The 144179-nt window shown below is 44.0% G+C and overlaps 2 protein-coding genes across 2 annotated transcripts; both read left to right on the top strand.

Moving 5' to 3' along the window:
• Positions 1–36655: 36655 nt before the first annotated feature.
• Positions 36656–76063, top strand: LOC137414633 (lamin-B1). Its single transcript, XM_078772641.1, has 4 exons — positions 36656–36922; positions 54143–54354; positions 75810–75966; positions 76046–76063. Exons 1-4 carry the CDS (start codon positions 36764–36766, stop codon positions 76061–76063), a joined length of 546 nt encoding a protein of 181 aa, XP_078628767.1. The 5' UTR covers positions 36656–36763.
• A 9055-nt stretch (positions 76064–85118) lies between these two features.
• On the top strand, positions 85119–122443 carry LOC144890802 (rho guanine nucleotide exchange factor 7-like). The gene is made up of 12 exons (XM_078772640.1): positions 85119–85147; positions 90757–90775; positions 90888–90941; positions 91222–91308; positions 95025–95103; positions 95329–95450; positions 101563–101784; positions 101951–102035; positions 102178–102270; positions 116529–116619; positions 119914–119968; positions 120399–122443. The coding sequence occupies exons 1-12, from the start codon at positions 85119–85121 to the stop codon at positions 120513–120515; spliced, it is 1053 nt and encodes a 350-aa protein (XP_078628766.1). The 3' UTR covers positions 120516–122443.
• Positions 122444–144179: the final 21736 nt, after the last annotated feature.

Below are 144179 nucleotides of genomic sequence, written 5' to 3'. Positions count from 1 at the left end.
TTAAAAAAGATTTTCTCTGCAATAACTGGACCGATTGAGATAAAATTTTTACCATACGGGGGACTCGGTCTGTATAATATTTTAATGGTAATTATGACGTCACAGGTCACGTGGTTCGGCCGCCATATTGTTTTTCGTGAAAACACGAAAACCCCTTTTTCTCTGCAACGGCTGAACAGATCGAGGCCAAACTTTGCAGGCAGAATCGCATACGCATGACGAACAAAAAAGTCAGCGAGCATGACGTCATGCGTCACATGGTTTCAGAGTTATGACGTTTTTAAGCATGAACCTTTAAAACCGAGCTCCTCTCTCATTTTTGATCCAATCAAGGGGAAACTTCACAGATCTGTTCAGCATGTTAGTCTACTAAAATGTCCTTTTGGAATTTGTGATAGGGCACGTGGTTTGGCAGATATCGTTAATTAAACGAAAATAAAAAAAAATGGATATCTTGTTTATTCTAGAGTTCTCCTCAAGCCGCACCGTGCGCCCTCAGCCTCGTCTGCGAACGTCAAAAGCGCGACACAGCGCACGCTTTCGGGAGGGGCGGAGCCAAGCCGAGCAACATATATATATACACATCGATCGTTGATCGTGAACTGGAAAATATAATAAATTACTGATATTTAGCGACTCGAAAGGTTCTTTATCAACAACATAATTTCTCGTGCTTCTGCTGACCTGTCCACAAGGTGTATAAATCGAAGTCCCGAGTGCGAATCACAGGTGAGCCCGTCCTGAGGTAATTAGCGATTGGGAATGATTCAGAACCTGTGGATAAATAACCCTTGGTAATTTCCCCAACTGTTTTCCGGACGACAGACTGCCGGTAGGGGACATGTATTGCAGCGCAATACTCAGAATGCTTGTTGATTACGTGGTTTGCTTTTGCCTTGACCTGTGACTGGAGGGTTGGTGATCACGTGTCCCGTGTGCGATGTATGGCACTGGTACCTCACTATTATTTTATTTTCATAAATGTAACAATGAAAAACAAGGCATTTCCTGAGACATGATATTTCTGCTGATATTATTTGATCCCACATTCACATTATCACCCATAACGCCGGCACGGAGCCAAATGTGTCGAGCGGCTCCGCCCATCAAGCTGATTGACAGTCATAGCCACGCCTACTCCAGTCCCATTATTAGTCCCCCACCGGTGCACACCGGAGGGGACTATAGGTTTGCACGCCGTCCCTCCGTCAGTCTGTCAGTCCGTCACGCAAAGAACAGTTTTCCGGACTTTTTTTCTAAACTCTCAATGCTAATGATTTCAAACTTGGCACATGGTTTCCTCATGATAAGTTACAGATCAAGTTCGAACTTCACGACGTTTCGATCATGTTTGACAAAGTTATGGCACTTTGAACTTTGGGAATTCTGATAATTCTGGTGATCCTTAACTCAGTGCCATTTTAAGTTTTAATTTCCTTTAGAAAAGATTTTCTCTGCAATAATAGGACCGATTGAGATCAAATTTTCACGGTACGGGGGACTCGGTATGTAGAATATTTTAATGGTAATTATGACGTCACAGGTCACGTGGTTCGGCCGCCATATTGTTTTTCGTGAAAACCCCGTTTTCTCTGCAACGGCTCAACAGATCGAGGCCAAACTTTGCAGGCAGAATCGCATACCCATGACGAACAAAAAAGTCAACGAGCATGATGTCATGCGTCACATGGTTTCAGAGTTATGACGTTTTTAAGCATGAACCTTTAAAACCGAGCCGCTCCCTCATTTTTGATCCAATCGAGGGGAAACTTCACAGATCTGTTCAGCATGTCAGTCTACTAAAATGTCCTTTTGGTATTTGCGATAGGGCACGTGGTTTGGCAGATATCGTTAATTAAACGAAAATATTTTTTTTAAATGGATATCTCTTGAATCGCTCGTACCTCAGACAGTGAGTTGGTAATTATATAATTCACACCGTTGAATACGTGCAGGCTGCTCCACGGAGGGTCTTATCAACGAGGTGAGGCGTGACACACGTGTCTCAGCATACCTCAGATCAAGTTTGAAAACCAGCATCAACCGTGCATAAATTTGCATATTCGATCATTTTTGACAAAGTTATGGCACTTTGAACTTTGGTAGGGGACATGTATTGCAGTGCAATACTCAGAATGCTTGTTTTACATAGGAATGTCGTTTTCCGTCCATTTCGAGGAATCCTTTCAAGCTACGAGAATTATAATACCAAGGGATGTTGCAGGAAGTAAAACTCTGTCGGATGGTAGCAGAATCATTGCCATTGATAGAGGCAGCTCGGAAATATGCCATCTGAATAAGATTATTATTATTATTATTATTATTATTATTATTATTATTATTATGAACAAGAAGATGAATTCCCGGGTTTGAGCGATCTCGTTTTTTTCGCTTTACTTTGCTTTTGCCTTGGTCTGGAGAACTGTAAAGGGATCCCTGCCTCGACAATCAACTGAACAGACCAGGTAGGGCTGGCAGGCTCTCATATGTAGCCAAAGCGAGTTTAAAAAAAAGATAATCCAACTTTAGTTTTGTATGTAGCAGATGGGAGCGACATTTTTTTCCGCGCCATCCCTACATAGAGAGTACTAGCATACTCTCTGATAGAATTGTGAGGAACAAAATCAAAAAAACAAGATGTATGTATGTATGTGTGTGTGTGTGTGTGTGAGTGTACGTGTGTGTCTGTGTACGTGTGTGTGTGTGTGTGTGTGTGTGTGTGTGTGTGTGTGTGTGTGTGTGTGTGTGTGTGTGTGTGTATACAGTCATGTGAAAAAGTGACGATATACACTTTACACCCCATGTAAAGTTTTGACTTTTTCAACATATTTCAACATACAGCTATTTGATCTTCCTTTCAACAATATTGATAGATAAAGGTGATATAATATAACAAATACCATGAAACATTTACATTTTGTAGTCCATTGTATAATTTAAATAAACATAAATGCAAATTTCGTATGTGGAAAAAGTAAGTACACCCCTACATTTATCACTACTTCAATTACCTAAAATTAGAATCAGGTGCACCAGCTCAGGTGCAAATAATTAGAACATCGTTAGAGAGGATCTGGGAGGAACCTGTCTTATTTAAAGCTCAGACATTTAGTTTGGTTTGCTCTTTGTTGTTGAAGTGTGCGGCGTCACCATGCCTAGATCAAAAGAGCTCTCTGAGGCCTTCAGAAAGAAGGTTGTAGATGCCTACGAGTATGGGAAGGGATTTAAAAAGATCTCCAAACAATTTGAAATCAATCATTCGACTGTCCGGAAGATCATCTACAAGTGGAGAAGATTCCAAACAACTGCCAACTTGTTCAGGCCACGCCGCCCCAGCAAGTTCAGCCCGAGAGCAGACCGCAAGATGCTGAAAGAAGTCTCTAAGAACCCCAGAATGTCATCACGGGACCTACAGGTAGCTCTTGCCACTGTTGATGTCAAAGTGCACGAGTCTACCATTAGAGGCTGCACAAATTTGATCTACATGGGAGGTGTGCCAGGAGGAAACCTTTGCTGTCCAGAAAGAACATCAGGGCAAGACTAAAGTTTGCCAATGAACACCGAGGCAAAGACCAGCACTTCTGGAACAATGTGCTCTGGACAGATGAGTCAAAGGTAGAGCTATTTGGCCACAGTACCAGAAGACATGTTTGGCAAAAACCAAAGACAGCATTTGACCACAAGAACCTGATACCAACTGTAAAGCATGGTGGTGGAAATATTATGGTTTGGGGCAGCTTTGCTGCATCAGGGCCTGGATAGCTCACCGTCATAGAATCCATGATGAATTCTTCATTGTACCAGCGGGTGCTTGAGGATAATGTGAGGCCATCTGTCGGAAAGTTGAAGCTCAACCGACGGTGGACCTTGCAACATGACAATGACCCTAAACATACACGTAAATCCACCAAGGAATGGCTGAAAAGAAAGAAATGGAGGGTTCTGGAATGGCCAAGTCAAATCCCGAATCTAAATCCCATCGAGATGTTGTGGGGGGATTTGAAACGAGCTGTGCATGCAAGAAACCCCTCAAACATCGCACAGCTGAAATAATTCTGCATGGAGGAGTGGGAAAAAATTTCTCCCAGTCGATGTCAGAGACTGGTAGACAGTTATAACAAACGCCTACTTGAGGTTGTTTCTGCCAAAGGGGGCAATACCACCGATTAGAGCCAAGGGTGTACCTACTTTTTCCACATTTGAAATTTGCATTTATGTTTATTTAAATTATACAATGGACTACAAAATGTAAATGTTTCATGATATTTATTATATTAAATCACCTTTATCTATCAATATTGTTGAAATTAAGATCAATTAGCTGTATGTTGAAATATGTTGAAAAAGTCAAAACTCTACATTGGGTGTACTTACTTTTTCACATGACTGTATATATATGTGTGGATGTGTGTGGATGTGTGCGGATGTGTGTGGATGTATACATATTGTTGTGAATCTGCCGCCGGCCGTCTCCCCTTACCAAGCGGGGATTAGTCCCCTTGTCTTTCACTGACCTGGCGCGACCCGGGACCTATTACGTCCCTTCCGGACAGCGATAAATAGGGTTTCAGGACCAAATTCGCTGTTACCTAAGTACTCGCGCTGCCCTGGAAGCAAGGAAATAAGCCCGGCATGAACCACGTGCATTGGTGATATGCCGAGCGGTTGCATACACGTGATTTGCGCTATTATTATTTGCTAGACCCCGATTCAAGCGGTTCGTATTCGTACCACGCTTAGTCAATGGCGAAATCACAAAGACGATCGAATTGGAAGGAAGAACAGAATTTATTTACACTATACAATGGTAGAGAAAAAGGGGACACAGAGCAGCCTTATACAGTCTTACTTAATACCCAGGACAAACGGGCCCGTCTCACACACACTCACACGGGCGTTGCTGATGAGCAGGATGATGTTCCCAGCGCGTCCAGGGATGGCTTCCGTGCAGCTCTCTCTCCGGTTCCCGGCACGTCCCGTGTAGATGGAAGGAGGAGAAGGCAGGAGCTTGCCGCGTGTCGTCTGAACGGAGCGGGTTATCACGGGGCGAGTGGTAGGGAGCGGACTTTGGCGTGGCTGGCGGTTATTCACTTGCGGCTATGGCCGCGCTTACTCGCGTGGGTGAAAAGCGAAATATGCGTTACCGGCGCGTCTGGCTGCGCCCGCGTACTTTGTACAATTCAACGCCTCTTCTTCGCTCTCTCTCTCTGCGCAGGTCCTCAAACAAGGTGCGTATCCTCTGCAAGTTATTTTCAATCAAGTGTTCCCGCGCTAGTCCTTAAGCAAAAACCCTTCAAGTCCTTTCCTTTCACCACCGCCGTTCAAGTCCTTCTCCCGACAAGTCCTTTCGAGGGCTTTGCGCATGGGCTTTTATAGACCCGCCCCGCGATCCCGCTGGAACTCACCAGACGTGCTTCACCACGCCCTCTCACGCCATTCCGCTCGAGCTCTGATTGGCTGGTGGCTCTTACCGTCATCGCCTCGCCGCTCCCCGACCTCTACGCCGCCCCACATTTTTAGGCCTACGTCGTGTTACTCAACTAGTAGTCAGCCGAATGGGGCGCGGGCTGGATTATGCCCATAGAGGTAGAATTGGAGGTGGGAGCAAAATGAATGGGGCCTACTCTCCGGTCTTTACACAACGCAGGCACTAAGAGGGGAAATGGCCTATTCTTACACATACTAAGACATAACTATACTACAAATGGGCCTTTATGTTGCTCGTGTGACTAACTATGGGGGGCAACCCTTTAACCTTTAATGACTTCAATGTGCCAATCTCAAAACCGCAGCACTGCCCCCCTCCCTTGCCAGACTCGTCCCCGAGTCGAAACCACACAAGTGAGAACGACCGGTTTTGAGAAAGGTTTGGGACTAGTTTTTAAATTACGTGTGACACTTAGATGTGGTTCACCTCTAACATTTAATCTACCTCCCTGTATGTGACAGTTTTACAACACTAGATATGTCCCACCTACTGCGTTGTGTAACTAACTCTAACCGACTCACACCCACAGCTAACCGAATTGCGGAATTGTTTTGAAACTAAACATAAAGCCGGTGGGTAGCATCTTATTTACAACACAACCTAATTATTTACATTTCTATAACCCAGGACCTGTTCTTTTTGAAAGAAGTTTGGAGGGGAGAAAAAAACAATGCACCAATGCACCAATACACCAATACACATTTCACAAAAAGGTCACATTTCAAATGTCATATTTGCTGCTTGGCTGCATCTTCTTGCTTCCTGCTTCATCTTTGGTGTGCAGTAATAAAAAACTTAAAGGTCTTCTTTCCTGGCATCTCATGTGGTCCGACTGCATGACATCGACGCCACTTAAAACCAGTGGTCCGCAGGTGCAAGGTAAGTTTGCAGCAAATGACTGCTCAGCAAAAAGGCAAGGCCACAGAACGTGTGGTCCATAAGATGTATTGTGGTGCAGCAAAATGCAGCAAGGGTGCTGCACAGGTGTAGCCAGTTGCAGCTGCACAGTTCAGTGTTCCTGCACACTCCCCCTCCAAAATGGGTCCATGGGTAGGGAGGAAGACAAAGCACAGTTAGCAAAGGAAAGGGCGCAAGGGTACACCAAACACAAGGTAATGCAACATGAGGGGTGCAGGAGAGCGAGCAGAGCAAGCTCGTCCCTAACCGTTCGTACCCCCCCCCCCCCCCCCATGTCAGCCTACACTACCCTTGCCCTTCCCTGTATTTACAATTTACAAATTCGTCACTACGTCTTGTCTCCCATATCCCCCTCTAAACCAAATTCGTCTTCCCATCCCTCCCAAGAAGGAAGGAATGGAATAAACACAGTGTCACACTTCCACGTCATGATGCGTCTCACTTACTCAAATAGTTCACAAAACCTGGTGTGGAGTTCCGTCTCCCTTGGTGAGTGGATGTGGATGGTGCGTAGAGATTTCTCATCCTACCTATCCTCTAATAACATTAACTCAGTTACACTACCCGGGGTCGTGCCCTGCCAATTGGCATCTTTAAACTATGTGGTTCTAAAAACCAATTCCCATTGACCGTCCTGTGATGTCATCCAATTTGGGTCTCACTCCCCAATTTTTCTTACTGTGCCTTTGCACAATTTCGGGGCTGGGTCGTGTGGCTCCACTAGCAGGTCCAACTACCTGCGCACCTCCACCACTGAAGTCGCCACCCGAGCTTACCTTGCTCCTTGCGACTACCCTAAATCGGGGAAGGCCCCTCCTGGCTCTCTCACCCCTCTGATGCCCTCTCTGGCATTGGGCTACCTGGGTCCTCCTCCTGGATCCTCAGGCCCCACTGAACACTACTCTGACTGGCTCCCAGAGCCTACCTGTGGCCTCACCTGGCCGACAGACTACCAGTGGCGGAGTGCTCCAATAACCATACGCACCAACAAAGCCCACACGCCCAGCCATTCCACAGACTCATGTACCTATCCAAGCACTTCCTGCTACTTCCTGCACCACAGATGTCAATATCCAAACAATTTTCCTGAACCCTCTACCTAACTTTAAACTACCCTCCCCGGGTATTCGTGAAGGGGTCCATCTTCCCCCATTCACTCCTTCGCACCATGCATTCCACACCATTTATCCCACACCAAGCATTCCACACCACTCATTCCACACCATTTATTCCACACACCAATATCTCTTGCACACGTCTGGTGCTCTCATTCCTTTTTCCCACTTGCACACCCTGCAAGTCAATTCACTCAACACAATTCCACTTGTCCTCAATACACCACTCATACACCACCACTCGTTATCCCCAACCAATGCCTCATTTGTGCCTCATTCTCAAGCTCATCCTCACACACAATTTCATTCAATTCCTCATTTGCTCAAGCTCATCCACACACACAATTTCTCCACACTACTACACACACACACAGCATCATCTAACTAGCTGCTTCCCTCTAATACTCGTGCTTTCCCGTCTTCCCTTACACTAAGCACTCCCTCGTCATTAACAACCATCTAATCTCTCTACGTCCCCTCTACCTGTACCAAAGTCACTACTTAAATCTCGTCCCCTATTGTCATCTCTAAATCCCTAACAATATCCTAGCCCGCCCTCGGCTAGTTTTCACTCCCATCCCCATAATCTATTGCTCATGTGCCCCAACTGAGGAATGGTAAACCTACCACTGCCCCACGCAGGGTACCTTTCGCCAACGCTATGGCTATTTGTCCACTAACTATGAGCCTCTCCGTGCGGCAATACATTTTCGTCACAGCTCGGCTTCGAAAAGCCGAGCAATGCAAGCGGGTGGTTGGTCGCCTGTTGGTTGGGTCCATCCGGCATTTTCGATTCAGGGGAGGAGGTTTTGTTGGGCCAAGGTTTCAGGTGCCATCCCTGCACGGAGCCTTTCGGTCCCCGGCACGATGGTCCAGCCGCCCACGGTCGGAGCACCGCACCCGCCAGGGGGCGCGGTTCCGACCTCTCCTACCCCCCCTCGAACCATGCCGATCGCCTTTCCCGCCAAGGCGCGGCACCGACCATACAGGGCAGGCCCGGCACGAATCGTGCACGCCGCCGCGGCAACGATCCCCGCCAGTCCCCGCAGCACACAAAGCGCACCACGCACCGAGGGCTCGCGTCGGCTATCCGTCGCCCTAAACGCTGCCCCGGTCTGCGTCGATGCCCGAGTCGCATTCTCACACCCACACGCGACCCACTCCTCTCTCGCACACCGAGGCGCCCCCATACACTCTACCACTGCACTTTCACGTGCACACTCTTCTCTTGCACACTCAGGTGCACACGACTCAGGCGCACTCACGCCATTTGCACACTCCATCATCACACACCCTCGCGCACATCCTGGCACACTCATACTACTCGCGCACTCCGTTACACACTTGGCCATCGCACACCCTCGCACCCACTCTTTTGTTACATCCTCAGTAACAACCATGGATGTGCACTCTCCCGGCACACACCCAATCAGCGCACACTTACCCACGGGTGTGCATTCTCCTGTCGCACACCCAATCACGTGCTCTGGTGTGCATCCTCTCTCACTCTTGGCCATCGCACACTCTGTATCGCACTCTGTTTCACACTCTTCCCACTCACACTCCGTCTTACACTCGCGCTTCGGTGCCGTTCGCACACGCGCGCCATTCACCCTCACACATCGCGCCACGGACCTTCCACAAGCGCCCGGGTTACGTCGCGATCCCAAGCGCGCCAAAAATCTTTTCGTGCCAAACATTTTCGCGCCGTACACGCTCCTACTCACCTTCAGGATTCTCTTCTCCGCCAGCACCTGTAAACTCATTGGGGTTAGGGTTAGGCAGCACAACATCACGATGTGAACACAAACTTTGGGTGCATTCCATTTCCTTCTCCCGTGATTCATTTCCTAACTCTGCCGTCTCTTAGGCCCCAATTTCAACTATAATCTTTTTGTCCTCGACGACCGCCGGCGCCAATAAAATTTATTTTTCCAATTCGGCGGCCGTCGGCTTTTCTACACCCCGAGTCGCGATTTCTACACCCTCGGTCACTCCGGCCGCGCTCGGCTCTACCCCGCTCTCCACGCTTTCCTCACATCGTGTTACCCATCGCGTACCAATGCGACTTCCTCGCTCAACATGTGATCAATGTCCTCCCCCATTTTTTTTATTCCCCCGATGTATTTGTCCCCCATTTCTTTCAATTGGCCACTTTGAGCATCCATCTTTCCCTCTTGGATGTCCATTCTCCCATTAAATTTATTTATGTCATTCTTTTGGGCGCCCATCATTTCTTTCATTTCCCGGGTTTCTTTGGTGGATTGGTCTCACATTTCTTTCAATTCTTTGGTGGATTTGTTACCCTGGACGTCCATCATTTCTTTTATTTCTTTCATGAATTGCGCCATGACGAATTGCATATACCCTGGCACCGCGGGCTCGGCTCTCGCCGCCACGTGCGAGGCGCCGCCATTTTCTTCCCCTGCGACCTCTGCTGCCACACCCTCATCAATTGCCTCTTCTTCCCCCAATTCTTCCTGGGGGTCCTGGGTTATCGATTCTAACACCTCTTCAGATACCTCCTCTTCTACCCCCACCGGCATCCGATCGCTTTGGCTAGCCATGGCATGAATTAAAATTTGGGTCTTATACTAAATTTTGGTCGCTCGCAATTTGGAGTGCGTTAAGCGCACTTCGGGTCCTATCCCACTCCTGACACCAATTGTTGTGGATCTGCCGCCGGCCTTCTCCGCTTACCAAGGGGGATTAGTCCCCTTGTCTTTGACTGACCTGGCGCGACCCGGGACCTATTACGTCCCTTCCAGACAGTGCGAAATAGGGTTTCAGGACCAAATTCGCTGTTACCGAAGTACTCGCGCTGCCCTGGAAGCGAGGAAATAAGCCCCGCATGAACCACGTGCGTTGGTGATATGCCGAGCGGTTGTGTACACGTGATTCGCACTATTATTAATTACTAGACCCCGATTCAAGCGGTTCTTATTCGTACCACGCTTAGTCAATGGCGAAATCACAAAGATGATCAAATTGGAAGGAAGAACAGAATTTATTTACACTATACAATGGTAGAGAAAAAGTGGACACAGAGCAGCCTTATACAGTCTTACTTAATACCCAGGACAAACGGGCCCGTCTCACACACACACGGGGGTTGCTGATGAGCAGGATGATGTTCCCAGCGCGTCCAGGGATGGCTTCCGTGCAGCTCTCTCTCCGGTCCCCGGCACGTCCCGTGTAGATGGAAGGAGGAGAAGGCAGGAGCTCGCCGCGTGTCGTCTGAACGGAGCGGGTTATCACGGGGCGAATGGTAGGGAGCGCCGCGGACTTTGGTGTGGCTGGCGGTTATTCACTTGTGGCTATGGCCGCGCTTACTCGCGTGGGTGAAAAGCGCAATATGCGTTACCGGCACGTCTGGCTGCGCCCGCGTACTTTGTACAGTTCAACGCCTCTTCTTCTCTCTCTCTGTGCAAGTCCTCAAACAACGCACGTATCCTCTGCAAGTTCTTTTCAATCAAGTGTTCCCGCGCTAGTCCTTAAGCAAAAACCCTTCAAGTCCTTTCCTTTCGCCACCGCCGTTCAAGTCCTTCAATTCCTTCTCCCGACAAGTCCTTTCGAGGGCTTTGCGCATGGGCTTTTATAGAACCGCCCCGCGAACCCTCTGGAACTTCACCATGCCCTCTCACGCCATGCCGCTCGATTGGCTGGTGGCTCTTACCGTCATCGCCTCGCCGCTCCCCGACCACAACGCCGCCCCCACCTTTTTAGACCTACCTCGTGTTACTCGACTAGTGGTCAGCCGAATGGGGTGCGGGCTGAATTACGCCCATAGAAGTAGAATTGGAGGTGGGAGCAAAATGAATGGGGCCTACTCTCCGGTCTTTACACAACGCAGGCACTAAGAGAGGAAATGGCCTATTCTTACACATACTAAGACATAACTATACTACAAATGGGCCTTTATGTTGCTCGTGTGACTAACAATGGGGGTTGAGGGGCAACCCTTTAACCTTTAATGACTTCAATGTGCCAATCTCAAAACCGCAGCAATATATATATATATATACATATACTGTATATATATATATATATATATATATATATATATATATATATATATATATATATATATATATATATATATATATATATATATGTATATATATATATTGTTACGGTCCGCGGATAAGGATGTTGTTTGCCGAGCGAAGGCACCGCGGCCGAACAGTTGTTCCCCGACTAAACCCGATTCACCCAAACGTTGGCCGTATCGCGCCACAGATATTCAATGTGGAAAAGACTAAGACGATGAATGCAAAGAGGAAGAAGAAGAAGACGTACAGAAGAGTAACGGGGTTTATTATTTACACACACATAAGCAAAAAGAGCAGTCACGATTATTTACAGGTGACATGAAAACGCAGGTGACACAGTGAAAATTACTAGCTTATACGGACTTAATTACCTACCCAGGACAGCACGAACAAAACAAACTAATGTACGCAAATGGATGGAAGGGTAGGAATCGTTTGGAGGGATGAGCAGGTGGGATCACAGGGCACAGCGAGCGGGTCCACTCCGGGCACGAAGCGGGGAGCCGGCAGCTCCTTGTATTCGGCTTTACAGCGCACGCCGGCAGCTCCTTGTATTCGGCTTTACAGTGCACGCCGGCAGGGTCACTCGGCTGGTTGAAACGGGGCTGGTTGAAGCGGCTCTTTGTCAAAGGCTTTTCGTATCTCGCACGCAACAACGGTGCAACTCTCAACTCTCTTGGACCTCACAACCCAGCTCTCTCTTGGACCCTGTTTGCGACTCTCGTGTAAAAGCTCCTCTCCTTTCTCAGCTCATCTGCGATCTCTCGTGTCTAGCTTGTCCCAGCGAACGTTGCACCCTTCTCTCATACCTTCAGCGCGGGTCTGACACGCCCTCTTCGGTTTCGGTACCGCCCTCCTCCCCCCGTGCTCTGTTTCGTGACCTTGTATGGTAATCCCACGGGCTTGTCTCCTTATTTGGGCATGGCGCCGACGGCACGCCCCTCGTGGCGAGCCACGGGATTGTTTCCTTATTTGGGCATGGGGCTGAACAGCCCCGCCCTTCGTGGCGCGCCCTGGGCTTGCCTCTCCCGGGCGACCCCGCCCCTCCTGTTCAAACAGAGCACGGAGCACATATTCACTATAGCAGCGAAATGAGAGGGCGTGCACCCCACGCTTGTGAACTGCTTTACCCGCAGATGGAGAGTTTGGCTGGGAAATGGAATGATTGAAGGGGAGCTATTCTTAATTGTTCGGTGCAATGGAGTATTATTTTAATGGAAGACAAGGCCTTACCCTAAAACACATAATAAGATATAAGCTACTGAACAAGGGTTTTATCGTGTCCTTCAATGTGGTGTTTCATGGAATAACTACCGGGACGCCCTTTTTACCTTTACACAACTCTGGAGGCAGGAGGGGCCATATTCAACAATGTTCATCACCATTTCCAATATAATACAACACAATCAAAAAAATGCAATCCTCATATCCGCAACACTGCACCCTCCTCCTCTTAGGCACGACCCGGGCCTACAACTTTTATTTAGTGTGACACGTAGGTGTAGTTCCCTCTACTTTTAACCTGACCCTGAGTGCGACAGTTTTAAAACATAAATAAGTGTGTCCCGCTGCTCCATTGCACCCTGTCTAACAGACTCACGCCCACAGTTAACCGAATTGCGGAATGGTCTTCAAACTATACATTGACGGTGGGGAGCATTATTTACAATTGACACTACTTTTATTTACAAGACTAACCCAGGACCTGTGATTGTTCTTTCTGGGGGGGAGACAGTCTGCTCTGCATCAATGCACCATGAAAGCACCCAAAACGCACCAACACACCCTCAAGCACCAATCAGTGCAGTCACCACAGTTCATCAATGTTCACTGAATAAAATTAATCGACAACCCCTAACCCTGCAGGTGGTCTCTTGCTCTTCGGCTCCCTCTGCTGGCTATTATTATTTTCTTCCAGATGTTGTCTTTTTCTTTCATTTTCTTACTGGCGGCCTATTTGAACTGAAAATGAAATGCACCCAACGTGTCCTTTTTTTATTTTTTTTATTTATGGCCCACAGGGCCGACTAGTGTGGTTCACCTGTGGGGCATCGGTGCCCTGTGGCCAAGGTCCGCCAGCAAGATTTCGGGCCCTCATGGCCGGTTCCAGCAGAGGGGCCATGCCCCAACCCATGGGGTCCATCAGTGGTGCTCGGCCACAGGCATGTGGTCCATAATGTGGTGCATCGATGCAGACAGCTGGTTCTGGGAGTTCCGGGCGCACAATGGCGGACTCACGCATGCTCCCCTCGGCGCCCAATGCGCACAGGTCATGTGGGAGACAAAAGGGGGAAGACAGATGAGCGAGGGGTAAGGTCACAAGGGTACACATCAATAAGGCAATGCAAGGCGAAATGCGTACGGAGAGCGAAGTGAGAAAGCTCGTCCCTACCGTACGTCACCCCCCCTGTCACCTACACTACCCTTGCCCTTACCCCATATTTACAAAATCTACACATTTACAAATTCGTCGCTACTGTCACGTCTTCCCCATATTTCCCTTACACCAAATTCGTCTCCACAATCCCTCTACTTCAAAATTTGCCATCACCCAATTCATCATCAATCCTCATAAGGAGGAAGAGATGGAACATCAAGCACAATGTCACACCCACGTCATGATGCGTCTCACAATCCAAAACATTTGCACATAAAAATAACAAAAACAACCTGGCATGGTGTGGAGGTACATCATCTCAGGTGAGTGCATGTAGATGGTGCGAGGAGACTTCAATCCTAACTATCCTCTAAATGACTTTAACACACTTTACTCTACCCGGGGTCTTTCCCTGCCAATCCATTGGCCAACTTACACTATGGATTCTAAAAACCAATTCCCATTGACCAAACTGTGGTGCTTCTCAATTTGGGGTCTCACTCCCCCGATTCATCTCCCGGTGCCCTTGCACAATTTCTGGGCTGTGACGTGTAGCTCTCCCAGCAGGTCTACCCACCTGCACACCTCCACCACTGTAGTTGCCACCCGAGCTTACCTAGCTCCTCACCCTAACCTATCTAACTGGGGAAGGCCCCTCCTGGCTCTGTCACCCCACTCGGTGCCCTCTGGCACTGGGCTACCCGGGTCCGTCCTCCGGATCCTCGGGCCCCATCCACAACAACTCTACCGGCTCCCAGAGCCTACCTGCGGCCTCACCTGGCCGACATCCTCACAGTGGTGGAGTGCCCAAACCAACTACACACACTAACAGGCTACACGCCCAGCCATTTCCACAACACTAATGCACCCATCCAATCACCATTCTTCCACCCGCACCACAGATGCCAATATCCAACCACAATTTACCTATACCCTCTACCTAACACTTACACTACCCGCCCCGGGTATTCGTGATGGGGTCCACTCTTCCCCCATTCACACCTTCGCACCATCCACTCCACTCCATAGTTTCCACCATACTCACTCCACTACCATCCATTCCAATACTCCAGATATTCCACACTACCATTTATTCCATACACCTGTTCCTCATACCTGTTGTTGCACACCTGTGCAATCATACCTGGTGCCACCTGCACCCTCCTCCTCTTCCTGGACCATTTGGTCGGCACAATACTCATCTCACTATTCTTCTCACTCATACACTGCTCCATACACCTGTTCAGTTGCACACCTGTGCAATCACACCTGTTCACTATACACTTTTCACAATACACTTCTGAATATACCTCCAACACTCACACGGCATCATCTCATCTAACTACTCCCCTCTGAAACTTGCGCTTCCCACTCGCCCCTTTAAACTATTGCGCTCCCACGTCATTATCATCCACCTAATCTACCTGCATCCCCACTACAGGTATCTGTCACTACCTAACCTTAACGTTACCTAATGTCAATCTCTAAGGCCCTACACACGATATATCCTAACCCTCCCGGGCTAGTTTTCACTGCCATCAACCCCATAACTAGTGCTCCTTTGCCCCCCTCTGTGAGGGATGACAGAGTTGCCATCCCACCACATCGGGGACGTTCCACTACCAATTCTGCTCACCAAATTTCAGCCAATCAAAAATTTGCCAATCATCTGCCAATCACTGTACCATTACCAATCATCACTCTGCCAATCCTTTGCCAATCATCAAATTTTGTTTTTCTAATTTCGGAGCCAAAACACTATCCTCGTCATCACAGTCTACTTACTAGTGCCTCTCGGTGCGCCAATTCACTTCCAGAGCTCGGCTTCGTAAAGCCGAGCAATGAATGCGGGTTGTTTTGTGCCAGCGGCTGGATACGTCCCGCATTCGGTGCAGGGACGGGGGCTTACCCGGGCCGAGATCCCACGCACCACCTCGGCACGGAGCCATCCAATGTCCCGATCTCGACCTGCCGGAACGCCTCAACAAAAAGGGGTCGCCATGACGACCCTTCCTATCGGGCTGCCCGTTCTGCCTAGCGGAGCACGGATGCGTCCGTTCCAAGCGAGGCCCAGCGTGGATCACGTACGGCGGTCCTTTCGAACCCGCCGTGGTTCGGATCCCCGCTGGTCCTCACGGCACGCGAAACCCGGCACGCACTGAGGGCCCGATTCGGCTAAATGTCGTTCTAACCGCTAACCCGGTTACCGTCGATGCCTCGCCTGCATGCTTACACCCCGCAGCCCGTTCCTTGCTCATATATCCAGCTGTTCCCATGCTCCTCGTCATTGCACCTTCTCTTACACACCCAGGTACACTCATTCCGCTCACAGACTTGGTCACACACCTGACCACCGAACACCTTTGCACACACTCGTCGTTCGCACACCTCACCAACACACCTCTTCGCGCCCCCTCCTCGGTCACCTCCTCTGTGACAATCACAGGTGTGCTCTCACTCGCACACCCAACCACGTGCCTCACTACTAATTCCAGCGTGCATTCCCATACACGCTCTACCATTCCAGGTGTGCATCCTTCCATTCCAGGTGTACATCCTCTCTCACCTGTCACAACCAACTCACGCTCCGTGTCACTCTCACTACTTTCACCTCCACTCTTGACAGCGCACTCACCCTTACTCTCGACAGCGCACCCTTTCCTCATGCACCTGTCTGTTACACACCTTTCTCGCACATCCTCTTGCGCACACTCTCCCGTTACTTCCTCCGTAACACTCACCACAGGCGTGCATTCTCTCGTTACATCCTCTGTAACACTCCTCACTACACGCTTCCATGTGCTCCCTCGCACACGCGCTACGACCGCCACACTCTCGACAGCACACTCACTCCTTGGCGCGCACTTTTTCCTCACACACCCCAGAGTCGGACATTCTCACACACCTCCTCTTTCGCACACCATACCTGTCGCACACTTCACCAACGGCCTCTCACGAACACCCGGATCCAATTCAACCCCCAAGCCGACTGAAGCTCCCCTCACATCATGTACATTTCCACGTATATCGCCACTCACCTTGGCACCTCGTCTCCGCACCTCCTTCGCCACCTGCAAACTCTTTATTTGGTTAGCGAACACAACATCACGATTCGAGCACCGACCTTGTACATACTCCATCACTTCCTCCCTTATCTCCTTTTTAGTTTCCCTCCATCTCTTCTGAATTTCACTCACCCCTTCTTCCACCTCCTCTAATTTTTGCTTCACCTCTTCTATTTCCCGGTGCATCTCCTCAAGTTCGTCCTCTAAGGCTATCTTGACCGTCTCTATGTGCGTCCTCACCTGCCGGTCCTTCGTCTCTATTATCTCTGTCACCTCGTCCAACCTCGTTGTCAGTCCCTCACGTACCATCTGACATTGCCTCTGTGTCGCTATTAAGTCATTTTTTATGTCGTTTTGTGTCGCTTTTAACCCTCCTAGTACCGCTGTATTCTTTTCTACTTGATCCACTAGTTCTTTTTGTCCCACCGTCAGCTGTTCCACCTCCTCCGTCAGGTCCTCTATGCCCCCTTGTAACCTAGCCGTTCCATTTCTCACCTCTTTCTCTATACGCTTTTCACCTCGCTTTACCTCCTCGCGTACCCCCGAGACCTCCTCACTTACACCTCGTCGTATCTCCTCTTTCATCTCCTCCATCTCTTTTGTAGATGCCACCCTCATCTGTCCCAATTCATCCCTCTGAGCATCCAATTTACTTTCTAACCCGATTTTCACCTCCTCTATCTGGTTCCCCATCTGTTCGATTTCCCGGGCGGATTGCTCCCCTATTTCCCGCAATTTGTCTTCCATCCTATTTTCTAACCCCATTAACCCATTTTTCACCCCCTCTATCTGATTCTCCTGGGCAGCCATTCTATTTTCCACCCCCGTTAACCCATGTTTCATCCCTTCTATCCCATTGTCTAGCCCTCAAACTTCTTGTCTAATCCCTCAAATTTCTTGTCTAATCCCTCAAATTTCTTGTCTAATCCCTCACCGGTACCCCTCGCTTCGTCCCTCATTACCCCCAATTGCTCACTCTGAGCATCCATCCGGTTCCCCATTTCGCCCCCCAATCGCTCACTATCAGCCCTCGCTTCGTCCCTCATTGCCCCCATTTTGTCCTCCAAGCGCTCACTCTGAGCCCTCATTCTGTTTTCCATTCGTTCCATACTGTCGTTTTTTTTCTGCATTTCCACCATGAATTGGGCCATGAAGGCTTGCATTTGGACCACGCCCATTGGTTCCGCGGCCGTGGCCCCCTCAACCACGTGCGCGAGAGCGCCATTTTGTGCGCCTGATACCCCTCAACCACATCCTCCATATACATTTCCCCGAGGTCCTGGGTCGATTCTACCCCGTCTATCTGTATCTCTTCCACCGGCATCCCGTCGCCTTGACCAGCCATGGCGCGATTTCAAAATTCGGGTTTTTGTAAAACAAAAGCAAATTTCGGCTACTCCAAATTTTGACCAAATTTTTTTTTTCTAGCTGTTTTAAAAATTTGGTTCGGGCCTCGTATCTCACTCCCCGACACCAATTGTTACGGTCCGCGGATAAGGATGTTGTTTGCCGAGCGAAGGCACCGCGGCCGAACAGTTGTTCCCTGACTAAACCCGATTCACCCAAACGTTGGCCGTATCGCGCCACAGATATTCAATGTGGAAAAGACTAAGACGACGAATGCAAAGAGGAAGAAGAAGAAGACGTACAGAAGAGTAACGGGGTTTATTATTGACACACACATAAGCAAAAAGAGCAGTCACGATTATTTACAGGTGACATGAAAACGCAGGTGACACAGTGAAAATTACTAGCTTATACGGACTTAATTACCTACCCAGGACAGCACGAACAAAACAAACTCACGTACGCAAATGGATGGAAGGGTAGGAATCGTTTGGAGGGATGAGCAGGTGGGATCACAGGGCACAGCGAGCGGGTCCACTCCGGGCGCGAAGCGGGGAGCCGGAAGCTCCTTGTATTCGGCTTTACAGCGCACGCCGGCAGCTCCTTGTATTCGGCTTTACAGCGCACGCCGGCAGGGTCACTCGGCTGGTTGAAACGGGGCTGGTTGAAGCGGCTCTTTGTCAAAAGCTTTTCGTATCTCGCACGCAACAACGGTGCAACTCTCAACTCTCTTGGACCTCACAACCCAGCTCTCTCTTGGACCCTGTTTGCGACACTCGTGTAAAAGCTCCTCTCCTTTCTCAGCTCATCTGCGATCTCTCGTGTCTAGCTTGTCCCAGCGATCGTCGCACCCTTCTCTCATACCTTCAGCGCGGGTCTGACACGCCCTCTTCGGTTTCGGTACCGCCCTCCTCCCCCCGTGCTCTGTTTCGTGACCTTGTATGGTAATCCCACGGGCTTGTCTCCTTATTTGGGCATGGGGCTGAACAGCCCCGCCCTTCGTGGCGCACCCTGGGCTTGCCTCTCCCGGGCGACCCCGCCCCTCCTGTTCAAACAGAGCACGGAGCACATATTCACTATAGCAGCAAAATGAGAGGGCGTGCACCCCACACTTGTGAACTGCTTTACCCGCAGATGGAGAGTTTGGCTGGGAAATGGAATGATTGAAGGGGAGCTATTCTTAATTGATTCGGTGCAATGGAGTATTATTTTAATGGAAGACAAGGCCTTACCCTAAAACACATAATAAGATATAAGCTACTGAACAAGGGTTTTATCGTGTCCTTCAATGTGGTGTTTCATGGAATAACTACCGGGACGCCCTTTTTACCTTTACACAACTCTGGAGGCAGGAGGGGCCATATTCAACAATGTTCATCACCATTTCCAATATAATACAACACAATCAAAAAAAATGCAATCCTCATATCCGCAACAATATATATATATATATATATATATATATATATATATATATATATATATATATATATATATATATATATATATATATATACATACATACATACATACATACATACATACATACATACATACATACATACATACATACATACATATATATATATATATATATATATTGTTATAGATCGCGGTTAGATGTTATAGACCGAGCGGTGGTGTAAGACCGCGACCTAACAAACTCACCCGATTCACCCAGACTTTGGCCGTATCGCACCGTAGCTGCCCAATGGGGAAAAGACAAAGGCGACGAATGCAAAGAGGAAAAAGAAGGCCAAGACGAAAGACAAAAGGTTTGAAATATTACTACTGAATTTATTTACTATTTACACACAAGCAACAAAAAGCAATTCAGTTTATTTACAAGTACAAGACGCAGATGACACAGTGCAAATTTCGCTTATCTACAGACTTAACTAACCCAGGACAGCACAAACAGAACACTGACTCACGCGGGGAATTGATGATAGGACTGGCGGGAGATGGATGGCTGGCGGGATAGGGAGGTCCACTGGTCCTTCAGCACGATTGACTCGTTGGGCAGCCGCCGCTCCTCCGCGGCCGTGCTCCAAACTGCCGTCCAGGCCTCACGCTGCTGTGGCTGCTGTTTCGGTGGCTCCAGCTGCAGCAAATGCAGTTGCGGTGGCTCGAGCTGCAGTTCAACTCTGGACTTCTTGGTTGGACTCAACTCCTTGGACTCCCTCTCGTCTCTCGGTAAAGGCTCATCTCCCGTCTGCCTGTCTGGTCCAAACCCTCACTCTTTCTTCTTTTCTCTCACTCCTCACCACCGCAACCACTGACCCTCCTCTGGCAACCGACTCAGACCAACTCATCTCCCCTTGCCACACCCCTGCCTTGGGTTATATAGGCCCCCGCCCCTCAACCTTTGCGAACCTCCCCCACCGCTCTTCCTCCGCCCTCTGTAGCCAAACCCCTGGCTCATGGTTGGTCGAGCGGGGCTGGTTCACTCCTCCCCCTCTATGACGAGGTGGAGACACGCCTTTCTTCCCCAACCCTGCCTCGTGGCCAATGGCGGCAATTGGATCGGAGGGGAGGTAATATGGGCAATCGAGGCTTTTGGGGATGGGAAGGAAAGGGGGTCTATTCTCTTTCACTGGTGCAATGGAGTACTTTTAATTAATGGGAGACACAGCCTTATCCTAAAACACAGAATAAGAGATAACTATCAAAAGAAAAGATATATCGTGACCTACATGTATGTTTTTCTATGGACTAACTACGGGAACGCCCTTTGACCTTTATACAACCACAACGGAGGGAGGAGGGGTGATATTTTACAACAACCTTTTACAACAACCTTTTACAACATTTTACCACCACCACAAAATAAAAAAAAAACACATTCTCATATTCACAACACTGCACCCTCCTCCCCTTAGGCACGTCCCGGGCCTATTACTTTTACCTTAGTGTGGCATGTAGGTGTAGTTCCCTCTACTTTTAGCCTGACCCTGAGTGCGACAGTTTTAAAACATAAATAAATGTGTCCCGCTGCTCCATTGCACCCTGCCTAACAGACTTACGCCCACAGTTAACCGAATTGCGGAATGGTCTTCAAACTACACACTGACGGTGGGAAGCATTATTTACAATTGACGCTATTTTTATTTACAAAACTAACCCAGGACCTGTAATTGTTCTTTCTGGGGGGAGGACAGTCTGCTCTGCATCAATGCACCATTAAAGCACCCAAAAACGCACCAATACACACCCAAGCACCAATCGGTGCAGTCACCATTGTTCAATGAATAAAATAAAACCAACAAACCCAACCCTGCAGGTGTCTCTTGCTCTTCGGCTCCCTCTGCTGGTTATTATTATTTCTTCCAGTTGTTGTCATTTCCATTTTGCTTTGCTTACTGGCGGCCTATTTGTAATAAAGTGTGCCCAAGGTGTCCTTTTTATTTTCGTTTATTTATGGCCCACAGGGCCGACTAGTGTGGTTCACCTGTGGGGCATCGGTGCCCTGTGGCCAAGGTCCGCCAGCAAGATTTCGGGCCCTCATGGCCGGTTCCAGCAGAGGGGCCTTGCCCCAACCCATGGGGTCCATAAGTGGTGCTCGGCCACTGACATGTGGTCCATAATGTGGTGCATCGATGCAGACAGCTGGTTCTGGGAATTTCGGGCGCACAATGGCCGACCCACACACGCTCCCCTCGGCGCCCAACGGCGCTCAGGTCCTCATGTGGGAGACAAAAAGGGGGGACAAGACAGATGAGCGAGGGGTAAGGTCTCAAGGGTACACATCAAAAAGGCAATGCAAGGCGAAATGCGTACGGAGGGCGCAGTGAGAAAGCTCGTCCCTACCGTACGTCACCCCCCTGTTACCTAGCCCACCCTTGCCCTTACCCCATATGTACAAAACCTACACATTACCAATTCGTCACTACTGTCACGTCTTCCCCATATTTCCCCTATATCAAATTCGTCACCACAATCCCTCTACTTCAAAAATTTGCCATCATCAATTCATCATCAATCCTCATAAGGAGGCAGAGATGGAACATCAAAGCACAATGTCACACCCACGTCATGATGCGTCTCACAATCCAAAACATTTGCATCAAAAATAATTAAACATGGCATGGTGCGGAGTACCTGTCACCTCAGGTGAGTGGATGCAGATGGTGCGAGGAGATCCTTCATCCTAACTATCCTCTAAATGATTTTAACACACTTTACACTACCCGGGGTCTTTCTCTGGCCAAACCATTGGCCCTCTTACACTAGGGGTTCTAATAACCAATTCCCATTGGCCAAACTGTGGTGCTTCTCAATTTGGGGTCTCACTCCCCCGATTCATCTCCCGGTGCTCTAGCACAATTTCTGGGCTGCGACGTGTACCTCTCCCAACAGGTCTACCCACCTGCACACCTCCACCACTGTAGTTGCCACCCGAGCTTACCTAGCTCCTCACCCTAACCTAACTAACTGGGGACAGCCCCTCTCCTGGCTCTGTCACCCCATGGTGCCCTCTGGCACTGGGCTACCCGGGTCCGTCCTCCGGATCCTCGGGCCCCATCCACAACAACTACTACCGGCTCCCAGAGCCCACCTGCGGCCTCACCTGGCCGACATCCTTACAGTGGTGGAGTGCCCAAACCAACTACACACACTAACAGGCTACACGCCCAGCCATTTCCACAACACTAATGCACCCATCCAAACATCATTCTTCCAACCGCACCACAGATGCCAATATCCAACCACAATTTACCTGTACCCTCTACCTAACTCTTACACTACCCGCCCCGGGTATCCGTGATGGGGGGTCCACTCTTCCCCCATTCACACCTTCGCACCATCCACTCCACTCCACAATTTCCACCATTCTCACTCCACGACCATCCATTCCAATCCTCCAGACCATTTATTCCATACACCTGTCTTTCATTCACCTGTCGTTGCACACCTGTGCAATCCTACCTGGTGCCACCTGCACCCTCCTCCTCTTCCTGGACCATTTGGTCAACACAACACGCAATCACCACTACTCCCTCATACACTGCTCCATTCACCTGTTCAGTTGCACACCTGTGCAATCACACCTGTTCAATTCTCACCTGTTCAATCCTCACACACACGGCATCATCTCAGCTAACTTCTCCCCTCTGAAACTTGCGCTTCCCAGTCGTCCCTTTAAACTATTGCGCTCCCACGTCATTATCATCCATACTAATCTACCTGCGTCCCCACTACAGGTATCAGTCACTAACTAAACTTAACGTCACCTAATGTCAATCTTCGCTAGATCCCTACACACCATATCCTAACCCACCCGGGCTAGTTTTCCACTGCCATACACCCCCTAAGCTAGTGCTCCTTTGCCCCCACCTTGTGAGGGATGACAGAGTTGCCATCCCACCACAGCGGGGCATCTCTCACTATCAATTTTGTTCGTCCAAATCCAACAATTCAAAAATTTTCCATTTACTGCCAATTCCATTCACTTTTCTAAATTTCGTTTTAAATCACTATCACTATCACCATCACCCGTATACTTATTACATCCTCTCGGTGCGCCAATTCACATCTACAGCCCGGCTTCGTACAGCCGAGCAATGAACGCGGGTCGTTTTGTGCCAGCGGCTGGATACGTCCCGCATTCGGGGCAGGGACGGAGGCTTACCCGGGCCGAGATCCCATGCACCACTTCGGCGTGGAGCCATCCAATGTCCCGATCTCGACCTGCCGGCACGTCTCAATAGAAAGTGGTCGCCATGACGACCCTTCCTATCGAGCTGCCCGCTCCGCCTTGTGGAGCCCGGACGCGGCCGCTCCACGCGAGGCCCAGCGTGGATCGCGCACGGCGGTCCTTTCGAACCCGCCGTGGCTCGGATCTCCGCTGGTTCTCGCGGCACGCGAAGCCCGGCACGCACCGAGGGCCCGATCCGGCTAAAAGTCGACCTAACCTTTAACCCGGTTACCGTCGACGCTTCACCTGCAGGCTTACATGCATACGCTACCTCTTTCTTGCTCATACATGCAGCCGTTCCCATTCTCCTCGTACCTTTTCTTTCACACCTCGGTACACTCACTCCGCTCACCGACTTGGTCACACACCTGACCACCGAACACTTTGGCACACATTCGTTGCTCGCACACCTCACCAATACACCGCTTCGCGCCCCTTTCTCGGTCACCTCCTTTGTGACGATCACAGGTGTGCTCTCACCCGCACACCCAACCACGTGCCTCACTACCAACTCAAATGTGCCTTCCCACACACGCTCTACCATTCCAGGTGTGCATCCTTCCATCCCAGGTGTACATCCTCGCCCACCTGTCACAACCAGCTCACGCTCCGTTTCACTCTCACTACTCTCACCTCCACTCTCAGTCGCGCACTCACCCTTACTCTTGACAGCATGCGCTTTCCCCATGCACCCGTCCGTTACACACCTTTCTCGCGCATCCTCCCGCGCACACTTCTTCGTTACTTCCTCCGTAACACTCACCACAGGCATGCATTCTCCCTTACTCTTGACAGCATGCGCTTTCCCCATGCACCCGTCCGTTACACACCTTTCTCGCGCGTCCTCCCGCGCACACTTTTTCGTTACTTCCTCCGTAACACTCACCACACCGCGCTTCCCTGTGCTCCCTCGCACACGCGCTTCGACCAATTCACTCTTGACGGCACACTCACTCCTCGGCGTGCACTTTTTCCTCACACACCCCATGGTCGGACATTCTCGCACACCCCTTTTTTCGCACACCTGTCCTGTCACACACCTCACCAACGGCCTTTCACGAACACCCGGATCCAAACCAATCCCCAAGCCGACTGAATCTCCCCTCACATCATGTACATTGCCACTCACCTCCGTACCTCGTCGCACCTCCTCTGCCACCTGCAAACTTTTTATTTGGTCAGTGAGCACCGCATCATGATTTGAACACAGACCTTGTACATATTCCATGACTTCCTCCTTTATCTCCCTCTTAGTTTCCCTCCGTCTCTTTTTTATTTCACTCACCCCTTCTTCCACCTCCTCTAATTTTTCCTTTACCTCCTTCATCTCCCGGTGCGCCCCCTCTATTTCTTCCTCTAACGCCACCTTAACCGTTTCTACGTGCGTCCTTACCTCCCGGTCCTTCGTCTCCATTGCTTCTGTCACCTCTTCCAACCTCTTCGTCAATCCCTCATGTACCATTTGACATTCCTTTTGTGTCGCTATTAATTCATTTTTTATGTCCTTTTGTGTTGCTTTTAAACCCCCGATGATTGCTGTGTTCTTTTCCACTTGGTCCGTTAGTTCCTTTTGTCCCACTGTCAGCTGTTCTACTCCTTTCGTCAGATCTTCTATTCCCCCCTGTAACTTTGCCGTATTATTTCTCACCTCTTTCTCTATACGCTTTTCGCCTCGCTTTACCTCCTCGCGCAGCCCCGAGACCTCCTCACTCACCCCTCGTCGTATTTCCTCCATCTGGTTCCCCATCTGTTCGATTTCCCGGGCGGATTGTTCCCCTATTTCCCGCAATTTGTCCTCCATCCTATTTTCTAACCCCTCTAACCCATTTTTCACTCCCTCTATTTGATTCTCTTGAGCGGCCATTCTGTTTTCTACCCCCGTTAACCCATTCTTTACTTCTTTTATCCCGTTGTCTAACCCCTCAAATTTCTTTTCTAATCCCTCACCGGTACCCCTCATTTGGCCCTCCAATCGCTCACCCTGAGCATCCATCCGGTTCCCCATTACCCCCATTTGGTCCTCCAATCGCTCACCCTGAGCATCCATCCGGTTCCCCATTACCCCCATTTGGTCCTCCAATCGCTCACCCTGAGCATCCATCCGGTTCCCCATTACCCCCATTTGGTTTCCCATCCTGTTTTCCATCCCTTTGAAATTATCGTCTGTTTTTACCATAAAGGCCATCATCTGTTTCATAAACAGGTTCCAATTCATTGGCATCTCGGGTTCGGCTACCGCGACCATGGGCGTGGCTAAATTTGGTGCCGCAACAACCATGTGCGCGAGGACGCCATCTTGTGCACCTGATACACCCTCAACCACACCTTCTTTACTCTCCTCCACCCTTTCCTCCACATACATTTCCCCGAGGTCCTGGGTCGATTCTACCCCGTCTATCTCTCCCACCGGCATCCCGTCGCCTTGAACAGCCATGGCGCGATTTCAAAATTCGGATTTTTATACAACAAACAAATTTCGGCTTTATAATTTCGAGCGCGTAAACGCGCTCCGGGTCCGATCTCACTCCTCGACACCAATTGTTATAGTACTAACACAATTGGTGTCCAAAATTTGGGCTAAATAAATTTAGTCCCAGGTTCGAATCCCATCTCCTGACTACCAATTGTTATAGATCGCGGTTAGATGTTATAGACCGAGCGGTGGTGTAAGACCGCGACCTAACAAACTCACCCGATTCACCCAGACTTTGGCCGTATCGCACCGTAGCTGCCCAATGGGGAAAAGACAAAGGCGACGAATGCAAAGAGGAAAAAGAAGGCCAAGACGAAAGACAAAAGGTTTGAAATATTACTACTGAATTTATTTACTATTTACACACAAGCAACAAAAAGCAATTCAGTTTATTTACAAGTACAAGACGCAGATGACACAGTGCAAATTTAGCTTATCTACAGACTTAACTAACCCAGGACAGCACAAACAGAACACTGACTCACGCGGGGAATTGATGATAGGACTGGCGGGAGATGGATGGCTGGCGGGATAGGGAGGTCCACTGGTCCTTCAGCACGATTGACTCGTTGGGCAGCCGCCGCTCCTCCGCGGCCGTGCTCCAAACTGCCGTCCAGGCCTCACGCTGCTGTGGCTGCTGTTTCGGTGGCTCCAGCTGCAGCAAATGCAGTTGCGGTGGCTCGAGCTGCAGTTCAACTCTGGACTTCTTGGTTGGACTCAACTCCTTGGACTCCCTCTCGTCTCTCGGTAAAGGCTCATCTCCCGTCTGCCTGTCTGGTCCAAACCCTCACTCTTTCTTCTTTTCTCTCACTCCTCACCACCGCAACCACTGACCCTCCTCTGGCAACCGACTCAGACCAACTCATCTCCCCTTGCCACACCCCTGCCTTGGGTTATATAGGCCCCCGCCCCTCAACCTTTGCGAACCTCCCCCACCGCTCTTCCTCCGCCCTCTGTAGCCAAACCCCTGGCTCATGGTTGGTCGAGCGGGGCTGGTTCACTCCTCCCCCTCTATGACGAGGTGGAGACACGCCTTTCTTCCCCAACCCTGCCTCGTGGCCAATGGCGGCAATTGGATCGGAGGGGAGGTAATATGGGCAATCGAGGCTTTTGGGGATGGGAAGGAAAGGGGGTCTATTCTCTTTCACTGGTGCAATGGAGTACTTTTAATTAATGGGAGACACAGCCTTATCCTAAAACACAGAATAAGAGATAACTATCAAAAGAAAAGATATATCGTGACCTACATGTATGTTTTTCTATGGACTAACTACGGGAACGCCCTTTGACCTTTATACAACCACAACGGAGGGAGGAGGGGTGATATTTTACAACAACCTTTTACAACAACCTTTTACAACATTTTACCACCACCACAAAATAAAAAAAAAACACATTCTCATATTCACAACAATATATATATATATATATATATATATATATATATTGTTACAGATCTGGGACGACGGCTCTCCCGTTAGCAAGGGGGGTTAACCCCTTGTCCTTTATACTGGCCGTCGCCTATCCTGGGGGTCTGTGACGTCACTGGTGGTCAGCCACGACCAGGGTAATCGGGCCAGAGACCCCCCAAAAAAAGACCCCCCGAATACCTGCTTACCGTGACCTCCCAACCAGCGAGGAGACAGCCCCGCCCGAGTCACGACGGTAATGGACACGCCGAGCGAAGCGAGTCACGACCCAGGCCGTTAACAATTACTAACCCGATTATAGCGGTTTTAATCGTGCCACGTGGACCAATGGACAGAAAAGACTAAAGCAACTGGATGAAGACGAAACCAAAGCTTGGAGAAAGAGCACACATTTATTATAACAACCACCAGAGGAAAAGAAAGATCAAAGCTGTACAAAGGTAGATGGATGTAAAAAGAACACAGGGCAGCCTTATCTATACAGTCTTACTTATACCCAGGACAGAACAAACGAAGACCGACTCACACGGGGATGATGACAGGAATCGCAGGAGAAGGTCCGTTCAGCTGGCAAAGGCGGCCGGTTCAGCTCGTTCAGCCGTCGAGGTGCCGCACCGACCTCGTGTCGTTGGTTTAAAGCGAACCCGACAACTGCTGGGACAGATATTGCCACGTCGACGCCACGACCCTCTCTCTCTCTCTGTCAGTAATAATGGGATTTCCTCGCTCAGGCAAGGCACGATCTCTCGCGTCAGGCAACCCTCTTTTGCTGTGCACTCTTCGCCTCTGCTGGTCTCAACGGCTCGTCTCCTCCCATCTCCTTATGCGCGATCCTCGAACGCATATAATATGTGGGGTCGTGACACGCCCGCGGCCGTTTGGGTCCCGCCCCCGTGCTCTGTTTGCAGCCTTATTTGGTAATGGAGCTGAACAGCTCCGCCCTTGTTGCGAACCATGGTCACGCCTCTTCTCGGCGACCCCACCCTCTTGTCCAATACAGAGCACATGTTCAAAATTGCGGCGAACAAACCAAGGTCAGTTGAGAGGGCGCGCACCCCACGCTTGTTGAGCTGCTTTGCAGAGAGATAGAGAGTTTGCTGGGGTATGGCGTTATTGAAGGGGAGCTATCCTTATTTGTTAATGCAACGTGGTGTCAATCTAGTGGATACAGAGCCTTAATTAAACATAGAATAGGAAATAATTAGCAAGATGATTCTAAGATTGGCTGCGTGTTGCGATGGCCTAGGGTGCGATATTTAATAATTAATGAAAGGGGATTATATTACAAAGGGGGATACTTACAAGTGAGGGGGTTCCCAAATCTGTAACAATATATATATATATATATAATTTTAGAAACAGGAATCAAATTCCTGCGAGGGGCTAAGTGTGAAAAAATCCTGACTCAATGCGGGGCTCGAACCACGGACCTCCATTGATAACGCGTCAACAGCCCACTGCGCTATTGAGCCAGCCACAATCTCCTCAGAACTTTTCCACACTTAACACTGCGAGCTTTATCATGGCCGATGTCTTACGTGCCTGCTAAGCAGACCCCGAATGTTAGCGTAAGTATATGCATGCGTATGTATGTGTGAATAAGTAGAAATGCATTGAAGATTAATTCAAATACAATTTTAGAAACAGGAATCAAATTCCTGCGAGGGGCTAAGTGTGAAAGCATTCTGACTCAATGCTGGGCTCGAACCACGGACCTCCGTTGATAATGCGTCAACAACCCACTGCGTTATTGAGCCAGCCACAATCTCCTCAGAACTTTCCCACACTTAACACTGCGAGCGACATACTTAACTTTCCACACTCGTGCCACGCTTACCCAATTGGAGAAAAGACTGATGCGATCGGATGGAGAGGAAACCAAGAAAATAGGAAGAACAAAGCAATTTATTACAAATGTACAGAAAGAAGAGGAAACGAAAGAATGGAATGTACAAGGAAGAGGAAGAAGTAGATACACAGGGCAATCTTAATTACAGGCTTAACTTACTCCCTGGACAAACGGGCCTGTCTCACACGCACACGCACACACACTCACACGGGGAATTGCAGATGGTAGGTTGGAAGGTCACCAGCGCGTCCAGGCTCCATCCCGGCTCAGGTCCAGGCGATGGAAAACCCGGCAGGCAGCTCTGCATGTAGCGTGACGCGAACGGACAGTTATAATGACGGGGGGTAAGGCTGGTACTAGCGTACGTAATAGGCGCACGACCCGCGCCAAATGCGCCCCTCTCCAATGTCCTTCTTTGAACTCCCAATGCCAGCGAGCCCTCTTGGATCAAGCGCATATACTCTCACGTTCTTCTTAATCACGACAGTCCTTGGCCGTCCTGCTTTAATCAGCGCCAGCGAGTACGTTCTCTCAAATGTGCGCTCCCAATAAGTCCTTTACCAAGCGCCTTCCAACAAGTCCTCTTTTAATCAATCTTTCACTCGAGTGCTTAGCGAGAGTCCTCCGAGAGTCCTGTAAATGTGCGCTCTCCCAATAAGTCCTGTAAAAGGGCTTTGTGCGCTCGCTTTTATAAGACAGCCAGCGATCGCTCCGCCAGCCCAAAAGCCACGCCTATCAGGCGATGTCCCTCCAGCCCTGGTTGGCTGGTTATGGCTTACCGGCCCTGCCCTGATGGTTGGGTGACGTGGCCACACCTTCTTCCTGGCGCTCCGCCCCCTTTTTCTGGGCTTCACCTCGTGGCTTATGGCGGCGTTTGAGCGAGCTCAAGCTCAAGGGCAGCGAACGCTGCTGACAAAGGCGCGTAACAAATTGGGAGGGCCATGGGGCACAGACAGGAGGGCGCGCTTAATGGCGTCGCTTGGAGAGGGAGGCTGTCAAAATGGACGAAAGGGCCTACTTCTTATTTGATTGACACAACGCAGATTCAACTATTGGAAACATGGCCTTATCTATACATATACTAAGGAATAACTGAAGTCCTATGGTGACCTACGTGTTGCTTGTGGCCTATCTATGGGGTGCTACCTTTAACCTTTAATGATGTCATATTTACAAGCAAGTGTGGGTTCTCAAAACCGCAACAATATTTTATTCCCCATGGAGAGTTCTTTACAATGAGCCACGTCTCAATTTTTTCTACTAGCAACGGTACCTGCCCTAAGGGCCGGGCTTCAATTGGGAAGCCCAAATGAAAAGGCAAAATATCAGAAATTGAAGGCTTTTTTTTATTTTAAACGATTCATATAAACATCTGTTGAATCATACACACAAATCATCAAAATCTAAACAGTACATGGCACCCATTTTGAAAAAAGATTGAATTCTGCAAGACGGAAGCAGCCGCTGCACGTCTTTCTCAGTCGCACGTTTATGTGTGAAGAGTGCGCGCCGAATCTGTAACACATGAAGTGGCCGCTACACCTGTTTCTCAGTCGCTTTGCACACGCACGCTACCATGTTAATTTGGAGCCGCACGTTTATATAGGAAGAGTTCGTCAGGAGTCGATCTCCTCTCTCCTGGTACGTAGAATAAACAGTATTTGTAGAATTTCAACAAAAGCCACATCACTGTTCATATCAGTAAATAGTATTCCATCGTGTTTGGGAAAATTGGAAAAACAACATAGCCTATTTTACTCCCAGGGGTCCCAGGAATACCCACCCAAAATATCGTTGCGATTGGTTGAGCCGTTTTGGTGGTACCTTCGAACGGACGGACGGACATTTGGTGAATTATATAGTAAGATTCAGCAATTTCGGAGATATCGAGGTGCAAACTTTTTCGGTTTTTCCAAGATGGTGGCCGAACCACGTGACCGATGACGTCATCATTATATTTTTTTCTCCACCAGTTTATGCTGACATGGCGCTCAAGAAATTGCATCTTGATTGGATGATAGTTTTGTACTTGTCAAATTATCGAATTATGATGTCATAATGGAGGCCTTGGGCCGAGAGAGTTAAACATTGGACACAGTCTATTCCAGGGCAAGGCAAATATGTGTGCAGAGTATGGCGATTCTATGTGCAACGATGTAGACATAGTACTGCGCACAAACAGACAGACAAGCAGACAGACAGACAAACCAACCAACCAACATACTTGCCGGAATCTATTCCGGCAAGTAACAAACCAACAAACAAGAAGACGTCATGTGGAGCACGATACTTGCAAAATCCCCCCTACCCGCCCCCCACAAGGAAAAAAATTCCATTGATATAGCAAATTGTCCATTTCATCAAGATTAAAATTGACAATCTTGATCAAAGCTCGGGTCAATAGGAAGAAAAGTGACGATTTTCACATGAAAAATGATGATTTTGGAAAGTTGACCTTGAATTGACCTTTGACCTTTTGCCCTCAAAAATAGTTGGTTTCCCTATTTAGTGACTCAATGTGCAAAGGCTGTTCAATTTTCAAGTCAATCGGATGTAAATTGAGGATTTTTGAAACTTGGCCGATGTTGACCTTTTGGCCTATGTTGACCTCAAAAATAGCTGGTGGTTGAATTCAGTGACCATATATTCAAATCCTCTTAGAATATCAAGTCAATCGGATGAAAATTGATGATTTTAGAAATTTGGCCTATGTTGACCTTTTGGCCTATGTACACCTAAAATATGATTTGTGGTTGAATTCAGTGACCAGATATGCAAATGCTCTTCAAATTTCCAGTCAATCGGATGAAAATTGAGAATTTTAGAAATTCGGCTTATGTTGACTTCAAAAATACTTGGTGGTTGAATTCAGTGACCAGACATGCAAGTCCTCTTCAAATTTCAAGTCAATTGGATGAAAATTGAGGATTTTAGAAATTTGGCCTATCTTGACCTTTTGGCCTATGTTGACCTCAAAAATAGTTGGTGGTTGAATTCAGTGACCATATTTGTAAATCCTCTTAGAATTTCAAGTCCATCAAATGAAAATTGGTGATTTTAGAAATTCGGCCTATGTTGACCTTTTGGCCTATATTCACCTAAAATATAATTTGTGGTTGAATTCAGTGACCAGATATGCAAGTCATCTTCAAATTTCAAGTCAATTGGATGAAAATTGAGGATTTTAGACATTTGGCCTACGTTGGCCTCAAAAATACTTGGTGGTTGAATTCAGTGACCAGATATGCAAGTTCTCTTCAAATTTCAAGACAATCGCATGAAAATTGAGGATTTTAGAAATTTGGCCTATGTTGACCTCAAATATACTTGGTGGTTGAATTCAGTGACCAGATATGCAAGTCCTCTTCAAATTTCAACCTAATCGGATGAAAATTGAGGATTTTAGAAATTTGGCAAAGTTGGTGACCTTTGGCCTATGTTGACCTTTTGACCCCAAAAACAAGAGGCTTCTCAATTGGGACGACCTATACAACTTGGTGAAGTTTCGTGATGATCGGTTTAGAATTGTGACCTGTAGGTTGGTGACAAACAAATGAACATATGTCACCCACAGGGTGAACCGTATCTTGCCATTTGACCTTGACCTTAATAATTTCGTATGGTGAATAGTATGTCTTCATGACCAACGCACATGAAATATTGAAAGATTTTGATGAGAACTGAGGAAATAATTTTTTCATGAAAATTCCGTTTTTTCGTCATGACGTCATCAAATGACGTCATAGCGTCAAACTGTTTACAGATCTGGGAAGCACTCATCAAGGGCATTCATATGAGGTATTACTCGATATGGTACCTACGATTTCAAAATTTGACCTTGGGGTCAATAATTTTCGACCTCCAGCGCTAACCATGAAGGTCAAGGCCGATCGCCACCAAAAACTAATCAGCTGAGCGCCGGACCATATACTAGATTCCCATGAAGTTTGGAGACGATCCGATCAAAGTTACTCAAAAAATTAGTGTTTCGTCGACCTCCATGATTGACCACAAAGTGACCTTGACCTTTGACCTTGACCTTCAAAATTTTGTGTGCTGAAGGGTATCTCTATAGGACTCTGATATGCGAAGTTACAGGAGTTTCCAATAATAACTGTGGTCTACAGAGTGACCTAAACAATGCGAACTAAAGCAATACAATATACATGAAAAGTGCAGTTTTTTCGTCATAACGCCGTCAAATGACGTCACATTGTCAAACTAGTTATATGTTTGGAAAGCACTCAACAAGGGCTTCAATTTGAGGTACTACTCGATATGGTAACTGAAATTTGAAAATTTTACCTTTTGGTCAAAATTGAATGACCTTCAAAATGACCTTGAAGGTCAAGGCCGATCGACACCAAAAACTAATCAGCTGAGCGCCATACCACACCCTATATACCCACCAAGTTTGGAGATCATAAGATCAAAGTTACTCAAAAAATAAGGGTTTCGTTGACCTCCATGATTGACCGCAAAGTGACCTTGACCTTTGACCTTGACCTTCAAAATTTTGTGTGCTGAAGGGTATCTCTATAGGACTCTGATCTGCGAAGTTACAGGAGTTTCCAATAATAACTGTGGTCTACAGAGTGATCTAAACGTGAAAAAAAAAAGATTAACCACAAACAAAAAAACAAACAAACAAACATACAAGCTGACTGATACATCTTGCAAAAACTTCGTTTTGGCAAGATAATGAACATATGTCACCCACAGGGTGAACCGTATCTTGCCAAAATGTGAAAATTCCGTTTTTTCGTCATGACGTCATCAAATGACGTCATAGCGTCAAACTGTTTACAGATCTGGGAAGCACTCATCAAGGGCATTCATATGAGGTATTACTCGATATGGTACCTACGATTTCAAAATTTGACCTTGGGGTCAATAATTTTCGACCTCCAGCGCTAACCATGAAGGTCAAGGCCGATCGCCACCAAAAACTAATCAGCTGAGCGCCGGACCATATACTAGATTCCCATGAAGTTTGGAGACGATCCGATCAAAGTTACTCAAAAAATTAGTGTTTCGTCGACCTCCATGATTGACCACAAAGTGACCTTGACCTTTGACCTTGACCTTCAAAATTTTGTGTGCTGAAGGGTATCTCTATAGGACTCTGATATGCGAAGTTACAGGAGTTTCCAATAATAACTGTGGTCTACAGAGTGATCTAAACGTGAAAAAAAAAATGATTAACCACAAACAAACATACAAGCTGACTAATACATCTTGCAAAAACTTCGTTTTGGCAAGATAACAAACAGACAAACAGACAGACAGACAGAACCACAAACGCAACCGACCAATATACGTGAAAAATCTTCGATTTTGCAAGGAACAAAAAGACGTCATGCGGAGCACGATACTTGCCAAATCGCCCCCCCCCCTCACCAAGAAAAAAAATTCCATTGATACAGCAAATTATCCATTTCATCAAGATTAAAATTGACAATCTTGATCAAAGCTCGGGTCAATAGGAAGAAAAGTGACGATTTTTCAGATGAAAAATGATGATTTTGGAAGGTTGACCTTGAGTTGACCTTTGACCTCAAAAATAGTTGGTTTCCCAATTCATTGAGGCAATGCACAAATGCTGTTCTATTTTCAAGTCAATCGGATGAAAATTGATGGTTTTTCAGATGAAAATTGATAATTTTGGAAGTTTGACCTTCAGTTGACCTTTGACCTTTTGACTTCACAAATAGTTGGTTTCCTAATTTAGTGAGGCAATATGCAAATGCTGTTCAAGTCAATCGGATGAAAATTGACTGTTTTTCAGATGAAAAGTGATGATTTTGGAAGTTTGACCTTGAGTTGACCTTTGACCTTTTGACCTCAAAAATAGTTCATTTCCCAATTTAGTGACTCGATATACAAATGCTGTTCAATTTTCAAGTCAATCGGATTTTAAATGGCGATTTTAGAAATTTGACCTCCAGATGACCTTTGACCTTTGACCTCAAAGTCAATAGTCTTCTCAATTGGGACGACCTAGACAACTTCGTGAAGTTTCGTGACGATCGGTTTAGAATTGTGACCCTTAGGCCAGTGACAAACAGACAAAGTAACAGACAGACAGAACCACAAACGCAACCGACCAATATACTTGAAAAATCTTCGATTTTGCAAGTAATAAATAAACAAACAAACAAACAGACAGACAGACCCAACAATCCCCTCTCCTCCTGCGAGGGTAAAAATAAATGAAAATGTATATAAAAAATAAAAACAAAGAGAGTAAGAGGGACGCTCTATATTTACCTTATTGCTCATCACGGGGATGATTGGGGATGATGTGGGATATTTCATGTCCCGCGTCAGGAATATTGTGCTTCGTCGAGCGGGAGTTTGTAATTTGACGGTTTTACTGCTAAATATAATCAGCGACTCGAGCATCGAAAGACGACATATTGTGTGTGCATGAGGTCCAGGTGGAGGTGGGATATCCACCTTTGGGCGTCCATGATGACGCATCGATGGTGAAACACCAGGATAGTAGTTTACAGCCATTCGGGAATCGAAACCGTTTTAATAAACTCAAAAACAACTTCGTCATAACATCCTATCAGAGATATGTAAGTATTTAATACGAAACGTTAACGTATATGAAGTAGAAAGAATGTAACCGAATTTGTACGGATAAATATTAATAAAACCGTGAAAACAGTTCATTAACTAATCGGATTAATCACGATCGCGAGGAAGAAACGAGTTTTCAAAACACGAGGGTGTGGCGGAATTTAATTTCAGTGCACTGTATTAGTCTCCGCCCCCCACTGCGGTCTTATTGGCTGACGCGTGATGACGTATCTGTCTCGCGAGGCTCCACCCTCGAGGTTTAAGCATTCTACTCACGGGTGGGGCGATCGGATCGGATGATCGGAGCCACCTTTCCGGAGGTCGTTCAGTGTCCTCCGGCCTCGGTCGTCACATTTTGTAACGATGTCTGCAACGCCATCACGACGGGTCCCGCGGGCCTCATCATCATCATCGTCATCGTCGGCGTCGAAGTCGCCATTAAGCCCGACGCGCATCAGTCGCATCCAGGAGAAAGAAGACCTGCAGAACCTGAACGACAGACTCGCGGTGTACATCGACAAGGTCGGCATGCACTGGGGGGTTTGCCACGTGTCCCCCTGAATACCATGGGCTTTTCGGTTTACTTATTTCCGTCGGAGGCCATTTACACCTAGTTTTAACCGCACATTTTAACGCAGGTGTAGTACTAGTATTTGGTACTATTCTGTTGTTGTACCTGGTAGTGGTACCTGGTACCTGGTACCATGGTCCGTCCCGCCGTACAGTAAATCACGAGTCGACGCATCTTCATCTTCGTTTTACCGCATTATCCACTCACTCCGTAACCTCGTGCTGCACAATAGAGCGCTCGCTCACTCACTCACTAAGTCACTCACTAAGTCACTCACCAAGTCACTCACCAAGTCACTCGCTCACCAAGTCACTCGCTCACCGTGTCACTCGCTCACCGTGTCACTCGCTCACCGTGTCACTCGCTCACCGTGTCACTCGCTCACCGTGTCACTCGCTCACCGTGTCACTCGCTCACCGTGTCACTCGCTCACCGTGTCACTCGCTCACCGTGTCACTCGCTCACCGTGTCACTCGCTCACCAAGTCACTCGCTCACCAAGTCACCCGGTCAACAAGTCACCCGCTCACCGTCCGCTCACCAAGTCGCTCGCTCACCGTCGCCCGCTCACCAAGTCGCTCGCTCACCGTCGCCCGCTCACCAAGTCGCTCGCTCACCGTCGCCCGCTCGCTCGCCGTGTCGCCCGCTCGCTCGCCGTGTCGCCCGCTCGCTCGCCGTGTCGCCCGCTCGCTCGCCGTGTCGCCCGCTCGCTCGCCGTGTCGCCCGCTCGCTCGCCGAGTCGCCCGCTCGCTCGCCGAGTCGCTCGCTCGCCGAGTCGCCCGCTCGCTCGCCGAGTCGCTCGCTCGCCGAGTCGCTCGCTCGCCGAGTCGCCCGCTCGCTCGCCGAGTCGCTCGCTCGCCGAGTCGCCCGCTCGCTCGCCGAGTCGCTCGCTCGCCGAGTCGCTCGCTCGCCGAGTCGCTCGCTCGCCGAGTCGCCCGCTCGCTCGCCGAGTCGCCCGCTCGCTCGCCGAGTCACCCGCGCTCTCACCAAATCTCTCTCTCTCTCTCTCTCTCTCTCTCTCTCTCTCTCTCTCTCTCTCTCTCTCTCTCTCTCTCTCTCTCTCTCTGCTTCTTCCCCACTCCTCCCCAACCCCCACCCCTTTTCCTAAATTTGGTATCATGTTAAAATAACCTTAACGTTTGGGTGCGTATGACGTCATTCTACCTGGCACGACCCTGGGAGCGGTGATTTCTGAATGATCCTCGTGTGTCTCGGCCCTTTTCACACGTTAAACCAATAAATGGCTGTTACACGTATAATAATAATAAATAATATTGACTTGTTATATTATTCCAAACATTCTACACAAACCTGCATCGTCTTAATCGCGCAAAATGTCGTAATGGACGCAACTTTTTCTTTTATTTACCATTGTGAGTTTCTGTTTACCCTAGATTTTTAATTTATGTATTTACTACCTCCAGCCAAGACTAGTCATAGACACCGATGACGTCATCGGTGGCCTGTGGGAAGTATGCAGCTGGGACGATAAGAAAAGGCAACACTTTATCATGCCGAGATTTTTAGTAATACGGTTATGGATAAATTTCAAGTTTCCTTCGATTTACCTGTACAATTATTTATTTATTTATTTATTTTTGCAGGTATTAAAAGTAATGGGGCAATTTAACGTTGAGCAGCACACCTTTATTTATGACATGGATATTGAAATGGTCATTGACGAAGGCACAGAGACTAGACATGCTTACAAACCACCAGGCATGCTTACAAAGCACCAAACCTGCTTACAAATCAGCAAACCTGCTTACAAACCACCAACCCTGCTTATAATCCACCAAACCTGCTTGCAATACACCAACCCTGCTTACAAACCACCAAACGTGCTTACAAACGGCCAGGCCTGCTCACAAATGGCCAGGCCTGCTTACAAAGGGCCAAGCCTGCTCACAAACGGTCAGGCCTGCTTACAAACTACCACACCTGCTTACGAACCACTAAAGACATTGGTACGAGCGATATTGACTCGTTACAAAAAGCGAGCTGGAGCGTTCTTAGAACACACTACCTGTGCAGTTTTGAGAAAAGGGACATGGGAAGGGGATATCCCTTTCCCTTAATAAGCCAAGGTGTGGAGCTTCTGGCAACCTGTTTAGTGGTCCTCCTCTCCTCCTCGGTCCTCTCCTCCTTTTCTAATGGGACTTCGACAGCCGCTTGGCTTCTTCATCCCACGGTCTCTACTTGTTGAACTCTTCATGTTTCTGAGCACTGTCTATCTATATTAGTTTTGTCCGTGAACTTTGAATAACAGGCGATGACAATCGTTCGAAGCTGTTGGGTCAAACGGATCAGTCCAGGTTTGATGATGCCCTGCTGAGATGTGTTTTCCCTCACTATTGAGGTTTATCCATGTATGAATTTGGGCAATCGCAAACCTTCTGCCAACTTTTTGGAGAAACTGATGATTTTAGAATATTTGACAAAAGGATGCACTCAACAGATTATTTATTTTGGACGAAGTGAGCTCGGGGGTTGTGTCGCTGGGCACTGCCATTTCGTCTGAATAATTTATGTACGTCCACCGGGAAAGTTTGAGGGGCAAGTTTGATTTGCCGCTCACATGCACCTACTTGGATTGCCTCTGCATAACTAAGCGCATAAACCCTGAGCAACGATGAGCACCAGGGCATACTAAAACATATCGTAAAAAGTTAGCTAAAATGGCTCACAAAGCTTCTGAAAGAAGTGGAAAATACTGGAGAACGTGGTTTGCCTCTGCGTAACGAAGGAGTCTGAGAACTTTCTCGGCTCGCTGACAGGGCTGAGCTCTCACGGCTGCCCGTGCTGTCGACTCCTGAGGATGTGGGCGGGAGTCTGCAGTGCAAGGCCCAAAGAACTGTGGATAGGCCTGAAGAACTTGATAGGGAGACTAAGGGCGACACAATGGAGGCCAAGGGGGTTGCTTGTTGAGGTGTATAGCCGTGTTAAGATAGCTTTATCGTGTGTGTGCACGCGTGCCTTTTTTCAAGGCCACTTCTAACAACAAATGTAACAACATTTAATATAATAACATAATATTAATGTTATTACAAAACAATATTAATACTAATACATGGCGTACCCCCGCTACCCCCGCTAATTCACCCCAGATCCACCTTGTTTGAAATTCCAACTTCTTTCCTGGAAGTCCTGGCAGTGTCCATATGTTTTATACCTCTCCCACCGCCCCCTTCCCATGCCCCCCCCCCCCCAAAGCCCTCGCCCTCTCTCAGATCTCTCGATGTCTCCATGTCTCTCGGTCCCTGCTCTCAAATGTTGTGTTTGTGTCCTTCCCCCTCTCTCCCCATCTTGTCTACCGCTCCCTATGTTATATGTTTTATGTGTCGGTTTGTCTTTCTGTGTGATTAATGTTCGCTCTTTCACGAGCCTCGATCTTGTATACAAAAAAAAAAAAAAAAGTAAAACTGCGGGCAGTGATGATCCGGGGACCATGCCGCTCCATCCTGATTGGACGCACCAGAGTGGTTAACGGCAGCCCGGATCTGATTATTCAAAGTTTCAACTCAATCGATCAAAAAATGAAGGCAGGGATGCATTTTAAAGGTTTTCAAAAAATCCAATATGGCCGCCATGTCATGTGACCTATGACGTCATAATTAGGATATGCATCCAATCACATGGCGTACTAAAAGTGGTCAAAGTTTCAACTCAATCGATCGAAAAATGAAGGTAGGGATGCATTTTAAAGGTTTGCATGAAATCCAAAATGGCCGCCAGGTCAGATGACCTGTGATGTCATATTTATGATATGTATACAATCACATGGCATACTATAAGTGGTCAAAGTTTCAACTCAATCGATCGAAAAATGAAGGCAGGGATGCATTTTAAAGGTTTGCATGAAATCTAACATGGCCACCATGTCACATGACCGATGACGTCATATTTATGATATATATACAATCACCTGCCATACCATAAGTGGTCAAAGTTTCAACTCAATCGATCGAAAAATGAAGGCAGGGATACATTTTAAAGGTTAGCATTAAATCCAACATGGCCGCCATGTCACATGACCTATGACGTCATAATTAGGAGTGCATCCAATCAAGTGACATACTATAATTGGTCAAGGTATCAAGTTCATCTGACCAACGGTTTGGCCTGTAGGTTGATACAAAGTTCATGGCCAACCATGGACCAACTTCTATCTACCCATCCCAACTCTCTCTTCCTCATATGTGGTGATTTCAATTGTCACCATGCCAGTTGGCTGGGTGTGGGTACCTCTCTCACCAGCCATGGCTCTTCAGCAAAGGACTTCTGTGACTCACTGGGACTGACACAATCTGTCAATTTCCCGACCCGGATCTCAGTCAACGGAGCATCTTCTCTTCTGGACTTGGTTATGACTAACTTCCCTGAAAATGTCTGCTGCTCTTCTTCTGCTCCAATCGGCTCATCTGATCATGTGCTTGTTAAAGTGGACATCTCTCTGACCATTCTCAGAGAGCCTCCTCAGCGTCGACTAGTCTGGCATTTCACTCAGGCCAACTGGCACGGTCTTCAAGCAGCCATCAATCATCTGGACTGGTCTCCCATCTCTACCGCCTCTGACATCAACTCATCTTGGGAATTCCTCCAAAGTAAATTCCTCTCTCTCATGCACAGATTTATCCCATCTCGTCTTCAGTTGTCATACCCTTCCTCCTGTCCATGATACACGGAATCTTGTGGTGAGGCTATTGCCCAGAAACAACTTGCTTTCGTCTCCTGGAAAGCAAATCCAACGGAAGGAAATCTCATTTCCTTTCACAAAGCCCGAAACAAGTGTGTGTCCACCCTCAGGAGAGCCAGGAAACAATATCTCTCCGTTCTCAGGACCGAACTCTCTTATCTGTCATCCTCTTCCAAATCCTGGTGGCGTCTGGTCAAATCTGTTTCTGGTGTTTGTTCCCCCTCCATCCCCTCCCTCACCTCAAACGGACACACGGCTGACTCCGCACGTGAACAAGCTGAATGCCTCAACTCTGTGTTTGCCTCTAAATCTTGTGTCCCAAACCCATCCCTCTCTGTACCCACCGTACCCAGTCGTACCCAGCTGCTCCTGGGCTCTGTGTCCTTTCCTCCTGACAAGGTGGAAAAGTTTGTCAACCCTCGACTCTGATTCTGCAACTGGACCTGACAGCCTCAGCCCACAAGTCCTAAAATCCTGTTCTTCCGCTCTTTCACTCCCTCTCTCTGTTCTCTTCACCCTCTCTTTTGCTCAAGGTCATCTGCCATCTGCTTGGGAATCTGCCAACATCACCGCTTTGCACAAAAAAGGTGCAAAAACAGATCCCAGCAACTACAGACCAATCAGCCTTCTCCCAATTATCAGCAAAGTCATGGAATCCATCATTGCTTCAGATATGAAATCTTTCCTCTTCTCCAATGGCTTGATCTCTGATCATCAATTTGGTTTCAGACCTGGTCACTCTACTCTGGATCTGCTGCTTCTGCTTTCTCAACAATGGATGGAGGTCCTCAATGCCAAACAGGAAATTAGAGCTGTCTCCCTTGACATATCACGTGCCTTCGATACGGTCTGGCACCCCGCTCTGCTCACCAAACTCTCCTCTTTTGGTATCCATGGAAATCTCCACGCATGGCTGGCGGACTTCCTCTCCAGTCATAGTCAACGTGTGGCCCTGAATGGATTTCTCTCATCTCCTCTTTCTGTTCAGGCTGGAGTTCCCCAAGGCAGTGTTCTGGGCCCTGTGCTTTTTCTGGTCTTCATCAATGATCTCTGACTCTCTTGAAAATCCTCTCTATCTCTTTGCTGATGACTACTCTCTGTCGCTCCATTCTTCATCCCTCAGATCGGCAGTCTGCAGCCTCCTCACTCTCTGCAGACCTGGACAAAATCACAGACTGGGCAAACAAGTGGAACATGTCTTTCAATCCTGACAAATCTCACTCTTACGATGTCTCTCCGAAAAGACCGACTGGACAACCCTCCCATCCACTTTCTGAATGATCCTCTCCAAGAAGTTCTGTCACTCAAGCTTTTGGGTTTCACTATCTGCCATGATCTTTCCTGGGAAAACCACATTTCAAATCTGGCCTCCAAAGCCAGTCGCCGACTGGGCATCCTCCGTCGTGCGAAGTCCTTCCTTGATACACCTGAACTCCTCACCACATACAAGGCTTTCATCCGCAGCTCAATGGAATACTGCTCTCCCCTCTGGGCTGGTGCTCCTGCCTCACACCTAGCTCGTCTTCATGCTGTTGAAACCAAAGCATTCAGAATCATTGGAATCTCCCGCGATGAAGCTAACTCCAAGGGCCTCTCACTCACTCACCGCAGGCAGGTTGGTGGTCTTTCCGTCTTCTACCGACTCCTCTCTGGCCTTGCCCCCCCAGCACTCTCTGGGCTCTGTCCCGCAAATATTCCTACAGGTCGCACAAGATCTGCCTGCAACCCTCTTATCGTTAAACTGCCAAAATTAAGACTCTTTGCTCACCTTCACTCCTTCATACCTCTTTTCTCCTGCCTCTGGAGCAAACTCCCTCACTCTCTTCAATCCCACTCCACCCTCCAGGTCTTTAAAACAGCTGTTCACCACCATCTCTTATCTTCCCCCATCCAAAACCTTGATCTTTTCTACCCCGCTAATTTCACCCCAATTCCACTTTTTTGAAATACCAACTTCTGTCCTGGAAGTCCTTGGTGTCCTTGTGTTTTATACTTCTCCCACCCCCCTCCCCCCCTTCCCACACCTCCTCCCCCCAAGCCCTCTCCCTCCCACACACCTCCCTGCTCTCAAATGTCGTGTTTGTGTGCTTCCCCTTCTCTCCCCATCTTGTCTTCTGCTCCCTCTTTTTATATATTTTGTTTGTCTGGTTGATCTGTTTGTGAAGTAAATGTTAGCTTTCACAGGCCTCGATTCAGTATCCCAAAAAAAAAAAAAAAAAAGGCATCATAATAATAATTATATTTAAAAAATGCAGAGTCAGCACTTTTTTAATTGGCGCGCCGTAGACTAATTAAGCAAAAAAATAAAAATCGGAGAAAAGAGCGTTCTTCGCGTTGGGGTGTACTATGTGTGCCAAGTTTCAACTCAATAGGTCGAAAAATGAAGGAGGCGATAGATTTTTAAGATTTTCACTAAATCCAATATGTCCACGACATAACGTGACTTATGACGTCATACTTAGGATATGCATCAAGTCATATGGTATCCCATACATGGTCAAAGTTTCAAATTCCTACGATGAAAGGTGTGGCCTGTAGGTCGCCAACAAATTTTCATGGAATCAGAATAATAATAATAATAATCCGAGCGATTTCAAAAGGGTACCTATGGTCCCCTAATAATACCTGTCTCCCCAAGGGGTTTCCTCCTTGAAAAAGGTCTGTGTTAATTTGTATAAACGCCTTGTGCCATTTTGGTGGAAGCACCCCCTACCAGAAGTAAAAATATTATAGGCCACAAACACTTGATTACTTTTTGAGACGGTCGCTCCTGCTGTTTAATGCTAAACTGAAATGGAGGAAACCCGGGGTGTGTTTATTTACCAAGCAGCTAGCTGGCGCTCGCCAAGCCAGCCGTTCCTTATCGACGGTTTTAAATGGAGTGCTCACTGGAATGCTTAAACCACTTGGTGAGTGCTCCACAACAAAGTTCGTAAATTAACACACCCCCGACGTTCTTGAGGCCCGACCCTAGATCTACTGTAATCTATATCCCCCAGAGAGGAATGACCCTGCCTGCCGCTCCCGCAGGGAACACAGGCGCAATGGCGTAGTGATGGTTTATGACGCTTGGGGCGAAGGTCAAACATAGCGCCCCCTGCAGGCACTGACATAGTCAGAAATTCCTATTGGGGGGGGGGGCATATGAAATAGCTCTCAGCTTCCCCAACGGGCTTAGCAGCAGAGCCCTGGAACCTGTTCGAAATGGGAATATATTTAGTTATGATTTCCTGAGATGATTAGGCTTATTAACTACAAAGAATCCAGAAGAATTCCTATGTTTCTAAACACTTGCCATGTTAAGGTGTTTGGAGCAGTTTAATAGGTCCTTCCATGACATGGTATTCCTATAACAAAATTGTTGTAAATAATCATAATATACAACAGTGTCTCCAAGCTGAGTTTAATCAGAATCAATCTCCAGCAGTACCTGGAAGGAAATCAACAAGCATAGTATCAGTACACTACAATCATACGAGCAAGAGTGGGTATGACATCCAAGCAAACAAGCAAGCACTATGCAATGTAGTTCCCCTTACCATTCTAGGCATACACATGAATAACACACGATAAATGTCACAGGACTGGACAGTAGTTGTAATAACACCTGGGTTATAACTTGGGTACAATTTCACGACATTCCTCCCTGGGTTTAAAACCTTGCTAGCAAGCCGTGTAGCAGTACGTGTGTAACTACGATGAGCAGATGATTACATAAGAGTACATAAAATCAGAGAGTCCCATCAAGTCCAGCCGAAGCGATCGGGGTGACGACTTTCTCTTCCCGTGCGCGTTCTGAACACCGGGGCCTTCAACAGCGGTGCCTAAATCGTCACGGTCAGGAATACCTTCCATCTCGGGCGATGGAGGCGGCACAACTATACCGATCGGATTGGGCGAGTGAGGGGGAGGGGCTGCCGGCGGATTCCCCATTGCTGGATTCCCCGTGCTGAGCTCAAGCCAAACAGGGATCCCCGCATGGTGCGAGATGGCGCACTGACACCGTGGACTCGCGGCCGTCCGGCAGCTGAACTCAAGCGTGATCGGGATTAGTTTGAAGAATGCGGACCTTGTCGACGAGCGGATCGTATTTGCTTGAGCGTACCACTCGTTTGAGAAAAGGCGGACCGGGCTCGGCAAGCCAACCAGGCAAGGATTGGACACCACCGGTACGACGCGGGTAGCGAAATAAACGATCGTGAGGAATTTCATTTGTAGCGGTGCACAGTAGAGAACGGATCGAGTGTAATGCCCCTTGCACCAACCAGGTCCATTTGTCCGGTCCTTGTCCATAGGTCTTCAGGCCCAGGGTAATGGCCCTCCATATAATGCCATTAAATCGCTCCACCTGACCGTTAGCTTGCGGACTGTACGGAGTAGTGTAGCTAGAGGCAATGTTCCACTGCAGCAGGAATTTCCTCACATCCTGGGACAAGAACACCGCACCTCTGTCGGTATGTACATAACCCGGATTCCCAAACATCGCAAACAGGAGCTGCAAACAACAGATAACCGAAGCAGCGGTCATGTCACTACACGGAAAGGCGAATGGAAATCTGGAGTACTCATCGACGATCGTGAGGAGATAAAGAGAGGTACCGGAAGCCGGAAGAGGACCTTTAAAGTCCATAGCCAATCTGTCCCACGGCCTGGTAGCCTGGATCAAAGTACCCATATCTGCTTTATAGAAACGCGGTTTGGGTTCAGCGCAAACGGGACAAGTACGGCACAGACGGCGAACGTCTTCAACAGAGTAGGGCAAATTGCGGCAACGCACGTAATGAGCCAGGCGGGTCACCCCAGGGTGACATAAGGTGTCATGAAGAACGTGTAGGTCCTCGGAGGAGGTTAAACTTGTGCAAACCCCTGGCCGGGATAAGGCATTCGCCGCTAGATTTTCCCGTCCTGGGCGGTACGTGATCTTGAAGCTATAATCAGCTAACTCTATGCGCCATCGAGTAATTTTCTCGTTCTTAATGCGCTGAGCATGGCGCGTATCATACATGAAGGCGACACTCTGCTGATCAGTGATGACTTCAAACGATTTGCCAAGCAAGTATGGTCTCCATCATCGAATCGATTCCACAATTGCATAGGCTTCTTTCTCGACAGACGAATGGCACCTCTCAGTGGAGGAGAGGGTCCTTGAGAAGAATGCCACAGGTTTCCCCCCTTGAGAGAGAGTCGCAGCGATCGCGTGATCCGACGCGTCGCTTCTCAAAACAAAAGGGATGTTGTCATCAATGGAGGTCACAGCGGCGCCAGCGATGTCTGACTTCAGCCCGTGGAAAGCGACCTTGATGGCATGAGACATAGGGAATGTTTTGCAATCAATGAGGCGACGAAGCTTCTCGGAGTAATTTTGGACCCAGCGAGAATAATGTGCAAACAAACCGAGTGCTCTCCAAGGACGCACGATCGTGTGGCGGCGCCATGTCGAGCAAGGGGCGCAGACGCTCCTTGTCAGGAGTTATACCCTGGGTCACTGTGTACCCTAAGAGATCTATGGTCCTGGCAGAGTAACGGCATTTGTCCTCGTTGAGAGTCGGGCTGTACTTTTGCGCGACCTGGAGAAAGCATCGCAAATTAGCGTCGTGATGAGCTTGATCATGCCCGCAAACCGTTAGATTATCAAGGTAAACGAAAACGTCCGTTAAGTGTTCCTTGGTAATTATGTCATCGAAGGCCCTTTGAAAGCATGCGACGCCATTCGTGATGCCGAAGGGCAAACACATGAATTGATACAGCCGCTGACCCGATTCGAACCCCGTGTAGATTCGGTCAGCGGCAGAGATCGGGATCTGATAAGTGCTGCGCAGATTGAGGGTACTATACACGGCATATTGGGCGACCTGTCAAACCAATGCATCCAACCCCGGAAGTGGGTAGGCGTCCAATTCCGTAAACCTGTTGATGGTTTAAGAGTAATCCATTACCATGCGCTTGCGATGATTTTCAGTCTGGACGACCAAAACTTGCGCACGCCAAGGCGATCGGCTGAGCTCGATTATGCCTTCTTTGAGTAGTCTGCTTGTCTCCTCAGAGATGAATTACGCATCAGCCCGGGAATAGCGTCTCGATTTGATAGCGACCGGGGCGCAGTCCGGAGTTAGATTCGGAAATAACGACATCGGTTCGATAGCCATCCCCGCCAAAGCACAGACCGAGAGGGTAGCGTCTCCCCCGAACGTCATCTCCAACCTGCCATGGCGATGGAGGAAATCGTGTCCCAATAAAACCTCAGCGCATAAGGTAGGCAAGACCATTAGACGAACATCCGGATACATTGTGCTGTTAATCACTAGCTTTACACGACATTCCCCCTTAGTGCGCATCCAAAGTGCTTGTGAAGCCATGAAGATCCTGTGCGATGTCCCCAGAATAGGCCATCCATGCCGTCGGACGAGGCTCATATCGACGTAGCTCTCAGTCGATCCCATGTCGACGAGGGCGTTTGCAGACTGTCCTTCAATCAGTACTGGAACGACGGTGCTGGACAAGCCGTGCGGTCCGGGCAGTGTCAGGTCCTCCAGGGGTGCCGTGCGTGCCTCGCGCGTTGAGGAAAGGCCGGCCAGCGTAGGTCGGGAGCGCCGCCCTCGTGAAGAGCGGCATACTTTTGCAAAATGTCCTTTCCGGGCGCATGTGTGGCATGCCGCTTCTCGTGCCGGGCACGCAGTGCGTGGATGATTCCTCTATGCAGAAGAAGCACTTAGCGTTACCCCCGACCGAGGCAGTCGCCGCCAGACTCGTACCTTCGGCTCCGCGGGCTTCCGTCGACTCCAACGGTATATCAGCAACAGGGCGCTCCACAGCAGCGTTGTTCTCCAAGCGTCTCTCCTCAGTGAGACAAGCCGTAACATAAGGGCGTCTGTATGCTTCCGATGGAGTTTGGGCTTGGTGAAGCATGAGGGCCAGGTCGTGAGCTTCTTTCAGTCAAGGTCGGCGATTCCAGCAAACGCTGCCATATTGATGGGGAGTAAATACCAGCAATGAACGTAGCTCGCATGAGATCGTCACACATCTCCTCGTGCGTTCAGATCTCGTGCAACGCATTCCTTGCCCAGGCGACGTAGCTCTTGGACTAAATGATTGAGAGATTCCGATGCATCCTGTTTCCTCGTAGCGAGCTGGTATCGAGTGTAGATGACACTCCGAGGCTTGATGTAGATAGTGCGCAGCTCCTTTACGGCGTTGTCATATGTTGCGCAATGGGATATGTAATCGTGAACGATGTGCATCACATGTGAATTGAGCACAGCGCGCTTCACCTCATCCGTGATGTTGGCATGAGCTTGTAGGTAGCTAGTCAGCAAACTCAACCAATGCTTTAGCTGACTCGGCGTGTCCGCAGCTTGAGGATCCCCTCCGAAAGTGGGCAGCTGCACGAGTTTGTGGGTCATGTCGATCTCGAATGATGGTAGAAGATTGATTCTGATTAAGTGTTGTAAATAATCAGAATATACAACTATGTTTCTAAACACTTGCCATGTTAAGGTGTATGGAGCAGTTTAATAGGTCCTTCCATGACATGGTATTCCTATTACCAAATTGTTGTAAATAATCGGAATATACAACAGTGTCTCCAAGCTGAGTTTAATCAGAATCAATCTCCAGCAGTACCTGGAAGGAAATCAACAAGCATAGTATCAGTACACTATAATCATATGAGCAAGAGTGGGTATGACATCCAAGCAAACAAGCAAGCACTATGGAATGTCGTTCCCCTTACCATTCTAGGCATACACATGAATAACACACGATAAATGTCACAGAACTGCCCTCCGCACTTTGGGACCAAGATCTTATAGTGGCCATACAGTGGACAGTTTTTTTTTTTTTTTTTTTTTGTATACAAGATCGAGGCTCGTGAAAGAGCAAACATTAATCGCACAGAAAGACAAACCGACACATAAAACATATAACATCGGGAGCGGTAGACAAGATGGGGAGAGAGGGGGAAGGACACAAACACAACATTTGAGAGCAGGGACCGAGAGACATGGAGACATCGAGAGATCTGTGGGAGGGAGAGGGCTTTGGGGGGGAGGGCATGGGAAGGGGCGGGTGGGGTGGGAGAGGTATAAAACATATGGACACTGCCAGGACTTCCAGGAAAGAAGTTGGAATTTCAAACAAGGTGGATCTGGGGTGAATTAGCAGGGGTAGAAAAGATCAAGGTTTTGGATGGGGGAAGATAAGAGATGGCGGTGAACAGCTGTTTTAAAGACCTGGAGGGAGGGGTGGGATTGAAGGGAGTGTGGGAGTTTGTTCCAGAGGTGGGAAATTTGTAATAACAGTAGTTATAATAACACCTGGGCTATAACTTGGGTACAATTTCACTATAATATCATTGTAACAACGACCAAAAACAATATCATTGTAACAAAGCATTTATTAATACTAGTGATACTAGTACCCGACTGCAAAGCCGCAATGAGCCGGTGAAGCCAAAGCCTCTTGCCACTATTTTACCCATCACTATGGCATCAGTAGGTTAGGTAGTTGGTAGTAGGTAGGTGTAATAGGTACCGTACCTAGTTCAAAATGACACCATTTGCATTCTGGATGAGATTAAAATTTATAAAATTTCCTTCTTCATTAATTCGGTGAATTCCGTCTCAACTTCGGATATTTCCGGCTGTGAAAAACTATACCCTACGGCCGCGAGATTTCTAAAAAATAATTCTTCGTCAATTTTAGAATATTTGATGACGTTTTCAGCCTCCGAAATGTGGTAAAAAGCTTTTTTGAAATAATTTTTCAAATGCTCGAATCTCATTGGTTCCGGTAATTGGTGACGATTTTCGTTGAAGATAACCAGGGCCCATGTGGGCCCGGGGAACGAGGTTGGTCTTAAAGTATTTTAATTACAAATTAGAGGTGCATCAGATTGTGAATCAAACAGACGGGTGAAACAAACTCCTATTGAACTTTTTCGCAATTTTTTTATGCATACTTCCGCATCCGCAAGATGGCGGCCTCCATTGAGCGATTTGGTGCGTCAAAGCTTCGAAATTCTCAAGGGATCCAGCAAAATCTGGCTTTTCAACATAATACGTACGCGTTCATTCACAACACCGGCTTCGCCGGCTATTAAGAACAATAATAATATTCGTACCATTTTTCAATAATATTACAAACGTGTAATCCCCGCTCTGGTCCAAGCAAACCTGGGCTTGGCGAAAGGTAAACTAATGCTGAAGCGGTATAGCAGGCAGGTATGCTACAAGACCGATAACAAAAACTACATCAAACATGCATGCAGGATGGTGTTGTATTTATTAGTTGAAGAGTATTGCGCGACCTGGGTTATATACAGTCATGTGAAAAAGTAAGTTCACCCCATGTAAAGTTTTGACTTTTTCAACATATTTCAACATACAGCTATTTGATCTTCATTTCAACAATATTGATAGATAAAGGTGATATAATATAACACATGTCATGAAACATTTACATTTTGTAGTCCATTGTATAATTTAAATAAACATAAATGCCAATTTCGCATGTGGAAAAAGTAAGCACACCCCTACAGTTATCACTACTTCAAATACCTAAAATTAGAATCAGGTGCGCCAGATCAGGTGCAAATGATTACAACATCGTTAGAGAGGATCTTGGAGGAACCTGTCTTATTTAAACCTCAGACATTTAGTTTGGTTTGCTCTTTGTTGTTGAAGTGTGTGGCGTCACCATGCCTAGATCAAAAGAGCTCTCTGAGGCCTTCAGAAAGAAGGTTATAGATGCCTACGAGTCTGGGAAGGGATTTAAAAAGATCTCCAAACAATTTGAAATCAGTCATTCGACTGTCTGGAAGATCATCTACAAGTGGAGGAGATTCCAAACAACTGCCTACTTGTTCAGGCCAGGCCGCCCCAGCAAGTTCGGCCCGAGAGCAGACTGCAACATGCTGAAAGAAGTCTCTAAGAACCCCAGAATGTCATCACGGGACCTGCAGGTAGCTCTTGCCACTGTTGATGTCAAAGTGCACGAGTCTACCATTAGAAAGAGGCTGCACAAATTTGATCTACATGGGAGGTGTGCCAGGAGGAAACCGTTGCTGTCCAGAAAGAACATCAGGGCAAGACTAAGGTTTGCCAATGAACACCTAGGCAAAGACCAGCACTTCTGGAACAATGTGCTCTGGACAGATGAGTCAAAGGTAGAGCTATTTGGCCACAGTACCAGAAGACATGTTTGGCGAAAACCAAGGACAGCATTTGACCACAAGAACCTGATACCAACTGTAAAGCATGGTGGTGGAAATATTATGGTTTGGGGCAGCTTTGCTGCATCAGGGCCTGGGCAGCTCACCATCATAGAATCCACTATGAATTCTTCATTGTACCAGAGGGTGCTTGAGGATAATGTGAGGCCATCTGTCGGAAAGTTGAAGCTCAACCGAAGGTGGACCTTGCAACATGACGACCCTAAACATACCAGTGAATCCACCAAGGAATGGCTGAAAAGAAAAAAATGGAGGGTTCTGGAATGGTGAAGTCAAAGCCCGGATCTAAATCCCATCGAGATGTTGTGGGGGGATTTGAAACGAGCTGTGCATGCAAGAAACCCCTCAAACATCGCACAGCTGAAATAATTCTGCATGGAGGAGTGGGCAAAAATTTCTCCGTCGATGTCAGAGACTGGTAGACAGTTATAACTTATAAGAAACGCTTACTTGAGGTCGTTTCTGCCAAAGGGGGAAATACCACCTATTGGAGCCAAGGGTGTACTTACTTTTTCCACATGCAAAATTTGCATTTATGTTTATTTAAATTATACAATGGACTACAAAATGTAAATGTTTCATGATATTTGTTCTATTATATCACCTTTATCTATCAATATTGTTGAAATGAGGATCAAATAGCTGTATGTTGAAATATGTTGGAAAAAGTCTAAACTTTACATGGGGTGTACTTACTTTTTCACGTGACTAGTTGTTGTATAACCTGGGGATACAAGTTACCAGTTGGCAAATGATGCAAGTATTCAAATTTTGACTTCAGGAATGGACAGCCGGTTCGTGAATGAAAATGATCAATTTTGAAAAGCATTTTGCTCCTCGGTGCCTTGCAGTGCGAATCCCCAATATGAGGGTTGCAACAAACCGATAATAAAAACATTAAATTAAAGATGTTCCATTGAAGATGTTTGGATGGAATTGAGAGTTCTGTTAAGTAAACTGAATAATTTGCATCAAAATGTGACCTTTGTACATTTCTTTGGTGATTTGGGCATTTCCTGATCACTTGAAGCTCTTGCATCGGGTGGTAATAGGGGCTAAAATGAAGCGCAAAATTCATTTTAAACTTTAATGAAATGCTCTGAGGAAGCAGAACATCCAGCTGGGGGTATTGTGGTAATAAAGGTGGGTTCAAGCCAAAATATGTTAAATAAGCTTGATTCAACGCGCACACACACACACACACACACACACACACACACACACACACACACACACACACACACACACACACACACACACACACACACACACACACACACACACACACACACACACACACACCCCAAACTAAACCAATTCAAACGCACACCCCAAACTAAACCAATTCAAATGCACACGCACACCTGAAACTAAACCAATTCGAACATACACACCCCAAACTTAACCAATACACACACACACACACACACACACACACACACACACACACACACACACACACACACACACACATCCGAAACGAAATCAACTCAAACTCACACTCTAAACTAAACCAACTCAAACACACACACACTCCAAACTAAACCAACTCAAACACATACACATACACATACACACCCCAAACTAAACCAACCCAGACACATCCTCTACCACACCCTTTACGGTGCGTATATTCTGCTGTAAAAGCAGGTTCTTTGCGAGGGCTATAATTCTTGATGAGTCGCCATTCTGGCGCAGGATACTCAAATTTTGAATTTGTTGAGGGTGCTGGCGATGATTCCCCTCTTCGTGAAATACTCCATGGTATTCTAACATCCACCATTGATTGACCAGTACTGCGAGACAGGTACTGTTTGACACCTTGTTCATCCAAATACCGGAAAGGTGCACATCTCCCTGAAAGTGGAACAAAGTGGATGTCAGATTATAGCTGGGTCAAGATTCGAACCCATGCCAGACAGATCAGAGGTGACTGCATATATCTAGGCTATCCTGCCCTCCACATTGTGGTAATTAAGGATTAGGGTGGGTTACATTGTCTGACCCATGCCCACCCCATCCCACAGCTCTCCTAACCCCCCCCCCCCCCCCCCGTGTTTTGTTAAATTTTGTGGAAATTTGTAATACACCTTGTACGATTGAACATCATATTGTATCAGGTTAACGTGTATATGTATAAACACATCGCTTCCCTGATTAAAAACGATAAAATAAAAACTTTCTAGCTCCAAGCAAGTTAATGTTGTCAGACATGGAGTATGAAGACTTTTCATTTGTGTTGTTTTAGGTGCGCCTGTTGGAGTCAGAAAATGCACTGTTGCGTGTACGCATCTCTGAAAGTGAGGAAGTCAGCACTCGCGAGATCACTGGCTTCAAGTCTGCTTTCGAGCGTGAACTTGCTGACGCTCGTGCTTCACTGGATGACATTGCGAAGGAGAAAGCTCGCTTTGAGATAGAGGTCGGGAAACTGTGTTCTGACCTCAATGAGCTGCGTTCCCGGTGAGTACTGCATTGATCCGAAAATACCGTACTGAATTGAAGAAGCTGAATTCCTCAACTCTGTGTTTGCATCGAAATCTTGTGTCCCAAACCCATCTCTCTCTGTACCCACCTTCGACAGTCGTACCCAGATGCTACTTGATTGTGTCCTCTCTCTCAACAAGGTGGAGAAGTTTCTGTCAAATCTCGACTCCGATTCTTTCAGTGGACCAGACGGCATCAGCCCACGGATCCTAAAATCCTGCTCTGCCACTCTATCTCACCTTCTCTCTGTTCTCTTAACCCTCTCTTTTGCTCAAGGTCATCTGCCATCACCTTGGAAATCAGCCAACATCACCGCTTTACACAAAAAAGGTGCAAAAACAGATCCTTGCAACTACAGACCAATCAGCCTGCTCCCAATTATCAGCAAAGTCATGGAATCCATCATTGCTTCGGATATCAAATCCTTCCTCTTCTCCAATGGCTTGATCTCTGATCATCAATTTGGTTTCAGACCAGGTCATTCTACTCTGGACATGCTGCTTCTGCTGTCAACAATGGATGGAGGTCCTCAATGCCAAACAGGAAATCAGAGCTTGTCTCCCTTGACATATCATGTGCCTTCGATATGGTCTGGCACCCCGCTCTGCTCACAAAACTCTCCTCCTATGGTATCCATGGAAATCTCCACGGATCCCACAGCTGTCCGCAACCCACAGCTGTCCGCAACCCACAGCTTGCGGACAACCCACAGCTTGCGGATCCCACAGCTTGCGGACTTCTTCTCCGGTCGTAGTCAACATGTGGGCCTGAATGGGTTTCTCTCATCTCCCCTTCCTGTTCAGACTGGAGTTCCCCAAGGCAGTGTTCTGGGTCCTGTGCTTTTTCTGGTCTTCATCAATGATCTCTCTGCCTTTCTGGAAAATCCTCTCTATCTCTTTGCTGATGACTCCACTCTCTGCCGCTCCATATCTCAACCCTCAGATCGGCTGCAGCCTCTTCACTCTCTGGAGACCTGGAAAAAATCGCAAACTGGTGTCTGTCTCACTATGCCTCTCACTATGTCTCTCCGAAAATAACGTCTGGAAAACCCTCCCATTTACTTTCTCAACAATCCTCTCGAAAAAGTTCTGTCATTCAAGCTTTTGGGTCTCGCTATCTGCCATGATCTTTTCTGGGAAAACCACATTTCCATTTCTCCAGCAACCCTCTTCTGGTGAAACCGCCAAAATCAAGACTCTCTGCTCACCTTCACTCTTTCATTCGTCTTCTTTTTTTTCCTGCCTCTGGAATAAACTCCCACACTCTTTCCAATCCCACTCCTCCCTCCATCCAGGTCTTCAAAAGAGCTGTTCACCAACATCTCTTATCTTCCCCCATCCAAAACCTTGATCTTTTCTACCCCCATTAATACACTCCAAATCCACCTCTTTCAAATTCCGTTTTATTTCCTGAAAGTCCTCGTAGTGTCCATCTTGTTTATACTGTGTACCCCGCCCCATCCATCCCCCTTCCTCAGATCTCCCTATGTCCCTGTTCGCTACTGTTGAGTTTCCCCCTCCCTCCCCCACCCTAACGCCCCTTGACTCCCGCTCCCTTTATTATATGTTCTATGTGTTACCTCTTACATGAGCCTCGACTTGGTATATACCAAAAAAAAGCAGCAAAATGACAAAGCACCCTGTAACATTTGCCATATTTCTCTCCAGACAAAAAAAAACCAAAAAAAAAACCACCTTTAGAGGCCGTTTTTCCCCGCAAGCGGGGGTTGGCCTTTTTCGGGAACTGTGGTTGTTGTTGTTTTTCGGTCCCCTTTTTGAAGCAATGTTTTACGGCCGGATGCCCTTCCTGACGCCAACCCTTTTTGCCGCCTTTAACGACAAGCAGGGAATTACCAGTGAACTGGTTCTCCAGACTAGTGGAATAATAATTTGTTGGAAGAAACTTTGCACAATAATGTTGAACCCGCTGATGTGGATTGTAAAGTACGGAGTATTTCGTGTCAATAGGAATAATTGTTTTTGGAATGGTATTAAAATCCCACTGACTTTTTTTTGTGGCATCATATATGTGTAACTTGCCTTGCTGGCCAGCGGTATCTTAGGCCTTGTGTGCAAATGCCAGACCTGATTTGAAATGCCTCAAAAAGCGTCTGTTGAACAAATGTGACTTTTCACAGGACTACGCAAAACTTCCGTTTGCTTCAAACCCTAATTTGAGCATCGGAGTTTGTCTTGAAAAGAAAATCGTCAACAAATGCGTACTTCCCTTCCCATAATATGGATGTGAGGCCTCAACCCTAATTGAAAAATAACGTTTCTGGATACTGAAAGATCAGCATGGACAGGTGTATTGGAATAGCAAGACGAAACGGGAAAACCAAATGGGTTGGGGGAGCAGTGGGGGTATGTGATGTCTTTGGAAAATGTAACCAAACTCCATGGACAATTGGCTGCTTTGTCTATTCACAACAATGGATCAATGTTGAACAAAGGAAAGACTGGAGTGGGCTGCAAGGGACCTATTAGTATTATTATTATTATTATTATTATTATTATTATTATTATTATTTTAATTCTTGGAAAATGGTGGGCAGCGGCAAAGTCTTGGAGGATTGACCAAGGATGATTATGATCCAGCTGTGAAATGAAAAGTTAAACAGTTTATGACTCTCACATTACACAAAACGAATGGAAGTTTTTCCACATCATAAACCTCTTCCTTATCCTCCTTTGACTCCTACCAACGACATTTTCCCCTTTTCTCCCACTCAAGTCATCAAGTCTCCTTGGCTTACCCCTTCACTTATTTTCTCTCATTTAATTTCCCCCTTCCCACCTCCTTTTTCCTTTGCATATGTGACATGTAAATGGTCCCTTTCCCTTGTTGGCCTCATTGTAGTGAAGCAAAGTTGCTGAAGCTTTACTCAATTAGTCATTGTCACTTCCATGATGCTTCATCTTCACACAAGCTATCAAAACTTCCAGAACAACCTTCCCTATTTGTAATACTGGAGACCCCCCAGGAAATTCCCCACAAAACTTTCAAATTGTGTGGTTGTCATGGAAATGTGACATTTTTTGCTACATTAATACGCAGTAATCCAAGTGGGAACCAAAATAGTATCTTGGTTGTTACCGCTTCCTCGTATATTGGCACATGACGCGCCGCGTAACCACGGCAGTTCTGTTGACAAATCGGAACTTGTGGCCTCGCACGGTGCCACCCAGACTATACATTTGGTAACTAGGCATTTTTGGGGGGATTTGGTGGACACGTGGATCGTGGGATTGTGAAGAAAGCTTGTTTGTTTGGTTGCTCATGGAGATTTCAGCAGCTATAAAACCTTTCTCAGTTGTATGTATGGTATTCCATCATCTCCAGCACCGCGAGTAGGATCTGTCGTGATAAAATGGCCATTTTGTCTTGTCACTCACATGGCAAATACGAACTTTTAATCACACACACATAAATCTTCGACACAAAAGAAAGATAAATGGCGTTTTTTTTTTTTACAGTTTTTTACAACCACAAAATGGTCAATATACCATAGTTAAAATGGGCAATGATTTTAATGTACTCTGGTAAGGGTTCTGCCGAAGCAGTTTCATGGTACGTGTTGCACTGGGTGATTTTTTCCATTGCCTTCCCAGCAGTAGTTTAGATTCAAACCCAGACTAGACAGCAGCTTGGAGGTGAGTGTGCGTACTTCGAGTCCGACACCAGCCCAAAATGGTCAAAATTGAAGCAATTGCTTTTCCTGTTTTGGGTCATCTTAAGGTACCACATACCTTTCAGGCTGTGGTACCCTTTAGGCTGTAGTACCCTTTAGGCTGTGGTACCCTTTAGGCTGTGGTACCTTTCAGGCTGTGGTACCCTTCAGGCTGTGGTACTCTTCAGGCTGTGGTACCCTTCAGGCTGTGGTACCCTTCAGGCTGTGGTACCCTTCAGGCTGTGGTACCCTTCAGGCTGTGGTACCCTTTAGGCTGCGGTACCCTTTAGGCTGTGGTACCCTTTAGGCTGTGGTACCCTTTAGGCTGTGGTACCCTTTAGGCTGTGGTACCCTTTAGGCTGTGGTACCCTTTAGGCTGTGGTACCCTTCAGGCTGTGGTACCCTTCAGGCTGCGGTACCCTTCAGGCTGCGGTACCCTTCAGGCTGCGGTACCCTTCAGGCTGCGGTACCCTTTAGGCTGCGGTACCCTTTAGGCTGTGTTACCTTTCAGGCTGTGGTACCCTTCAGGCTGTGGTACCCTTCAGGCTGTGGTACCCTTCAGGCTGTGGTACCCTTCAGGCTGTGGTACCCTTCAGGCTGTGGTACCCTTCAGGCTGTGGTACCCTTCAGGCTGTGGTACCCTTCAGGCTGTGGTACCCTTCAGGCTGTGGTACCCTTTAGGCTGTGGTACCCTTCAGGCTGTGGTACCCTTCAGGCTGCGGTACCCTTCAGGCTGCGGTACCCTTCAGGCTGCGGTACCCTTTAGGCTGTGGTACCTTTCAGGCTGTGGTACCCTTCAGGCTGTGGTACCTTTCAGGCTGTGGTACCCTTCAGGCTGTGGTACCCTTCAGGCTGTGGTACCTTTCAGGCTGTGGTACCTTTCATGCTGTGGTACCCTTCAGGCTGTGGTACCCTTCAGGCTGTGGTACCCTTCAGGCTGTGGTACCCTTCAGGCTGTGGTACCCTTCAGGCTGTGGTACCCTTCAGGCTGTGGTACCCTTCAGGCTGTGGTACCCTTCAGGCTGTGGTACCCTTCAGGCTGTGGTACCCTTCAGGCTGTGGTACACTTCAGGCTGCGGTACCCTTTAGGCTGCGGTACCCTTTAGGCTGCGGTACCCTTTAGGCTGCGGTACCCTTTAGGCTGCGGTACCCTTTAGGCTGCGGTACCCTTTAGGCTGCGGTACCCTTTAGGCTGCGGTACCCTTTAGGCTGCGGTACCCTTTAGGCTGCGGTACCCTTTAGGCTGCGGTACCCTTCAGGCTGCGGTACCCTTCAGGCTGTGGTATCATATTGTTCTTGTTCAGATTATCAGCCCTTGTTGGACTTGGTCCAAAACGGGGGCTTATGGATTGGGTCTCGTCCGTCCGTCTGCAACCATATCTCGGAGATGTAGGTGCTGATTTTGTTCATACTGGGCACAAAGACAATGCATGATGGTATACATTTGTACATCATTTTGTTACTTAGTGTCACTCCCCATTTCTTGACATGCATGGACCGATTTTGTTCAAACTTTGCACTAACAGTACATGATGGCAAATACGTGCACCTCACGTTATTTTGCGATCTGACCAAAGATGGCCAGCTGACAGACTTTAACTCCGTTTCGCAAAATTACTAAAACCATGGGGGCCATGACGTTGTCTTTTTCTTCTTGTTTTTCTTATTATTCTGCCGTGATTTTGCGGAGTTATTCCCTTTAAAATTCATTTTCTCTGCACCTGTTGGGAGCAGACACTAAATTTTCACCAAAGGAGTGGCTCCACCTGCAAAAATTTATAAATGCTAATTACGACATGGGTCACGTGGTATGGGCGTCGTCTTCGAATGTATCTCTACTTGCATTTCTATCTTTTCATGTTTGTCTAAGATATCTCAAAGTTGTAATGCGGTCGGTTTTGAATGAAACCTGGTGGGCAGGTTCTTGGTGGGCAAAGTCTACCGACTCCTCTCCGGCCTTGCACCCCCAGCTCTCTCTGGGCTCTGTCCCCCAAATATTCCTACAGGTCGCACAAGATCTGCCAGCAACCCTCTGATGGTTAAACTGCCGAAATCTCGGCTCTCTGCTCACCTTCACTCTTTCATTCCTCTTTTCTCCCGCCTCTGGAACAAACTCCCACACTCCCTTCAATCCCACTCCTCCCTCCAGGTCTTTAAAACAGCTGTTCACCACCATTTTTAAAAAAAAAATTTTTTTTTTTTTTTGTATACTGAATCGAAGCTCGTGAAAGAGCTAACATTTATTTCACAAACAAATCAACCAGACAAACAAAATATATAAAAAGAGGGAGCGGAAGACAAGATGGGGAGAGAAGGGGAAGCACACAACCACAACATTTGAGAGCAGGGAGAAGTGTGGGAGGGAGAGGGCTTGGGGGGAGGAGGCATGGGAAAGGGGGGGGGGGGGGGGGGGGGGGGAGAGGTATAAAACACAAGGGGACCGAAATTAGCGGGGGTAGAAAAGATCAAGGTTTTGGATGGGGGAGGATAAGAGATGGTGGTGAACAGCTGTTTTAAAGACCTGGAGGGTGGAGTGGGATTGAAGAGAGTGAGGGAGTTTGTTCCAGAGGCGGGAGAAAAGAGGAATGAAGGAGTGAAGGTGAGCAGAGAGTCTTGATTTTGGCAGTTTAACCATAAGAGGGTTGCAGGCAGATCTTGTGCGACCTGTAGGAATATTTGGGGGACAGAGCCCAGAGAGAGCTGGGGGGGGGCAAGGCCAGAGAGGAGTCGGTAGAAGATGGAAAGACCACCATCCTGCCTGCGGTGAGTGAGTGAAAGGCCCTTGGAGTTAGCTTCGGAGCAAGCTTCATCGCTTCATCTCTTATCTTCCCCCATCCAAAACCTTGATCTTTTCTACCCCCGCTAATTCACCCCAGATCCACCTTGTTTGAAATTCCAGCTTCTTTCCTGGAAGTCCTGGCAGTGTCCATATGTTTTATACCTCTCCCACCCCCACTTCCCATGCCTCCCCCCCCAAAGCCCACTCCCTGCCTCAGATCTCTTGATGTCTCCATGTCTCTCGGTCCCTGCTCTCAAATGTTGTGTTTGTGTCCTTCCCCCTCTCTCCCCATCTTGTCTACCGCTCCCGATGTTATATGTTTTATGTGTCGGTTTGTCTTTCTGTGTGATTAATGTTCGCTATTTCACGAGCCTCGATCTTGTATACAAAAAAAAAAAAAAAAAAAAAAGTTGGGTGTGCGAGGATTAATCGATTCGATTTTGCTGAAGATTCGGATCCTATAATTTTTTTTGGTGATTTTGTTTTTCACTACTGAGATGGGGCCAACAACGATACATAGCACGATATCTCAACGTTGTAAACGGATAATAACAAAACTAGGTGGATGGGTTGGTTAAGTGACGAGAACAAGCCGATTAGATTTTTGGTTCAGGTCCGAATCCAGATCCGGCCTATCAGTGGGATACAAAACAAAAACTGTTCACCTGGTGGAGGTATGCTCTCTACCGAGTGCCGTTCTAGATTTTATCCTTTGACAGTGGGAAAGTGGGTATGCTGCTGCATATGCTCACGTGCGCAGGTTTTGATCGAGCCATCAATGTTCCAATTCACATTCATCTTGGTGTTATCTAAATTTTAAACAACGGTTCTGCTGCTGGTCCTGATTACAATTCTCCATGATGTTGTCAAGGATATAGACATTGCTCTTTGTGGGTAGAACTGAGTTTTGTCTGCTTTGCTGGGAAGGAATAACAATCAACACTCGTGGTAGTTGCATCTTCATGTAGCTGTGGAATAACGAGCAAACAATCGGTATCGAAGACGAAGTTTACCTTTGTTGGTTTCTCTCCAGTCTCCACTGGGGGAAATTGGGCGGTGGCTTGGGGTGCAAGTTTGTATTGCTTGTTTGTACTTTTTGCGACGTGTTTTGTACACTCACTTTTTCCCTTTTCAACCTGAATGTTTTTAAACGTGGATTTTTCCATGAGTCTCGCAAGTCCTTTTGATTGCCTTGTTTCATGTTTTGGATGATTTTTTTTTGACCTTGTTAGAAATGTTATCTGCATAATTCTGCAAATGTTTGTGCCTGACTGAGGCATAATTTTGAATCGCACACAATCTATGGATGATAAGGAAAGTCTGTTTAAAGCTCGTGATCGTGCAAAGGGGCCGACACAAAGCGATTTTTAAAGAGCGGCTCCGACAGAGTTATTTCTGGCTGTTGCTCTGGACAGCAGAACAAGGCCCCTGTTGAATAGGTCGTAGGCAACTTCGGGGAAAGAAGCTTCATGTGGCTTTGTGTGCACATGTGTGATGCTTTTGCACTTGCCCCCGCAAATCTCATCCGACCGGCTGTTGAGCCCGGTCAACTGGCAGCTGCTCCTCGCGGCACGGCTGTTCCACCGGTATCTACGGACCAGTAGCCTGGGACTGACATCCTCATGGATCCGACCCCTATATGTATCCTTCAGATGGGTTTTGACAAGCTGTAGCGAAATTGCTAACTTGACTAGTAAGCCTTTTCTTGCGACAGTGTGATAAGATCTTTTATTGCAGAACACCCTGAGCAGTTGGGCGAAAGTGAAGGTCTGTGCGGACAGTACTAAAGTGTGTGACAAGCTGACTTGGGATGGCTTTGGTACACTCAGCTGTCCCACATGCGCTATGTAATGCACTATCACAGGCCAAATGCTGAACAACTCCAGTTAGTCATGGTGCACGTAAGCCGAGGTGATGTGGCCTGATGTGAGGCCCATGTGATGTTAAGAACGCCATTTTGTACGAACAGCTGCCCGTAGTCATGCCATGGTGTCGACAGTTGTATCCATTATAATCCCCACAACATTCCACATATCCCACCCTTTTTTATGACCAATACTTGCATCATGATCTTGTTTGTTCCCATTTTTACTGCTTTTATGAATTCATCTTGTTGAGTGTTCTTGGAATGCTTTATTATTTTCTTTCTACGGATGATACGGGTGTTTTGTTGTTTTAGGGAAGAAGCAAATTGGTAATCTGAGAGGTGTGGGTTGGTTAGTTGGGGAGGGGAGCTTGGATCTTACCAGAATAGTCTGTGACTTGCAAGTAGTGCTTTGTTTTAACCAGTGATAAATGCATCCTATTCTAAGGTAGAAGACATGTGAATGTTTTTGTTTGTTTTATTAGGGGAGGGTACCTTGTCGCATTGTGTGCATGTCTGTACAAAGATCAACTTTAGATTTGAGAACGAAGAATCTAACCTAATGAGCTACATCGATGTAAAATATTACCTGGATGACGCTGAAGTGTGTCTGTGCGTCTGTGTCTGTGTTCGCACATGCATCCAATAATGAATTTGAAACCAAATTGTTTAATGTAACCACGAGTAAAGAACACACATTGTGTGCAGCATCTACAGCCACTGCAAATTGTAGTCAACATAACTTTCACTGTACTTATTTAACCGTTCAGTCCTTGTGGGACACCTCAGACTACTGGCTTCGACCAATTAGACACATGAACGTTGGCTTACCTAGCATGCCTGGGTGGCCTCAGTTGCATTTCATTCTGCTTAGTCAGATCCTTGGCCTGAGGTGCTGCCACATGGTCCATAGGTTAGAATAGAACAGCATGCCTGGGTGACATTGGGCACAGTTTGACAAAGTTGTCCAATTTAACCTCAAGGTGATTTTGTACCGTCTATGGGTTATGGCCAAATTGGGTGTGCTTGTTCCTGCTTGTGTTTGTCACCATATATATATACACTACTCACAATAAGTTAGGGATATTGTGGGAGTGAGTTTTTTTTTTTATAGGGGTTCGGGTTAGGGTATTGAAATCAAGAATGCTGTGTTTTTTTACACTCAATAACCATAGAATTAGGACCAACAACTTTTTTCAACATAATTAATACACAAAATCAACCACACCGAATCACCTGCCAATATCCCGAACTTATTGTGTGTGTGTGTGTGTGTGTGTGTGTGTGTGTGTGTGTGTGTGTGTGTGTGTGTGTGTGTGTGTGTGTGTGTGTGTGTGTGTGTGTGTGTGTGTGTGTGTGTGTGTGTGTGTGTGTGTGTGTGTGTGTGTGTGTGTGTGTGTGTGTGTGTGTGTGTGTGTATATATATATATACACAGTGCATTCAGACCCCTTCCCTTTTTTCACATTTTGTTATGTTGTAGCCTTATGCTGAAATCGTTTAAATTCATATTTTCCCTCATCAATCTACACTCAATACCCCAAAATGACAAAGAGAAAACAGGATTTTAGAAAGTTTTACAAATTTATTAAAAAGAAAAAATTGAAATATCACATTGACATAAGTATTCAGACCCTTAACTCAGTACTTAGTTGAAGCACCTTTGGCAGCGATTACAGTCTCAAGTCCTTGGGTATGACGTGACAAGCTTTGCACACCTGGATTTGGGGATTTTCTGCCATTCTTCTCTGCAGATCCTTCCAAGCTGGGTCAGGTTGGATGGGGACCGTCGGTGGACAGCCATTTTCAGGTCTCTCCAGAGATGTTCGATTGGGTTCAAGTGACGGCTTTGGCTCTCTACTCAAGGACCTTCACAGAGTTGTCCCGAAGCCACTCCTGCGTTGTCTTGGCTGTGTGCTGAGGGTCATTGTCCTGTTGGAAGGTGAACCTTCGGCCCAGTGTGAGGTCCTGAGAGCTCTGTTTCAGGTTTTCATTAAAGATATCTCTGTATTTTGCTCTGTTCATTGTTCCCTCAACACTGACCAGTCCCTGCTGCTGAAAAAAAACCCCACAGCATGATGCTGCCACCACCATGCTTCACTGTTGGGATGGTATTGGGCAGGTGATGAGCGGTGCCTGGTTTCCGCCAGACATGGTTTCCTCCAGAATTGAGGCCAAACAGTTCAATCTTGGTCTCATCAGACCACAGAATCTTGTTTCTCACAGTCTGGGAGTCCTTTAGGTGCTTTTTTGCAAACTCCAAGCGGGCTTTCATGTGTCTTTCACTGAGGAGAGGCTTCTGTCTGGCCAATCTGCCATAAAGCCCAGATCGGTGGAGTGTTGCAGTGATGGTTGTCCTTCTGGAACTTTCTCCCATCTCCACACAGGATCTCTGGAGCTCAGCCAGAGTGACCATCGGGTTCTTGGTCACCTCTCTTACCAAGGCCCTTCCCCCCGATTGCTCAGTTTGGCCGGGCGGCCAGCTCGAGGAAGAGTCCTGGTTGTTCCAAACTTGTTCCATTTAAGAATTATGGAGGCCACTGTGCTCTTGGGAACCTTCAATGCAGCAGAGATCTTTTTTTTGTAGGCCTCCCCAGATCTGTGCCTCGACACAATCCTGTCTCTGAACTCCGCAGGCAGTTCCTTCGACCTCATGGCTTGGTTTTTGCTCTGATATGCATTGTCAGCTGTGAGACCTTATATAGACAGGTGTGTACCTTTCCAAATCATGTCCAATCAATTGAATTTACCACAGGTGGACTCCAGTCAAGGTGTAGAAACATCTCAAAGATGATCAAGAGAAATGGGAGGCACCTGAGCTAAATTTCAAGTGTCATAGCAAAGGGTCTGAATACTTATGTCAATGTGATATTTCTGTTTTTTCTTTTTAATAAATTTGCAAAACTTTCTAAAATCCTGTTTTCTCTTTGTCATTATGGGGTATTGAGTGTAGATTGATGTGGGAAAAAATGAATTTATACGATATCAGCATAAGGCTGCAACATTACAAAATGTGAAAAAAGTGAAGGGTTTATATATATTATATATATATATATATATATATATATATATATATATATATATATATATATATATATATATATATATACAGTCACATGAAAAAGTAAGTACACCCCATGTAAAGTTTTGACTTTTTCAACATATTTCAACATACAGCTATTTGATCTTCATTTCAACAATATTGATAGATAAAGGTGATATAATATAATAAATATCATGAAACATTTACATTTTGTAGTCCATTGTATAATTTAAATAAACATAAATGCAAATTTCGCATGTGGAAAAAGTACGTACACCCCTACATTTATCACTACTTCAAATACCTAAAATTAGAATCAGGTGCACCAGCTCAGGTGCAAATGATTAGAACATCGTCAGAGAGGATCTTGGAGGAACCTGTCTTATTTAAACCTCAGACATTTAGTTTGGTTTGCTCTTTGTTGTTGAAGTGTGCGGTGTCACCATGCCTAGATCAAAAGAGCTCTCTGAGGCCTTCAGAAAGAAGGTTATAGTTGCCTACGAGTCTGGGAAGGGATTTAAAAAGATCTCCAAACAATTTGAAATCAGTCATTCGACTGTCCGGAAGATCATCTACAAGTGGAGAAGATTCCAAACAACTGCCAACTTGTTCAGGCCAGGCCACCCCAGCAAGTTCAGCCCGAGAGCAGACCGCAAGATGCTGAAAGAAGTCTCTAAGAACCCCAGAATGTCATCACGGGACCTACAGGTAGCTCTTGCCACTGTTGATGTCAAAGTGCACGAGTCTACCATTAGAAAGAGGCTGCACAAATTTGATCTACATGGGATGTGTGCCAGGAGGAAACCTTTGCTGTCCAGGAAGAACACCCGGGCAAGACTAAAGTTTGCCAATGAATACCGAGGCAAAGACCAGCACTTCTGGAACAATGTGCTCTGGACAGATGAGTCAAAGGTAGAGCTATTTGGCCACAGTACCAGAAGACATGTTTTGTGAAAACCAAAGACAGCATTTGACCAAGAACCTGATACCAACTGTAAAGCATGGTGGTGGAAATATTATGGTTTGGGGCAGCTTTGCTGCATCAGGGCCTGGGCAGCTCACCATCACATAATGCATGATGAATTCTTCTTTGTACCAGAGGGTGCTTGAGGATAATGTGAGGCCATCTGTCGGAAAGTTGAAGCTCAACCGTGGTGGACCTTGCAACATGACAATGACCCTAAACATACCAGTAAATCCACCAAGGAATGGCTGAAAAGAAAGAAATGGAGGGTTCTGGAATGGCCAAGTCAAAGCCCGGATCTAAATCCCATCGAGATGTTGTGGGGGGATTTGAAACGAGCTGTGCATGCAAGAAGCCCCTCAAACATCGCACAGCTGAAATAATTCTGCATGGAGGAGTGGGCAAAAATTTCTCCCAGTCGATGTCAGAGACTGGTAGACAGTTATAAGAAACGCCTACTTGAGGTTGTTTCTGCCAAAGGGGGCAATACCTCCTATTGGAGCCAAGGGTGTACTTACTTTTTCCATGTGCGAAATTTGCATTTATATTTATTTAAATCATACAATGGACTACAAAATGTAAATGTTTCATGATATTTGTTATATTATATCACCTTTATGTATCAATATTGTTGAAATGAAGATCAAAACTTTACATGGGGTGTACTTACTTTTTCACTTGACTGTGTTGAGGTTGTTTCTGCCTGTCTGCCTGACGTGACTGTGTTGTTTCACGTGACTGTGTTGAGGTTGAGGTATATGTATATATATATATATTGTAATCGATACCGTTGTTCTCTGGAAGGACTTTAAAAGATCACGTCACGTGTGCATTCCTCTATGCACCAATGAAATGGGGGGAAATCTTTGTATTAAATAGCTACAGGCTGGTGAGGCTCTGCATTCTTAAATCCTTTATCTTATTCCAGATGGAAACCTGCACTTGTACTTTCATCTATGATGTATCCTAGAGTCCTGATCTGATCAGGTTTGACCACAAAAATATAGCGACAAAAGTTTTTATTGTGTTGCGATAGCAACTTGCAGCCAAGAACGTTTCCATTGTGGAACTTGGAAAGCTTGAGGCCGTTACTTTTAACGATGCCAGCGGAATTCAATCAATCCAGACTCAGTTTGTTGGCAGGAAGGCATTTTTTAATGGACATCTTGAAGGATCCGAACCATTTTTATTATTTATTTTATTTTTTCCATTCCAAATACAGTGCTTTCGATATTCTACCTCGTGATATTGTAATTTGGATATTCTACCTCATGATATTGTAATTTGGATAATCTACCTTGTGATATTGTAATTTGGATATTCCACCTTGTGATATTGTAATTAGGATATTTTACCTTGTGACATTGTAATTTGGATATTATACCTTGTTATGTTGTAATTTGGATATTATACCTTGTTATATTGTAATTTGGATATTTTACCTTGTGACATTGTAATTTGGATATTATACCTTGTTATATTGTAATTTGGATATTATACCTTGTTATATTGTAATTTGGATATTATACCTTGTTATATTGTAATTTGGATATTCTACCTTGTTATATTGTAATTTGGATATTCTACCTTGTGATATTGTAATTGGGATATTCTACCTTGTTATATTGTAATTTGGATATTATACCTTGTTATATTGTAATTGGGATATTCTACCTCATGATATTGTAATTCGGATATTTTACCTTGTTATATTATAATTTGGATATTCTACCTTGTGATAATGTATAGCCTGGTGTTGGCTTAGCGGTTCGGGTGCCGTCTTGGGATCCTCGGATCCTGGGTTCGAATACCGGTCGATCGCTGAATTAATGCCAGGGGGGTTGACTCAGCCTGTCATCCTTCCAAGGTCGGCAAATTTAGTACCAGTTCACTGGTAATTCCCTGTGTGTCGCAAGAGGCGACTAACAGGGTTGGCGACAGGAATGGCATCCGGCCATAAAACATTGCTTCAAAAAAGGGGACCAAGGTGCCCGAAAAAGGCCAATCCCTGCTCTGCGGGGAAAAATGGCCCCTAAAGGTGGTTCTACCTTGTGATAATGTAATTTGGATATTCTACCTTGTAATGTTGTAATTAGGATATTCTACCTTGTGATATTTTAATTTGAATATTCGACCTTGTGATGTTATAAAAAAAAAAAAATTAATGTTGAAAAGTGTTCAGGCAATTTTAAGGATTGTTGAAGCTTTCTGGTTGAATCTGGTACTCGGCTGTTGTCCACAATTGACCGGTTTGAGACAGCTGAGTGCAAGTGGCAGTGATTTTTTTTTTTTTTTTAACATGCTTACCCGCTGAGAAACTGTCTGCTTTTAATCATGGTGAATAGGCAGAACTTTGTAATCCAATTTTCAACGGAGATCTTTTTGGGGTTTTGAAGTTCTTTCATTATTACTTTTTCTTTTTTTGGGGGGGTTTGTTCGTTACTAGTAAAGGTACCTGGCGTTGCCAAGTAAGTTTGTTTGTGATGGGAATAAGAAGAGGGGATGAGGGAAGTAAGGGCAAGGGTGGAGGGAAGGTGAAAGTGAGGGGGGACGGCAAGGAAAGCAGGAGGGGGAATGGGGTGAAGGGAGAGAGGGGGAAAGTGTTGGGGGGTGGGGGGGGAGGAGAAGCCTAACCACATGTCACTATACTTGCTTGACACTGGGAGTGAGGGGTGGGGAAGAGGGACAGAAGGGTGGAATGATGTTATGCTTAATGACCGTGTACACACACACACACGATCTCTCTCTCTCTCTCTCTCTCTCTCTCTCTCTCTCTCTCTCTCACACTCACTCTCACACTCACTCACTCACTCACTCACTCACTCACTCACACTCTCTCTCTCTCTCTCTCTCTCTCTCTCTCTCTCTCTCTCACTCTGTCTCTCACTCTGTCTCTCACTCTGTCTCTCACTCTGTCTCTCACTCTGTCTCTCACTCTGTCTCTCACTCTGTCTCTCTCACTCTGTCTCTCTCACTCTGTCTCTCTCACTCTGTCTCTCTCACTCTGTCTCTCTCACTCTGTCTCTCTCACTCTGTCTCTCTCACTCTGTCTCTCTCACTCTGTCTCTCTCACTCTGTCTCTCTCACTCTGTCTCTCTCACTCTGTCTCTCTCACTCTGTCTCTCTCACTCTGTCTCTCTCACTCTGTCTCTCTCACTCTGTCTCTCTCACTCTGTCTCTCTCACTCTGTCTCTCTCACTCTGTCTCTCTCACTCTGTCTCTCTCACTCTGTCTCTCTCACTCTGTCTCTCTCACTCTGTCTCTCTCACTCTGTCTCTCTCACTCTGTCTCTCTCACTCTGTGTCTCTCTCACTCTGTGTCTCTCTCACTCTGTGTCTCTCTCACTCTGTGTCTCTCTCACTCTGTGTCTCTCTCACTCTGTGTCTCTCTCACTCTGTGTCTCTCTCACTCTGTGTCTCTCTCACTCTGTGTCTCTCTCACTCTGTGTCTCTCTCACTCTGTGTCTCTCTCACTCTGTGTCTCTCTCACTCTGTGTCTCTCTCACTCTGTGTCTCTCTCACTCTGTGTCTCTCTCACTCTGTGTCTCTCTCACTCTGTGTCTCTCTCACTCTGTGTCTCTCTCACTCTGTGTCTCTCTCACTCTGTGTCTCTCTCACTCTGTGTCTCTCTCACTCTCTCACTCTCTCACTCTCTCACTCTCTCACTCTCTCACTCTCTCACTCTCTCACTCTCTCACTCTCTCACTCTCTCACTCTCTCACTCTCTCACTCTCTCACTCTCTCACTCTCTCACTCTCTCACTCTCTCACTCTCTCACTCTCTCACTCTCTCACTCTCTCACTCTCTCACTCTCTCTCTCTCTCTCTCTCTCTCTCTCTCTCTCTCTCTCTCTCTCTCTCTCTCTCTCTCTCTCTCTCTCTCTCTCTCTCTCTCTCTCTCACACACACACACACACACACACACACACACACACACACACACACACACACACACACACACACACACACACATCGTTGCCACTGAGGCACTACAGCCTCTTCGTATTTCTGTTATTTAATATACTAGGGCATGCCCGTACTATATATATATCTAAAATTATATCCCCCCCCCTCTATTTACATGAACTGGTTTGGTTCATGAAATGTTTTGGTCCATCCGCAACGCCAAAGCGAACGGCGAACGCTTTACATGAAATGGTTTGGTCCATGAAATGTTTTGGTCCATTCGCAACGCCAAAGCGAACGGCGAACGGCTTGCGAGTACAGAACTGCTACCATCATCAAGTTGAAAGAGAAGAGAAAAAAAATGAAAAGGAAAAACATTCCAAACCGCGAGGGAAAACAACACGGCACGTCGACACAACAACGTGTCCTGTGATTGGCCGTACGTGGCTGCCAGTAGCTGCCCCCAAAAAAAAAGCTTTCACCGTCCGGCGACTGAATTTAAGGGGAAAAATAAAACGCTCTTCGCTTAAAACAACGCCCTTCGCTCTGACTGAATTGGGACAATGTTTTTATGTTTTTAATTGAATTACTATCCGTAATGGCGCACGCTCTCACGGGAGCTCCGGAAGGTCGTATATCGCAGTTACGATGAATCGCAAATTAGTTTTTATTAGTTTTATTAGTTTTAAAACATAGTTTAACGCCAACATAGCGCCAACATAGTTTGCAAACGTGAAATAAATGAATACGCTCTCAAATGTGCCGTCCGAGGCAGAGTGTGTTCGCCACGTTCGGCACACGCGATAGCTCGCTGCTCTCTGATTGGTTGAATCGTTTTTTGGACATAGCTCGGTAAGTAATTGTCCGATTAATATGAAACCTTGAAAAGGCACATCCTCGGGTCCCCAGCAATATACCGGGCAAGTTTAAAGTATATCGGACCCGTGGTTGTCGAGAAACAGCGGTCACAGACAAACAAACACACAGAGATTACTGGAATTATAGATAGATACATTCACACGCACAGCATCAAAACGACAATCCAAAAGGTTTACCTTCAAAGAGGAATTCAAGTGGGAAATGGGTGTAATTAAATTCAAAAATATATCCGATCACAGAGAAAACAAAATGTAAGTTGATTATTTTCACTGCTTGAACCAACCTGGTGGAACTCTAACACGTGGTCGATGGATGCTATTTTTATACGTATTTATGTGCATTGTGCTCGCGAGCGAGGTTAAGCAATCTGTAGCATATGTGTGTACGTGTCTGCATTTTAAAAATTCATTTTCTTTGCTGCCATTCGTCCAATTGAAACAATTTTCACCATAGTACGTCTTCTACTCATGTATGATTTTTAGTGATAATGATGATTAGGTCACGTGGTACAGGCTCCATCTTGGAAAAACTTTGCACATCTTTCACCGAAACTGCTCCATGGAAAAATAAAATGAATCATGGCTCATTGTAAAGAACTCCGCATGGGGAACAAGACAAACTAGAACGAGACTTGGTAGAGCGCATACCTCTGCCAGGCTGAACAGTCTATGTTTTGTATCCCACTGATGTTTTGTATCCCATAATTCATTATAATGGATACAATGCCGGATAGATTTAATGCAACTATTAAGTCAGCCCAAGCAGAAACCATCGAACTGTCACTAATGATTAAATTACTGGAATCTCTAAAATAAATCTTCAAAACATTCGTAATGATTTTGATGGTTATGAAGAACGCGTCGTCCAATTTGCAGTTGAAGATATACCGGAATGCAACATGATGGGAGAGACGATTTCCAGTGCTTTACATTGTAAACTTTTTCTTTTCTTTTTTTTACACTGCTTTTGCGAAGCGAAAAACAGGGTTAGGCGATCGGTTGTGTAAGTACGTACGTGCTTGGCTGCATTTTTGAAAATGTATTTGCTCTGCAACTGTTAGTCTGATTGATACTAAATTTTGCCATAGGATCGCTTCCGCCTTTATATATATTTATTTTATTCATAATTATGACGTTATACGTTATGTGGCATGTACGCCATCTTGGAAAAATCGAAAAACGTTGCACCTTTATCTCCGTAACCGCTCGATGGGAGGGGGGGGGGGGGGGGGGGGGGATGTGGGGAATAAGATATGTTAATGATGTCATCGGTGCCATTTGTTATGACGTCATAATTCGACAAGTACAACGCTTCATCCGATCAGTATGACATTTTTTTTTTTCTCTGCAATTTTTGGTCAAATTGAAAATTTTCACCATAGTGCCTCCTCCTGTAGAATTGTAATGATAATTATGACTTCATAGGTCATGTGGTATGGGCGCCATCTTGGAAAAACATTGCACCTCCATATCTGATATTAAAATTAGTATTGGGCATCTATTATTATCGCTGGGGTTTAATGCATTTATGTGGCTAAATAAATTGGTATAAGCCATGCACACTAACACCAGATCGGCTCCTCTTCTTTTTTCCTTTTTTTTTTTTTTTTTTTTTCTTTCCTTTTTTTTGTCTTCCCACTACGTTTAGAGGTTGGTGGGGGGGCTCTCCTACTCTAATATCCCGGGCCCTGTTAAACATAAATCTGGCTCTGGTGGAGGTAAGATGTTAATGATATAATCAGTGCCTTCATTATGACGTCATAATTTGACAAGTACAATGCTTGATCCGATCAGTTTGAAAAAATTACAGGGTCATCTAGGGATAATTTAGTCGACAGAATTAAATTGATATAGGTCATGTGGTTCGGAGCCTGGTGTTGGCTTAGCGGTTAGGGTGCCGGCTTGGGATCCTAGGATCCTGGGTTCGAATCCTGATCGATTGCTGAATTAACGCCAGGGGGGTTGACTCAGCCTGTCATCCTTCCGAGGTCGGCAAATTGAGTACCAGCTTGCTGGGATGAATGATCACGGTGTGTACCCAGATTTAGAATAGGTACACCGTATCCCTGCGCATCGTAAGAGGCGACCAAGGGTTGGCGTCAGGAAGGGCATCCGTCCATAAAAACATTGCCTCAAACAGGGAACCATGATTGTCATGGGGCCCGCAAGGCTAACCCCTGCTCTAGTGGGGAAAATGGCCTTAAAACGATCATTCATTCATTCATTCATGTGGTTCGGCAGCCATTTAGATTGGATTTAACCTCAAACCTTTAAAAAGCTTCTCCAGAACGGCTGGACAGATTGAGGGGAATCTTTACACACATGTTCCCCAAGCCTTGGGAATACCATCGTGTTCATGAATAAACGATGGTTTCATAGAATACTTACCCTGCGCAGTCGACTTGGTGCGTGCCAACTCTTCTGTTTTTGAAGGTTTTTTTTAATTTTTACTTTGATCCAATATGGCTGCAAGACCACGTGAGCGATGACGTCATAAATTTATATTCTCTCATATGATTGTTGCATAGATTATGCTCAATAAATTTCAAACTGATCAGACATGTCGGTGTCCCTCTCGAATTATGACGTCATAATTATGGCACCAATGCCATCATCGTTAACACCTATTCCCCATTTGGAGTTCTTTACAATGAGCCACGTTTCAATTTTTTCCAGAAAGCGGTTTTGGAGATAGAGGTGCATCATTTTTCGTTTTTTCCAAGATGGCACCTGTACCACATGACCTATGAAGTCATAATTATAATTAAAATATTCGAAAGGAGGAGGTGCTCCTATGGTGAAAATGTAGTGTCCATCAGACCAACAGTTGCTGAGAAAAAAATTAATCATAATGATCGGTTAAGTGTTGTATTTGTCGAATTATGATGTCATAACGAAGGAACCGATGACATCATTGACATATCCTATTGCCCATGGGGAGTAGTTGACAATGAGCCAGGGCTCAATTTTTTCCATGGAGTGGTTTCAGAGATATAGAGGTGCGAAGTTCTTCCAAGATGGCGCCGGTACCACGTGATCTATGACATCATAATTATCATTAAAAACATTCTACAGGAGGAGCCACTCGTATTCTGAAAATGTCATGTCCATCAGATTAACAGTTGCAGAGGAATTTTTTTTTCATACTGATCAGATCAAGCGTTTTGTCGAATTATGACGTCATCATGAAGGCACCCGATGACGTCATCAAGATATCTTATTCCCCGTGGGGAGTACTTGACAATGAGCCATGTTTCAATTTTTTCCATGGAGTGGTTCTGAAGATAGAGGTGTAACGTTTTTCCAAGATGGCGTCCGTACCACGTGACCTATGACATCATAATTATGAATATAAAAATTATACAGGAGGAGGCCCTCCTATGGTAAAATTTTGTGCCAATCGGACCAACGGTTGCCGTGAAAATGAATTTTTAAAATGCAGACACGTACGCACGACGTACACAACCGAATGCTTAACCCTACTTTTCGCTTCACGAGCGCAGGGTAATTACTTTAAAAACATGTACAAATCAAAATTCACTGGTTGCAAAAGTATTTAGCCCCTTTGGTCAGTCGTTGGTGGAAGCCCCTTTTGTAGCAATAACTACTGAGTCTTTTTGTTTAGGTCCCTGCCAGGTTTTTGGGTTGGTTTCTACCAGCTTTGCACAGCAAGGTGAAAACTTTGCCCATTCTTCACGTGAAAATTTCTCTAGTTTTGACAAGTTTGATGGGTGTCGTTGATGGACATCAATCTCCAAGTCTCACCATAAATGTTCAATTGGGCTCAAGTTAGGACTTTGACTGGGCCACTCAAGAACATTTATTTCTTCTTATTCAGCCACTCCAGTGTGGCTTTAGCTTTGTGCTTTTTCATTTTCATTTCCTACTGAAATGTGAATCTCCGACCCAGTTTAAGATTCATGGCTGACTCGAGCAGGTTTTCATCAAGGGTTCTCCTGTACATTGCACCGTCCATTGTCCCTTATATCGTGACAAGCTTGCCAGTCTCTGCTGATGAAAAGCAGCTCCATAACGTGATGCTGCCACCACCATGCTTAACGGATGGTGTTAACTGGGTGATGTGTATTGTAAGGCTTGTGCCAGATGTAAAATGTAATTATTGGAATATATCTGCTATCCTGGATAGAAAACAAAGCAATTAATCAAATTTATAGAAGTGGGAGAGAGGTATTATTATTGAGGAGCAGTTGGGATAGTCGATCTAACGTTTTGGGAGTTGTTTGAATTTGTCCTGTAGCAAATATAAGGAGACTGTACTTTTGTATGTCCAACTGGTTTTGACATGGTGTAAATTCTCGTGCATGTTGCAGACTCGCAAAGCGGGAGATGGAGCTGGCTAAGGCTCAGGAGCGGATCAAGGACTTGGAGTCCAAATTAGCAGGGAAGAGCTCAATGTTGAGTGAGGCACTGGCTGACAAGCGTGCGCTTGAAGAGGAGCTCCAAGACCTGCGTTGTAAGGTTTCTGCGGTAAGTACCCACTGGTAGGCAAGAGTGTGATGAGGTTTGGGTAAGAAATTCTAGGTTTCCCTTCCATTTGTTACATCAGGAACCAAGCACGCTCTAACTGTTTTTAATTTGTGTTTATAGTAATACTCATGTGGACCAATGTTACTATCCTCTGAATTATTTGGTTAAAATATTATTTTCCACGTTGAATCATCTCAAACTGTTCACCTTTTCTCCTTAAATTAATGGTGGCGAAAGCAATTATCTTTGGCACACCATTAGCCATGACCTGGTGATGTCATGGCTAATAGTGTGGCAAAAGTTTGAGACAACAATATTAGGCATTTAATTCCACCTTTTACATTTTTATCCATTACAATCATCTCTTGTGTCCATCTTGCCTTCCTCACCAGTTGTTATGGACGTTTGCCACTGTTGTGCCAAGCTGCCATGAATGCTAAATGTAAATGCAGGCCAAAGTCAATCCCTCTGCAAACCATACTCTTCATTGTGTTGTCACCTTGCAAAACAATTTGTCCCACAGCTGGCCAAGCTAATGATCTTCTACACCTCTGGTTGAGATGTACTGTAACAAGCTGTAGAGGCCTGTTTGGCATTGCAACAGCTGATCTGTATTTAAATGGTTGTAGTGCGTTTACAGCGATCCCCCAAACATGGGGTTACACGTGTTACGTAACCACAATTGATATGTGAAGGGACAAAACTGCCCAGTTTTGATTCCCCATACATGGACTAAACATCCGATATCAACGATCATTCACCAAGACGATAGGCAGGCATGTGGATTATGCCAAGCACGAGAAAGTCTACCTCCAATCCATGAAATGTCCCAGGCTCTTCTGGTTCACTGCATGTTCCATCTGAAGGTTCACCTATGGACACCTTGTTACGACTTTCATCTCCAAGTTTATCAATTTGCATACTTTCCTCACACACATTAACACCTTCACAGGTTTTAATAGGCGAGTGTGATGCACTCATTGAACCACCCATCGGTGATAGGGCCAGGCGGTGCGAGTCTGCATACAATGTTGGCCCTATATCTCCCCTTCCTACCTGCATATCAGAGTGGCCCGATAGGAGTGAGGCGAATCCAACTTTGGCCATATAGGAGTGAACCCCTTGCAGTGGCTGACCATGGAAGCAGATCGGTGGTTTAATTTGACAATCCTTTGGAGTGACGGAGTCAGATTGTGAGATTTGCAATGAATAAAAGACATTCCAGTGCAGCAGAGTGACACAATGTAATAGGGATATATACTCGACGATATGAAACCATCTGCAAAAACGAAAAAATGGTTTCCAGAGCATTGGTGAGGTCATTAATGTAAATTAAGAAGAATGGACCAAAGGTAAATGGAAGAGGGGTTTCTGTTGATTTGTAACTTGACTCTGATGAAAGTCGGAAGTCCGAGTAGGGAAATGGCCATGTATGCCACAGGCCCTGAGTATGGCACGTAGAGCAAGATGGCAGACTTTTGAATGCTCAGCATATGTCCAACAAGACAGTTCTAACCTCTTGTTTAAGATTTAGGACCACCATCCCCCCTCCACCCCCCTCTCCCCGCCCATCCATTGCGGAGAGGGGAATGGGCAGAATGTCCAGCGTTGTGACCAAGACTGAAGTCGGGCTGTATGAAAACGAGAAAGACTGTCAGCAGCGACGATGATTGATTCTATGACTGGTTATATTTGGAAGCAAGCTTACTAGTCTGTAGTTAATAGGATCTGTTTTTTACCCTTCTTGTGGAGGTGAATGATATGGGTCATACAGTACGGTTGACTCCAGTGTGGAAACATATTTAGATAGTTGAGGTTTAGATCGTTTAGACTTTAGAGTATAGTTTGGTGTTTGAGGGCTGCAATCAATTAAAACTTGATGTCATCACTTCTCCTCACTGAATCATTCTGCTAGTAATTTTCCCGGTATTCTTGTAAACAATCCCCATCCCTGATAACACTTTGCCCCGATTCAGCGGTGTGCTTGTCGTGTAAATCTTTGCTAAAGGAATCGCACGAGTGAACCATCCATGCACAGTGGTCTCTGTTCAGACCGTCCAGACTAAACTTGCTATTTAGCCAATTGGTAAAAGATGTGTTGTCGTTGTGCATCAGTCCCTAAATTATTATTATTCATTTTAATCCGGTGGAAGAATAAATTGCAAACCAACTTATTTGAGTGAATTGAACAGTTTTGTAAAGTTTTATTTATTTTTGGGAAAGTTGAGCACTGTTGATGTGGAGTATTTTATTTTCCTTAAGTTCACCTTTTTGGTTTTTAACCTTGTGATGTAAAAAAAAACATCTCCAGGAAGTATCCAAAAAACAATACTGCAACATTGTGGAAAAACGACTTTGGAGAGGGAGCCCGTTGCACAACCAGCTCATGGCATTGATGGCCGATGGTTGTGACATGTGGTCAGATGGAAATGTTAGCTTCAAATTCAACAAGTGCTAGTCAACGGGCCAGCACGGCGAGCACCTTTGCCACAATTTCAGGTTTTTCGGTAACTTATTATTTTATTTTTTATTGTTTTATAATTAATTTTATTGTTCCATACAGACTAAACTTGATGTATTTATTTATTTTGTTTTACTTGGCCACAAAGAATGGGAGAATGGAATTCTGAGAGTGAGCTTGTGTGGTGGGGTGGTGGCACTTGGAATAAAAGATGTAGGATGGAACAAGAATTTTCATTTTCATTTCTACAAGATAGGAGCGTAAAGCCGTACAGGTGTACATTATCCAAAGTGGAATTTTTTTGATAGCTCGGTTTCATTCAATTTACACCATCCATCTTTCAGGCTAAAATGCTTTCAAAATGGGGAATATTAATTTTCAATCTGGATACTGTTGGGTTTACCAGACCGAAGCCATAAAGGATTCCAGATGCCTGTGTACGTTATTATTCCATTGGTTTGGCTGTGCTCTTCTGGAAACCTGGAGCCATTGAGCATCTGAGCTGGCATCCTGTCTTTGTGAACTTTGTGGGTGGTTGGTAGTGTGCCAGCCTAGCACCACATGTTTCAAATCATTATGTGCAAGGCAGGTCTCACATAGTTTCCAAACCATGTTAAAAAACATTTTGGCATTTATTTTCACGTCATAATCATGGGTTTATTGTTTATTTTTAATACAAGAGTTTAGGCCCATGGAAGAGTGAAAATGAAAAGGGCTGCAGGTTTACAAACCAACAGTGGGTTTTGGTTGGTTCACAAAAATTACCAAGAGGTATTGGACATGCACAAGGAGGAATTGCACAAAAATCCTCTAATGGCCTAGAGAGTAGCAAAATGGTAAATAATTGGTGTGTAGAAGACGTACGTCATAGGTGAGGACATTTTAAAGACTGAAGTGAGGAGTACGAGACAATTCCTCAATTGGGAGAATAATTCGACCCAAAACGGTGTAGTCTGAGCTTCTTGTGAATCGAATGTCGTATCACCTCTTTCTTGTCCTCCATGATTTGACCTGATCCTTCTCAAAACCACAAGTGTTCCTAGCTGTGCAGGCCCCGAATGTAATATGACTGATTAAATTTGCAATATGAACACAACTTGGGGAAATGTTGAAAACACAATTATAAAATCTGCTTAGCCTTCTTGAATTCAATTTGATTCGATTCATGGTTTTATTATCAAATCATCGCAACCAGAAGCTGAATTTTGAATGATTTACAATAGAAAATGAAAATTATGATGGAAAAAAAAAAATCTCAATGACTAATAACATCGAGAAATAAATAAAATGAATTTTAAAAAGTATTATTTAAAATTAAAAAAAAGATACAAGTGCATGTGTAGGTATGTATAACATGAAAAATAAGGATCGATACTATGAGGTTACAATAATTACAATAATAGTTACAATAATGATTATAAATCAAGATGTAATAAGATGAAAGTTATGAAATTCATCGACCAGTATAAAGTTGTCAACACACAATTAAAACCTAAAGAAAACTATGAAAGGCAATTACAAATATTCTTCTTCTTGAAGACCAGCTTCAGCCATACTTTGTGCTTCTTGATGTGAAATTTATAATCTTGTGATCCAGGACATTGCTCAGGCAAAAGAGGACCCTTTCTTAAACAAGGATGTGACAATGTGGCCAAATTGGGGCCGAACCTGCCTGGGAAAACAAAATTAATTGTGTTAAACAATGGTGTTTGCCTTGGCTGAGCTCGTAACGCTGCTTTGACTAACGGTGGGGTGGGATGGAGATGGGAAGCTGTCCATGACAACACTGCCAGTGTTTTTTTTTTCAGGGTGTGGCAACTGCTTTTGTTTATGCCGACGTTTGAGACAATTCAACAGTTACTCGGCCTACTGCTGTAACCGTTAACTTTCACACACCTGCCTCTTCTTTTTCCTCCAATTTGTTTTTAATTCCAATAATTTAGCATCAACTTGTATCTTTTTATTAATTTTTTATTTTGTTTTACCTTGTTTCGTTTAAACTCCCAAAATCCAGGTTTTATGTATTCTTCAACTCTATTTTTCATCTTTTCTCCCATTTGTGGAACCCCTTTTCTGAAGCTGTTCAATCTTGCACTTATAGGGCTTCAAAAATATGGTTCACAACCAACAGCCATAATGTCATCCCCATCCCTACTCACAATATAGATTGTTACTTTGGTAGGGGGTGGGGAGGATAGATATTACATTACTACAGTTTAAAATGTACAGCTTGGTCTGGTCTGTATTCAGCTAGTTCACAGTTAGTTAGCCATCTCGATGCAATAAGCAAGGAAATATAGTTTAAGAATTGTATTGCTCAAATGTGCACCATCGGGGGAAGCACCGATTGTAATAGTTGGGGTTTAAGGGGAAGGAATCGTGCATATAGCCTCCAGTGACATCACCGGGTGGTGTCTAAGTGTAGTCTTATAGAAGGGAGGAGTTTTGTCGCCCGGGGGGGGGGGGGGGGGGGGTGGAGCTTGGATTGCGAGTGGTGGTGTTCGGCGAGTGGAGTGAGGGGGGAGGAATTTCGGGGCTCTCGGGTTCTACGGAATTTCATAAAAGACAGGCAAGAGAGTTGGTTCTGGGTGTTTTTTTGTGGCCCTGCTTCTGTCTTCTCCCACGTCCACCTTCTGTATATCCAGCCACTTATTGACTGGCATGCTGTGATCCAGTTATTTGGATTGGCTGCAGGAACACAAGAGGACGGGGATTGCTGGGACCTTGCTGTGGCAAGGACAGGGCAATGGGCCTAACATTTACCTTATCGCCGAGCTGTGCCCAAATTTGTGTGGTTTGTGGTATGATTTGTGGTGTGATTTGTGGTGTGATTTGTGGTGTGAATGTTATATGTGGTTTGAGTCTGTTAAGAGTTTAGAATTTGAGGATAGAGCTTGAGAATGGAGTTTAAGAATGAGGAAAAGAACCATGGGTTTGTTCTAATTACACTCAACAATCTTTCACTTCCACTGATACAAGGGGAAAGGTAAATTAGCTACACAAAATAATAGACATAACTAAACTAGGGCTCCCTTGTGTTTTGGTACGTCTCCTCCCGGGGCCTCCGAAAACCGTCAAGATCCTTTCGTGGCACTCTATTGACTGTCTCCAATTCTCAGTATCTTTATGGCGCAGCCATATCTCATCTCCAGTCACAATATTGAGCAGGAACTGGTCGCTTTCACGTTCATAGTGCAATAGCAGCTCGGCACGCACTTCCATTTAATTATCTTCCATTGCATCAGTCAGCATTCTGGGAACCTATCGTGCACACAACCTCCTGGATCCGGGAGTGGTCACAATTTGATGCACCCTAATATATATATATATATATATATATATATATATATGCACACAGTCACGTGAAAAAGTAAGTACACCCCGTGTAAACTTTTGACTTTTTCAACATATTTCAACATACAGCTATTTGATCTTCATTTCAACAATATTGATAGATAAAGGTGATATAATATAACAAATATCATGAAACATTTACATTTTGTAGTCCATTGAATAATTTAAATAAACCTAAATGCAAATTTCACATGTGAAAAAGGTAAGTACACCCTTGGCTCTAATAGGTGGTATTGTCCCCTTTAGGAGAAACAACCTCAAGTAGGCGTTTCTTTTAACTGTCTACCAGTCTCTGACATCGACTGGGAGAAATTTTTGCCCACTCCTCCATGCAGAATTCTTTCAGCTCTGCGATGTTTGAGGGGTTTCTTGCATGCACAGCTCGTTTCAAATCCCCCCACAACATATCAATGTGATTTCGATCCGGGCTTTGACTTGGCCATTCCAGAACCCTCCATTTCTTTCTTTTCAGCCATTCCTTGGTGGATTTACTGGTATGTTTAGGGTCATTGTCATGTTGCAAGGTCCACCTACTGGTTGAGCTTCAACTTTCCGACAGATGGCCTCACATTATCCTCAAGCACCCTCTGGTACAATGAAGAATTCATAGTGGATTCTATGATGGTGAGCTGCCCAGGCCCTGATGCAGCAAAGCTGCCCCAAACCATAATATTTCCACCACCATGCTTTACAGTTCGTATCAGGTTCTTGTGGTCAAATGCTGTCTTTGGTTTTCACCAAACATGTCTTCTGGTACTGTGGCCAAATAGCTCTACATTTGATTCATCTGTCCAGAGCACATTGTTCCAGAAGTGCTGGTCTTTGCCTCGGTGTTCATTGGCAAACTTTAGTCTTTCCCTGGTGTTCTTTCTGGACAGCAAAGGTTTCCTCCTGGCACACCTCCCATGCAGATCAAATTTGTGCAGCCTCTTTCTAATGGTAGACTCGTGCACTTTGACATCAACAGTGGCAAAAGCTACCTGTAGATCCCGAGATGACATTCTGGGGTTCTTAGAGACTTCTTTCAGCATCTTGCGGTCTGCTCTCGGGCTGAACTTGCTGGGGCGGCCTGGCCTGAACAAGTTGGCAGTTGTTTGGAATCTTCTCCACTTGTAGATGATCTTCCGGACAGTCGAATGATCGATTTCAAATTGTTTGGAGATCTTTTTAAATCCCTTCCCAGACTCGTAGGCATCTATAACCTTCTTTCTGAAGGCCTCAGAGAGCTCTTTTGATCTAGGCATGGTGACGCCGCACACTTCAACAACAAAGAGCAAACCAAACTAAATGTCTGAGGTTAAAATAAGACAGGTTCCTCCTAGATCCTCTCTAACGATGTTCTAATCATTTGCACCTGAGCTGGTGCACCTGATTCTAATTTTAGGTATTTGAAATAGTGATAAATGTAGGGGTGCACTTACTTTTTCCACATGCGAAATTTGCATTTATGTAAATTTAAATTATACAATGGACTACAAAATGTAAATGTTTCATGATATTTGTTTTATTATATCACCTTTATCTTTCAATATTGTTGAAATGAAGATCAAATAGCTGTATGTTGAAATATGTTTAAAAAAGTCAAAACTTTACATGGGGTGTACTTACTTTTTCACGTGACTGTATATATATATATGTATATATATATATATATATATATATATATATGTATGTTTTCTATATGTATGTATATATATGTATGTATATATATGTATGTATGTATGTATATGTATATGTATATATATATATATATATGTATGTATCTATGTACATAATTATGTACATGTATATATGTATGTGTGTGTATATATATATATATTTCATATATTGTTTGATGCACCCATTGTCGATTTGTCCTGTCAAGATTAACGCAAATGCAAGGCCCTGCATTTAAGTCATCGGTTATACAGATGAGATTGCCAAAATTAATGTGAATATTCCCTACGTTTTTGTGTCGCCGTCGTGGTGAAATACACTGCCCAAGGATGCTGTCGGGGAGAGTGAGTGGAGACGCCCAGATGGAAAAGTCTTGATTAGATCCGCCCTGTTGGAACAGTTGGAAAAGATGCTTAGATGGGAATTTGGGTTTTTTTGGAAACTTGATTTGTGCTTCGCAGCAGCGTTTTGTCTTCAACTCCACATGGTAACGTAGACGGTCTTCATCATCTATTTTTAAAAAACAAAAAAAACAACAACAACTTTTGTTGTACTGCAGTGTGTTTATCGTCTGTTGAGGAATTGAAGCCAGATCAGCCATATAATCGGTATCTCTCTCATCCTATTATGTGAAATTGTTACTAATCTGAATTCAAATAACATATCAAAAAGGAAAGATGCTCATGTAACATGATAACTCGAAATGGCTTTCGTTAATTAATGTGTAATGTGGGAGCATCCACAATAATATGACCGTCATTTTTGTTTTCCACTTTGGTTTACGAGCTCCAAATTCATCCATTGTTTCTTTGAATTTGAGTCATAAACTCTGTCTCTCAACACTTCCTATCAAGTTTGAATGTAAACAAACAAATCACAATGACCAAGTGATTTGGCTGTAAAGGATATTTTTGATGAATTAATTAATCGATTAATGATTTAAGTATTCGATTAATGACTTAATTTTCAAACATTTACACATTCCGATGAAACAGTCGTGGTTTAGTTATGCTTTTGCCAATTGATTAAGAAATTAATTATTTTACGATTATTTATTTATTTTAATTGCGCAATTAATCTGGTGTTGGCTTAGCGGTTAGGGTGCCGGTTTGGGATCCTAGGATCCTGAGTTCGAATCCCAGTCATCGCTGAATTAACGCCTGGTGGGGTTGACTCAGCCTGTCATCCTTCCGAGGTCGGCAAATTTAGTACCAGCTTGCTGGGATGAATGATCACGGTGTGTACCCCGGTTTAGAATAGGTACACCGTATCCCTGCGCATCGTAAGAGGCGACCAAGGGTTGGCGTCAGGAAGGGCATCCGGCCATAAAAACTGCCTCAAACAGGGAACCATGATTGTCATGGGGCCCACAGGGCTAACCCCTGCTCTAGCGGGGGGGAGGGGGGGGAAATGCCCTTAAAAAACGATTCATTCATTCATTCATTCAATTAATCGATCAATTATTTATTGTACATGAGGGTCTCCCCTTGGGAGGTTGAGGTTGTACATGGTTGGGATGGTTGCACATCCCCATGGTTGGGATGGTTGTACATCACCCCCTTGGTTGTACATCATCCTCTTGTACATCATCCCATCATCCTCATCCCCTTGGTTGTACATCATCTCCTTGGAGGTTGAGGTTGTACATGGTTGGGATGGTTGTACATCCCCTTGGTTGCACATGGTTGTACATCCCCTTGGGAGGTTGAGGTTGTACAATTATTTATTGTACACGAGGGTCTCCCCTTGAGGTTGGGAGGGTCTCTCTCCCTATTCTGTCTCCATGTGTTGCAAAGCAGCATCGCCGGGCGCTGAAGGTGCCCCAGCAATGTCGTGCACTCGAGGATATATTATTTATTTATTTGGCAAGGGGGCGGTGTATTTTGAATGTATCTCTACTTGTATTAAAATTAGTTTCGCTGTAAACTGTTAAATAAAGAGCTGTAGTCCTTGAGCCAACCAGCCATTTTTTGAAGTGAATGCTCCGGCGGGGGGAGTAATTCTCATTATGATTTTCCATTAGACCAATGTCTCAAGTGTCAGAAAAGGTGTGATGGACATCTGAGAACGGTAGCTTAGTGCCCGGATGGACGCCATCTTTGAAACCACCCAGCTCGAAAATGCCCATTTGGTGGGGTACATTGTTGCACGTGTATCTGGACTTCTATACTAGCTATCGATGTGCGGTTGACGACTAAATATACGTCCGATGTGTACCGTCTAAATAAAAAATAATATGAAGCATTTTGTTTTAGATTAATTATTATAAAAATCAATTATCGAAAAAAAATCATATATTTTTCAATATTTTATTATTAGACTTGTACTTTTTTTAGTGAAACAACACTGGTATGATTTTCCAAATTATGCATTGTGCTACACCGTTTATCTGTATAAAAATAACTCAAAAACTAAAACATATCATCCACCACGAGTGTACACAAAAAATATATGAAAAGGCATGCACTTTCCACAAACCGAAACTATGTCAGTTGGAATTTCCCGCCGATAATCAACCCACAGAACCCAGTGCCGAAAGTGACGTCAGTCTATTCTATATCTATATTCTATATTCTATATCTCAGTCTGAGATTTGTTGCGGTGACCTGATTAATTTCTGAGGGGGGGGGGGGGGGGGGGGGTGGGTGGCTTAAGAACTAAAAGTGAACATGTTAGATGGCGCCACATACAACTCTATTCACTCTTCGTGTATTTCTGCATACTTTGATTTGCGGGAGTGGGGGTAGCTCTGCGCGTGCCGACACACTGGTATGGTCGATGGCTCAAGATATCATCAATGGTGTACACCGGGGTACCATCAGAACATCGAAGCATGTCCTACTTCCGTGGGTCATGAAAACGCTCACCGGTAATACAGAGGTCATCAGAATATTGAATCGACTCGGGCACGGATGTTCGTACACAGTTCTGGAAGAAATCGAGACAGCGCTATGCATAGACAAATTAGCAAGTGTGGAGAAAGATACAGTACCACTTCCGTCACATGTGCACCCTTCGGTCCCGACTGTATTAGCATTCGATAACATCGACAGGCTAGAGGAATCGCTGAGTGGTGGCGGAACATCGCATCGCGTCAACGGTATCATCGTCCAACCGAAGTCGCAGTCGTGTTTGCCGCCCCAACCTCCATCGGCAGTATCCAAAGCAGATAAGAAGCGATCTATCCCGTCATCCAGCGATTTAGTTCCAATATGCAGCGGTGGGAAACGAGAGGGCCCACCTGCAATCAAGCCTGCAGATCTTTCTGACACTCTTGCAGGCACAACATCCCTTGCGCAGCGCCGAAATCACGTATGGATTATGACTCGCATGCTGGAACCATGCGACCAGACAATCAGTTCGTGGACTGGTTTCAACATCATGACTAGAGATCGTGTTCAGGTGACGGAAGATGTAGTTGGCTACCTGCCGACTATAAACGCGCCTGCCACAGATATGGCAACAGTGCAAGAAATCCTCAGAGAAGCTCTGAACATCATGTCATCACTTCAGCTTGAGCGTATACCGGTGGTGCTAGACCAGGCACTATTTGCTAAGGCGACCGAAATAGCATGGAAAGATGTCGATCGATATGGAAGAATCGTGCTCATGATGGGGAACTTCCATACCATCTGTAACTTCATGTCGAGCATTGGGAAAATGTTTGGAGATGCAGGCCTTCGGGATGTAGCTGTTGAGTCAGGAGTAATCGCTGAAGGTTCCATCAACAGGGTTCTGGAAGGCAAGCAATACAACCGTGCTGTGCGACTCCACAAGTTGATGTACGAGGCACTAATGCGCATCATTTGGAAGGGCTTCCAGGTGTGGATAGAAAGCAATCATCCTGACAAGGAACCCCAGATTCGAAGCACTGACCTCAAAATTCGCAGCATCAAGGAGGATGTTTGCCACGAGACTCTCGCTGCTGCTCTCGATGATGATTCATGTGTACAGAGCTTTGACATGTTCGCGAAATACCTACATTTTCTGCGAACCAAACATGGAGACCTGGCTCGCTTCTGGATGATGTATATTGATATGGTAGAGACCCTGCTGGGGTTGATTCGTGCGGATAGAGAAGGCGACTGGATGCTTCACTTGGCTTGTGTCAGAAGAGTGATCCCTTGGTGTTTCGCAATGAACAAGGTGAACTATGCTAGATATCTACCAGTGTACTATGCACAGATGACGCAACTCCACGAAACATGCCCCGAGTTGTACAGGCATTTCAATCAAGGCTACCTCTCCGTACAGCTTAGACCAGGGAATCCATTTGCCAGAATCGCTGTTGATCAGACAACAGAAGAAACAGTAAACAAAGATACGCAAACAGCTGGAGGAACACGAGGTTTTAGTCTTCGACAAGGGGCTGTGTCACGATACTATCTAACTGCAGAAAATCGGGCTACTGCACTGAGGCAACTACGAGAAACTATCCTTGTGAATGGCAGCGACACATCTCACGCCAAGCACCCTGACTTGTCTACTTCTCGCATCAAACGTGATGAGTCTGGCGTCACAGCTATCTGTGATCTACTGGAAAATGACTGGACCAATCCATTCGCCGATGATCCGTCATGTCTTCTCAGTATATCTACCGGAGCGGCTGCGAGGGAGGACGTTTCTAATGACCTACTCAACACCCTGCAAAAGGGGGAAGCGGCGTATCAAAGCTTCCAGAAACGTCTTGAAGAGGGAACAGGCTTTCATGACACATTGAACAAGCTAAACTTGAAGACCTTTGGTAAGATCAAGCAGAAAGTTGTGAACGGCACAAACAAGGAGATCGTCCTGAGAGCTGACAGACAACTGTTTGCCACCATGATACTCATCGCCAAGACAAGGAACCTCGACATGCAACTTGTCCTTTGTCACCCACTAGGGCCGTTACCATGGTCTTTGGCAAACGTTGATGGGTCAATGAAAAAAACGAACAAAGCTGCACTTGCGAAACACATGGAAGGTCTTGTGGAACCAGCCGAGAACGTTGACAAGCGAAGTGCAACAATAATTGATGCGATGGCTCTCATACAAAAGATGCATGGCGAGAACGACACGTTCGAAGAACTATCTGACCGCATCCTTGCTGCAGCGCTTCACGCTGGTCAAGGCAGTGAGCGCATCGATGTTGTCTTTGACACATACACAGAAGAATCCATCAAAGCAGCTGAGCGTGTGAACCGCGGTTCAAATGAAGGCATCAGTTTCAGCGAGATCAGACCCGCACACAAAATCATGAACTGGCGGCGTCTCCTTGCTTGCAGCCAGACAAAGGAGAAACTGGTTGTGTTTCTGGCGGAGTCGTGGAAACATGAAACAAATCGCGAAAAGCTAGGCAACAGAACACTGTATGTCACCTGTGGTGAAAAATGTCTGGTACTGACCCGCGATAGGTGGAAGTTGGTGCAAGCACTCGAATGTAGCCACGAGGAAGCAGACACGCGTATGTTTCTCCACGCAAAGCACGCCGCTACCCACTACAAGACGATCATCTTAGTGGCAGATGACACCGACGTTCTGATCATCAGTCTTCATCTCAGCAGAACCATCGATAGTCAGCTCTTCATCAGACGAGGAACAAAGGTTCGAGTCAGAATGATCGACGTTGGAAAGTTGGCTGCGGTATTGGGGTCTGGAGTTTGCAGTGCATTGCCAGGGCTTCATGCATGGAGCGGGTGTGACACTGTGAGTGCTCTGGCTAGCCAAGGAAAGATAAAGGCTTTGAAGCTTGTGCAAGCGAATGAGCTGTATCTTCAAGCATTCACAGATCTGGGATCTTCGTGGAATGTACCAACAGACGTCTTCAATAGCATTCAGGCCTTCACGTGTCAGCTGTACGCCAAGAACACGAAGATCGTCGGTGTTAATTCGCTCCGTTATCACATGTTCTGTGCAAAGAAGGGCCAGATCGAATCTGGACAATTGCCGCCTTGTGAAGACTCCTTGATGCAGCATACGCTTAGGGCCAACTATCAGGCGGCTATCTGGCGACGCAGCCTTGAAAACCTACCAGACGTCCCAACACCATCAGCAGGACATGGTTGGGAACTCGATGATGGTGGTTCGCTCACAATCCGATGGATGGCGGGTCTACCAGCTCTAGATGTCGTCTTGAATCTCATCTCATGCACATGCAGAAGGACGTGTCGACCGTCAGATTGCTCCTGCATACTGAATGGGTTGAAGTGCACTGTTGTGTGTAAGCTGCAGGGATGCTCCAACATGGTGCAGGATGATGCTATCGTGGCTCAGGATGCCAATGACTCTGATGGCGACTCTGATGATTAACTTTGTGTGCACTGTATATTGTATAGCATATGTTGTTCTCTATTATAATGCAGGCCAAATTGCCTGAAAATCTTTATAGACAGATAAACGGTTTAGCAAAATGTATAATTTGGAAGATCATACCGGTGTTATTTGACTAAAACATGACATGTTCAATGATACCTCCGCTTGCTTATTAGGAATATACATCGTATGGTGTTAAAATCAGCTCCATACGTCTTTCCAAACTCTAGTAATGAATAATTAATATAATTGGCGGCCATTTTGAAATCCAAGATGGCCACCAAAGTGCAGATTTCCTATGTAACAATTTCCGCCTGCTTATTAGATATCGTATGGTGTTAAAATCCTCTCCGTACGACATTCCTAACTTGCGTTATCGTCAGAATAGATAATGCCAGCGGCGGCCTAAGTCATTTTATGCCTCTTTACATTTATTTGTTGTAAACTCGTGGTGGATGATATGTTTTAGTTTTTGAGTTATTTTTATAGACAGATAAACGGTGTAGCACAATGCATAATTTGGAAAATCATACCAGTGTTGTTTCACTAAAAAAAGTACAAGTCTAATAATAAAATATTGAAAAATATATGATTTTTTTTCGATAATTGATTTTTATAATAATTAATCTAAAACAAAATGCTTCATATTATTTTTTATTTAGACGGTACACATCGGACGTATATTTAGTCGTCAACCGCACATCGATAGCTAGTATAGAAGTCCAGATACACGTGCAACAATGTACCCCACCAAATGGGCATTTTCGAGCTGGGTGGTTTCAAAGATGGCGTCCATCCGGGCACTAAGCTACCGTTCTCAGATGTCCATCACACCTTTTCTGACACTTGAGACATTGGTCTAATGGAAAATCATAATGAGAATTACTCCCCCCGCCGGAGCATTACTTTTGGTCTGGCTCAAGGACTATTATTATTATTGTTATTACAATCTTTTGGAGACATAGTAAATTTTATTTTGTAGCACCCTATATAATTATTGTTCTCCCACGTTTTTTGTTGTTGCCAAGTCCCGAATTTGGACGATTGGTAATTGATTCAACAGCTCGAGGATTATCTTCCTTTTAAGGACTAGCAAAGAACCTGTCCCTACAGATGGGTTAATTCCCCCCACATTTATGATATATGGTTTGTAATGCAGTCAGGCTTCCACAAAGTGGCGCTTATACGATACGGATTTGTAGAGACAATTGGGGTGCTCTCCAAACCCTGAACTCACCGGGCTATGATTAGGTTTTTTGGGGGGTTTTTTTTCACCACGAAAAATCGACACCCCGAGTACAAGCACCAGTTTTAAACTACTTATGTGCAGCAGTTTAGCAATCAATTGCAGTCAAGCATGCACGCACATTGAGTTTCTTTCCACTGCTGTAGATTTTCATGCTTGGCAAGACATACAACCCCACATTGATTCCATGAAGATGGCAGTGGTGTTGAGTGATGTATAACTGTTTTTTTTGTGTGTGTTTGTGCAGGAGTGTAATGACAGATACCTTGTTCTTTTCCCAAATGTCCTACTGCTGCTCTCAGCCAGTCCTTGCATGAGTGGCTTCATCTACCAGGTATGCGATTGTGCAATTTGGGATTTACTACATGATGAAATACATGGTCTCGGCTCATGGAAGAGCTAGGACACAGAACAGATCAGGACATAACATGACAAAGGGAACAGTATGAGAAAGGGAAAACGCCAACAGCAGGGTGGAGGGTGAAGGTAGATGGAGATGGACAAACGAGGGATGAAAGTTACGATGAAGATGAGGGGATAATGCAAGGGGTTGACAAGATGGATACGCAAGTAAAAAAAAAATTGGGAAGGGTGGGGGTCGTTTAACTTGTGTAGAAAAGATCATGGCTTTGGATGGGAGATGACTTGAGATGATGGTGAACAGCTGTCTTGAAGACCCGGAGGCAAGAATGAGAATGAAGAGAGTGTGGAAGGTGGTTCCATTGGTGGGAAAAGAGAGGATTAAAAGAGTGGAGGTGGCATTGGTTCTGGATTTAGGCAGTTTCACTCGGAGCAGGTTGTTGGTGGATCGTGCGCATCTTGCAGATAATTGGAGGGGGTGGGGGAATGGGAGCATGGAGAGAGCAGAGGGTGCAAGTCCAGAAATGAGGCAGAAGTAGACAGAGACCAGCGACATATTGGCGATGGCGAAGCGATAGGCACATAGATTCAGGTTTATCGCGAGAGATTGCAATGATCTTGAAAGCCTTGGTTTCCACGGCGTCAAGCTGAGAAAGATGTGAGGCATGGGAGCCAGCCCAGAGGGGAAAGAGCAGTACTCCATCAAGCTGCCGGGGAATGCCTTGTATGTTGATAGGAGTTCAGTTGTGCCAAGGAAGGAATTTGCATGGAGGATGCACACGTTTTCTGGCCTCTTAACATTTGCCCTTTGTAGTGAGTGAGATAGGCTAACCCCTGCTCTAGCAGGGAAAATGGCCTTAACATGCATGTTGTTGTTGTTGTTGTTGTTGTTGTAGTTGTAGTGAGAGATGTTTCCAACATGATTTTGTGGAAGCCTCATTATGCATCTTGTCCACTGGTAGGAAGAATAAGTAAATGTCTGAATACAGTACATCAGATTTTTTTTTTTTTTAAATGATCTGGATTCTTGCATTTTGAATTTGATTAAACTGAATGGAATTTCTTCTTCTTCTTCTTCTTGTGATATTCCATGTATTGGGATGAAATGTGTACAGTGGATATTTATTATTTGTACTGTGTTTCAAAATGTGTTGTGTTGAACATGCTTGCATATTAAAAAAAAAAAATGTCCTGGAATCTGCAGTTAATGCTTTCTTCACTTGATTTATGAGTGGATTCTGAGATTCTGATTTGTCCTGGATTCTGAGTTGTAACCCTTTTTCCAGATCTTTTCCTAAAGTATATATAACTAACATACAGGGTGGCACCAAAAATAATGATTATGATGGTGTATGCATGTGTGATGTCAGTCCATTTTGGAACATGACTTGTTCATGGTCATCAACAGGACTGTTTATCATGCATCGCCACGTTTCAAAACGACATTGGTTTTTGTGTTCTTACCATGTTTGTAGCCAATAAAATTAGACATTGGCATTCGATCGTTTGTGCAGGATGGTGACTCCACATTGCAAGAGTTGTCCTTGACTTGATTAAATTTTGGAAGACAACGTTGCTTCTCATGTATCCAGAAAACTACCAGCGTGGAAAGACGTGGCTTGCTTGTAGAGGCAACTTAATTCTTTATGATTATTTTCTGGGCAATTGAAGAATAAGGTGTTTACAAAAGACCCACAAACTCTCATGGAACTGTGTGTGAAAGTTGTGGAATTGTGCACCTCCATTGACAAGGACATGTGCTGCAAAAGTAGTAAATAATTTCGTTCGCGAGTTGTCAGAAAGTGTATGAGCAAAACAGTGGTCATATTGAACATGTCCACAACAACTAAATCCCCAACTAATTTTGTTCATACTTGATAAATACATTGTTACTGTCCACATCAAAACTTCTCGATTGAAATTCCAACTAGAATGGTATCCAGTAGAGCGCATACCTCCGCCACGCTGAACAGTTTGTTTTGTATCCACTGATAGGCCAGATCTGGATTCGGACCCGAAACGAAATCGAATCGGCTTGTTCTCATCACCTAACAAACTCATCCCCCAAGTTTAGTTATAACTTGTCCATAACTTTTTATGGCGAAGCCCATCGGGCAAAGCCGTCTAGAACAGTGTTTGTCCGTCTGTATGCATGTATGTATGTCCCCTCAAACGTATACCAATCAGAGCTGAGGATGTGGTCACATGACAGGGTGATGTGATTACGTCTGATGTCATTACGGCGTACAACGGCTGACTCTCCACACTCCGGCATTTTGACTCCGATGTCGTTCAGGCCGAACATATTGTTGGACCTGTCATATATCACAATCGCCATGCTCTACCTTGACGTTTTTCATTCAGTGTGAAACACAAACAAACCGATTGTTAAAATGATCATCAAATATCGAAAGCATAGTCATCTTCAATATATTAAAGGAGCGGCAGTTTTGTGTCTGGCCCTCACGCTACGTCATTACGTCTGTGATGTCATTACAACGGCTGACTCCACCGACCGACATTTTAATTTACTAGTACACCCGCTCACGACGGTAGCGGCAGAAAGGGTCATTCCTCTTTGGGGTATATAGATTACAGTCGATCTATGGTCGTGTCTCAAGAACATTGGGTGTGTGTTCATTTACCAAGTTTCTTGTGGAGAGATCGCCATTTGATTTAAGCATTCGAGCAAGCACTCCATTCAAAACCGTTAAGGAACGGCTGGTTTGGCAAGCGCTAGCTAGATGCTTGGTAAATGAACACACCCCAGTCTTTCTCCCTTTCAGTTTCGTGTTAGACAGCAGGAAAAGTGGGTTCATTTGTGGTTTTCAAAACAAAACCTTAATTGGTGGTTTTCAAAAGGCCGCTACGAAAAACACCACTTTTGCGGCAGGAAGCGTCATGTTATTTACCCAACCCTTGTGGGGTATATAGATTACAGTAGCTCAGTTCTGTAAGTAAAGCTTACCTCAGGGATGTCGGGATTCCTCCAAATTTCTTCGTTCAATGTTATAATCAGCATTAGCGACTGTTTAAAAAGCTAATAATAGTGTTTGTGGTATATAATATTTTACAAGCCTAGCGACGTCACTGTTAGACTTCCGGTCTTGTTTAAATATCATGTTATATATCGCTTTTCGCTCGATCTCTCAATGGTGAAGAATCGCTTCGAAAATAAATAATTCTCATATCCGAATTCTTATTCAGATCTTCACCAAAATCGAATCGATTAGTCCTTGTCACGCACCCAACCGGTCCACCAAGTTTCGTCCAGATCCGTCCATAAATTTTTGAGATATGTTATGTATTGGTTTTAGCCCTATCACTCAATGGTGAAAAATCACTTTTAAAATTCTCTAATCCGGATCCGGATTCGAATCTTCACCAAAAGTGAATCACTTCTTCCATGTCACACACACAACCTTTCCACCAAATTTCGTCCGAATCCGTTCACAACTTTTTGAGATATCTTGTTCACAGGCAAACAGTCAGACAGACAGTCAGGGGTGAAAACAAAACCTCCATCCACCTTTTGTTGGTGGAGCTAAATAGGTCATCATGTCGTGTGCCACTCTGTACTTGCTTTGGTTAGGAATATAGAAACTAATGCTCTCATTTGAAATTGCACTTTTTTGTGGATGACCAACTGACTTGCCATCACTTTTCATCATGCTCCTGTTTTCCATTTAGGGTAAGCTCCCACTCACTGGTCTGACTGTCAACAAACTCGAAGACATGGGTGCTGTCCGCAATGCATTTGAAATAAGCGGTTAGTTATCTTTGTACATTATAACAAGTGAATAAAGTCTGGTGGCAATCTTTGTACTATGTAATTATTTTTTGTTTCTTTGCCGTACTCGTTTTTAAAATGAGCAACTAACATTAAGCTTTGCTGTTTTAAATTGTTTTTATTATTTTTAGTTGTGTGAAAGTCGAGTCTCATTGGAGACGTATATTTTTCTCAAGCCTCACTTCTGCTCGTTGTGTGTTCCAGGCAGCATGATTGAGCGGATTGTGGTGTGCTGCCGGAGCTTCCCACAGCGTGAGGAATGGACCGATCACCTGCAGAAGCAGGCCAGAGGCTGTGTTGTAGTGAAGCCCACAGGAGCACCCAGTGTGAGCAAAGGCAGTGATTGCAAGGGAATCAGGTTTTGTAGTCGAGTGGAGTCCAACATGACATTTGAAAAGGATAATCCGAAAATAATTTGTGTTAGATTAATGAACAGGACTAAATAATTAAATTGATATAATGTGGGGAAAATTACACGCCCAGACCAGGAATCGAACTCGGGTGCTCTGGAAAACCGTACCACTGCTTTACCGCCTGAGCTATCTGGGCGACCCTGACTGAGCATGCAATTTTCCCACACATATGATTGCCACTCTCTTTTCATCAATGCTTCCGGGGCACTCACTGCCAACCATAGGAGCTCCAACAGCCTGAACACGAGAGGGTCTTCTTCCAATGGGGGGACAAATCCATGTCCTGTGTTATAAACACCACTGGGGGCGTAGTGAAGCAATTAGATTAATGAACAGGATTAAATAATTAAATTGATTTATGTGGGAAAATTACATGCACAGAGCAGGAATCAAACCCAGGTCCTCTGGAAAACCATACCAGTGCTCTGCCATCTGAGCTATCTGGGTGACCCTGACTGAGCATGAAATTTTCTCAAACATATTGTTATGTCTGGGGGTAAAGCAATATCTAGAGCCAGGTAGATCTGTATAGGTAGGTATTCGACTGTCGCGATAGGGAATCTACCTGTAATAAGTTCTTCATGTTTAGGCGTTTGTCGGGATAAGATGTATGATTGTGAATCTACCAGGAGATTTGTGTGATAGTTAGGGATTAAAGATAACGCCCCTGTGAGTCTCACCTAGTAGTCACACCTTTGTCCATTATGGCACTGCAAACCACATAAGCATTAGTTAGGACCTTTAGTACAACATTAAATGACGCCCTTCCCCCTGACATGACTTAGGAAGAAATCGGGCTGGAACACTGCCACAATTGGCCGCCACCATTTACACCTCCGAAAGGCCTACCAACCTCGCATAGCACGTGTTATGAAGAAGGAGCAGGAGTGGAGAGAGCGGCAGTGATGCAGAGGGCGTGACCTGGACGAGCCGGCGAGTCGTGGGAGGCTCTGATTGGCAGAGCAGTGCGCCAATGTGACGTCATCGGCCGGAGATATTATCGAGGGTGGAACGCCATTTTTGGCAGTGGAGACGGGACGCCATTTTCGGCAGTGGAGACGGGACGCCATTTTCGGCAGTGGAGACGGGACGCCATTTTCGGCAGTGGAGACAGGACGCCATTTTCGGCAGTGGAGACGGGACGCCATTTTCGGCAGTGGAGACGGGACGCCATTTTCGAGAGTGGAGTTCGGAGGTGCGCTGAACAGAGTCAAGTGGAGTGCAGATCATATGAGCCCGGAGTTGGTGGAGTCTGAGGAGAATCGTTAGTATCCTGGTGGAGTCCGGAGTGAGAGTTGATACGAGTGCAGTCCGGAGGTGCGCTGAACCAAGTTTGAGTTGAGCGCAGAGAGCCCAAGCAGTTCGAGTGCAGAGCCCGAGTCCGTTTTGAGCAGTTGGGTTTGAGACGCGTCAGGACGTTGGTCCGAGTCGACCTCGTGTGGAGCCGCTAGCCTGCGTGGGACTCGTGGCGCTTGGAGTGAGGCCTTGTGGGACTTGGAGCGAGGGACCTCGTGGTGTGCGATCGGGCCGGAAAGGAGCGGTGTTGGATGGCAGCCACCAAGACGACAAAGACAAGATAAGGCCGAGCTCCGCGTACACTGTACACGACGTGGCGTGTTCTTTTCTTTAATTCATAATTCCCTCGTCTGTATCTGAAGTGTGTGTGGGGACGTCCCGATTAGGACATTCTATTACCGGCGCGTGCTTTTTCACTGTCTTTGCTTTTCATTAATAAATCCTTGTATTATTTTTGTACATATATCTGAACGCAGTCTTCCTGGGTGTTTGGTTTTAATAGCTAAGGCTGCGGGGCTCTCGTCGTTCCCCTCCATCCTGCGTGCTTTGATTTGGAATCCGCTATTGAGTTTTCACCTCGGGAGTTGAAGCCTCGTAATCGGCCTTTGCAACCCTGATGTTAATCGCAGTTGCGTGACAATATTGTTGTGGATATGAGGATTGTGTTTTTTTAAATTGTTTTATTGTGGACCCTCCTTCCTCCAGTTGTGTATAAAGGTCAAAGTGCGTCCCGTAATTAGGTCATAAACAATCACGTTTAGCCAATCATAGGTTTCCTCCTTGTTGGTAGTTTATTTCCTTATTCTATGTAGGTTAAGGCCGTGTCTTCCATTAATTGACACTCCATTGCACCGAATTCAAATAGATAGATCCCCTTTCATTTTCAATTAATAAAGCCTCAATTGCCAACTGCATTCACCGCAACTCCATTAGCCACGAGGTAGGCTTGGAGAAGAAGGGGGAGGAGCTGCCAAATCCTGGGCGTGCCCGCCCATCGTCATCAAGGGTGGAGCCAGAGGGCCCGTGTCGACCAATCGGGGCCAAGGCGAGCTCACCGATGGGCGTGTCCTGGAGGCCGGCGGCTTGATCGCCGGCAGGCTTATAAAAAGCGCACGCGGAAGCCTTTGAGGGGAGTGATGAGAAGGAGGCCAAGAGAAGTGCGAAGTAAGAAGTGGAAAGGAAGAGTTACACCAAGGATCGCTGAAAGGAGAGTCAGAGATACGGCAGAAGAACAAGTGCAAAGTGCGAAGTGCAAAGAAAGAGTTGCGCCCCACCAGTAGTTTGGCTCCACCAGCAGTTTGGCTCCACCAGCAGTTTGGCTCCACCAGCAGTTTGGCTCCACCAGCAGCTTTGACACCGCCAGGGTGCACGTATCGCGGCAGCCCGCACGATCGAGGAAGGGCGTTGACGGCGGCGGCTGGACGTGCCGATCGAGGAAGGGTGGCGGCTGCTGACTGCCGGGCCGACCGTGCTCCGGTTCGAGCGGAGCGTTCCTCTCCTTCCAGTCCTTCCATTCCTGCCTGCAATATCACCATTCGTATGAGTTTGCTCGTAGTCTGTTTTGTGTGTCTTGTCCTGGGGTATTAATTAAGACTGTAGGTAAGCTAGCATTGCACTGTGTCTCCTGGATTCCTTCTGTCTTTATTTTATTATCTTTCCTTCTTCCTTGGTTTCTTTGGTCCTGTAAATAGAAATAAATCATATTCGTATTTCAAACCCTTTTTGTCTTCTTCTTCTTCACATCCGTGTCGTCTTTGTCTTTTCCTCATTGAATATCTGTGGCACGATTTGGCCAACGTTCAGAATCGGGTCTAGTCATTGTAAAAACGGTTCGGGCCACGGCGCCATCCGCTCGGCAAATTAACATCTTATCCGCGGTCCATAACAATATGATTGCCACTCTCTTTCCATAGACCCTATCGTGTTCAGGCCATTGCTTCACTACGTCCCCAGTGGTGTTTGTAATAGAGGACATGGATTTGTCCCCCCCCCACCCCCCCCCCCCCCATTGGAGGAAGACCCCCTTGTGTTCAGGCCATTGGTGCTCCTATGGTTGACCGAGTGCCTCGGAAGCATTGAAGGAAAGAGTGGTAATCTGATTTTGGTGAGGATCACCAGGATATACTTCAAGAAGTTTTAAAGGTTTTTGTGTTGAAACAAATATGGTGGCTGTTGAGGAATTTTAGACCTGAAGTAATTGATGAATCAAGAATTCAATGTCCAACCCTTTTCTCAGAAGAAGGATTGACAGATTTTTAATTCCCGAGGAGGATCTCACTTTTGTTTACAAGAAGATGCACAGTAAGAAACAATAAACCCTTTCTTAACCAAGAAGAACATACTGCATATCAAGAAGAACACACTGCAAATCAAGAAGAGCACACTGCAAATCAAGAAGAGCACATTGCAAGATACACAACAAAATCCTAAGTCAAAGTCCTAAAGTGAAAATCCTAGTACAGTAGAGATGTACACTACCAGTCCAGAGTTTTAGAACACCTCAACTTTTCCAGTTTTTATTGAAATTTACACAGTTTAATGTCTCAATGTACTCTGAAATTAAGCATAGAACAAATAAACAATTGGAGATAAAAAAGAAATCATAGAATCATTGCAAATAAATTGCAAAGAAAGCCAAGGTGTCAGTGAGTACAGTTTCCTACACATTCAAAAGGCACTTGGAAACTGGAGGAAACACTGACAGGAAGAGGTCTGGCAGACCCAAAGCCAAAACAGAATCAGAAGACAAGTTTCTGAGAGTCAACAGCTTGCGTGATAGGCAGCTCACAGGACAACAGCTTCAAGCACAGCTTAACACTGGTCAAAGTAAACAAGTCTTAGTTTCAACTGTGAAGAGAAGACTTCGAGCTGCAGTTTTAACAGGTCGAGTGGCAGCAAGAAAGCCATTGCTAAGATGGCAAAATAAGAAAAAGAGGCTTGCCTGGGCCATGAAGCACCACCAGTGAACTACTGAAGACTGGAAGAAGGTCTTATGGACCGATTAATCTAAATTTGAAATCTGGTTCAACACGCAGGGTTTTTGTACGCCGTTGAGTAGGTGAAAGGATGGTTCCTCAGTGTATGACACCAACTGTCAAACATGGAGGAGGAAGCATGATGGTCTGGGGCTCTTTTGCTGGATCCAGAGTCAGCGACTTGCACAGAGTGACTGGCACCCTGAACCAAAAGGGCTACCACAGCATTTTGCAGTGCCATGCAATATCCTCTGGTATATGCCCAGTTGGTCAGGGGTTCATCCTACAGCAAGATAATGACCCTAAACACAACTCCAGGCTATGTCAAAACTACCTTCGAGGAAAAGAACAAGACTGTAGGCTTCCAATCATGGAATGGCCAGCACAGTCTCCAGACTTAAACCCCATCGAGCTGGTTTGGGATGAACTGGACAGAAGGGTGAAAGCGAAGCAACCTACAAGTGCAACACATTTGTGCGAACTTCTGCAACAGTGTTGGGAAGAGCTTCCTGAATAATATTTGATTTCCATTGTAGAAAGAATGCCACAAGTGTGTTCGGCAGTTATATCTGCAAAAGGTGGCTGCTTTGCCGAGTCAAAAATTTAAATTAAATTTTGTTAAACAAAATGATTCTCTGATTTCTTTTTTATCTCTAATTGTTTATTTGTTCTTTGCTTCATTTCAGAGTACATTGAGACATTAAACTGCGTAAATTTCAATAAAAAACTGGAAAACTTTTGACCGATAGTGTACATCAAAGAAAATGTCATAAAGACACACCAAATACACCAGCATACACAGTATACAATATCAACATGCAGTTATTCACAACCAAGTGAAAATCCTGCCACTGAAGCTCACAACATGTCTTTTATATCAGTTGGGAACAAAATAAATAATTGGGAGGGGCAAGTAAAGGGAGGAGCGAAGATGGGATTGGTCGCATGAAGAAAAAGGGGAGGAGAGTAGTAGGATTGGTTTGAACCAAATATGGGTGGGAGGGATAGAGCAGTGGGGATTGGTCGAATGAAATATGGGTGGGAGGGATAGAGCAGTGGGAATTGGTCGAATGAAATATGGGTCGGAGGGATAGAAAAATGGGGAAATACAAAATATACAAAACTTGTATATTGTATACAAAACTTGTATACAACTTGTATACAACTTGTATACAACTTGTATACAAAACTTGTATACTTCTTGTATACAACTTGTATACAAACTTGTTACTTGTATACAAACTTGTATACTTGTTTCTTGTATACAACTTGTATACAACTTGTCTATAATTTTAATTATTGCCTTTGAAAAAAGATTACTGGGAACTCCTGACACAGTTTTTTAACTCAAAATACCAGAGATAGCTACCCTTCTGAAGCAAACTTGTATGCAACTGCATCAATTACAGGTTTGGTATTCTGAGTATTTTTAATCCAGTTAGTATTCTGATGAGTGAAGAATTTTACATTTGCTCTGGTGTTCTCTCCATAACACATTGAAGATTCACAAGTGCAAAACGTTTTTTTTCTTTCCTGCTGACAAGAGTTTTCAATGTAATTTATTAAATCCAATTAGCCCCATTTACCCAAAGTGGCTATAAATTATCCAGTTAAGTCCATGCATTGCATACTGCTAATCCTATGCAACAAAGGACAAAAACTCAGTTCCAGTGTAAAATAAATTCACAGAATTTTAAGCAGGTAACATGCATACCATCTGCTTAAAAAAAAAAATTATTTTCTTGTGCTCCCAGCTGCCATCGTCACCACCAGCAAGCAAACTCCACGAGTCCAATGTCCTACCCATGAACCCTGGCTACCACACACTGCCTGTTGCCGGCGCATATGGTGGTCTCAGAGCCGCAGCAGCCCAGACAGGGGGGCTCGCTCCCGCTAAAGTTTCTCAACCGTGGGGGTTGAGTTCATTGCGCCCTGCACCTCCTGTTCGTCCATCTGCTGCGCTCATATACAAGGAGGTTTGCTTCTTTAAAAAAAAAAAAAATTGCAACTTTTGCTCTGCATAGTCTAGTAGTAGTAGTAGTATAGTAGTATATGTAGTAGTAAGAGCGTCAGGCTTTCTATGCCTGTTCTTCTAAACTGTTGTCAGACACGAGAGCCCTAGCTGTGTCTGCATCTATGCAGGAGCTAAGCAAAAGCCCCAAAACGGTGAAGAAGTTGCTGCGGAAAGCCCGAAAACCATCTGATGAAGATTGGTTGCTGCGAAAAAGTAAGATTTTCTTCGGTGTTTGTGATTTCGCTTGAGGTTGCTTGTGAATGTCTGTAAAATGGCCCACAGTCTGTACACCAGAAAGCATGCTCTGAATGTTTGACCAAGTTGTAGTAGCACCATGTCCTGTCCCTACGCTCAGGTACGGCAGCGGCCCTGGAAGAAGACACACAGATTCTGAAGGTCATAGAGGCATACTGCACCAGCGCCAAAACCCGCCAGACCCTCAACTCCAGTGAGTGATTCTTTCTGCATTTCCATTGCCGTCTAATGCCTGTGTTCATGTATTGCTCAATTGCATTCTTACTCCACAGCTACATGGCACAACGTAATGATTCCCATCTTGATGATTTTAATAAATCAAAACGTCCCAGCTTTACTTCTTGGAGCAATTCCAAGAGATTGGTTCAACTTCCCCCACCCCCAACCCATCCCCATGGAACATGGGATCAAGTTGCCACTATCTAAACTGATCTAGTTGCCACTCGTCTTACAATCTTTATGTGTTATTGTTGTTTATGAGCTGTGGTGCTTGCTTTTTTGAAGAATCGTTTAATGAAAGCAAAATTGGTGAAGGAGGGAATGAGATTGACATAAAGGACGAAATGGAGGTCGTCGTAATGACGAGATTGTTTGTGCATAATGTACGCAATGTTTCTGATGGGCTCAAACAAATGGTGCTAAATCAACCACATCGATAAGCTAAGGTCACATCTCCATAGACCATCAGCCTGATTAACTTGAAACCTCTGCAGGATGAATGTGAATATCACATGGAGGGGAGATTTTCACTGCTGCCCTCCTCCTCCCCTTATGCCAACCCCTTGCCACTCTCAATGTTCCCATGTCTTCTCATTCAATTTACTCAACATGCTTCGATTTCAGGTTTTGCTTCAAGGGTGAAAGTTGTTGCACTTATTTAGATTCTTTGCTTTTGGTGTGCTTCTGGATTTTTATCAAATTATTTTACTAACTTTTCTTTTCTTTTTTGCCTCTTTTTCTTATCCTACCATCGCCTCACTACGGATTTGGTTTGAAATTATCTTTCTTATTGCCTGTGCATTTTTTTTTTCATTTAATCTGCTTCCCATCACTTTCCATTTCCTGCTTCCATTTGCCAAATGTCATCTCTAACTATGCAAACTTGATTTATGGAATGTACTTCTTTTCCAACCAATGCATGTTTGGTTTTGATAATCCTCCCATAATGCATGCCTCTCCTTATGCATCATAACCTTTTTCAACATCCACTTGCTTCATCCTGCATTCATTACACCCTATACCATATTATACCCTGAACCTTGTATAATATCTAGCATGGCAAGCTCAGGACCTTATGCACAATCACGTAATCTGCTCACCCACGGGGTCCGGTCCGTCCCGTGCTTCAGCGATGCCACGAGAATCTCTCACCTCTGAAATTTGGGTCCTTGAGTCTGAATCGGACAGGGTGTGGGTGCATGCTGGACGTGGCCCACCTGCTGCTGCCTCTCGATTTCAGTCTCGCCATTAGGACTTTGGTTCCTCTCGGTCTTTTCACGTGTTGGCATGCTCTCTTTGACAGCGGTTGCTGACAGCAGCTTGAGTTTATTCCTTCATTTGGTGTACTTGTTACCCTTTGATACCCCTTGTAGTATCGCCATAGGATGTTCTCATATATTTTGCCAAAATCTGTTCAATATTGAAGCATATCCTCACCATTTGTCCATCATTGCTCAGCGAACATTTGATAACCATGTTACGATAACAATTTTACATGGGACCCAGCGTCGTTCACTTTTTTTTCATACAAAGATGTGATTGGTGTCCGGGTGATGTATTCAGGTTGTTGAAACGTCGGCACAGCATCCCTCTTAATAGCACAAATTGAATCCGTTTAACTGCAAGGCTATGTGGGATCACAATTCTTCCTGTGCCTCTCTGCAGAATACGAACTGCAATCATCCTGCAGCTGCAGTTATTAGTTACCTATTTTGTACCTTCAGTGGCTGACAATCGCATCCAACCAGCCTGGTTTTTGTAGTGAAATGACCGTCTATAGCTGAACTTTCCTTTGACAAAACTCAAACTAACATACTTTGTCCTGAACCATTTTTTTTCTGATGAGGGTTTGCATGCAGGAACTTTACATTGATATTGTTACAATGGCATACACTGTTTATAACTATACCAATTATTGTTGGGTTTTGCAGGAGTTGTGTGCATGTTGTAACCAAACCAAACTACAAGTATCTGAATGAATTATTGGTATATTTTTATTGTGATGAATCACTATGTTGTGTAAGTATGCATTTCTGCATGAAGAACAAAGCTGTTACTGTTCTGCAAGTGCACAAATACCTTTTAGAATGTGTAATTAAGAGTCAAACGTCTTGCAGGTTTGCCAATCATTTGGTATTTTCCCTTATTTTCAGCAAGAAGGTCTTCCATGATATTCGATGGCGTATACAGTAATAACTTTCGTAAGAACACCAAGTGTATTTTCCATCAAGCTTTGCATTTATTTAGTGATGCAAGCCCGTTCAAGAGAGGCAGACTCGCCACGGAGCTTTCATTGTGGAACATATTTTGTTGCAGTTTGGGATTTAAATTTATTTTTAAATATACATAACATATATTTTGTTGAATGGTCAAGGCTTTCTTTGTGTACTAATTCTGGTTCAACTTCTGTATGATAATCAAACGCAGGAGGCTTGCAGCTTGCTCGTTGTCTGCTAAGCATATGGACATGTTTGAAAGCGAAATTGCTACATATTGAGTCGCGGAGCAGCAATGATTGCGTGAGGTTGCAATGTGCACATTGATGAGCAAATATAGCCTTAAAATTTGTTTTATACTTTCCAAACGAAGCCACAACCTTCCACACTACAGGGTAACAACTCACTGTTACAAACTCAAGGAGGTGACATTTTAAAATTACATGTTTGGGTAATTTAAGCACAAAAATCAAATTTCTGATGCTTCACTTTTCTTTTCTCCTTTCGATTTTTTTTTTACACATTTTTTTGAGGGGAAAAAGTTTTATCTGTAAAACTGAGAATCTGTTTTTGTGATTAAGTGTGCATTGGGGAACAAGCAAATGATTTGTCTTGCTTGCTTTTTATCGAGTGTTTTGTGATGTCTTTTGGGTAATCGTCATGTAATTGAAACTAGTATGAATGTTTGTACAACCGAGTCTATTTTAACTGAACTTTCTAAAACTACTTCATGTGCAATGAACCAATAATTTTGTTCTTTGGTAAGTTGTGCTGAGTTTTATGAATGTTAACACAGCAGTGTGCCAAATACAAAAGATGGTGCAGCCCGGCAGCGATGCTTTTTGAGTGATACACTGCACTTGTTGAGGTGATCAGCTGCCACTAACGATTGCAGACTACTTGTGCAGATCTTTTTGAAAATTCCCAATTTGACACTTGTAGAGATGTAGCATTCCAAATGTGTTAGGAATTTGGGGGCACACCTTGTGCACAAGGGTGCCAAGTAAGGAAATGTAATAGCCATGATCATGTCTGGTTTAATAGATTATTCCTTCCGTATGCAGTGCATGGATGTGGGCACAATGTAGCATCATTTGCTTGAGGGTGTGGCTGTGGTATTGATGTAGTGCCCCCTGTAGGTTAGAGCAAGAATGTTGAATTTGGTCAGCCCGAGTTAGCAAGAGCTCCCCTACTCTTTGCGAAGGACATTGTTTTTTTTTTACGTCCACCAAATAATGCCGGCAGAAGGGGTTCCCAGTTTAAAGTCTATCTGATAAACGCCACACACATTGATGCTTCACCCACCTGCGAAACACCAGGATGACTGTTTATAGCTGGGGCAAGATTCAACCCAAGACTAGACGGCTCAGAGATGAGTGCACACGCCTTTTGGATATCCTGCCAGCCATGTTTGTTTGATTAAAACTTCAACTGCAATAACGATAGTGATAAGCAGGCAATTATTATTTTTTGTTGGTGTTGTCAATTTATTTATTTATTTATTATTTTTATTTATTACTAGCAAGGGTACCCGGTGTTTCCCAGTACTGTTCTTACTTAACCTGTTGACATTTTGAAGAAATTAATTTTGTTTTTTGGTGGGAGGTTGGGGGGAGGGTGCTAAAACGCTTCCTGACACCCACTAAGGAATGGGATCAGGGATCACTTCATATTATTTTTCACACAGCTGCAAAGGCTTAGAGGCACTTTAGAGTGATTTAAAAAGAAAACAATTGCAACTATTTTTTTAAATTTCAAAAATATTTTTTGGTTTTGCCTAAAACATTCCCAGGCATGCACTGATAAATCTCTGAAAATTTGAAGAATATCCGTTTGGCCGTATTTGAGAAGAAATGGTGACACATACACACCTCTCTTAAAATGTTGATGAGCAGCATAGTAGGCCCATTAAGCATGCCATAGAAGAACCACCTTTAGAGGCCATTTTTCCCCGCAGAGCAGGGGTTGGCCTTTTTTGGGCACCGTGGTCCCCTTTTTGAAGCAATGTTTTATGGCCGGATGCCCTTCCTGCCGCCAACCCTGTTAGTCGCCTCTTGCGACACACAGGGAATTACCAGTGAACTGGTACTCAATTTGCCGACCTCGGAAGGATGACAGGCTGAGTCGACCCCCATTAAGCATGCCATAGCAATTATTATTTTATTTTGAGGCTTGTGTAAGAGCTAACACATTAAAGAAAACGTGCACGAACACATAAAACGTACAATTAAGGGAGCAGGAAACAAAAGGGGGAGAGAGGAAAGCCTACAAGCACAACAGTAGAGAACAGGGAGGTCGGTAGATCTGGGGAAGAGAGGGCTGGGGATGAAAGGAGAAGGGGTACATGGTATAAAACAAATGAACACTACTAGGAATTTCAGCAATGAAGTCGGAGATGGAAAGAGGTGGATTTGGGGTGTTTTAACGGGGGTAGAAAAGATCAAGGTTTTGGATGAACAGCTGATTGGATGAACATAAGAGATGGTGGTGAACAGCCGATTTAAAGACCTGGATGGAGGAGAGGGATTGAAGAGAGTGTGGGAGTTTGTTCCAGAGGCAGGAGAAAAGAGGAATGAAAGAGTGAAGGTGAGCAGAGAGTCTTGATTTAGGTCATTTCGCCAGAAGAGGGTTGATGGACCTTGTGCATCCTGCAGGAATATTTTGGGGGCAGAGCACAGACAGAGCAGGGGGATCTAGGCTGGAAGGGAGTCGGTAGAAGACAAAGTCCACCAACCTGCTTGCGGTGAGCGAGTGAAAGAAAGGCCCTCAGAATCAGCTTCATTGCGGGAGATACCAATTATTCTGAAAGCCTAGGTTTCTACAGCGTGAAGCCGAGCTAGGTGTGAGGCAGGAGCACCAGCCCAGATAAGAGAGCAGTACTTCATTGAGCTGCAGATGACAGCTTTGTAAGTGGTGAGGAGTTGAGAAGTGCCCAGAAAGGACTGGTTGAAATGTCGGCACAGCATCCCTCTTGATCAGCACAGCATCATATCAATTCCGATACAAGAGTGAAGTTGTTGATACACCTTCGCAAATCCCCACGTTTCCCACGTTAAGCAAAGTTGAATGATTGCAAGAGTTTCACCAGGATTGACCCAACATGAAATTTCGAAGTTGAAACGTTTTTCCCATTTTTATGGTGTAGCCCATCGGGTGAAGCTGTCTAGAACAGTTTGTATGTATGTATGTATGTATGTATGTATGTATGTATGTATGTATGTATGTATGTATGTATGTCCCCTCAAACGTATACCAATCAGAGCTGAGGATATGGTCACATGACAGGGTGACGTGATTACGTCTGATGTCATTACGGCGTACGTGGCTGACTCTCCACACTCCGCCATTTTCATTTATATGCCGTTCATGCCGAACATATCGTTGAACCTGTCATATATCACAATCGCCATGCTCTACCCTTACGTTCATTCAGTGTGAAACACAAACAAACCGATTGTTCAAATGATCATGAAATATCGAAAGCATCGGCGTTACGTTTCTTCCAACAATATGGTACGTATAGGCCTTAGGCGTTATGACTCATCTTCCGACCGTTTCGGACAAATTAAGCCCAGGTTTCTTAATACAGTAGTGTATCGTTTTCGTGAAAATAATAATATAGCAAATATAACCATAACACTTTAATCCCAATGTCGTGAATAGGAAGTTGATGGATTGAAGCGGTGTATGGTTCATGATCAATGATGAGCGGTGTTCGGTATTAATATTAATAACCGAGGAAGTAGGGAATTAGCCTCAGTTTTTTAATGGTAATATCATTTGTGAAATAATGATAACGTAATGTTAATATTGTAGTAAATCTACTCGTAACACTAATCCTTTCGTAGTGACTGCAAACGTACTGGAAGCTAAAATATATCAGTTTTGTGTCCGTTACGTCATTACGTCTATTATGTCATTACGACGGCTGAGTCCACCGACCAACATTTTAATTTACAAGTACACCCGCTCACTATGGGAGTGGCAGGAAGGGTCATTCCTCTTTGGGGTATATAGATTAGTCGATCTATCTATGGCCGGGTCTCAAGAACATTAGGTGTGTGTTCATTTACCAAGTTTCTTGTGGAGAGATCACCAAGTGGTTTAAGCATTCGAGCAAGCAAGCCATTCAAAACCCTTAAGGAACGGCTGGCTTGGCAAGCGATAGTTAGCTGCTTGGTAAATGATCACACCTCCAACCCTTGTGGGATACATAGATTACAGTAGATCTTCACTCAGTTCTGTAAGTAAAACTTACCTTACGGATGTTGGAATTCCTCAAAATTCCTTTGTTTAATGTTATAAACAGCATTAACGACTGTTTAAAAAGCTAATCATATGTGTTTGTGGCTTATAATATTTGAAAAGCCCGGCTACGCTGCTGTTAGAGGGTGAGCAAGGGGAGCAAGGCCGACGAGGAGTCTGTAGAAGACAGAAAGACCACCAACCTGCCTGCGGTGAGTGAGTGAAAGGCCTTCAGAATCGGCTTCATCACGGGAGATACCAATGGTTCTGTAAGCCTTGGTTTCTACAGCGTGAGGCAGGACCAACAGCCCAAAGGGGAGAGCAGTACTCCATCAAGCTGCGGATGAAAGTTTTGTATGTGGTGAGGAGCTCAGGTGTGCCAAGTATTAAAATTATGTAATGTGGGTAGAAGCATATCGGTTGACGTTGAAGAGTGTTCTAGTTTGTATATAATGTATTGCTTCATGTAGTTTGTACATTTTTTTTTAATACAATCCGTTTGTTGTGTTGATGGAAGTTTATAGACATAATGAAAGCAATAAGTGGGTTGTTGTACCTATATCCAGCATGTAATTTTTCTTACCCATATTTACCCTCGCCAGGGCAGAGGGTATTGCATTTGAGTCCGTTTGTCTGCTTGTCTGTTTGTCCGCACAGAATAAATATGATTTTCTCTGCAACCGTTGGTCCGATTGACCAATGGTTGAAATTTTCGCCATGGGTGCTGACTCCTCCTGTAGAATTTTAAAATATTTATGACGTCATATGTCACGTGGTATGGGCACCATCTTGGAAAAACTGAAAAATTTTGCACCTCCATCTCCAAAAGCACTGCATAGAAAAAATTGAGACATGGCTCATTGTAAAGAACTCTCCGTGGGGAATAACATGTGTTAATGATGTCATAGGTGCCTCCATTATGACATCATAATTCGACATGTACAAAATTTCATCCGATCAAGATGAAATTTATTGAGCATCATCTCGGGCTAAATTGATGTAGGAAAATATGCGGATAACGTCATCAGTCACGTGGTTCGGCCGCCATATTTGTTTTAACACAAAAGCCTTTAAAACCACTAAAAAAACGTCCTGGCGAGGGTCTGCCATCTCTGATTGGTCTTTCGTGTTTATATTTGTACATGTAACAATTAAACATTTAAATATTTTTTTGTATTGAGAATGTAGAAAACCTTTTTATGTGAACCTTTTGTTGGCAGATTAATGTGAGGGGAAAAATGTGACAGTTGGTAGTGGCTGTGTGCAGAACATTGTGATATGTCTTGTATTACTCATATGAGTCAACAAAAGATAGTCATGTGATTCCCGTAAAGTATGTAGAATACATGTTGATGAAATTGTATGCCTGTTTGTTGTGTATGAGGATAAAGAAAAAAAAAACTCTCCGCCCCCTCCTGGTTCCCCATCCCCTTCACCTGTCGACTAATCAATGAACTCGCACTTATTTAAGACGACTCCTGCCCTTCACCCCCCCCCCCCCCCTTCCATTAATGATACCTTTGTGTGCAGGTCATGTCAGTTAACTATACTAATGTCACATCGTGAAATTATTATCCCTGAATGCATGCAGTGTTGATGTGGATTTAAAAAATATTTATTTCTTTATTTATGTAGTTGATTATACGATCTTGTGTGATAGCATGAAAAATGCCAGGTATGTAAATTTAGGGAAATTTAGGGGGGAGAGGTGGAATGGAACGGGGAGGGGGAATGCATGATTGATCATATAGAATATAGATGATACTTATTTAATGACAGCAGGGGACTAGGATAGTTGCTTTACTATTGTTGGAAAAATCTTTACAAACAAATTTCACTTGTTTTTATCTGTCAGCTTTTCACCTTCTTTGGAGCTCATTTTAATTCTGGTGAAATTGTCATTTAACTCTGCAAATCCAAATCTAATTTCAGAACTGCTTAAAAGTTTGGCTAAACATGCACGAAAACGTCATTTAGAGTGTCGTATTGTGAAATCCATGTTTAATTCCATTTTGATTTTTTTACCGTCCTGTTTGTGATACTGTACCATTGATTCATACAACTTTTTAGGTTGATAGGTTGATTGTAAGCAGAAAGGTTTGATCGTGGATTTTGATTTCAATTTTGCTCCCACTATCTATAGGTGGTTGTACTGTGAATTGAGATGTCATTGGTGACTAATCCAAAAGTGGGGATGTTCTTTTTTTTTTCCTGTAGTTTTTTTATTTTTATTTTTTAGAAATCTATTATACGAGTATATTTAGCTGCTTTTCTTTCAACCATTTTTATGAATGATTCATTTGAACAGGTGTGATAATTATCTCGACTGCTAAATCACAACAGCTTTTAAAAAAGACTAAGTTCACCTGCTTTTTGCTGTTGCTATCCTAATTTAAAGAAACAAGACTGATAGTCCAACAACGGCATACCCAGGCTTGGATCTGCTGTCCCCCTGTTATTTGTCCAGATCCTCAGCTCTAATTGGTGGTTGTTTGTAAGGGACATACATACATACAATGGATAGACACACAAACGCTGATCCAGACGGCATTGCCCTACGGTCTACGCCATAAAATATTGCTTCCGAACCACATGGCTATGGTCTTTTTTTTTTTCTCTCAACCAATTTATCCCAAAATCACGCTAAAGAAATTTCATACTGATCAAATCAAGTGTTCTACTTGTCGATTTATGATGTCACAATGAAGGCACCAATGACATCATTAACATGTGTTATTCCCTATGGGGAGTACTTTACAATGAGCCACCTTTTTCAATTTTTCTCCCTGGAGTGGTTTTGGAGATATAGAGGTGCAAAGTTTTTTTTTTTTTTTTCAAGATGGCGCCAATACCACGTGACCTATGACCTCATAATATTCATTAAAAATTCTACAGGAGGAGGCGCTCCGATGGTGAAAATTGTGTCAATCGGACTCTTGGTTGCAGAGGAAACTAATTTTAAAGGGAATAAACCCACAAAATGCCGGTGGAGGCCTGCATATGGACAGCCAAACACTGTTCCAGATGTAAAAACAAATTGGGGGGGTTTGTTTGATAGTTTACATTTACTTGAGTGTTTGAAATACGATTTAAAAAGAAAAGAAAAAACTAACCACTTTCAGAGGCCATTTTTCCCCACAGAGCAAGGGTTGGCCTTTTCGGGCACCGTGGTCCCCTTTTTGAAGCAATGTTTTATGGCCGGATGCCCTTCCTGCCACCAACCCTGTTTAGTCGCCTCTTGTGACACACAGGGAATTACCAGTGAACTGGTACTCAATTTGAAATACGATTATTACATAAAATTTATTTTTTCCTTTCTCGGTTTTCATTTTCTTTATGTATCTGTTTGATCCATTGCTGGATTTTGGGTCATTTCAAAAATGTTACAATTTCAAATATTATTGGTTTATGTTTGCTTTGTTTCTTTAGATTATTTTTCATTGACTTTTCTGTTATAAAGTCTTAAGTTGCAGTTCCTTCAACTTTCTGTCTTGAAATGTAAATATTCAACAAGGGTGGTTGTTGTTTGTAATTTAAGTGAAAAGTTGAAACAAAGGCTTTTGAAGTTTGAGGTTGTTTCAGAAAATGGAAATGACGACATACATAGTAATAAAAAGATAAAGTTTGTATGGAATATGTTCATGTTATCCTTGGGAATGTTAAGCTAAATAAAACTTTAGCCGCTTCAACATGTTACGATGATAACAGTTTGGTTTTGTGCTCCTTGCTGTTTGCAGCATTTATTTTATGTTCTCTATGGCTATGGTACTGTTGGTGTTTTTATTTTTAATAACGTGGAATTGTCATTTAAGGCAATGATCAACATCTGCATTTTCAAATGTTATTGCAACATTCATCGATGTGGAACATACCTCAAGTCTTGGATCGTTGTTTTCCAAATAAACCTTCATTTAAAAGCATAAAGTTTGTCAAGAATAACTGAATCGCTGTTGTTGTTGTTTTTTGCCTTCTGAGATGTAATAGACTGCGCACCATCGTTTAATCATACCGTCTGAAAACCTCCACTTTATTAGTCCCCTACCGGTGTACACCGGAGGGGACTATAGGTTTGCACTCCGTCAGTCAGTCCATCAGTTCGTCAGTCACGCAAAGAACAGTTTTCCGGACTTTTTTTCTAAACTCTTAATGCTAATGATTTCAAACTTGGTACATGGTTTCCTCATGATAAGTTACAGATCAAATTCGAACTTCACGACGTTTCGATCATTTTTGACAAAGTTATGGCACTTTGAACTTTGGTAATTTCACCAACAGTTTTCCGACGACAGACTACCGGTAGGGGACATGTATTGCAGCGCAATACTCAGAATGCTTGTTTTCCCAGCTTTTATTCAAAATGGCGGTTTTATTATTTTCTTTTTCAATTGCACTTGTTCACTACTCCCTTTTTACTGCCTGTTTGTGTTGCTATCTTTCTGATGTGTGCACCAATTTTAAAGCCTCTTGTGTTTGCATGAGTCATGCAAACCTCACTTTTAAGTAGGCAAACCAGCATGGTTTGAACAATGGAGTTTGTTTGATTCTCCATGCAGAAAGCATTCAAGTGGACTGCTAAAATTGGCCTCGTTTTAAAGATCAAAGTGTATAGAAAACCATATTTGATGCCAGGATTTTATGGTTTGTTTGTGTTTTTCCTGTCCTACAGCTCTTTTAATAATTACACCAGTCAACTTGCCAAGCACAAGGTACCATAAACACCATTCGTTGTTCTGTAATCAAATTACAAAACGGTTGCAGAATAGCAATTGACTTGAGTAACTCTTTCAACTAAACCTATTTTTAATGATTATTTGTTTATTTATTTATTTATTTATTTATTTTGTACATCGATATGACATTACTTCCTCTTTGCAGTTTTATCGTAGTTAGAAAATGATTAGCCCAAATAAATCCGATTCTTACGGCCAATTTCTTGTTATAAATCATATATTTTGATGTAGATTACTATGGGGTGAGTGTTGTACAATGTACATTTTTTCAATTAATCATACAATTTGAGATTTGTTTAAAATGTCATGCTTTTTAAACCTGATTTATTTATTGATTTATTTTTTATGTGGCAGCTTTATTTTTATTTTTTATTTTTGTACAAGCACCTCTAATTTGGTTGTTGTTAGTTTATTTTGACAACGTATATGCAGACTCAAGAAAACACAAGATGAGATATTCTGTGCTCTATGTAGAGCGTTGGTGTTGCCACAGCAGTTTCCTGATGAGGTTTCGCTGGGTAGTTTGCCATTATTTTCCCAGCAGTAGCTAGGGCAGGAATTTAGAATTTGGTCATGGTGCCGGCGATACCTCAACTACTATTTGAAGGACACCATGGGATGTTTAACATCCACCGAACAATGCTAACAGACAGGCCATCCAGTTCAATGTTCATCTGAAGGACATCGCACACATTGCCTTTCCCTGCTTGCAAAACACTAAGATCACAGTTTATAGGTTGGCTGAGATTCCATCCTAGGATAGACCAGATCAGATGCGCACATTTTAGGCTGTCCTTGCCAGGTCCATGAAAAACTTTCACAAAAGCTTTTAAGTGCATGTAATCTTAACTACATAGAACCCATGAATGAAAGATAAACTGATATTAAGCAAAATTAACTGCAAATGTCAGCCTTTTCTTTTTTTAATACATCGTTGAAGATCGTGAAAGAGCTAATACACTGAGCGAATCAGAACGTAACAGGACAAAAGGAACAGTAGAGAGGGGGGACCAATAGCAGGATTGAAGGCCAAGAGAGAGAGGGAGGCTTGGACAAACAATTGGTGTGGAGGATTGGGGGGCTGGCAAGGACAAGATGGATACACAAGGCAACTCACAGGAGGGAAAAATGGAAATTTGGGAGGAGGAGGGCTTGGAATGCTGTCGGGTGAGGAAGTAGGAAGGGAAGGGCGTCAGCGAGGGTAGAAAAGATCATGGCTTTGGTTTAGGGATGATCTGACTTGGTAGGGAACCTTTCCTGAAGACCTGGAGCAAAGAACGAGATTGAAGAGAATGTGGAGGTTTGTTCCACAGGTGGGGAAAAAATAGGTGAGCAGTGATCAGCTTGTCAGCTTTAATTTGGCATGAGTTGGTTCCACAGGTGCCAGACTTATGTTTATTCTTTTTGCGAGCCTAATTATTCCCATCTTTTGGGATCGGCCAGGGTGAGTGATTCGAAACAAAGTCTTTCTGCAACCAGCTGGTCAGGCATGATGTTTGACTGTGGCTGGAATTTGAATTTGGCCAGTGAGCCTGGACCCTGCCTGTGAAAAACCAGGACGACAGTTTATTGCAGGGTCGAGGTTCGAACCCAAGCTGGACACCTCAATGGTGAGTCCGTAGGCACAGTGTACACATAAAAAATAGAAGCTGGAAGGGTATGCAGGAAATGTGGAATCAGAAGCAGCATGTACATATAAAAATCTCTGCAGAAAAATGGCTGACATGTTTTATCAAAAAGCACCGCGTGCATGAAATGAGCATCGTTATTGCTTTGGAAAATGTAGCGCCACTTGTTTTGTAATAAAATGTTTTGACTTTAAAAGGTGCATGATGTATGTGAATTATCTCAATAATAGGAATGAGCTCCTTCAAGTAATCCGATACAAACACAATTTTGAAGACAGAAAAACATTGGTGATAGTTTTCAAAAAAAAGTCAGCAAAATTTATTTCTGCCACCAATCGTCCATTGTCATGTTGTAGCTAACAACCAATCAACATCCCATGAGGCCTTGTGTTGTTTACCAATACGGCAGTTTTCACCTTCCAATTAGTGATGAGGTCTACTTCCCTTTATGCCTTGCATATGCGGGGTTTGCCTGCAGGTGGCGACACATTTTACTTTGAAAACTGACACAAACAAAGATTGGAAAGATAAACAATAGTCAGTTTTGCAAAAGAGCACACAATAGTGCCAGTGGGGATTGAATGAACAAATCCCCTTGGAGTATTAGGGAGCACCAAGCCGTTTCTGTACTGTACTTGATCTCTTTGTAAGCCACTTTCCTTTACATGCAAGTGCTAAAGCAATTTATATATCTATCTATAATTCCAGTAATCTCTGTCTGTCTGTCTGTACGTCTGTACGTTTGTCTGTGACCGCTGTTTCTCGACAACCACGGGTCCGATATACTTTTAACTTGCCAGGTATATTGCTGGGGACCCGAGGATGTGCCTTTTCAAGGTTTCATATTAATCGGACAATTACTTACCGAGCTATGTCCAAAAAACGATTCAACCAATCAGAGAGCAGCGAACGATCGCGTGTGCCGAACGTGGCGGGCACACTCTGCCTCGGATGGCACATTTGAGAGCGTATTCATTTATTTCACGTTTGCAAACTATGTTGGCGTTAAACTATGTTTTACAACTAATAAAAACGAATTTGCGATTCATTCGCTTTCCTGCGCGTTTGTGCACGCGATGGCGATTTCTTTACCAAACTCCGGAAGCCGTTCGCTTTGGACCAAACCATTGCATGTAAATAGAGGGGGGGGATTGTCACCACTCGCAAGCCGTTCGCTTTGGACCAAACCATTTCATGTAAATAGAGGGGGGGGATATAATTTTAGATATAGATATAGTACGGGCATGCCCTAGTATTTCTAATTCTGAGAGATGATGGTGTGAAATGATTGCACCTCTCATTGATATGAATGTCCCTCTTAACTGTCTCATCTCACAATCAAGTTAACAATGATTTGTTGGTGTACATATTAACATCACTTGCTTTCTCTCCCCTCGATGCTGCTTCTTCCAGTGTGTCCGCCTCCTCATGTCATCCTCCCAGAAGAAGAGAAGGTTATTATGGAGAGCCACCAAAATGATGGCAAGACTCTCATCGAGGAGAAGTGGGTGTGGAGGGTGGTTTGCATGTTCCCCAGGCATTGATTGATTTCCCAATACAATTCCCTATTTTGTAGTAGTAACAGCTTTTATACAAGGCCTTCTCCTCTATAGACTTGTTTTAAATGCATATTTTATCAATGGCAACCTTGACTTACCCCCTCACCCCTGCCTTCCCTTCATTCTTTGGCTTTAGCATTTGTCACTGCAATATTAATGTGGAGTTTTGTGTGTTCTCCCAAGAGGTTGTAATAGTGTATTTGAAAAACATGCATTTCACAATATGAGACTTTCGGAATGATGTATGAATGCAAAATGAGGCCTTTGGTGCATGTGCTCTGCATTTTAACTGACTCTATGCCCCCACCAACATGATGAATAGTAAGTATCAACAATTTAAGCTTACCCTGTACATTCACAAGCCCAAGATATGTCCTTCCGATCGATGTTCAGAAGCACCTAACCCAGATGAGATACACAGTCCATTCACTGCTAGCGATCCATCGGAGGTTTGTGTAGCGCACTCCGTCCATTCAGGCTTTGCACCGGCCCACATGGTTGAGAGTTTTCAGTATGAGCAGCTGCCCGTTCGGTGAGCGGAGAAAGTCCTCCCTGTCGTTTGTTGTGCAGAGGCACAGCCCTTTCTCTCAGGTACATTTCCAAGTATTTTCAGCTTATTTTAGAAGCATAGAGCCCTTTTTGATAACTTTCCTTTTCTCCCACACACAGGATATATTTTATGATGCCTTGAACACCTCCATTTCCTTGTTTCTGTGTGTGCACACCAAGCATTCTGGGTTAGAATACATCATTTTGAATGTGTCATATTATGAAGCAAGTTTATAGTGATGTTTCTGACAATATATTTGCTTATTTTTTTAATTTTTTTTTAATTTTCAAAGCTGCTTGCAGATGTCACTCGGTTATGGCTCTTGTTTTACAATTACGAAAATCGCATTTCTCTCCTGCTCTACAAAAAAGGCTTCGCTTTGTCTGTGTAGTGTATCATCCACCAAGTGATGCCAACTCCATCTACACATATATTTCTGCCAACAAGGCCAAAGTAACAACCATGCATTCCAACTCTCTGCCTCACATGTGGTGACTTTAATGGCCACCAAGTTGGCTTGGAGTTGACTCGACAGCAACCCAGCCACAGCATCATCACTAGAGCTTTATTTAGAGTTCTTGGGTCTGAACTGATTTTTAAACATCCAAACCTGTATCTCTACAAATGGTATGTGCTCCCTCCTGGACTTGGTACAAGAAATTGTTATTCCTCTGTCCCATTTGGCTCCTCTGACTCTAAATTTGTGAATGTTCATACCTTTTTGGCTGGTGTTAGAGACCTTCCTCACCACTGTGCAGTTTGGCAGTTCACCCAGGCTGATTAACAGGGACTACAATTTTCCCTCCCTCTAAAAAGATTGGTCTGGTGATATCGACACCATCTGGGAATGCTAGCTTGCTGTCTCATGCACAGGTTTTTCCCGTCTCGTATACAACTCTGATCCATCCTTTCAGCACTGGCACACAGTCTTGTGCCGTGTGCAGTTTCTATCAAGCAAGTTGCCATCCCTTCAAGAAAGGTGAACCCAACTGAAGGTAACCTCATTTCATTGCCCTAACTGCTTTCCTCTAATGGCAGGTGTCTGCATAATCTACATCAAACTGTTTCCTGAATGCTGTAGAATCCAGAGCTCTCAACATAATCGGCATCTTTCACAAAACAAACTTGCTCGGCCTATGATCTCCAAGTGGAAACAGGTTGGTGGTCTCTTCTTATTACTGATGCCACCAAAGGTGGACAGACGTTGTGTTTTCACCCCTGTCTGTTTGTTTGCTTATGTGCAGGGTATCACAAAAAGTTATGGATAGGTTTTGATGAAACTTGGTGGACAGGTTGGGTGTGTGACGAGGACTAATCTATTCGATTTTGGTGGAAATCCAGATCCGAATATGATAATTTTTTAAATTGTCAATGTGATTTTTCACCATTCAAACATGGGGCCAAAACCGATATATAGCATGATATCTCAAAAAGTTGTGGACGAGCTATGACAAAAATTGGTGGATGAGTTGGTTCGGTGATGAGAACAAGCCAATTAAATTTTGGTTGAGGGTGTGGTGGAGGTATGCACTCTACCAAGTGCCCTTCCAGTTTATTTTTTTTTGTTTGTTTATTCCTACCACGTTTATTCTCATCCACCTCCCTGTGCTCTTTCAGCCCTTCTCCTCTTCCCAGTCCCTCCAGGATATACATGTTGTTCCCATATCCCTCTCCTTGTTACCATTCCATAATCCAGGCTTTCTCCCTCCCTTTAGTCCCCTTGCTCTTCTTTTCTCCAGACTGTGGAACCACCATCCCGAGTCATTTCAATCCCACTCTTCTCTCCAGGGCTTCAAGTTTGCAGAGCACCAACATCTCTTGTCATCGTGCATCTGCACTCGTCATTTGAATTATACTCCAATTAATTCTTCCCTCACACACTCCTTTTATTGTCTTGGCTTCCCCATGTTTCTTTCACTCACCTCTTTCCCTGTTTGTTCCTTCCCTTGCTTGTCCTATTTACCACACCAAGTTTGTTGCCTTTCTCCCCACTGTCACCTCACTCTTCCTAGATTATATGAGCCTAGATTATATCTATTAATCCCCTAACGGTTTCGCCGGAGGGGACTATAGGTTTGCTCTCAGTCTCTGTCCGTCCGTCCCACCTGTGGTTTTTCAGACTTTTTTTCCCATATGCTTTAACGCATAACGTAAACTTGGTGCATATCTTTATTATGACAAGTTACAGAAAAAGTTCGAGTTCCGAGAATTTGCAGTTTTGACACGCGTGACCATGTACCTATAAAAATAAACAAATAATTTTGGATCACAAACACTCGCGGGAGTTACCTGAATCCACCGTAGTTGGATTTATTGAAATCCGTTAATCTGTTCTCAAGTTTTAACACGACAAACAGACAGACAGACATGGCTCCTTTTATAATATAGATAGATGCAAATGGCCCATTTACACTTGTACGAGTTAACAAGGAAGGGACTCATTTAATTGGTGCGTTCTTTGAAAGTGATTGCACCAAGAGCTGAGTTGGATTTAAAATATTATTTGAATAAAAGAGCTTTCCGATAAGCTACGGCAAAAACAATCCAAGTAAAGCGAAGTCATCTCTAAAACTCCTGCCTTTGTGAACGCTGCAATACTAATGGTGCAATAATGTTCATGTAAATACCTGAGAAGAGTGTCATTAACTTGGTCAGACTCATTGTTGTTTTGCACTTTGTGTTTCTCCAGAAGTCTTGTTGATGCTGTCTATTCTCTCAAGGACACGGTGCAAGAACTCAAACAAGTAAGTTGAACGATAGTTTTTCCTGAATTTTTTTTTTTTTTTTTTAGAAAATCCTTTGGTGGTGGGAGGCGGGGTGGTGGTGATGGCTTTGGATCAGTGGAAATTTTATCAGCCTTAATAGCAAATCGTGAAGAACCGTTTAATGGATTATCCAGTTTTGCAATTTTTTTAAACTTCTTTTGTCCCAATATACCTGGCCAGAGAGACGTCTTGTTACATGACTCGGTCGTGTTACTACAACAATTTGAATACGCATTTGTACTGTTTCTGCAATTTAAATAGATGAGCACCCATCATTTTTGAGATGCCTGTTCACGTATTTTAATTTTTGAGTGAGAAATAATGATTACCCATTTATAAAGCATATCTTCAAGGTTTTTATTTATTTATTTATTTTGCTTCCTTTTCCCCCCAATTTCACCAATCCGAGGAGACGCAGGCCTTGCGACTGGGCTTAGACGAGGAAAGTCGTGCACGCCGTGAGCTGGAAAATCTTATCCGTCGCTTCTTTAAGACAGACATCCCCTGGAATGAGACCAACATATAGACAAACATTGTATGGTGGTGATAATAATCCATCGGGAGGAATGAGAATGGGCTGACCTCTCGACTCCCTGGCAAACCCTGACCTGAGCCACTGGAACTGATTGGGCAGAGAAGATGCCAAAATCAAACCATTCCGAGAACCGGTCGGTGGCTGCTGTGCTGTTTGGAGATACGAGGGTGTGTTGAAAAGTAATGCCTCCAATTATTGTTCTCCGAAGCAGGTAAAGATATTCAAATGAAACAAAGATCAGCCTGCACATTAGTGCTTTCCACCACGGCGTGCGAAGTCTCGTGATTCTGACGCTAAATGTCTCAGTGCTACGTTAGACAAGATGGCAGAGGGTGGCACAACGTTGTCGTTGTAGTGAAGCACTGGAGATTAGAATTGGGCACACCATTACGATCCTGAGAGTAATGGATGCTCAATGGAGTACTGCTACAAAGGTTCACCAATCCCGAATTGGCTTTGTCAAATTTTCATCTCTTCCGAAAACTTAAGGAACAGCCTTGTGGAGAACATTTTTCTTCTGACACTGATGGCAACGCTGCTGTGAATCGCTGGTTAAGTCAGCAGGACATGCAGTTCTATTGTGACGGCATCACAAAACTACTTGAACGTTGGCAGAGATGTGTGGTGATTATGTTAAGAAATATATATGCACCATGGCAGAATAAAGATTGATATTAGTCTCTGTCTATGCTTCATTTGAATATCTTTATCTGTTTTGGAGAAAGTGTGTGTGTGTGTGTGTGTGTGTGTGTATGTGTGTGTGTGTGTGTGTGTGTGTGTGTGTGTGTGTGTGTGTGTGTGTGTGTGTGTGTGTGTGTGTGTGTGTGTGTGTCGTCCGTGTGTGTGTGTGTGTCGTCCGTGTGTGTGTGTGTGTCGTCCGTGTGTGTGTGTGTGTGGCGTCCGTGTGTGTGTGTGGTGTGTGTGTGTGTGTGTGTGTGTGTGTGTGTGTGTGTGTGTGTGTGTGTGTGTGTGTGTGTGTGTGCGTCGTCCGTGTGTGTGTGTCCATTTCGGGCCAATTCTATAACTGTGGATTTAATCAGATGGTGAAAAAGACAAAGTTGACAAAATATATTTTAATGAGGAGGTCCATCCTTGTACCTGCAACTGAAATTTTGCACAAACCTTTGTGATGTTTATCATTGTGGTATCGAGGACCTTGAATAATGTATTTTTTAGCGCCTAACTATCAATCGGGGAGCTTGTGTATGTTTCGATGAATGCTACTGTTTTTGCATGTTTACTGTAATATAATGCGGTGTTGGGTTTTATTGATCACTCGAGGTGGTTTTGAGGCCTTATGCAGGGCATGTGCCTCCATGACAGCAATTTTCTTTTGTTTTTGTTTTTACGAAATGTGAATTTTTTAAAAAGAACATATACCATAATTTGTGTCGAACGAAGCATCTCATTTGTTAATTTCTTCCATGTATATAAATATGAACATATCTAACTTTTTGTATTCGTTTTATTTTCTATAATCGGTTTTAATTGTTCTCTACACATGTTGCATTGGTACATCTACTTGTACCACAGACAAAGTTGCATGCAAAATGGCTTATCATATTTGGGCTTTTTTTGAGTCCCATTGTGGATATTTAGGATTCTGGTGATTGTTTGATTCATATAACCAGTCAGTTTTTTTTGCATACATTTTTTTTTTCTTTTTTTCAACCTGAGTTTGATTACCCTGTACAGGTGATTACGAATCCTGGCATCTGAGCCATAAAGTTTATTACTCCCTCCCCTCTCTGCCCCACATCCATTTTTAGTGAATCCTTGATCATTAATTATGTTTAACACTGGATTGTGCCAGAGCACGAAATGCTCAGCGTTTTCATATCTTTCTGAACATTTAAACTGTTCGTTTATTTGAGTATTTTGTGACATTTGCAATTTCTTACAATACAGACAGCTCAGTATGTTGTTTCATATGGTGATACTTGTTACTAAAGAAGTACACCAACATCTACACCAAAGAAAAAAAAATCATAGTACTGTACTTATAAAAAAAAAAAAATTCAACTTGAAACTAAACTGTATGGGCCGAATTTATGAAAGGCGTTTAGCTAGCGTCTTGCTAACACATGCCTAACCCTAACCCTTATCTAATACGGTGACAAAAAACATCATTGTACACGCACAGCTAATCACCCGTCTAAATAGCAATTTATGAAGGGAGATTAACATCCGTTGAACTATTCGTGCCTAAACAGCCGATTAGCCTGTGAAACACCGCCCATATCTCCAACATCCAATTGAAATTATGTACTTGCATGGAATCGCAGCACTATGGACAATTGTTGGAGGGGATTCGGTGAATTGCTCGTCATCGTAGGTTGATCCAGGTCATCTTGCACTGGATTCTGCAGCCAACAAAATGATTCCTTCGAGAGTCTGTAACTCCGGACAAATTTGATATTGTCGTACTTCTCCAGAGGATTGCATCTATCCTTGAAGATTCTCAATGCACATCAGCGAACTGCCCTAATCCTATCCTCTTCTGCTGTCTCTTGAGCTAATAGTCAAGCAGTCATAACGCATCCATATTCACAGACCCATGCAAACTACCAATTATAAGCCATGCAGTGGTTGCTTCGAGGTCTTAAACACTGTTGAACATGATCTCACTGACTTGTAAAAGTTTCTTTGTTATTTAAGTGTTTGTGATTAGGTATTGATCTGCATTAGATAATCACGCTTCAGCGATTGGCAATTAACTTTGAACATTGCACTAACTTGAACCCTAAATGGGTTTTGGGTCTACGAAGAGGGGGTGGGGAGCGGGGGGGGAGGGGTAGCCTCGGTTCCCCTCAAACCTCCTGCCTGTGGATACTGCACATGGATAACTTTGTGCTGCAGCAGATTGCTAATCAACCGCGAGTGCGAATCGGTTAATCAAATGCTTCAGTGTCGGCCGTCTAATTCTGTTTAACTGAATGTCATGTGACCTTCTGGCCAGGACATGCGCCCTCGACTATGCACTAATCTTGTATTAGATCTGTAATGAGGGCAGCCGAGCAACTGCTGGTGCAACCCAGACTAACGAGCCAATTAGTCGGGGAATGCTAATCTCCCGAGCTAAATTAAGTGCGAACAGTGCTGGATCAATGGAAGAAAAGGCAGCCACGGACAGGTTGGAAAGGAACGTCAATGAGAGGCTTATTGTGATTAGTTTACAAAGCACAGGTGGGATCATGCAAAATGGGGGAGGGAACTCAAGGACTTTAATGTTCAAGGTGGGAGGGGAAGGTGCACGTAAAGGGAACAATGGGGGAATGTAAATCAAAATGTACAGCGATCGCAACAATGAAGGGTGCAGCGATATTTACAAGCAGGAAAGAAAATGGTTGACAGTATGGAATTATTCCTCTTTTCTAAGATAAAGGAAGACTCCACTTTTGTTCACTTTTGTTCTGTTTATTACAAACTCATAAAGGTAGGGGATAACGTACTAATTCAAGATAATCACTATACTTAAGAAACGAACTGAACTTTTGACGAATTCTTGTTCAGCCGGTCATGGCTCAATCTTCTTCTGAGCAGGTCTTCTCCCTCCCTCCTGGTCAGCGCAACACCCCTTGCGAAGTCCCACTTTACCTTTTATTATCAATGTTCACTTCCATATAAGGTAAGGAATTCAAGACTCCGCACGGCTCAGACAGTGGAACAGTCTGGGTTGTATCTTAGAGAATCCTAAGGGCTATCTTAGACAGCTGTTACAGTTAACGTGAGAAAACACCTTTTTATCTATCCTATAGGTCACTACTTCCTGACCTCTCCGAACAAGAATGTTCCAAGCTTCATTTAAGAGAAAAACACATTTTTAACATGAGCGAAGGAGAATATAAATAATTATATATGCCTCCACAATTCCTCATTTTTTTCTTTTTGTTTATATTAATCATTAATCTAAACATCAACCTATTTAATATTCGACCCACAAATTTGGTAATCCAATTTTCCCATTCACTAAGGCATACACCGTCATTCTGGAAGAATATGATCACAAAACATTTCTCTTTCCATATTAAGAATGCAATTCACTTCATTTGCATAAAGCATACAACACTTCACCTTTACCAAAACACAATAATTTCAGTTCACCATTAAAATAATAAAACATCTGCAACATTTGGCAATACGTTTGCTTTGACACAAATGTTGACTTTTATTGAAAAGAAGGGGCTGATCACTCGTGTTTGAAATTCAAGTATGAAACATTTTCTTCTGATGTCTTCATGGCACCTACACTATTTTGCGTAGGATTTTCTGCTGTTGTGATAGCTGGGCAGAGTCACAAACTGACCCTGCTTTTGCATGTAACATTCTTGCCACTCTTGCTGTGAGCCAAAGTAGATTTGAACAAGGCCTTCATCCAATTGTCGTTGACTTGCCTCCTCACTCATCATGAGTATGGAGCAAGTGTTGATGTGATGTTGGTTGGCCAGCAAGATGTGGAACAGGGATGCCGGATGCATCCGCAATGATGATGTTGGGACCATGGTACTCAAGTTGTCCATGGTCCATACCAGGAGCACCCAGCAGAACCGTGCACAGCTGTTGTGAAGAAAAGGCACAGCCGTTCGCTTGTAGCTCCATGCTGGCTCCCCGGAAGTTGGTGAAGTAATAACACACATCACCGCATCCCGTGGAAGTTGCAGGTAAAATGTCGTTGTCCTGCAATTGCTGACGTGATGAATGTCCGAAGCATTCGAACAAAAGTAGGTGATCGCCCTTCTTTCATATGTTGCAGTGTGATCCAGGCCAATGGTCACATAAATCTCCCTTGGTGAAGGTAAACATCCATCTCCAATCTTACAAAGGAGTATGTCTTCATCATTCTTTGAGACGGAGGGTGTATGCCAAATTAACTTCATTTTAGCCACAAATTTTCTTTTTCGAACTTCTTTCCAGATGTCGTCATCACTCCATTTGAGATGTGACCTGGTCTTTCCTTTACTCTGCCACATTTATATCTGCTCGCCACACATATTGAATCAGATGGGGTACATTGTAACATGAAATCACGATATTTTAATTAATCATGTTTATCTTATAACAGTTTCACACGAATAATATTCAAATCAAGTATGTGTTTTATACTACTAACCTAAGAATAACATCCACAATTGCTTTCAGGTTCATATAATTCAAAAATTAAACTCATGCAGTTATTTTAACACTACTTAAAGAAAATAAATGCATTATTGAGTGTATATAAGTAAAATCATCAACAGGAATATCTAATTCCCAGCAAATCTTGCAAACAGCAAACTATGCATAATGTATTATTAGCATAGTCCTCCCCACTTTTTCTTTTAATAGTGTATCTTATGGTGATACGAGTTCACTAACTCGTAAAACGGACACCATTCACAATGGTTTGTTATGTCCTTATCTCAGCTCTACTGTATTCATTTGCAACATTACTTGATTCAATCTTTTAATCTCAACATTTATGTCGCCATAAAAGTCTTCCTCTTGTGGTTCCACATGTATTTCCTCATTTGCTGCTTCATTTATTTCTGCATGTGGTGCTTCATGCACTATCATAGTGTTATTTGTTATCTTCTTCAAACCCACCGTTACCAAGGTTTTCAAGCAAGCCATCACTAAAACTATTGCCAATATAACAACTAATCCAACAAACAAGTATTGGAGTATCTTAGCTGCCACTCCTCCGAATGTATTCTCCAACCATGCAAAAGCACCCCCTTTTACATAATCGTGATATCTTGCTCCCTCTTGTCTTATTGTATCGGCTATGTTATATACGTCTCCCGAATTATCAGGTATATATGTACAACAATCTGTACCAATCACTGCGCATGTACCTCCTCTTTCCGCTAACAGCATATCTAATGCCATACGATTTTGTAATGCCATGGTTCTTGTTGCTGCCAGCTCACTTGTAAGGTTTGTCAATCCACTAGCCGTTCTATATGCCAATGTTTCTATAGCCAATGCCATTTGCCGTAGTTCATGTCCTGCCTTCCAGGTGCCATAAAATGGAAATACTACCATTCCAACCCATTCTCCCATACTAAGAGTTCTTTTCTGCCTCGCATGCAGGATGCGCATTGGTGACTCTGTTAACAAGCGCATGTGTGGAAGTACAAACCCAAGAAAGCACGATCCTGACCATGTCAGTGGGAGATACGCATACGCCTTGTGTCCACATATAAAATATGTATTATTATAGGTCCATGTAGTATCTGACATCCAAGTTCCTTCCCAATACAAAGATATCATCTTTAAGCTAGTGTCCTTTACTGGGACAAGCAATCTTATATAGCCCAATTCGTAACTATAATGGTGGCAGGTGGAGTTCCCCATAAACTTATTATTCTCCTTGGTCCGATGTCGGACGAAACATAGGAGCCCTTTCATTTGTTGTTGAATAGTTACGGAAGGGGGCATAACTTCATTGTCATATTTAGGCCTATATCTGTCTGCAAATTCCTCACATTGATATCCCCCCTTTTTCCCAACCAACATTCCCTAGCATCATCGCCATTGGTAAATAAGGTATTGTTGCTACCAACCTCTTTGGGAAGCGACTACACAATTCATCCCAACCAAAAGGAACTGCCTCCAATGGTACTCCGTTCTCACTAGAATGTGGCATTTGTGTGCATATCCAACAATTACTTTCATTTGCTATATCAGCCCTTGTGTGGGCTAAATGTAAAAAAGTATTAATCCCGTGTAATCCATCGGGTTCTAAAGGTGTGTCCCTATCTTCCATCAAACTTCTCCTTTGCTTATGTCGTACCGCATAATCATATATTTGTATGTCGGCCACCAATGTTGCGTTTTGTTCTCTCATTACCCTGAAGTAATGCATGCAACAGAGTCCCCACTACTAGAGAACTCATTCCTAGGATGAATATCACCATTTTCAAGGAGTATCCGAAGTAGAAGTCTTTGTGTTCCCCTGATTTGTCGCCTTGTCTTGATAAGGTCTTTCCCTTTGTCCCACCTGTATCCATCTGTAAAACATGTAAGCTATCCCTTGTATATGTTCATACCTATAACATAATTATATGTCAATGACATTCAACATTATATACCAACTAACAAGCTTCCTAAAAGGTAAATAAAAATCCCTTAATATGTAACATAAATCTGATTGCTTGCCTTACCCTGCTCCCCCTATCTCCCGGGGTCCATATTTGTTTATATTCTTATCAACTTCCTATGGTCTGTCAATCCGTTCCAAAACACTGCAACCAAAGGTTTTGACCAAAGCTCTACCAAACTATTTCTAATTTGAACTCGAATTACGAGTGAAACAATCAATTTAAAGAATTAACTTCAAAGGGTCAACAAATTTATTTTATAAACGGATCTAATTTTCTCCCCTACTGCTATAAGGAAGAACAATAGCTCTTATAAGTCTTTGTAATATCTCATTTAATCTACCCAGCATTGAAGAATGTATTTACTATTCATTCCCCTTCTGTTTACCAGTAACTTTGTTGAAACTCCATAACTTAATTTGGTGAATCCCATGTGTACAGCTACCACTTATTGAAACCCCTATTTTTGTAGAAAATATCCAAGTAAGTGGTTTTACGCCCCCGTAACTGTTGCTTATCCATGTCATGCGCCTAGTGAATACTACTAACACCTGTATGCCAATATAGGTGTGCCAGATGAACAAAACATGTTGCAGGTACACGTAACATCGCGTTCCGAGGTTAAATAACGTAACGGCGCGTTCATGTCTGCCCCTTGGGTTTAAGATGCACAATGCATTCCGTTTTTAAAACTTACAATAGTTCAATTCAGCAAAATTTTCTTTACTATCTGCCCATATCATCTATGCCTAAGACATATCCATACATACAGCACAATTTATATGCTGATAAAAGTCCAGTTTATATATGTCAAAATCTATGAGCAGAGTACTCTGGGAAGTCAGTAGAAGACCTCTTCCAAATTTGGCTAATTTTGTACTCCCTCATCATATTTTTATGAAGCTCATATCCATAAATAGCTTTTATTCTCATATAAATTCGATTAACCACGGAATCCCAAACCTCCTCACAATTTTACTATTAATTAATGGCTGCTCATAACCCAGCACATCAAATCTGTATATTCCATCGCCCTTAACAGAAGGGATAATTTTCATAATCGAATGATATTTCTATTTTATTTTACGAATTTTCTGGATATGCGATCCCATCCACATGAAACTATCCATTTCCAGACAAGCACATTGTCGGTTTCAACAATCTTATAGGATTGACACATAAAACAAAACACAAACATTGACACTCAAACGTACACAAACCCAAGCATTATGTATATGTGTTTACGTTGGAACCATTATTAACAGATCAAAATATGTGTCAATTTTATCTTTTATTTTGTAAAATTTGTCCCTTAATGTTTTAACGCTAATCACACAAATAGACAAAAAGTTTATTTTCAGAAAACCCCTCTAACGTCATATTGAAATTACCCTTTGGTTCCCACTATAATGTATCCCAATTTGACAATACATCCATTTACATGTCAGTCGACCACTGACCTATCAATCATGCAAAAGAATAATCCAAAATGCCCACGTTATAATCATGTGACGCTTGTCACTTGGCGTCCAAACCTTGCAAAGCAATTTTCCACGTTCATAAAATTTAAAAAAATTGTGTTGCCCAAAATGCTCCCTAAAACCACATTTATAATTTACAAATATGAAGCTACCAGAATGAACTCTAATTCTGGATCTTTTAATTCATGTTCCAAAAATCTCCAGTTTTGGCATTTGATCAATTAATTATTAAGTCGCTACCAAGCAAAAAATCATTCTTGCTCCGAAAACTTCTCAGATTTTTTTTTTTTCCAGACACAAGAAGCGTCAACAGTTATTCATGTTGGTTTAATGATTTAATCTGTTGAGGCCAGTCATCATTCGGAATCTGCAGCAATGAAGGCCTAATCATTATTTGAGGTACCGGTACACTCTGGTACCCTTAATCTTGGTTCTCCCTTGCGAAATCGTGTTTTGTTGACATACGGACATCTTCTTTTCCAATGTCCCATTTCTCCACAATTGAAACACCGGTTTCTGTCGTTGCCTGGTCTGTCCACCTGTTCACTTGTATTTCTGGGCTTCATCTCTGAGTCTCTGGGTTGCCACTCCAATCTCCGGTTATCTCCTGGTGCATTATTGCGTTGTTGCCCAGAAACCTATTGCGTTGATTCGTAGTCATCAGGGCTTGTCTGTAATTGCATCAATGTTTTTGGCATTTACAGCACTGTTCCTGACCTGAATTCCCTGATGATGCAAGGCATAATTCAATATTTCTTGCATTGGCTTGCCTTCCCAAGCAATACACTGTCTTTCCACTTCATTCTTCAATTGTGGCAACAAACCATTAATAAAAAGAGGTTTTAAGGCATTGTCTATGTGTGCCCGGTCGATTCCCGAATATAGTTGGAAAACATCTCGCAATCTGTCCAAATAATCGCTAGCATCTTCGCCTGGTTTCTGCTTGCGTGGAACCACTGTGTTCCAATCTGTCACAGGTGGCAATTTTCTTATGGCCTCTATCAATCTATTCGTCTGTACTGTCTTAGCCTCCTTGGGCATGTCCACCTGTCCATCTGCCGCATTGACCCAGTTTGCCTCACGCATTAAGTCCCTCAAAGTGGTGGTATTGGGAATTCATTTTCTGCACTTGTGCTGGCATTGAAAACCACTTTCCAGACTAGAGCTTGTGTTGCAGAACCACTTTCTCACTTGTGCTGGCATTGAAAACCACTTTTTGCACGTGTTAGTGTTGCAAAACCACTTTCCACACTTGTGCTGGCATGGAAAACCACGTTTTGCACATCTGCTAGTGTTGAAAACCACTTTTCGCGCTCCTGTTAGTGCTTAAAACCACTTTTTGCACTTGTGTTAATGTTGCAAAACCATTTGTCTCCCTTGTGTTGGTGTTGCAAAACCACTTTTTGCACGTGTTAGTGTTGCAAAACCACTTTCCACACTTGTGCTGGCATGGAAAACCACGTTTTGCACATCTGCTAGTGTTGAAAACCACTTTTCGCGCTCCTGTTAGTGCTTAAAACCACTTTTTGCACTTGTGTTAATGTTGCAAAACCATTTGTCTCCCTTGTGTTGGTGTTGCAAAACCACTTTTTGCACTTGTGTTAGTGTTGCAAAACCATTTTCCGCACTTGTGCTGGTGTTTAAAACCACTTTCCACACTTGAGCTAGTGTTGCAGAACGACTTTCTGCACTTGTGCTGGCATTGAAACCACTTTCCACACTTGAGCTTGTGTTGCAGAACCACTTTTTGCACTTGTGTTAGTGTTGCAAAACCATTTGTCTCCCTTGTGTTGGTGTTGCAAAACCACTTTTTGCACTTGTGTTAGTGTTGCAAAACCATTTTCCGCACTTGTGCTGGTGTTTAAAACCACTTTCCACACTTGAGCTAGTGTTGCAGAACGACTTTCTGCACTTGTGCTGGCATTGAAACCACTTTCCACACTTGAGCTTGTGTTGCAGAACCACTTTTTGCACTTGTGTTAGTGTTGCAAAACCATTTGTCTCCCTTGTGTTGCTGTTGCAAAACCACTTTTCGCACTTGTGCTGGCATTGAAAACCACTTTCCAGACTAGAGCTTGTGTTGCAGAACCACTTTTGTCACTTGTGCTGGCATTGAAAACCACTTTTTGCACTTGTGTTAGTGTTGCAAAACCACTTTCGCACTTGTGTTGTTGCAAAAAGCACTTTCCGCACTCGTACTGGCATTCAAAACAACTTACCGGACTTGTGTTAGTGTTGCAAAACGACTAATCACACTTGTGTGAGTGTTGCAAAACCACTTTTCACACTTGTGTTAGTGTTGCAATACCACTTTTTGCACTTGCGCCAGTGTTGAAAACCACAAATCGCAATTGGGTTAGTGTTGCAAAACCTCTTATCGCACTTGTGCTGGTGTTTAAAACCACTTTCCACACTAGAGCTAGTGTTGCAGAACCACTTTTCTCACTTGTGCTGGCATTGAAAACCACTTTTTGCACTTGTGTTAGTGTTGCAAAACCACTTTCCACAATTGTGCTGGCAGTGAAAACTACTTTTCACACATGTGCTAGTATTGCAAAACCACTTTCTGCACTTGTGCTGGCATTGAAAACTACTTTCTGCACTTGCGTTGGTGTTGCAAAACCATTTGTCTCACTTGTGTTGGTGTTGCAAAACCACTTTTCGCACTTGTATTGCTGTTGCAAAACCATTTTTCGCACTTGTGCTGGCATTGAAAACCACTTTCCAGACTAGAGCTTGTGTTGCAGAACCACTTTTGTGACGTGCTGGCATTGAAAACCACTTTTCACACATGTGCTAGTATTGCAAAACCACTTTCTGCAGTTGTGCTGGCATTGAAAACCACTTTTCGCACTTGTGTTCGTGTTGCAAAACCACTTTTCGCACTTGCGTTAGTGCTGCAAAACCATTTGTCTCACTTGCGTTGCTGTTGCAAAACCACTTTTCGCACATGTGCTGGCATTGAAAACCACTTTCCAGAATAGAGCTTGTGTTGCAGAACCACTTTTCTCACTTATGCTGGCATTGAAAACCACTTTTTGCACTTGTGTTAGTGTTGCAAAACCACTTTCCACACTTGTGCTGGCAGTGAAAATCACTTTTCACACATGTGCTAGTATTGCAAAACCACTTTCTGCACTTGTGCTGGCATTGAAAACTACTTTCTGCTCTTGCGTTGGTGTTGCAAAACCATTTGTCTCACTTGTGTTGGTGTTGCAAAACCACTTTTCGCACTTGTATTGCTGTTGCAAAACCACTTTTCGCACTTGTGCTGGCATTGAAAACCACTTTCCAGACTAGAGCTTGTGTTGCAGAACCACTTTTCTCACTTGTGCTGGCATTGAAAACCACTTTCTGCACTTGTGTTAATGTTGCAAAACCACTTTTCGCACTTGCACCATTGTTGAAAACCACAAATCGCAATTGGGTTAGTGTTGCAAAACCACTTTTACACTTGTTTTTGTTGCAAAACCACTTTTCGCACTTGTGTTAGTGTTGCAAAACCATTTGTCTCACGTGCGTTGCTGTTGCAAAACCACTTTTCGCACATGTGCTGGCATTGAAAACCACTTTTTGCACTTGTGTTAGTGTTGCAAAACCACTTTCCACACTTGTGCTGGCATTGAAAACCAATTTTTGCACATCTGCTAGTGTTGAAAATCACTTTTCGCGCTCCTGTTAGTGCTTAAAACCACTTTCTGCACTTGTGTTAGTGTTGCAAAACCATTTGTCTCACTTGTGTTGGTGTTGCAAAACCACTTTTTGCACTTGTGTTAGTGTTGCAAAATGACTTTTCGCACTTGTATTAGTGTTGCAAAATGACTTTTCGCACTTGTGTTAGTGTTGCAAAACCACTTTTCGTACTTGTGCTGGCGTTGAAAACCACTTTCCAGACTAGAGCTTGTGTTGCAGAACCACTTGTCACTTGAGTTAGTGTTGCAAAAACCAATTTCCACACTTCTGCTGCCGTTGAAAACCACTTTCAGCACACTTGCCAGTGTTGAAAACTACTTATCACACTTGTGTTAGTGTTGCAAAACCACTTTTTGCACTCATGCTCGTGTTGCAAAGCCAGTTTTCGCACTTGTTATTGTTGCAAAAAACACTTCGCACTTGTGTTGGTGCAGGAAACCACTTTTGCACTTGTATTAGTGTGGAAAAAACAGTTTTCACACTTGTGTTAGTGTTGAAAGACCACTTTTCGCACTTGTGCTGGCATTGAAAACCACTTTCCAGACTAGAGCTAGTGTTGCAAAACCACTTTCCACACTTGTGCTGGCATTGAAAACCACTTTTCACACATGTGCTAGGATTGCAAAACCACTTTCTGCACTTGTGCTGGTGTTGAAAACCACTTTTTGCACATCTGCTAGTGTTGAAAACCACTTTTTACGCTCCTGTTAGTGTTCAAAACCACTTTCTGCACTTGTTAGTGTTGCAAAACCACTTTTTGCACTTGTGCTGTTGTTGAAAACCACGTTCTGCACATCTGCTGGTGTTGAAAACCACTTTTCGCGCTCCTGTTAGTGCTTAAAACCACTTTTTGCACTTGTGATAGTGTTGCAAAACCATTTGTCTCACTTGTGTTGGTGTTGCAAAACCACTTTTTGCACTTGTGTTAGTGTTGCAAAACCATTTTCCGCACTTGTGCTGGTGTTTAAAACCACTTTCCACACTTGAGCTAGTGTTGCAGAACGACTTTCTGCACTTGTGCTGGCATTGAAACCACTTTCCACACTTGAGTTTGTGTTGCAAAACCACTTTTCGCACTTGTGCTGGTGTGGAAAATCACTTTTTGCACTTGTGTTAGTGTTGCAAAACCACTTTTCACACATGTGCTAGTATTGCAAAACCACTTTCTGCACTTGTGCTGGCATTGAAAACTACTTTCTGCTCTTGCGTTGGTGTTGCAAAACCACTTTTCGCACTTGTATTGCTGTTGCAAAACCACTTTTCGCACTTGTATTGCTGTTGCAAAACCACTTTTCGCACTTGTGCTGGTATTGAAAACCACTTTCCAGACTAGAGCTTGTGTTGCAGAACCACTTTTCTCACTTGTGCTGGCATTGAAAACCACTTTCTGCACTTGTGTTAGTGTTGCAAAACCACTTTTCGCACTTGCACCAGTGTTGAAAACCACAAATCGCAATTGGGTTAGTGTTGCAAAACCACTTTTACACTTGTTTTTGTTGCAAAACCACTTTTCGCACTTGTGTTAGTGTTGCAAAACCATTTGTCTCACGTGCGTTGCTGTTGCAAAACCACTTTTCGCACATGTGCTGGCATTGAAAACCACTTTTTGCACTTGTGTCAGTGATGCAAAACCACTTTCCACACTTGTGCTGGCATTGAAAACCACTTTTTGCTCTTGTGTTAGTGTTGCAAAACCACTTTTGTCACTTGTGCTGGCATTGAAAACCACTTTTTGCACTTGTGTTAGTGTTGCAAAACCACTTTCCACACTTGTGCTGGCATTGAAAACCAATTTTTGCACATCTGCTAGTGTTGAAAATCACTTTTCGCGCTCCTGTTAGTGCTTAAAACCACTTTCTGCACTTGTGTTAGTGTTGCAAAACCATTTGTCTCACTTGTGTTGGTGTTGCAAAACCACTTTTGTCACTTGTGCTGGCATTTAAAACCACTTTTCACACATGTGCTAGGATTGCAAAACCACTTTCTGCACTTGTGCTGGTGTTGAAAACCACTTTTTGCACGTCTGCTAGTGTTGAAAACCACTTTTTACGCTCCTGTTAGTGTTCAAAACCACTTTCAGCACTTGTTAGTGTTGCAAAACCATTTGTCTTGTGTTGGTGTTGCAAAACCACTTTTTGCACTTGTGTTAGTGTTGCAAAACCATTTTCCGCACTTGTGCTGGCATTGAAAACCACTTTTTGCACTTGTGTTAGTGTTGCAAAACCACTTTCCACACTTGTGCTGGCATTGAAAACCACTTTCCACACTTGAGTTTGTGTTGCAAAACCACTTTTCGCACTTGTGCTGGCGTTGAAAACCACGTTTTGCACATCTGCTGGTGTTGAAAACCACTTTTCGCGCTCCTGTTAGTGCTTAAAACCACTTTTTGCACTTGTGATAGTGTTGCAAAACCATTTGTCTCACTTGTGTTGGTGTTGCAAAACCACTTTTTGCACTTGTGTTAGTGTTGCAAAACCATTTTCCGCACTTGTGCTGGCATTGAAAACCACTTTCCAGACTAGAGCTTGTTGCAGAACCGCTTTTGTCACTTGTGCTGGCATTGAAAAGCACCTTTTGCACTTGTGTTGCAAAACCACTTTCCACACTTGTGCTGGCATTGAAAACCACTTTTCACACATGTCCTAGTATTGCAAAACCACTTTCTGCACTTGTGCTGGCATTGAAAACCACTTTCCACACTTGAGTTTGTGTTGCAAAACCACTTTTCGCACATGTGCTGGCGTTGAAAACCACGTTTTGCACATCTGCTGGTGTTGAAAACCACTTTTCGCGCTCCTGTTAGTGCTTAAAACCACTTTTTGCACTTGTGATAGTGTTGCAAAACCATTTGTCTCACTTGTGTTGGTGTTGCAAAACCACTTTTTGCACTTGTGTTAGTGTTGCAAAACCATTTTCCGCACTTGTGCTGGCATTGAAAACCACTTTCCAGACTAGAGCTTGTTGCAGAACCGCTTTTGTCACTTGTGCTGGCATTGAAAACCACTTTTCACACATGTCCTAGTATTGCAAAACCACTTTCTGCACTTGTGCTGGCATTGAAAACCACGTTTACACTTGTTTATGTTGCAAAACCACTTTTCGCACGTGTTAGTGTTGCAAAACCATTTGTCTCACTTGTGTTCGTGTTGCAAAACCACTTTTCGCACTTGCACCAGTGTTGAAAACCACAAATCGCAATTGGGTTAGTGTTGCAAAACCACTTTTACACTTGTGTTTTTGTTGCAAAACCACTTTTCGCACTTGTGTTAGTGTTGCAAAACCATTTGTCTCACATGCGTTGCTGTTGCAAAACCACTTTTCGCACATGTGCTGGCATTGAAAACCACTTTCCAGAATAGAGCTGGTGTTGCAGAACCACTTTTTTCACTTATGCTGGCATTGAAAACCACTTTTTGCACTTGTCAGTGTTGCAAAACCACTTTCCACCCTTGTGCTGGTGTTGCAAAACCATTTTCTGCACTTGTGCTGGTGTTTAAAACCACTTTCCAGAATAGAGCTTGTGTTGCAGAACCACTTTTGTCACTTGTGCTGGCATTGAAACCCACTTTTTGCACTTGTGTTAGTGTTGCAAAACCATTTTACGCACTTGTGCTGGCATTGAAAACCACTTTCCACCCTTGTGCTGGTGTTGCAAAACCATTTTCTGCACTTGTGCTGGTGTTTAAAACCACTTTCCAGAATAGAGCTTGTGTTGCAGAACCACTTTTGTCACTTGTGCTGGCATTGAAAACCACTTTTGCACTTGTATTAGTGTGGAAAAACCACTTTTCGCACTTGTGTTAGTGTTGAAAAACCACTTTTCGCACTTGTGTTGGTGCAGTAAACCACTTTTGCACTTGTATTAGTGTGGAAAAACCACTTTTTGCACTTGTTAGTGTGGAAAAACCACTTTTCGCACTTGTGTTAGTGTTGAAAAACCACTTTTGCACTTGTATTAGTGTGGAAAAAAACACTTTTTACACTTGTGATAGCGTTGAAAAACCACTTTTCGCACTTGTTAGTGTTGAAAAACCACTTTTCGCACTTGTTAGTGTTGAAAACCCACTTTTAGCACTTGTGTTAGTGTTGAAAAACCACTTTTCGCACTTGTGTTGGTGCAGGAAACCACTTTTCGCACTTGTGTTAGTGTTGAAAACCCACTTTTCGCACTTGTGATAGTGTTGAAAAACCACTTTTCGCACTTGTGTTAGTGCTGAAAAACCACTTTTCGCATTTGTGTTAGTGTTGAAAAACCACTTTTGCACTTGTATTAGTGTGCAAAAACCACTTTTCGCACTTGTGTTAGTGTTGAAAAACCACTTTTCGCACTTGTATTAGTGTGGAAAAACCACTTTTCGCACTTGTGTTAGTGTTGAAAAACCACTTTTGCACTTGTATTAGTGTGGAAAAACCACTTTTCGCACTTGTGGTAGTGTTGAAAAACCACTTTTCGCATGTGTTGGTGCAGGAAACCACTTTTGCACTTGTATTAGTGTGGAAAAAACACTTTTCGTACATGTTAGTGTTGAAAAACCACTTTTCGCACTTGTGTTAGTGTGGAAAAACCACTTTTCGCACATGTGTTAGTGTTGAAAAACCACTTTTCGCACTTGTGTTAGTGAAGGAAACCACTTTTCGCACCTGTGTTAGTGTTGAAAAACCACTTTTCGCACTTGTGTTGGTGCAGGAAACCACTTTTGCACTTGTATTAGTGTGGAAAAACCACTTTTCGCACCTGTGTTAGTGTTGAAAAACCACTTTTGCACTTGTATTAGTGTGGAAAACCACTTTTTGCACTTGTGATAGTGTTGAAAAACCACTTTTCGCACTTGTGTTAGTGTTGAAAAACCGCTTTTCGCACTTGTGTTGGTGCAGGAAACCACTTTTGCACTTGTATTAGTGTTGAAAAACCACTTTTTGCACTTGTGTTAGTGTTGAAAAACCACTTTTCGCACTTGTGTTAGTGTTGAAAAACCACTTTTCGCACTTGTGGTAGTGTTGAAAAACCACTTTTCGCACTTGTGTTAGTGTTGAAAAACCACTTTTCGCACTTGTGTTAGTGTTGAAAAACCACTTTTTGCACTTGTGTTGGTGCAGGAAACCACTTTTGCACTTGTATTAGTGTGGAAAAACACTTTTCACAGTTGTGTTAATGTTGAAAAAACACTTTTCGTACTTGTGTTGGTGCAGGAAACCACTTTTCGCACTTGTGTTGGTGCAGGAAACCACTTTTGCACTTGTATTAGTGTGGAAAAAACACTTTTCGCACTTGTGGTAGTGTTGAAAAACCACTTTTCGCACTTGTGTTAGTGTTGAAAAACCACTTTTCGCACTTGTTAGTGTTGAAAATCCACTTTTCGCACTTGTGTTGGTGCAGGAAACCACTTTTCGCACTTGTGTTAGTGTGGAAAAAACACTTTTTGCACTTGTGATAGTGTTCAAAAACCACTTTTCGCACTTGTGTTAGTGTTGAAAAACCACTTTTCGCACTTGTGTTAGTGCAGGAAACCACTTTTGCACTTGTATTAGTGTGGAAAAAACACTTTTTGCACTTGTGTTAGTGTTGAAAAACCACTTTTCGCACTTGTGTTAGTGCAGGAAACCACTTTTGCACTTGTATTAGTGTTGAAAAACCACTTTTCGCACTTGTGTTAGTGTTGAAAAACCACTTTTCGCACTTGTGTTAGTGTTGAAAAACCACTTTTCGCACTTGTGTTGGTGAAGGAAACCACTTTTCGCACCTGTGTTAGTGTTGAAAAACCACTTTTCGCACTTGTGTTAGTGTTGAAAAACCACTTTTCGCACTTGTGTTGGTGGAGGAAACCACTTCTGCACTTGTATTAGTGTGGAAAAAACACTTTTTGCACTTGTGATAGTGTTGAAAAACCACTTTTCGCACTTGTTTTAGTGTTGAAAAACCACTTTTCGCACTTGTGTTAGTGTTGAAAAACCACTTTTCGCACTTGTGTTAGTGTTGAAAAACCACTTTTCGCACTTGTGTTAGTGCTGAAAAACCACTTTTCGCACTTGTGTTAGTGTTGAAAACCACTTTTCGCACTTGTGTTGGTGCAGGAAACCACTTTTGCACTTGTATTAGTGTGGAAAAAACCACTTTTCGCACTTGTGTTGGTTCTGAAAAACCACTTTTCGCACTTGTGTTGGTTCTGAAAAACCACTTTTCGCACTTGTGTTGGTGGAGGAAACCACTTTTGCACTTGTATTAGTGTGGAAAAAACACTTTTTGCACTTGCGATAGTGTTGAAAACCACTTTTCGCACTTGTGTTAGTGCTGAAAAACCACTTTTCGCACTTGTGTTAGTGTTGAAAAACCACTTTTCGCACTTGTGTTAGTGTTGAAAAACCACTTTTCGCACTCGTGTTGGTGCAGGAAACCACTTTTGCACTTGTATTGGTGTGGAAAAAACACTTTTCGCACTTGTGTTAGTGTTGAAAAACCACTTTTCGCACTTGTGTTAGTGTGGAAAAACCATTTTTCGCACATGTGTTAGTGTTGAAAAACCACTTTTCGCACTTGTGTTAGTGAAGGAAACCACTTTTCGCACCTGTGTTAGTGTTGAAAAACCACTTTTCGCACTTGTGTTGGTGCAGGAAACCACTTTTGCACTTGTATTAGTGTGGAAAAACCACTTTTCGCACTTGTGATAGTGTTGAAAAACCACTTTTCGCCCTTGCGTTAGTGTTGAAAAACCACTTTTCGCACTTGTGTTAGTGAAGGAAACCACTTTCCGCACCTGTGTTAGTGTTGAAAAACCACTTTTCGCACTTGTGTTAGTGTTGAAAAACCACTTTTCACACGTGTTGGTGCAGGAAACCACTTTTGCACTTGTATTAGTGTGGAAAAACCACTTTTCGCACTTGTGTTAATGTTGAAAAACCACTTTTGCACTTGTGTTAGTGTTGAAAAACCACTTTTCGCACTTGTGTTAGTGTTGAAAAAACACTTTTCGCACTTGTGTTGGTGCAGGAAACCACTTTTGCACTTGTATTAGTGTGGGAAAAACACTTTTTGCACTTGTGATAGTGTTGAAAAACAACTTTTCGCACTTGTGTTAGTGTTGAAAAACCACTTTTCGCACTTGTGTTAGTGTTGAAAACCCACTTTTCGCACTTGTGTTAGTGTTGAAAAACCACTTTTCGCACTTGTGTTAGTGTTGAAAAACCACTTTTCGCACTTGTGTTGGTGCAGGAAACCACTTTTGCACTTGTATTAGTGTGGCAAAAACACTTTTTGCACTTGTGTTAGTGTTGAAAAACCACTTTTCGCACTTGTGTTAGTGTTGAAAAACCACTTTTCGCACTTGTGTTAGTGTTGAAAAACCACTTTTCGCACTTGTGTTAGTGTTGAAAAACCACTTTTCGCACTTGTGTTAGTGAAGGAAACCACTTTTCGCACCTGTGTTAGTGTTGAAAAACCACTTTTCGCACTTGTGTTAGTGTTGGAAACCACTTTTGCACTTGTCTTCGTGTGGAAAAACCACTTTTCGCACGTGTTGGTGTTGAAAAACGACTTTTCGCACTTGTGTTAGTGTTGAAAAACCACTTTTCGCACTTGTGTTGGTGCAGGAAACCACTTTTGCACTTGTATTAGTGTGGAAAAAACACTTTTTGGACTTGTGATAGTGTTGAAAAACCACTTTTCGCACTTGTGTTAGTGTTGAAAAACCACTTTTCGCACTTGTGTTAGTGTTGAAAAACCACTTTTGCACTTGTATTAGTGTGGAAAAACCACTTTTCGCACTTGTGTTGGTGCAGGAAACCACTTTTGCACTTGTATTAGTGTGGAAAAAACACTTTTTGCACTTGTGATAGTGTTGAAAAACCACTTTTCGCACTTGTGTTAGTGTTGAAAACCCACTTTTCACACTTGTGTTGGTGCAGGAAACCACTTTTGCACTTGTGCTAGTGTTGAAAAACCACTTTTGTACTTGTATTAGTGTGGAAAAACCACTTTTCGCACTTGTGTTAGTGAAGGAAACCACTTTTCGCACCTGTGTTAGTGTTGAAAACCCAGTTTTCGCACTTGTGTTAGTGTTGAAAAACCACTTTTCGCACCTGTGTTAGTGTTGAAAACCCAGTTTTCGCACTTGTGTTAGTGTTGAAAAACCACTTTTCGCACTTGTGTTGGTGTTGAAAAACCACTTTTCGCACTTGTGTTGGTGGAGGAAACCACTTTTGCACTTGTATTAGTGTGGAAAAAACACTTTTTGCACTTGTGATAGTGTTGAAAAACCACTTTTTGCACTTGTGTTAGTGCTGAAAAACCACTTTTCGCACTTGTGTTAGTGTTGAAAAACCACTTTTGCACTTGTATTAGTGTGGAAAAACCACTTTTCGCACTTGTGTTAGTGTTGAAAAACCACTTTTCGCACTTGTGTTAGTGTGGAAAAACCACTTTTCGCACTTGTGTTAGTGTTGAAAAACCACTTTTCGCACTTGTATTAGTGTGGAAAAAACACTTTTCACACTTGTGTTAGTGTTGAAAAAACACTTTTCGCACTTGTGTTGGTGCAGGAAACCACTTTTGCACTTGTATTAGTGTGGAAAAACACTTTTCTCACTTGTGTTAGTGTTGAAAAAACACTTTTCGCACTTGTGTTGGTGCAGGAAACCACTTTTGCACTTGTATTAGTGTGGGAAAAACACTTTTTGCACTTGTGATAGTGTTGAAAAACCACTTTTCGCACTTGTGTTAGTGTTGAAAAACCACTTTTCGCACTTGTTAGTGTTGAAAACCCACTTTTCTCACTTGTGTTAGTGTTGAAAAACCACTTTTCGCACTTGTGTTGGTGCAGGAAACCACTTTTGCACTTGTATTAGTGTGGAAAAAACACTTTTTGCACTTGTGATAGTGTTGAAAAACCACTTTTCGCACTTGTGTTAGTGTTGAAAAACCACTTTTCGCACTTGTGTTGGTGCAGGAAACCACTTTTGCATTTGTATTAGTGTGGAAAAACCACTTTTCACACTTGTGTTAGTGTTGAAAAAAACACTTTAAACACTTGTGTTAGTGTTGAAAAACCACTTTTCGCACTTGTGTTGGTGCAGGAAACCACTTTTGCACTTGTATTAGTGTGGAAAAAACACTTTTTGCACTTGTGTTAGTGTTGAAAAACCACTTTTGCACTTGTATTAGTGTGGAAAAAACACTTTTTACACTTGTGATAGTGTTGAAAAACCACTTTTCGCACTTGTGTTAGTGTTGAAAAACCACTTTTCGCACTTGTGTTGGTGCAGGAAACCACTTTTGCACTTGTGCTAGTGTTGAAAAACCACTTTTCGCACTTGTGTTAGTGTTGAAAAACCACTTTTGTACTTGTATTAGTGTGGAAAAACCACTTTTCGCACTTGTGTTAGTGTTGAAAAACCACTTTTCGTACTTGTGTTAGTGTGGAAAAACCACTTTTCGCACTTGTGTTAGTGTTGAAAAACCACTTTTGCACTTGTATTAGTGTGGAAAAAACACTTTTCGCACTTGTGTTAGTGTGGAAAAACCACTTTTCGCACTTGTGTTGATGCAGGAAACCACTTTTGCACTTGTATTAGTGTGGAAAAACCACTTTTCGCACTTGTGTTGATGCAGGAAACCACTTTTGCACTTGTGTTAGTGTTGAAAAACCACTTTTGTACTTGTATTAGTGTGGAAAAACCACTTTTCGCACTTGTGTTAGTGTTGAAAAACCACTTTTCGTACTTGTGTTAGTGTGGAAAAACCACTTTTCGCACTTGTGTTAGTGAAGGAAACCACTTTTCGCACCTGTGTTAGTGTTGAAAACCCACTTTTCGCACTTGTGTTAGTGTTGAAAAACCACTTTTCGCACTTGTCTTAGTGTTGAAAAACCACTTTTGCACTTGTATTAGTGTGGAAAAAACACTTTTTACACTTGTGATAGCGTTGAAAAACCACTTTTCGCACTTGTGTTAGTGTTGAAAAACCACTTTTCGCACTTGTGTTAGTGCTGAAAAACCACTTTTCGCACTTGTGTTGGTGTTGAAAAACCACTTTTGCACTTGTTAGTGTTGAAAAACCACTTTTCGCACTTGTATTAGTGTGGAAAAATCACTTTTCGCACTTGTGTTAGTGTTGAAAAACCACTTTTGCACTTGTATTAGTGTGGAAAAACCACTTATCGCACTTGTGTTAGTGTTGAAAAACCACTTTTCGCACTTGTGTTAGTGTTGAAAAACCACTTTTTGCACTTGTGTTGGTGCAGGAAACCACTTTTGCACTTGTATTAGTGTGGAAAAACCACTTTTCACACTTGTGTTAGTGTTGAAAAAACACTTTTCACACTTGTGTTAGTGTTGAAAAACCACTTTTCGCACTTGTGTTGGTGCAGGAAACCACTTTTGCACTTGTGCTAGTGTTGAAAAACCACTTTTCGCACTTGTGTTAGTGTTGAAAAACCACTTTTCGCACTTGTGTTAGTGTTGAAAAACCACTTTTTGCACTTGTGTTGGTGCAGGAAACCACTTTTGCACTTGTATTAGTGTGGAAAAATCACTTTTCGCACTTGTGTTGGTGCAGGAAACCACTTTTGCACTTGTATTAGTGTGGAAAAAACACTTTTTGCACTTGTGATAGTGTTGAAAAACCACTTTTCGCACTTATGTTAGTGTTGAAAAACCACTTTTCGCACTTGTGTTAGTGTTGAAAATCCACTTTTCGCACTTGTGTTGGTGCAGGAAACCACTTTTCGCACTTGTGTTAGTGTGGAAAAAACACTTTTTGCACTTGTGATAGTGTTCAAAAACCACTTTTCGCACTTGGGTTAGTGTTGAAAAACCACTTTTCGCACTTGTGTTGGTGCAGGAAACCACTTTTGCACTTGTATTAGTGTGGAAAAACCACTTTTCACACTTGTGTTAGTGTTGAAAAAACACTTTTCACACTTGTATTAGTGTGGAAAAACCACTTTTCACACTTGTGTTAGTGTTGAAAAACCACTTTTCGTACTTGTGTTAGTGTGGAAAAACCACTTTTTGCACTTGTGTTAGTGTTGAAAAACCACTTTTCGCACTTGTGTTGGTGGAGGAAACCACTTTTGCACTTGTATTAGTGTGGAAAAAACACTTTTTGCACTTGTGATAGTGTTGAAAAACCACTTTTCGCACTTGTGTTAGTGTTGAAAAACCACTTTTCGCACTTGTATTAGTGTGGAAAAAACCACTTTTCGCACTTGTGTTAGTGTTGAAAAACCACTTTTGCACTTGTATTAGTGTGGAAAAACCACTTTTCGCACTTGTGTTAGTGTTGAAAAACCACTTTTTGCACTTGTGTTGGTGCAGGAAACCACTTTTGCACTTGTATTAGTGTGGAAAAACCACTTTTCGCACTTGTGTTAGTGTGGAAAAACCACTTTTCGCACTTGTGTTGATGC

The sequence above is a fragment of the Myxine glutinosa genome, chromosome 2, assembly GCF_964187855.1.
Source record: "Myxine glutinosa chromosome 2, kmMyxGlut1.1, whole genome shotgun sequence".
NCBI lineage: Eukaryota > Metazoa > Chordata > Myxini > Myxiniformes > Myxinidae > Myxine > Myxine glutinosa.
This window is presented reverse-complemented; position numbering and strand designations above follow the sequence as displayed.

Excerpts from the sequence above, each read along its gene's own strand:
- LOC137414633 (XM_078772641.1), top strand. The coding sequence starts at position 36,764 with ATGTCTGCAACGCCATCACGACGGGTCCCGCGGGCCTCATCATCATCA. Across the intron at positions 36,923-54,142 it reads TCGCGGTGTACATCGACAAG|GTGCGCCTGTTGGAGTCAGA; the intron begins GTCGGCATGCAC and ends GTGTTGTTTTAG. Across the intron at positions 54,355-75,809 it reads CTCAATGAGCTGCGTTCCCG|ACTCGCAAAGCGGGAGATGG; the intron begins GTGAGTACTGCA and ends TGCATGTTGCAG.
- LOC144890802 (XM_078772640.1), top strand. The coding sequence starts at position 85,119 with ATGGTTGTACATCCCCTTGGGAGGTTGAG. Across the intron at positions 90,942-91,221 it reads GATTTGTAGAGACAATTGGG|GAGTGTAATGACAGATACCT; the intron begins GTGCTCTCCAAA and ends GTGTTTGTGCAG. Across the intron at positions 119,969-120,398 it reads CGGTGCAAGAACTCAAACAA|GAGACGCAGGCCTTGCGACT; the intron begins GTAAGTTGAACG and ends CACCAATCCGAG.